The sequence below is a fragment of the Salmo trutta genome, chromosome 8 (assembly GCF_901001165.1).
Source record: "Salmo trutta chromosome 8, fSalTru1.1, whole genome shotgun sequence".
NCBI classification, from domain to species: domain Eukaryota; kingdom Metazoa; phylum Chordata; class Actinopteri; order Salmoniformes; family Salmonidae; genus Salmo; species Salmo trutta.
The window spans coordinates 27077245-27205930 of NC_042964.1; the positions used below are offsets into that span (position 1 = coordinate 27077245).

Here is a 128686-nt window from a genome sequence, read left to right on the forward strand (position 1 = left end):
AGACAGACATAGCCTTAGATGTACGCCTACCGTTACTCCTTGAGGTCCAAGGTCCTGTATGTTATTTTCATAGGTAGACTGGCTCCGACAGCCAAACACTCCATATAAACGTGAATCAGTTCTCAATTGCAATACAGTTCTATAAACATAAAGCCCTTTACCTTCATATCACATCAAAATAATTTCACAAATGTAAAATAAACACTTACTGTGCACTGTTTTAACCCGCTTTATCACAGTGGCAGCTGAGTGATAACATGTTTCCATTACATACAGGTGTTCGGAACATGCTAGATAGCTAATTAGCACAAATGGTCCCTCTGACTGCCCGTAAGCATGAGCTGTACCTTGGAGATATGGCTGTGGTAACACTAATCCTAACCTTAATCCTAAAATAGGTCCTTATGCTTCCAAAACTGTACCACAAGCGATGTGTGTTAATGTTCAGACTGAGTGTCGGTCTCTTAAAACAACTCCCCCAGTACAGAAAACTACTTTGTCCAATTACTCTTATGTGTAATGTAATGGAATTAAGAGTTATGATCAAGGGCTAAGGCAGACGGTGCTTGTGTCTCTCACCAATATGTCACACAGGAATTATTTGTATTCTTTCTATAGTTAACATAATCACTCTCCTCTCAGCAGACTCAACACACCTTGTCCCCAGATATTTATCATCAAAATAACAGCACCATTTTCTTATCTCTCTCTCTGTCAAGTTTTGCCATCAGTTACTTGTATAATTCTGCCACCTGGTGGATATTATGCGATACTGCAATACTGATACTATAATAGATAGTGAGTGGTTTAAAATAATTAAATACAAGGTGTGGACGTCATGAAAGCCTCCTACAATAAAACAGATTATATATGTGATACAAAAAGTCTAAACTGTATTATGTCATCAAATCAAATGTATTTATAAAACCCTTTTTACATCAGCAAATGTCACAAAGCGCTCATCCACATCAGTGGAGAGATCTGATTAGCTGGGAAACTGCTGTGAAGTCTCACATGATCTAAACAGGAAGAGAGAGAAGTCATGGCTGCAGTGGTGGCACAGATGTGAGGAAGCCCAGTGGCCGGCAAATGTTCTCCTTGATGAAACATTTGATTTTAATACCGTTTTCTGTTTCCAAAACTAGAATCTGTAAAAGAGTGTATTATGTTTTGTAGGCTTTACCCTTTGTCAAAGCTGTCGTTTAGGAGGGCAAGAGCGAATTGAGTTATTGTACATGCGCACTTCACACAGTAGGCATTTCCTAATAAATGCCAAAACACATCAATAGGATTTTGCTAGCTTGTGCTCTGCCCACCTCCTTGCTTGTTCTGCCCACTATGATTGATTTGCTCCCATTGGAAACGACAGGCTCTGGTCTATCTTGGGTTAGTCATACAAATCTTTGGTGGTGGTGTAGAAGGGTGAGTAGCTAGCTAATAAACTATTTGCAGGGTTCTTTTCAAGATTAAAATGGGCATGACAGAGGGCGTGGTCAGCCCGTCGAGGCGGCTGAATTTTAGAACATTTTAATGTCAGAAAAATACCTAGGTCTGTAAAAAGTAATTGTGACAATGCTGCAAGAGGGAAAGTACAGCCCCTGAACTAAACTCAGCAAAAAATAAACATCCTCTCACTGTCAACTGTGTTTATTTCCAGCAAACTAAACATGTTTAAATATTTGTATGAACATAACAAAATTCAACAAGTAAGAACAAGTTCCACAGTCATGTGACTAACAGAAATGGAAGAATGTGTCCCTGAACAAAGGGGGGGGGGTCAAAATAAAAAGTAACAGTCAGTATCCGGTGTGGCCACCAGCTGCATTAAGTACTGCAGTGCATCTCCTTCTTATGGACTGCACCAGATTTGCAAGTTCTTGCTGTGAGATGTTACCCCACTCTTCCACCAAGGCACCTGGAAGTTCCCAGACATTTCTGGGGTGAATGGACCTAGCCCTCACTCTCCGATCCAACAGGTCCCCAGACGTGCTCAATGGGATTGAGATCCGGGCTCTTCGCTGGCCATGGCAGAACACTGACATTCCTGTCTTGCAGGAAACCACGCACAGAACAAGCAGTATGGCATTGACATGCTGCAGGGTCATGTCAGGATGAGCCTGCAGGAAGGGTACCACATGAGGGAGGAGGTCTTCCCTGTAATGCATAGCGTTGAGATTGCCTGCAATGACAACAAGCTCAGTCCAATGATGCTGTGACGCACCGCCCCAGACCATCACGGACCCTCCACCTCCAAATCGATCCCGCTCCAGAGTACAGGCCTCGGTTTAATACTCATTCCTTCGACGATAAACGCGAATCCGACAATCACTCCCGGTGAGACAAAACCGCGACTCGTCAGTGAAGAGCACTTTTTGCCAGTCCTGTCTGGTCCAGCGACGGTGGGTTTGTGCCCATAGGCAACATTGTTGCCCGTGATGTCTGATGAGGACCTGCCTTACAACAGGCCTACAAGCCCTCAGTTGTTGCCATCCTGTACCTGTCCCGCAGGTGTGATGTTTGGATGTACCGATCCTGTGCAGGTGTTGTTTTTTGTCACGAAACGCGTGGGGCGCATAACGCTTCGTCACCCTTCGGATAGTGTCTTGAACGCACAAACAAAACGCCGCTATTTGGATATAACTATGGATTATTTTGAACCAAACCAACATTTGTTATTGAAGTAGAAGTCCTGGGAGTGCATTCTGACGAAGAACAGCAAAGGTAATCCAATTTTTCTTATAGTAAATCTGAGTTTGGTGAGGGTCAAACTTGGTGGGTGTCAAAATAGCTAGCCTGTGATGGCGAGCTATCTACTCAGAATATTGCAAAATGTGCTTTCACCAAAAAGCTATTTTAAAATCGGACACCTCGATTGCATAAAGGAGTTCTGTATCTATAATTCTTAAAATAATTGTTGTTTTTTGTGAACGTTTATCGTAAGTAATTTAGTAAATTCACCGGAAGTGTTCGGTGGGAATGCTAGTTCTGAACGTCACATGCTAATGTAAAAAGCTGGTTTTTGATATAAATATGAACTTGATTGAACAAAACATACATGTATTGTATAACATAATGTCCTAGGCGTGTCATCTGATGAAGATCATCAAAGGTTAGTGCTGCATTTAGCTGTGGTTTTGTTTTTTGTGACATTATATGCTAGCTTGAAAAATGGGTGTCTGATTATTTCTGGCTGGGTACTCTGCTGACATAATCTAATGTTTTGCTTTCGCTGTAAAGCCTTTTTGAAATCGGACAGTGTGGTTAGATAAAGGAGAGTCTTGTCTTTAAAATGGTGTAAAATAGTCATATGTTTGAAAAATGGAAGTTTTTGGATTTTTGAGGAATTTGTCATTCGCGCCACGCCTATCATTGGATATTGGAGCAGGTGTTCCGCTAGCGGAACGTCTAGATGTAAGAGGTTAACACTTTTTTGGTTACTACATGACTCCATGTGTGTTATTTTATAGTGTTGATGTCTTCACTATTATTCTACAATGTAGAAAATTGTAAAAATCCTTGAATGAGTAGGTGTGTCCAACCTTTTGACTGGTACTGTATGTGGAGTCCCAAAAAACAAGGCATTAACGTTATAGGGAATGGGGAGAGTGGAATGGAATGTGACTGGGGCGGAGATCTGTGTGGTTCATAAATTAAGGAAGGGGATAGTAGAATCTGGGGAACAATACCACTCCACTGTGTATAGTGATATCAGGAAATAGCTAGTTGGAGAGGAAGGACAGCTAACTGTGCACAATATAGAGACTACTATGAAGTTAAATTGAATGTCACACACCCAGATCATGGTGGGAGTAGCAGAGATAGTGTGGTCATTTCAGACACTATTGTCAGCTTTCAGTGAGGGGTTCATCAAAGGTACAATTGAAGGATGCTATAGTAACAGCATGGAACTGGACTAGAGCGCAAATGAGGGGATTTTGAAGTATGCATTATGGGAAGTGTTAGTAGTAGCAGGGGTTACCTTAGTAGCATTGTTGGGATATCATCTTCTGAGGGCATTGATGTGAAACGTATATACAGCGCTGAGTTACCTCAAGATTAAGTAAAGTTAAGGCCATCGAACGTTTATATCGGGTGGCCATGGAGGAAGGAGATAGGGAGTGAAGTGAAAATGACATGGCTTGGGAACACCTCTTGGAACCTGTTGCCGGACGGGGGAAGACTGGATGAAAGATAGAGGATGTTTTTTAGGGCCTTCATTTTTGTGCAACCCAGCAGAAAAAGTTTCCGGAAGGGATAGAGTCAGGTGAAGAGTGTGGAAATCGTCATGTTATCAAACTTAGTTTTTTCTTTGTATATATATGATGATGCATAGCTTAACACATTATTAATACTTACGTTTTGTGTTTATCTTTGCTTTTCAAGTTTTGTGCTAGCACTCTCTTAGGAACCAGAAGGAGAAAATGGAGGAAGTCAAAAGCTCCAGCTGAAATGTTATTCTAAGTTATCCGACGAGAGATGGACATAAGTGTGCATAGTGTAATTATAGATCAGAGGCCATACGTCTCGGCAGTGCAAACCTAATAATCAATTGTGAATGTTAAAACATGAACAAGAAATAAAATGATTTATCTTTTTTGTTAATTTGTAAGTAATTTCAAGTTTATTTCATGTTGAACAGTATGGAGTTAATGTTCAAAAGGGGGTACTGATGGGTTCTAAACTTGAAATATGAAATATCATTATTCATGTTGCTGAGGGAGAGAGGTGAATGCAGAACGTTTACATTTTGTCAGAACATGTTATCGTTAGACATCAGGTATCCTATGGCAAGGAGAAGGGCCTGGTAGGCTCGCGTCACTGGGCAGCTCGTGGCTGGGTTTCCCTTTGTAGTCCATAATAGTTTGCAAGCCCTGCCACATCCGACGAGCGTCAGAGCAGGTGTAGTAGGATTCAATCTTAGTCCTGTATTGACGGTTTGCATGTTTGATGGTTCGTCTGAGGGCATAGCGGGATTTCTCATAAGCGTCCGGATTAGTGTCCTGCTCCTTGAAAGCGGCAGCTCTAACCTCTAGCTCGGTGCAGATGTTGCCTGTAATCCATGGCTTTTGGTTGGGATATGTACGTACGGTCACTGGGTACGTCGTCAATGCACTTATTGATATAGCCATTGACTGAGGTGGTATACTACTCAATGCCATTGGATGAATCCCAGAACATATTCCAGTCTGTGCTAGCAAAACATTCCTGTAGTGTAGCAAATGATGGTCAGATTTGCCAAATGGAGGGAGAGGGAGAGCTTTGTATGCGTCTCTGTGTGGAGTAAAGGTGGTCTAGAGTATTTTTCCCTCTGGTTGACATGCTGGTAGAAAATAGGTAAAACAGAATTAAGTTTTCCTGCATTAAAGTCCTCGGCCACTAGGAGCGCCACTTCTGGATGAGCATTTTCTTGTTTGCTTATGGCCTTAAACAGCTTGTTGAGTGCGGTCTTAGTGCCAGTGTAGGTTTGTGGATAGATAAACTCTCTTGGTAGATAGTGTGGTCTACAGCTTATCATGAGGTACCCTACCTCAGGTGAGCAATACCTCGACTACTTTAATAATAGACATTGCACACCAGCTGTTATTGACAAATAGACACACACACACCCCCACCCCTCGTCCTATCGGACGGAGCTGTTCTGTCCTGCCAATGCACAGAAAACCCAGCCAACTGTATATTATCCATGTAGTCGTTAAGCCATGACTCGGTGAAAGATAAGTTATTGCAGTTTTTAATGTCCATTGGTAGGATAGTCTCGAACGGAGCTCATCCAGTTTGTTCTCCAGTGATTGCACATTGGCCAATAGAATGGATGGTAGAGCCGGGTTACCCACTCGTTAACAAATTCTCACAAGGCACCCTGGTCTCCGCCCCCATGTATTTCCTTCTTTTCTTCATGCGAATGAGTGTGAATTGTTGCCTTGTCTGGGAGCAAAATATCATTTGCATCAGACTCATTAAAGAAAAAATCTTCGTCCAGAGGTGAGTAATCTCTGTTCTGATATCCAGAAGTTATTTTCGGTCAAAAGAGACAGTAGCATCAACATTATGTGCAAATAAGTTACAAACAATGTTTACATTCAGCCATATTTCCAGACCTCTTTCCATGGTTAAATGCAGTGGATCGCGCTTTTAGTTTTGCGCAAATGCCACCATCCATCCACGGTTTCTGGTTAACGTAGGTTTTAATAGTCACAGTGGGTACAACATCTCTGATGCACTTATTTATAAAACGCACTCACCGATTTAGCGTATAGATCGATGTTGTTCTCTGAGGCTGACCGGAACATATTCCAGTTCGTGTGATCAAAACAATCTTGAAGCTTGGCTTCCGATTGGTCAGACCAGCGTTGAATGGTTCACGTCACTGGTACATCCTGTATGATTTTCTGCCTATAAGCCGGGGCGAGCAAGATGGCGTCATGGTCGGATTTGCCGAAGGGAGTGCGGGGAGGGCTTCGTATGCATCGTGGAAGTTAGAGTAGCAGTGGTCGAAAGTATTAACCCTACGTGTCGCGCAATCAATATGCTGATAGATTTTAGGTAGCATTGTTCTCAAATTTGCTTTGTTAATATCCCCAGCTACAATAAATGCAGCCTCCAGACATATAGTTTCCAGTTTACGTAGAGTCCAGTGAAGTTCCTTGAGGGCCGTCTTGGTGTTTGCTTGAGGGGGGATGTACACAGCTGTGACTATAACTGAAGAGAATTCTCTTGGTAGGTAGAATGGTTGTAAGGAATTCTAAGTCGAGTGAGCAGAAGGACTTGAGTTACTGTATGTGGTTATGATTACACCATGAGTTGTTAATCATAAAGCATACACCCCCGCCGCCCTTCCTCTTCCCAGAGAGGTGTTTATCTCTGTCGGCGCGATGCATGGAGATCCCCGGTGGCTGAACCGATTCCGACAACATATCCCGAGAGAGCCATGTTTCTGTAAAACAGAGAATGTAACAATCACTGATGTCTCTCTGGAAGGCAACCCTTGCTCAAATTTCATCTACCTTGTTGTCAAGAGACTGGACATTGGCGAGTAGTATACTCGGGAGCGGTGGGCATGTGCCCGTTTACGAAGCCTGACCAGAAGACCACTCCGTCTGCCCCTTCTGCATCGCCGTTGTTTTCGGTCAGCTGCTGGGATTAGATCCATTGTCCTGGGTGGTGGTCCGAAGAGAGGACCCACTTCAGGAAAGTCGTATTCCTGGTCATAATGTTGGTAAGTTTAAGTTGCTCTTATATCCAATAGTTCTTCCCGGCTGTATGTAATAAGACTTAAGATTTCCTGGGGTAACAATGTAAGAAATAAAACATTTAAAAAAAAAAAGGCGACCATCTCTGTCGGCGCCATCTTTGAACGTACCCTTTTTTTTTTTTTTTTTAAATCTCTGCCTGTCCAGACCACTCATTATCTCTGCCAATCATGGCTAGAGGGAAGGTTTGCTTCCTTTATCTGTGGCTAAAACAACTAGGCTCGTAATTTTATTCATATTTACAGATGGCACACAATTCTGTTAAGGCACATTAAAGTTCACATGTTCCAGAAGGCATTTCTGGCCCCCATAAAAAAAAATACAACATTTTGATCAAACACAAAAAGTTTACGTTCAAATGGCTCTCCTGTGAAATAGTGACCCCCGACATACGCTTAGTTTCCTGAAAAAAGTCACATTTCGTCCCTTTTCCCCTCATAATTTAGCCTAATGTTCTGACTTGGTGGTGCACATGTAGCCTATAGCCTGTTTTAGATAAATGTCATCATCGAATATTGTAAGAGCTTTCATTGTCTGCTTATATGCCCCCTTTATTTATCCTACGGTTCTGACTTGGTGTACAGGGAGAACACTAACACTGTAAGAACGGCCCATGTACGTCCGTTCTGGCTTGTTCATGAATGTTTTCATCGAAATTACGGATTGCCTCTTATTCACTCGTCGTCCCCTTATGCCATAGTTTGTACATCTCAGTTGTCAGTAGAAACCACATTTGTTTAAGCAAGTCATTTTATCAACTATGTTTTTTTTAAAGGCAGTAAATGAGGCTGAATTAACAGTTTTGCTGCCAGACAAGGCTCACCTGATAGCCAGGTGTAGCAGTGGTAAGGTGTTGGGACTGCTGTCAGGTCTCTGCTGTTGGGACAGCTTTATGTAGGCCCTAACAGTTTGTGGGCACCGTTTGTCACCGTTATAGTGCAAATAATGTAGTGTGTTGTGTAGTGGCATGCATGTAAAAACATTTTTGGGAGTTTCTCCCACCAAGATTTACATGCCAAAATCGCCACTGGCCCCAAACATAACACTTTGTGTTGGGGACACTTTTCCACATGTCCCCAGAGGAACCCCCCTCCCTCTGGTGAGTGAGTGGGTGTTCATGGTAATATCCTGCCCGGTCTTGCCTCCTCCCCCAAATACACACTCTGCACTGTGTGTGTGTGTGTGTATTTGGTGGTGGGTGGGGGGGGTGTTATGTTGTTGTATGCCTGTATTGCAAGTCATATAGTGGGGACTGGGACCCGAGTTAAGAACACAAATGGAACGTAATTTTCTTTTCATGCACTTTTCTCTCTATGTGTATTCTGACCTTGAACTTGAGAATAGCATGCTATTCACCCGCTATTCGTTTGGGGTGGAGATCGAATAAATAAAGTTGTGTCTACAGATACGCCATATTCTTGACCTTGACTTAATTCCATAATACTGTGATTGCACCACCTTTACAACTGAGGAAACCATGAATAAGGTCTAGCAAACCTACCGGTTCCAAGTAGGAAAAGCCTCTACTTTTCTGATAGAAATAACACCATTCCACATGCACTGTAATTTACAACTTGATAAGAGCTAGGTAAATGAGTAATCCGTTTGGATAAGTGAATTGCAAATATAAATTACTTGTTTAAGATATATTTTACCTTATATAAAAAAATAAATTTAAAAAAATAAAAAATAAAAATCGCTGGAGACATGTGAAACCAGTCATATTGAAGCAGTCAACTTTCCCACAAGTTTATGAAATTATTTTCCATTATACAGAATTTTAAACAAACAATACCATAGCTGCCAGATGTATTCATATCATGTTAAATATTAGCCACTATCAATATCGACCATCAGTAGACATAAAACACATTCAACAATTTGTTAGTTCCCTTCATTTGGTATAGCATAGATTATCATTCCATTTAATAACATTGTTTTGTTTACATTCATTTGCTTCTTCTGTAAACACTGTCACGGCCATGTGGTTGTTACTGAGGATCGTTAGTAACAGTTGATCTTTTTTTGTAGGCCAATTAAATCATTATGGAGCAGAGCGCAGACCAAGCCTGAAGTTTGAACACAACGTATGGCGCAATACTTGTCATGGTCATAACACAGTTCCATGGTTAGTGCAGGTAATAGATGAGGGTTTAGCTTGCTATTGTACACTATTCTCCCTATTATAATTCTTTCTTTCGTGCATAAAGGCTCTCCTAACCGGTTTATGATGCATAAATCTTGTAGATGTCTTTTTTTATTTTTTTATCTACCACTTGGTGCTGAAACAATGACGAATATACATGTTATTTCATTGATCCAACAATTTCTGAACCTATTCTCTAAATAAATTCTAACTAAAAAAAGGTACACTGCATTTAAAGGGATGGCTTAAGATAAATGTAATGAAAACCTTATTGAATGAAAACTCCATGAGAAAATCTGTTGGCCAGCAAGTGGGAGTGTTTTCAGGGGTTGAATTAAATTAATTCAGAGTGCACAAGGTAGCCACACCTGCAGAGCGAGTTACGCGACTGAATAAGGGCGCTGTACAATTGGGTTGGCCGGTGTAGCCGTCATTGTAAATAAGAATTTGTTCTTAAGTGACTTGCCTAGTTACATTGCAATGTCTGAATACCAAATAATGAGAAGTGCATAGGAAAGGCGTGCGTAGGAAATGGGTACATTTCCTTGGTCTGAATCGGCCCCATGTTGAACAGGGCTGTAGTAAATTGCTACATAGGTGGTATTATACCCTGTTCCCAGTAACACACCATGGCTGCGTTTGAAATGGCACCCTATTCCCTACATAGTGCAAAAAAATAATAATCTGTGGTTCAAAGTAGTGCACGATCTAGTGAATAAGGTGCCTTTTCAGATGCAGCCCATCAGTTTCTTATTCATCCTCTTCCTCACCAGACACTCATGTCACGCCCGAAGTACTACCAGTATAACTAACAGTCGCTGACTAGCCACCATTTTCATAATTAACTTTATCTTCATCTTTGAAGTTAGAAAATAAAAGAAATGTATTTATTTTTTTATTATAAATTATAAACATCTAGATGACACACCCTTCATCTGTCGTTTCAAATTCCACAATTTTGCTGAAGTTATACATGCATTATTTCAATAAACACCGCAGTTTCTGAATTACAAAATATATAATTATGCTAATGAGGGCTGTTCTACAACACATTTCTCCATAAACCTTAGGAATAGTAACTTATAAACCTTCTCTCAATTATCTTTGAGTAGGGTGTAGAAGACCCATGTATCCAATGATGTGACAATGGCAGTGCTGATGTAGAACAGAGCAGCCTCATATAAACCAATCTCACTGAAAGACGTTCAAGGAAACCTTCCCACTGTGTGCGTCTCTCAGATGAATGGGGAGGTCGAAGCAACTTTAGACTATTTTTGACCTTGGTCCTGGTTGATACCTTTTTTTCCCCCAATACCTCTTTTTCGCCACTCCCTTCTTTACCTCCATCCTTTCCTTGAGATTGACTTCCTTATTTTATCAAATCACTGATTTTAACAAGTTACATTTTTTAAATTTTATTAAGACCACCAGACATAACTGCAGTTTCACATTTTTATTCATCTTTTTGTATTGAAATTCGTACTTTGGGTCGTTAGGGACTTTTTCCAACTCAAAATCCATTATTTTCATGTCAATCCAACTGGCAGACCATTCCTATTGGTTTACCCAGGGTGCACATAGCCTGTGGTTGGTCAACCCTTGCTCAAGTCCCACCCATTCATTTTAAACCTCCCCTAGACACTAATCTAGCGTTTTTCCTCCCACCATAACGGTTAAGATTAGTGTGATTCATAAATGGTACCCAATTGGCTATGTAGTGCACCACTTTTAACCAGGACCCTTTGAGAGCTCATAGGGAGTGCTATGGGCCCTAGTTAAAAGTAGGGCACTATGACAGAAGAGCAAGAGGCTTCACTGCAGTACCTGGTTCGAATCCAGGCTGCATCACATCCGGCCGTGATTGGCTTCCCATAGGGCGGCGCACAATTGGCCAAGCATTGTCTGGGTTTGGCCAGGGTAGGACGTCATTGTAAATAAGAATTTGTCCTTAACTGACTTGCCTATTTAAATAAAGGTTAAATAAAATAAAAAAATAAGGGTATAGGGTGCTATTTGGGGGACACATCCATTCCCATTTTGATCACAGGCTACGGCAACCCAAGAGACAAACACCTTGCTCCTCTAAAAACAAGAGATTAACAGATAAACCTGATAATGTATTGATCAACATTGATCCAACAAAGTTCAACATGATGCTTCCATTCCTTCAGTACTGCGAGAGGCAATGGCACCCTATTCCCCATTGAGTGCACTACTTTTGACCAGAGCACAGGTCAAAAGTAGTGCACTATAAAGGAAATAGGGTGCCATGAGACGCATACCAGGGAACGGCCTAGTTACAAACCAAATACCAATACCCTAACCCATGCACTCTGGTTCCCCATCACGTGACACCTCAAATGATGCACTTCTTTAGATCAGGACTCCAGGTTCTGATTAAAAGTAGGACTATATTGCGGCGTTTACATAGGCAGCCCAATTCTGATATTTTTCACTAATTGGTCTTCTGACCAATCAGAACAGCTCTGAAAAATATTTGATTGGAAAAGATCTGATGTGATTGGTCAAAAGACCAATTAAGTGGGAAAAAAAACCCATCCAAATTTGGGTGACTGTGTAAACGCAGCTAATGGGAAATAAAACTTCAACCTTTTCACCCACAAGGAGGTAGTGAAAAATGGTGTAGGGCAGGGGTATTCAACTCTTACCCTACGAGGGTCAGAGCCTGCTGGTTTTCTGTTCTACCTGATAATTAATTGTACTCACCTGGTGTCCCAGTTCTAAAATCAGTCCCTGATTAGAGGGAAAGATAAAACAATGCAGCGGAACTGGCTTCGAGGTCAAGAGTTGAGTTTAAATGGTGTAGGGGATAGGAAAGATGAGTAATTGGTTTGGAACCAGGCCCATGAGAAATAAAAACAGCTCTACACAGAGTGAGTCTGTATGATGATGACGGATGATGATGTCATAACGGGAAATGAGACAGAAGAGTAGTCATATTGTACCAGAGGTACGTAGTTACAGAAATCTAGAACGGCCAACTGTGTCGTCCATGTTGGCATCAGTCGTCGTTCGTTAACAATAATTACATTCGTAGTTGGATTCCAATTAGAATGGTAATGTTGTGGAACATTCTGACGCCAACAAGGACGCCATGAAACGTATAAATGCAGATCTCAAAATGGCACCCTATTTTTACTAGGTAGTGCACTGTATGATGGAACAGGGTATAATATGCAATTCACTTGTTGTATTAGCATGGAACTTTTAGGTGCCAACATGGCAACCATGAAAAGTAAAAAATAAAGTTGGAAAATCTCAAGAGTTTGCAATTTCTCTGTACATGTACGCCTTTATGTGCATCCGAAAAAGTACCCGTTTTCTTAGGGAGTGCACTACTTTAGACCAGGGCCCACAATGGTAGGGCCCTGGGCCCACAATGGTAGGGCCCTGATTCACAAAACCTTAAATATAGATTTAAGAAGAAATGTCTTAAGGAAAAAAATGGTAGTTAAGAAGAAAGTTAAGCAAAGTTGCTATTCCTCAAAAAGGTTATTGGAAATGTTATTGCACGTTTTCTCCCTAAGTAAAAAGTTAAGACTTTATTTTCAAGTATCGAATTTCATTGGAAATGTTCTTAATTCCAAGATGGCTAACAAAAAAAGCAATTGAACATGTTTAATTCAAACTTTATCTGAAAGTTTCAGAACAGTAATAAATATGCTAACATGATTACCATTGCTTGGTCCCGTGTCGCTCAGTTGGTAGAGCATGGTGTTTGCAACGCCAGGGTTGTGGGTTCGATTCCCACGGGGGACCAGTACGGAGAAAAAAAAATAAAAAAAATATGAAATGTATGCATTCACTACTGTAAGTCGTTCTGGATAAGAGCGTCTGCTAAATGACTCAAATGTAAAATGTCTAAAACGGTTGCCTAGCAACAAACATCTTAAGAAGATTGAGAAGTTCCAAAAAAAATTATTACATTTTAAGATAATGCACTTAAGAAAAAAAAAAAAAAGCTAGTTCGTTTGTTTTTGCATTAGAAGTGTTTTGTGAATCTGGGCCCTGGTCAAAAGTAGTGCACTACATAGGGAATAGGGTACTATTTGGGATTCATCCTTGAATGTAAATGAAGCAGCAGTGCCGTCTATAGGGCTCTGTTGATACCCCACCCCTGTCCTTTAGTTTACAAGTTTAAACAAATAAAATAAAAATCTTAAAAGAAAAGAAGTTCCCCACCCCCTTACAGGTTTCTACCTACACACCCTGGACCTGTGTGTGTTTTGCGGTAAAGGCCGCCAGAGTCTCTGCAAGGTTATGTGAGCGTGAGTGTTTGTGCTCCCTGGGGGTGAGGGGGACTCCTAGTATTTCACTCCTGGAACGAACTCCTTCGCATCAGGGTTCAAGTTGCTTTTCCTCTGCAGATAGATGGAGGGGGGAGCAGATTGAGGGACAGGGGAGTGGAGTGATTAAGGAGAGAGAGAGAAAGTGTGAGAACCCTCAAATTGTAAAAACAATTTTACAACAAGACCATTGTTGTACAGAATATGGTGTGTGTGTAAGTGAATGGGATTTCCCTAAAGTGTGTGTGTGTTCCATGCAGAAGCATCACCACAATGCATAATTTTGTGGAGAATTTGGTAATATGTCCAAAAGGCAACAACTGCAGAGCGGTTTTCTGATGTCAACGTGGTGAACAGAGTGCCCCATGGTGGCGATGGGATTATGGTATGGGCAGGCATAAGCTACGGATAACAAACACAATTGCATTTTATTGATGGCAATTTGAATGCACAGAGATACCGTGACGAGTTCGAGGCCCATTGTCGTACCATTTATCCGTCACGATCACCTCATGTTTCAGCATGATAATGCATTGCTCCATGTCACAAGGTTCTGTACACAATTCCTGGAAGCTGAAAACATCCCAGTTTTTCCATGGCCTGCATACTCAGACATGTCACCTATTGAACATGTTTGCGATGATCTGGATCAACATGTACAACAGCATGTTCCTGAGAGGAGTGGGACAACGTTCCATAATCAACTATGCAAAGATGTCACGCTGCATGAGGCAAATGGTGGTCACATCAGATAAGTGTTCTGATCCACACCCCTACCCTTTTTTTTTATTAAAGGTATCTGTATATCTGTATTCCCAGTTATGTGAAATCCATAGATTAGGGCCTAATGAATATATTTCAATTGACTGATTTCCATATATAATCTGTTACTCTTTGAAAATGTTGCTGATATTTTTGCAAAAGTATACATTTGTTAATATGAAATAATCTTAAATACTTTTTTCTTTACATAGTTGAATGTGCTGACAACAAAATCACACAAAAATAATCAATGGAAATCCAATTTATCAACCCATGGAGGTCTGGATTTGGAGTCACACTCAAAATTAAAGTGGAAAACCACACTACAGGCTGATCCAACTTTGATGTAATGTCCTTAAAACAAGTCAAAATGAGGCTCAGTAGTGTGTGTGGCCTCCACGTGCCTGTATGACCTCCCTACAACGCCTGGGCATGCTCCTGATGAGGTGGTGGATGGTCTCCTAAGGGATCTCCTCCCAGACCTGGACTAAAGCATCCGCCAACTCCTGGACAGTCTGTGGTGCAACGTGGCGTTGGTGGATGGAGCGAGACATGATGTCCCAGATGTGCTCAATTGGATTCAGGTCTGGGGAACGGGCGGGCCAGTCTATAGCATCAATGCCTTCCTCTTGCAGGAACTGCTGACACTCCAGCCACGAGGTCGGGCATTGTCTTGCATTAGGAGGAACCCAGGGCCAACCGCACCGGCATATGGTCACAAGGGGTCTGAGGATCTCATCTCGGTACCTAATGGCAGTCAGGCTACCTCTGGCGAGCACATGGAGGGCTGTGCGGCCCCCCAAAGAAATGCCACCCCACACCATGACTGACCCACCGCCAAACCGGTCATGCTGGAGGATGTTACAGGCAGCAGAATGTTCTCCACGGTGTCTCCAGACTCTGTCACGTCTGTCACATGTGCTCAGTGTGAACCTGCTTTCATCTGTGAAGAGCACAGGGCGCCAGTGGCGAATTTGCCAATCTTGGTGTTCTCTGGCAAATGCCAAACGTCCTGCATGGTGTTGGGCTGTAAGCACAACCCCCACCTGTGGACGTCGGGCCCTCATACCACCCTCATGGAGTCTGTTTCTGACCGTTTGAGCAGACATGCACATTTGTGGCCTGCTGGAGGTCATTTTGCAGGGCTCTGGCAGTGCTCCTCCTTGCACAAAGGCGGAGGTAGCGGTCCTGCTGCTGTGTTGTTGCCCTCCAGCGGCCTCCTCGTCTCCTGATGTACTGGCCTGTCTCCTGGTAGCGCCTCCCATGCTCTGGACACTACGCTGACAGACACAGCAAACCTTCTTGCCATAGCTCGCAATTGATGTGCCATCCTGGATGAGCTGCACTACCTGAGCCACTTGTGTGGGTTGTAGACTCCGTCTCATGCTACCACTAGAGTGAAAGCACCGCCAGCATTCAAAAGTGACCAAAACATCAGCCAGGAAGCATAGGAACTGAGAAGTGGTCTGGTCACCACCTGCAGAACCACTCCTTTATTGGGCGTGTCTTGCTAATTGCCTATAATTTCCACCTGTTGTCTATTCCATTTGCACAACAGCATGTGAAATTTATTGTCAGTGTTGCTTCCTAAGTGGACAGTTTGATTTCACAGAAGTGTGATTGACTTGGAGTTATATTGTGTTGTTTAAGTGTTCTCTCTATTTTTTTGAGCAGTGTATAACAACGTGATTACTTGCCTGTTTCTGTACCATTCAGTTGAAAATTGTTGAAAGCTGTCACTTCCTGTTAATGATGGCACATAAGGGTGAACTGACCATTTTTATTGGAGTTTGGTTGGTGTGACGGGGTTGAGTGTAGACTGAGGGACAGAGCTAAAATTGTGTGATTTTAAATCAATAATCATGCATTTATTTGATAAGTATTTTTTTATTTTAACAAAACACAAATGTTTGCATTAATGGCAAAAGTTAATTATGTGCACATTTTAATATTAATTTCCCAAGTAGAAATTAAGTTAAACACCTGGGGGACGTGACAATTCTTAGTGTCAGTTAAAAATATGATTTTTAAATAAAAGTTTAAATGAAATGTTATTTATTTCAATTCATTATACTGGACATTTCAATGTATATATATAAAGACTCATAAGAACACCTGCTCTTTCAATGACAGATTTCACCTAGTCAGTCTGATCCATTACTGATGTCAAATTGTTAAATCCACTTCAAAGCAGTATAGATCAGTGATTCCCAAACTCAGTCCTCAGGACCCCAATGTGATAATTAGTTAATTATTTGAGTCAGCTGTGTAGTGCTAGGGCAAAAAACTAAAACCTGCACCCCTTGGGGTCCCAAGGACCGAGTTTGGGAAACACTTATGTAGGGGAGGAAAATGATTTTTAAAACCACGGATTGTGTGTGCCATTCAGAGAGTGAATGGGCAAGACAAAATATTAAAAGTGCCTTTGAAGGTACCATGCGCACCAGTTTGAGTGTTTCAAAAACTGCAACGCTGCTGGGTTTTTCGACAGTTACCTGTGTGTATCAAGAATAGTACAACACCCAAAGTACATCGAGCCAACTTGAGAACTGCGGGAAGCATTGGAGTCAAAATGGGCCAGTATACCTGTGGAACGCTTTCGACACCTTGTAGAGTCCATGCCCCTACGAAATTGAGGCTCTGCTGGGGGCAGAAGGGGGTGCATTAGGTGGTCCGAATGTTTAGATGTTTAGCGTAGATAATATTCTGCCCATATGAACACGTTTATTTTAAGCAATATATACAGCTATGCATGATTTAATGAAAAGCAGCAAACAGAAACACTGTTTAACATGCTTTAATAAAAGACTCCGATAGAGACACGATATAAACCTGACTTCACATTTTATAACGCTACAAGGAAACTCAACACATCTTGGCAAAGTTGATTGCGTGAGGAGGGTCTATGCGCTGTGTAGTACCTTCCACAGAAAATTTCGACAAAAAAGACGTAAACGTAACATGCCGTGTGTGTTCGACGCTGTGCGTGTGTTCAGCACTTCCCTTTACCGCCATATTGTCTGCGTTCCCCCCATTACCAACTGACAGGCCTTTAAGCCGTTGCTGTATCTGGCTGACTGACACACATACGTGTCTGCATGCTTGTTCCACGCTGTGTGTGTGTTCCATGCTCACCGCCATCTCCTCTGCGTTTCCTCTGTCACTGACTGACAAGCCGTTGAGCTGTTGCTGGATCTGCCCCACCCCTGAGGGGAGGTCTCTGGCCGGGATGAACCAATCCTGGTCCTCCTCATCTAACATCTCCTGGAAACAACGCTCCAAGAACTCCTGCTCCAACAATTCCTCTTCAACCTAACAGCGACAAAGGAGAGAGGGTTTAGTATCTACACTGGACAAAAATAAAACTATGATTTCTGAGTTACAGTTCATAGAAAGGACATCTGTCAATTAAAAAAATAAAATGTATTAAGCCCTAATCATTGGATTTCAAATTACTGAGAATACAGATATGCATCTGTTGGAGACAACCCTGATGAAAACAGCTTGTCTGTCAATGTTGGTTATTAGGTTAAATTATTGCATCTGAGCTCCTAGAGTGTGCAGCGCTCCTTTTCCCAATTGGTCACAGATCGAGTACCTTCATTAAAAAAAATAAGGTAGGGGCGTAGATCAGAAAACCAGTCAGTATCTTGTGTGACCACCATTTGCCTCATGCAGAGTGATACATCTCCTTCACATAGAGTTGATCAGGCTGTTGATTGTGGCCTGTGGAATGTTGTCCCACTCCTCTTCAATGTCTGTGCAAAGTTGCTGGATATTGGCGGGAACTGGAACACGCTGTTGTACACGTCGAACCAGAGCATCAAAACACTCTTCATGTCTGGTGAGTATGCAGGCCATGGAAGGACTAGCATATTTTCAGCTTCCAAGAATTGTGTACAGATCATTATGCTGAAACATTTTTTTGATTTTACCTTTATTTAAATTAGGCAAGTCAGTTAAGAACGAATTCTTATTTTCAATGACGGCCTAGGAACAGTGGGTTAACTGCCTTGTTCAGGGGCAGAACGACATTTTTACCTTGCCAGCTCGGGGATTCGATCGCTCTAACCACTAGGCTACCTGCCGCCCCAAGGCGATGGCAGCGAATGAATGGCATGTCAATGGCGCTCTGGAACTCGTCACATTATCTCTGCGCATTCAAAATGTCCATCGATATGCAAGTGTTCCTTGTCCGTAGCTTATGCCTGCCCATACCATAACCCCACCACCACAAGGAACTCTGATTTGCTGATGTGAACACTCGCCCACAACGACGCCATACACGTTTGGGATGAGTTGGACCGCAGAGTGAAGGAAACGCAGCCAACAAGTGCTCAGCATATGTGGGAACTCTTTCAAGACTGTTGGAAAATAATTACAGGTGAAGCTGGTTGAGAAAATGCCAAGCATGTGCAAAGCTGTCATTATAGTTTGACTTCACTATTATTCTACAATGTAGGAAATAGTCAAAAATAAATGAGTAGGTGTCCAAACTTTTGACTAGTACTGTACGTAAATAAGGTATCAGTTTATTTAATACATTTGCAAACATTAAAAAAAAAATTATAAACATTTTTTTTTTTTTTGATTTGTCATTATGGGGTATTGTGAGGAAAAATATTTATTTAAATACATTTTAGAATAAGGCTGTAACTTAAATTGTGGAAAACGTCAGGGGTTCGAATACTTTCCGAATGCACTTTGCGCATGTATCACACACACAAAAATATATATGTGGGATTGGAAATGATGCAGACAATTAAATCCACAATATTGAAGCTGATCTAGCCCCCCCCCCCCAAAAAAAGTCGAAACTTGTGTCTCATACTGCTGTCAGAAGCATTGGCCTAGCATTAATATTGTGCATGTATCAGGCATCAAGTATTCACCTCCCCTTGGATTTCTTCACATTTTAGTGTTACAAAGTGGGATTCAAATGCATTTGGCAATTTTGTTAACAATCTACACAAAATACTCATGTCAAAGTGTTGGGGGAAATCTACAATTTCTTTAAAAGTGATGAAAAATTAAAACGCTAATACACCTTCATTAGAAAAGTATTCACCCCCTAGTAAGTACATGTTAGAAACACCTTCGGCAGCGATTACAGCTGTGTCTTTCTGGGTAAATCTCTAAAAGCTTTGCAGAACTGGAATGTGCAATATTCTTCAAGCTCTGGCAAGGTGTTGCGGGTCATTTAAAGTCTAGCCATAGATTGTCAAGCAATTTATGTCAAAACTAAACTTGGCCACTCAGGAACATTCACGGTCTTCTTGGCAAGCAACTCAAGGCTACATCCTGTTTATCCTGAAAAACTCACCTTTGCCAATGTCAAGCATACCCATACCATGATGCAGCCATGCATGAAAATAAGGAGTCAGTTATGTGTTGTTTGCCCCAAACAAGGCTTTGCATTTAGGCCAAAAAGTTCATTCTTGCAGTATAACAGTACCTTGTTGCATACATGCATGTTTTGGAATATTTGTATTATTCTTTTCACTAATTATTGTGGAGTAACTACCATGTTGATCCTTCCGCAGCTCTCTCCCATCACAGCCTTTTGACTCTGTAGCCTTTTTTAGAATCCCCAATGGCCTCACGGTGACATCCCTGAGCAGTTTCCTTCCTGTCCCGCAGCTTAGTTCAGGAGGACGACTACCATCCACAGGATAATTATTAACTTGAGCATGCTTAAAAGACATATTACGTTACCCATCTACCAATCACTGCCCTTCTTTATGAGGCTTTCGAAAAGCTCTCTGGTCTTTGTAGTTTTATCTGTGATTTAAATTCAATACTTGACTGAGGGAGCTACAAATGTCTATGGGGGACAAAGGAAGTCATTAATTTCAAACAGAGCGAGTCCATGTAACCTGTGATTTGTCACCACATTTAAATTTAGGATTGCCACAAGGGGTGAATTCTTCTGCAACCATTATATTTTACTGTGTGTGTACCAACCTGTCTGTTGTACGCATCCTCGTTCTCCATCCACATGTACTCTGCGAAGGGATCGTCTCCTCCCTGTTCACCCTCTCCTGCATGGCCATTGGCTACGGCCTCCATTCCTTCCTTCCCCGGCGCCCCGCCCCCCGGCATCTTCGCTACCTCAGGACCACTCATCTCCGACGGCTCTGATTGGGCGGGATAGATACGTTTTTTTTTTTTGCTGGCTACTCACTAGCATGTGAGCTTGTGCTTGAGAGATTGCTTATGAGACCTGTGTTAATTTTCTATAATGCCTGCTACAATAACTTATTCATTATTAGTGAATGTGCATGATTGAGAGAAATGCCACAAAATATTTAACCATTTATTAAGCAATGAATAATGCAAGTCTTGGCACTATAGGCTCTGCTCCTTCAGGGTAGCTCACTGCCCAAGCACAGACCCATTGACTTTCCACACTTTCACATTACAGCCTTATTCTAAAAATGATTAAGTAAAAATATTTCAGCAATCTACACACAATACCCCATGATGACAAAGTGAAAACAGGTTTAAGTCCGGTCTCTAGCTGGGCCACTCAAGGACATTCAGACTTGTCCCGAGGCCACTCCTGTGTTGTCTTGGCTGTGTGCTTAGGGTCGTTGTCCTGTTGGAAGGTGTACCTTGTCCCCATTCTGAGGTCCTCAGTGCTCTGGAGTAGGTTTTCCTCAAGAATCTCTCTGTACTTTGCTCTGTTCATCTTTGCCTCGATCCTGACAAGGCTCTCAGTCCCTGCCGCTGAAAAACATCCCCACACCATGATGCTGCTGCCACCATGCTTCACAGTAGGGATGGTGCCAGGATTCATCCAGATGTGACGCTTGGCATTCAGGCCTAAGAGTTCAAGCTTGGTTTCATCAGACCAGAGAATCTTGTTTCTCATGGTCTGAGTCTTTAGGTGCCTCCAAGCAGGCTGTCATGTGCCTTTTACTGAGGAGTGGCTTCCATCTGGCCACTATCATAAAGGCCTGATTGGTGGGGTTCTGCAGAGATAGTTGTCCTTCTGGAAGATTCTCCCATCTCCATAGAGGAACTTTGGAGCTCTGTCAGAATGACCACTGGGTTCTTGGTTGCCTCCCTGACCAAGGCCCTTCTCCCCCAATTGCTCAGTTTGGCCGGCCGGGATGAGTCTTCGTGGTTCCAAACTTCTTCCATTTAGGAATGATGGAGGCCACTGTTCTTGGGGACCTTCAATGTTGCACAAATGTTTTGGTACCCTTCCCTAGATTTTCACACAATCCTGGCTCAGAGCTCTATGGACAATTCCTTCGACCTCATAGCTTGGTTTTTGCTCTGACATGCACTGTCAACTGTGGGACCTTATATAGACAGGCGTGTGCCTATCCAAATCATGTCCAATCCATTGAATTTACCACAGGTGGACTCCAATCATCTCAAAGATGATCAATGGAAACAGGATGTTCCGCAGCTCAATTTTAAGTCTCATTGCAAAGGGTCTGAATACTTATGTATTCAATTTATCTTTTATAAATTAGCAAAAACTGTTCACTGTCATTATGGGGTATTGTGTGTGTGGTTTGAGAAAAATATTTAAATACATTTTAGAATAAGGCTGTAACGTAACAAAACGTGGAAAAAGTCAAGGGGTCAGAATACTTACCGAATGCACTGTATAGGCCTCGGATCTCCCGAGTGGCGCAGCAGTCTAAGGCACTGCGTCACTACAGACCCAGGTTCGATCCCAGGCTGTCACAACCAGCCGTGACCGGGAGTCCCATAGGGCGGGGCAGAATAGGCCCAGCGTCATCTGGGTTAGGGTACGGTTTGGCTGGGGGGGGGGGCGCTTTACTTGCGCTCTAGCGACTCCTTGTGGCGGGCCGTACGCCTGCAGGCTGACTTCGGTCGTCAGTTTGAACTGTGTTTCCTCTGACACATTGGTGCAGCTGGCTTCCGGGTTAAGCGGGCAGGTGTTAAGGAGTGCGGTTTGGCGGTTCATGTTTCGGAGGACACATGACTTAACCTTCGCCTCTCCTGTTGGAGAGTTGCAGCGATGAGACAAGATCGTAATTTGGAGAAAATAAATAAGAGGTCAAATACATTTAAAACAATGACATATGGGCTAGGCTACATTTTTTTTTTTAAAGCATGCGCTGTTGCTTGCACCCACTGGGCATCATTCACAAGTGCTAAGTTAATATTGTCACCCATCAGACTACTCTAATTTAATATGGTCTTTATATACTAAATAATATGTGTGAACTTAGTTTTGATTTAGAATGGACCGTTATCATGCACCTGACTCGGAACAGGGGCGTGGGGGAAAACAATATGTAATCAAAGCACTTAATTAGCAAATGGATGACGCTTTTCCCGTGGTTCGTTTTCATGCCAGCCTGGTAGGCTATACTGCTGTTGCAGAGCACTTAATACTAGGAAAGTTAATAAATAAATAGTAGGCCAAGCCTATAGAAAGCTGATGGGATCTGCTTTTTAATAGGCAATCAAAACACTGTTCTCATGCAAATCCATAGCCTAAAGAAATGTTGCAGAACATGAGCTCATTATAAGTGTTTGATTTGATTTTCAAAACATTGATGCCAGAGTGATTAGAGGGACAATAGTGCTGAGTACAAGGCAGTTAGCAAGTTTGGTAGTCCACTAATGACCATCAGCAGCATCAGAGCTCAGAGAAGCCTAGTTAGTGATTAAATGGACACATAGAATTTGACTGCGACCATGACACATTACCGCCACATAGGTGGTCACACGGTCACCGTAACAGCCCTGGGCATGGCCTTTGCTTAGCTGCAGTTGACAACCAGCCCGACTTACTGGCCAAAGGACTGGAGTCTTGTCAGTTTTTTCTTGTAGGCCTAGATGTTGGTGTGTGTGATAAAAGAGCCAGGCCATCAGCGAAGTCAAGGTCTCTAGAGCAAAATACAAGGTCCATTGTATCCTCTTGCCTGATGATCTGTTGTTCACCGGATGACCTAGTCTATTGCCAGGTTGAAGAGTAAGGCAGATAACACACAACCTTGATGAACTCCAGACTTCACAGCAAAGCTTGTGTTGTCTGTTCCCAGTGTGCATGAAAGGTTGCTGTAGAACTGTTTTATGATGTTAACATGTCTGGATTCCATCTGCAACACTGATTATCAGCCTTTTGAAAAGACTTGATTCAAAGAAAGTTTACTCAACTCACACAATATCCTCCGACAGCAGCCGACCTATCATGATAAAATCTGTGTTGCGGAAGGACTCCAGGCATTAAAAGAGAATTCAACAATATATTCAAAAAAAGTATTAAACTTATTAGAAAAATCATAAGACATGAACAAAATGCATCAGTGATTTGTATTATCCTGCAAAATTCTGAAATTATACAGGAATGCCCCGGCGTGCATGTGAGCAAATATGTCTACACTTTGTGTAGCCATTACCGATTATGCTAATGATAACCTTCTAGTAGATGGAAAGGCTTTCCCAACATTTTTTTTTTTTTGTGTTATTTGTAACTTATTTTGTACATAATGTTTCTGCCATTGTCGCTTATGTACTGTTCTTTTTTTCTTAAAACTCCATTGTTGGTTAAGGGCTTGTAAGTAAGCATTTCACTGTAAGGTCTACTACACCTGTTGTAGTTGGTGCAAGTGACAAATAGAATTTGATCTTGTAGTTTATTAATATTCAAACCGTCAACAACCACTCCAAGATGAGGGAAGAAGCAATACTAACAGCATATGTCTGCACTTTAAACACTGTACATATGCATCATGTACTCAATATGTAGTCTGATTTGATAATACTACAAGTGTTGCATGTTCTGTGTGATCTCTCCCTCTGATATGATTGTTGTTTGTGCTTCTTTCAGCCATGAGCTAGAAAAAAAATATCAAAATGTTGAATGAAAATCGTGTGATGGAGATTCTCCCATTCACTGATGAAACTAGATAAACATGGGTGCAAGGTGTGTGTTCGTGTGTAGCCTTGTCAATGTTGTTGTAAGAGTTCCATTAACCCCGATAATGACAAATTCAATACAATTCCATAAATGTATTTTGTTTAAGATCATTCCAATCATAAAGGGCTACACACAGGTCAAAAGTAGTGCACTAGCCTATAAGGGGAATAGGTTGTCATTTGAGACAAACACATATAGGCCTAATTTTAGCAGCTTGCTAGTTTAGAGGGAGGTAACACCTGTGCAGGGCCGGATTAACCCCCTAGAGCCGATGTCCACGCCCCCGTGGAAATCGAACTACCATAATAAAACATCTCCATCAAACTGTCAGTTTAAAATACAGATCTGGGGTTTTTTTCCCACCACATCCGCTAATGTCGCACTTCCACATCAAACCAAATTTTATTTGTCACATACACGTGATTACCAGATGTCATTTATTGCAGGTGTAGCGAAATGATTGTGCTTCTAGCTCCAACAGTGCAGTAATATCTAACAAATTGCACATATAGCCAATACACAAATCTAAGTAGGAATGAATTACGACTATATACACATATGGACAAGCGATGTCAGAGCGGAACGGACTAAGATACAGTAGAATAGTATAGAATACAGTATATACACATGAGATAAGTAAATATTATCTTGCATTAATCAAGTGAATGAGACACCGTTGAATAGTATAGAAAACAGTATATACATACGAGATTAAATGCGGTGAAAGGTGACAGAGCTAGATGAAGATTGGAGTGGCGTTTGTCAGACCATGAGTGTTCTGATAGGACAATATAATACTTTGTCCAGCTGTTGTCATCTAGTGGCGACGTTGGGTACTGTAGCTTTTAGTTTTCTAACTCTGTGTGCAGAGCTATTTCCTGTCAGAACAATCCGAGCAACAAAAGAGCTAGTCTATCTTACTAGGCCTTAGTTAAAGATGCGTCTAAGTACTTTGTGTTAATAGGACATGAGTTTGCTAATTAAAATTGTGTTTCTAGAATTTGTTATTTACATGTTTATTCTTGTTGTCTAAGTTCCAATTATGCTAAGCTAATTGCGCTAACTATCGTCCATTCACTTAACATCATATGTTAGCATGCTAGCTAACGTTTTGTGACGGAATTTAGCTTTTGGATTATATAAAGTGTTCAGATATCTCGTGACAGAGCTAAAGTATTGTTATTAACCTCTCTGGGATAGGGGGCAGTATTTTGACGTCCGGATGAAAAGCGTACCCAAAGTTACTCAGGCCCAGAAGCTAGGATATGCATATAATTAGTAGATTTGGATAGAAATAACTGAAATTTCTAAAACTGTTAGAATAATGTCTGAGTATAACAGAACTGATTTGGCAGGCAAAACCTATGCATAATCCATCCAGTGAAAAAATTGAGGTCATTGTGTTTTCTAATGTTTTTCTATGGGAGACCTGATTTTAGGGCCCAGATTGCTGTTCCTATGGCTTCCACTAGATGTCAACAGTCTTTAGAAATTGTTTGATGTTTTTCTTTTGAGAAATGAAGAAGTAGGGCTGTTTTGTAGGTGTCACTGAAGGGCCTTAGTCTTTTGTTGCGTGTAAACTGGAGCACGCTTCACGTTGTTTTTATCCGGTATTAGAAAGCAGTTTATTCCGTATTAAATTTGATTGTTTATTTACATTTTAGGATACCTGAGGTTGGATTAGGAACGTTGTTTGAAATGTTTGGACCAAGTTTACAGATGACTACAAAGTTTCTAATAAGGTAAGTTGGAACTGGTGTATTTCTGAATCAAACGCCTCAAATAAATGGACATTTTGGGGATATAAAGAAGGAATTTATCGAACAAAAACGACCATTCATTGTGTCACTGCGACATTTGAGATTGCAAAAAGAAGAAGCTCTTCAAAGGTAAGGCATTTATTATATGGCTATTTATGACTTATGTCGTACCTGCCTGGTTGAAAAATGATTTGTGTGTTTGTATGCGGGGCGCTGTCCTCAGATAATCGCATGGTCTGCTTTCGCCGTAAAGCCTTTTTGAAATCTGACACAGCGGCTGGATTAACAACAAGTTAAGCTTTATTTTGATGTATTACACGTATATTTTTGTGAATGTTGAAATTTCTGTAGTTTGAATTTGGCACGCTGCAATTTCACTGGATGTTGTCAAATCAATCCCGCTAACGGGATTCGAGCGGGATTCGCACTTAAGGAATCATAAGAGGTTTTAAGCTATATGGACACTTAGATTGTGTGTATATGTTTTGTGGCACCTTTCCTGTGATGTAAATTGTCATCATTTCTGCACGGTCATGTTGGCTAGCTAGGCTTATTTTCTTGTTGCTAGCTCATGATAGAAACGCTGTTCTTTATTTGTATCCATTTGTGTGAAGGTATATAGTGATTTTTCAAATACATTTTCTCCTTTCTGTATCTGTTACAGTTTTACAAACCAAATATATTTTGCTAAAGATACTTAACGGTACCAGTGCCTCCCTCATTCTTCACTGGAAGAGTGTAAGCTGTCTGCCAAGCTTTGTAGCCTACACATTGTGAGGGCAGAACAATGAGACATCTAGGTCTTCTCACAAAATCGTCTGTAGAGTCAGAACGGTTTGGCCTACAAACTATTATGACCCCTCTGTGGAAAGGTGAGACTCATGAACACATCAGTTGTTTTGTTCTAGGAAGGTCCCCGGTACCAGCTGAAAATTTTTTAATGGAAGTGTGTGTGTGAGATATATATATGAGAGAGCGTTCAGTGCCAAAAATAAGGGGTTAAATACATTATCTCAGATATAAGACACTTCAGAACAAGCCCAATTTCAAGTATTCTTTGGGGGGGGGCTAATTAAATTATATATATATATATATATATATATATATATACACATATACATATACACACACACACACACACATTATATACATACAGATACACACATATATACTGCTCAAAAAAATAAAGGGAACACTTAAACAACACAATGTAACTCCAAGTCAATCATACTTTTGTGAAATCAAACTGTCCACTTAGGAAGCAACACTGATTGACAATACATTTCACATGCTCTTGTGCAAATGGAATAGACAACAGGTGGAAATTATAGGCAATTAGCAAGACACCCCCAATAAAGGAGTGGTTCGGCAGGTGGTGACCACAGACCACTTCTCAGTTCTTATGCTTCCTGGCTGATGTTTTGGTCACTGTTGAATGCTGGCGGTGCTTTCACTCTAGTAGTAGCATGAGACGGAGTCTACAACCCACACAGGTAGTGCAGCTCATCCAGGATGGCACATCAATGCGAGCTGTGGCAAGAAGGTTTGCTGTGTCTGTCAGCGTAGTGTCCAGAGCATGGAGGCGCTACCAGGAGACAGGCCAGTACATCAGGAGACGTGGAGGAGGCCGTAGGAGGGCAACAATCCAGCAGCAGGACCGCTACCTCCGCCTTTGTGCAAGGACGAGCAAGAGGAGCACTGCCAGAGCCCTGCAAAATGACCTCCAGCAGGCCACAAATGTGCATGTGTCTGCTCAAACGGTCAGAAACGGACTCCATGAGGGTGGTATGAGGGCCCGACGTCCACAGGTGGGGGTTGTGCTTACAGCCCAACACCGTGCAGGACGTTTGGCATTTGCCAGAGAACACCAAGATTGGCAAATTCGCCACTGGCGCCCTGTGCTCTTCACAGATGAAAGCAGGTTCACACTGAGCACGTGACAGACGTGACAGAGTCTGGAGACACCGTGGAGAACATTCTGCTGCCTGTAACATCCTCCAGCATGACCGGTTTGGCGGTGGGTCAGTCATGGTGTGGGGTGGCATTTCTTTGGGGGGCCGCACAGCCCTCCATGTGCTCGCCAGAGGTAGCCTGACTGCCATTAGGTACCGAGATGAGATCCTCAGACCCCTTGTGAGACCATATGCTGGTGCGGTTGGCCCTGGGTTCCTCCTAATGCAAGACAATGCTAGACCTGATGTGGCTGGAGTGTGTCAGCAGTTCCTGCAAGAGGAAGGCATTGATGCTATGGACTGGCCCGCCCGTTCCCCAGACCTGAATCCAATTGAGCACATCTGGGACATCATGTCTCGCTCCATCCACCAACGCCACGTTGCACCACAGACTGTCCAGGAGTTGGCAGATGCTTTAGTCCAGGTCTGGGAGGAGATCCCTTAGGAGACCATCCGCCACCTCATCAGGAGCATGCCCAGGCATTGTAGGGAGGTCATACAGGCACGTGGAGGCCACACACACTACTGAGCCTCATTTTGACTTGTTTTAAGGACATTACATCAAAGTTGGATCAGCCTGTAGTGTGGTTTTCCACTTTAATTTTGAGTGTGACTCCAAATCCAGACCTCCATGGGTTGATAAATTGGATTTCCATTGATTATTTTTGTGTGATTTTGTTGTCAGCACATTCAACTATGTAAAGAAAAAAGTATTTAATAAGATTATTTCATTCATTCAGATCTAGGATGTGTTATTTTAGTGTTCCCTTTATTTTTTTTCAGTGTAAAATATATATATATATATATATACACACACATATACACACATATATATATATATATACACACACACACACTAATGGGTCTTAAGATTGAAAATAGCATAAGGATACTTGGTATTACCTTCTAAAAACAATTCCACATAGCTTAGATGAAGGGGTTTTAAGAATTCATAGGCCAAAGGAAACTATTGATCCTCTGTGGCTATATTATGCTCTCTGGTGTATTTTGAACATTGAGAGCAGGCTCCTGTGGTTGGAATTTTTGGCCTCCTGGGCCCAGGGGATTCAGCCCCTGCATTATTTGGGCCCTGCACCTGTGGCAGAAGTCATTTTTAATTAGCCATCAACCCACAGTGAGAATCTGTGTGTCTCAAGACTCAGGTGAGAAAACTGGCAGGTGCTTTTTCCCTTGCTACATGCTGCTACTAAATAAAGAATGTCACATAATAGCAAGCAACATACTACTGCATCTGTAGCAGGCTAGCTGCATTTTTCACCCAAGTAGTGTTATAGCCAAGTCTAAATCTGTATGCTGTGCAAGTGTGATAAAATACATACGCTGCAATTTAATCCCACTAAATTATGCAAATGAACTCAGACTGATTAGCATTACCTGTCCAATGTATTTATTTCCATCAATGAATAGGCAAAAAAGCATTTTGCAAATTAGATTTGTTTTTCTCTCGCAGACAACTGGATGGGGAAAATTGTATTAATTGTCTTTTTTTTGGAAAACAACTATGGCAAAAAGCCACCTATTACCTGCTAAAGGAAACCCTGGCGTTAAGTGACATGGCCCAAGGAAAAAAATCTGGTCTATGATGTCAACACAACGGGCCATGTAATGGTGCTTATGTAATTTTATTTTACCTTTATTTAACTAGGCTAGTCAGTTAAGAACACATTCTTATTTTCAATAACGGCCTAGGAACAGTGGGTTAACTGCCTTGTTCAGGGGCGACAGAACGACAGATTTTTACCTTGTCAGCTCAGGGGATTCGATCTTGCAACCTTTCAGTTACTAGTCCAATGTAGCTAGCTGGGACACACTTTTCACACCACCTCAATACAAAGTGATTTTCGTTGCAGGTTAGGAGAGAATTTCTAACCCTAACCTTAGTTTCCTAACCTACTACGTTAATTCTCCTAACCTGCTACGAAAAAGTAACTTCGGTATCGAAGTGGGGTATTGAAGTGGCATGAAAAGTGTGTTCCCCATAGCTAGCCAACTAGAGACCTGCATGGAGTGTAGCAATTGCATAAGATTGCATTCAAATCAAAATCAAATGTATTGGTCACATACAAATGTTATTGCAGGTGTAGCGAAATGCTTGTGTTTCTAGCTCGGACGATGCAGTAATATCTATTAATTTCACAACATATACCCAATACACACAAATCTAAGTAAATTAAGCTGATATATATATATATATCAGCTTATTAACTTAATTTACTTAGATGTGTGTATTGGGTATATATGAAAAGAGGCAGTTATAGAGGTCTAGCGTGCTACAGTAGCTAGGCTACTCAGCTACAACACGGGCAAGCCTATATGCTAGTCATGACACCCACCCAACGTTTGCTTGGTGCTGTTGAATACATCAACATCAGTCCTAACAGACGGCTAATTTGCCAGTTCTCGTGCCTTAGTAATATCATGCTAATGAAGTGCAGGACAATGAGCTAGAGCTTGCTAACGTCACATTAAACCACGTGTTGTATTTATTTTACAATCAACAATGCCAAGATTACACCTGTAGGTTGCTACTGGCTTTCTGATTAGCCATTTTTTTTTACTAGTCTGGTGTATTCATTAGGGAAACAGTTTACGATTTAAGAACCAAAACTTCAGGTTTCTATTGGACAAATGTATTTAGACCCCTGCCCAATCGGCGGAATTAACACACCACAGGTTTTTCTCTGCCTTGCGAAATGCTTAATTCTCGACTAAGACTTTGGCTAAATCTTCTAAATTCGTGGTGGTGGATTAAATGCTAGCTAGTTATATTACCCTGCCTCCCATTGCTAGCTTATAATAAACCAGTGTCACAGCTTGTCAAAAAGGCTAGTTAGCCCTCAGACAAATGTAGCTAACATCAAGGTTGGTTACAACACAGGTTCTACATTAAATTATAACATAACAATAGTTACATGAAATTAGCGAACTGTTAGTTAAAAGAGAGGGTTTAACTAGGTAATACTAGCGGGCTACACCATGACCATGCGAACACAACCACGGATGGGCCTACAAGGAAAACATAACGGAACGCTAGCTAAAGGAGTTAACTAGCTAGCTAAATTTCACAAAACATTGACAGTGAACATGTTTTGGAAAATGGAACAGCAATATTAAATGATATAACTTCACAAAGCAATGTAACAATGCGTCGGATTCCATTCACACGGCACAGTGGATTGATGCGTCAAAGACGCAACTAGTTAGGAAAACTAGCCAGCTAGCATTGCTAGTTAAGTGAATGGGATTTAGAAAGGAATCCGCTCAAGACGCAAGATTCAGCGTTCAACTGCGTGGCTGTGAAATCCACTTAAAAACTGACAGTGGGTGTTCGAAAGTAGTACCTGGCATCTCGTGCTTTCGCGTTACTTCAAGCAGACAGATTAACGTACTTCCAACAACACACTTTCCAGGCGAGGCTAGCTAACGACATTAGGAACACCGTGGTCGGTGTGCTTGAACAAACATCAAACACGCGCCCCCTCCCGTCTCTTTCGCCAAAGACACACGCGCGTGTAGCGGAGTGGTAAGAAAAGGTAAGTCTAAGGGCTTTATTTGTTGAATATTAGAATAGGAACATAAGTATACCAGACTGTTACTAAACAGTTGTTGCTTGTGACACTGTGGATAGATAGCTCTAGTTCAAAGCAATGCTAGTTTAAAAAAAAAAAATCACTTTGTTGGCTAGCAGAGTAAACAATGTTATGTTAGCTAGCTAACGGACAATGCAAAGTGTTTTCAGAAAAGCACTAAAGTTATATCCTTTATAGTTACCTACTTATCTTTGTTGTGATATTCAACTGTCAAGCAAAACGAACAATGCGGGCATTCTGAATAAAATAAACAGGCACAGCTGTTAACATAGCGACTTACCAATAACTACTCACCAACCAAGTTGAGATGTGATAAACAAAACCCGTCTTAAAAACTAAACAACGGCGGCGTCTCCTGTCTTCCCGGAAATGCGAAAGAACCACACCAAAAACAATTGAATACATCCGATTTAATTCTCGTAAATATGCGTCTTTGTCAGTTTTCTCCCATTATTGGCCATGGAGAGACTCGAAAAATCACGATTTGTACCACAAAGGCGAGCCAGGAAAACGGTCACGTGGTACTACTGATTGTCCAACTGTACACACAGAACCTTCGCTAAGCCCCGCCTCCTTTGTTACTGTTGCAACCTCAGACAACATTTTCCTGGGAAGCTCAATTTCCATAGTCGTGGGAAGTTGGGGTGCTGACAGGGTTGGGTAGTTACTTTCTAAATGTAATCCGTTACTGTTACATGTCCAAAAATTGTAATCAGTTAGGTAACTTTTGGATTACCCCAAACTCAGTAACGTAATCTGATTACATTCCGTTACTTTTTTTTTTTTACATTCCGTTACTTTTCTTCTAACCCATCGCTTTCTACTACATATAATAATACGATTAAATTATATCTTTACATTAGAAACCAAAGTCTATCAGAATTACAGTCATTCCAATTCATGTTATACCCCTTGATCTTCAAGAATAGGACTTGGAAATATGGAAGTATAGATTAACCAAATTGTTTTACCTGAGCATGACCCCAAAACTAAGGACTTATTAGCCAGCCCTACTCTACTCAAATTGACTCATTGATTCGAGTTGAAAAATAAATGCTGCCCTCATGGAATGGCATGCTTTGAGCACTACTGAAAAGTGCTATTTACATGTGAAAAATGAATGCCATATGTTGCATTTGCTATAGGCTTATTGTTTACCTTTTTGTTGGTGACACTTTGATGTCTTGCTAATATGCAGCTGTTTAAAGGGCAAATCCATGAAACAATAACAAAACGGTTGCCCCACCTCTGTTTTGGTAAAAAGCTGAGGGATGGGCCTGGAGAAATGTAACCACTCTCAGATTAATAGACAGAGCTATGGATGCAAGGACTGTAAAAATTGTTGTGTTAACCATGTTAACCATGTTATGAGGCTATACAGTGTTTGTTTAAAACAAGCTTATATTTGGGGTTCTCAAGGAGTGTGACAGTTGAACAAAGCTCATGAGGCATTTCTAAGTTATATTCTTCAAGAATCAATCGATATATATATATATATATAAATACGCTACCGTTCAAAAGTTTGCGGTCACATAGAAATGTCCTTGTTTTCCATGAAAACATATATGCAATGAGTTGCAAATTGAATAGGAAATATAGTCAAGACGTTGATAAGGTTATAAATAATGATTCTTAATTGAAATATTAATTGTGTCCTTCAAACTTTGCTTTCATCAAATAATCCTCCATTTGCAGCAATTACAGCCTTGCAGACCTTTGGCATTCTAGTTGTCAATTTGTTGAGGTAACCTGAAGAGATTTCACCCATGCTTCCTGAAGCACCTCCCACAAATTGGATTGGCTTGATGGGCACGTCTTACGTACCATACGGTCAAGCTGCTCCCACAACAGCTCAATAGGCTTGAGATACGGTGACTGTACTGGCCACTCCATTATAGACAGAATACCAGCTGACTGCTTATTCCCTAAATAGTTCTTGCATAGTTTGGTGCTGTGCTTTGGGTCATTGTCCTGTTTTGGCAGGATATTGGCTCCAATTAAGCGCTGTCCACAAGGTATGGTATGGCGTTGCAAAATGGAGTGATAGCCTTCCTTTTTCAAGATCTCTTTTACTCTGATGTCCCACTTCACCACCACCAAAGCACCCCCAAACCATCACATTGCCTCCACCATGCTTGACAGATGGCGTCAAGCACTCCTCCAGCATCTTTTCATTTTTTCTGCGTCTCACGAATGTTCTTCTTTGTGAGCCGAACACCTCAAACTTAGATTCATCTGTCCATAACACTTTTTTCTAATCTTCCTCTGTCCCGTGTCGATGTTTTTTTACCCATCTTAATCTTTTATTTTCATTGGCCAGTCTGAGATAAGGCTTTTTCTTTGCAACTCTGCTTAGAAGGCCAGCATCCCGGAGTTGCTTCTTCACTGTTGACGTTGAGACTGGTCTTTTACGGGTACTATTTAATGAGGCTGCCATTTGATGACTTGTGAGGTGTCTGTTTCTCAAACTAGACACTCTAATGTACTTGTCCTCTTGCTCAGTTGTGCACCGGGACCTCCCACTCCTCTTTCTATTCTGTTTAGAGCCAGTTTGCACTGTTCTGTGAAGAGAGTAGTACACAGCGTTGTACGAGATCTTCAGTATCTTGGCAATTTCTTGCACAGTTTAGCCTTCATTTCTTAGAACAAGAATAGACTGACGAGAGGCCGAGCAGTTGCCATACCAGGCAGTGATGCAACCTGTCAGGATGCTCTCAATGGTGCAGCTGTAAACCCTTTTGAGGATCTGAGGACCCATGCCAAATCTTTTCAGTCTCCTGAGGGGGAATATTTTTTGTCGTGCCCTCTTCACGACTGTCTTGGTGTGCTTGGACCATGTTAGTTTGTTGGTGATGTGTACGCCAAGGAACTTGAAGCTCTCAACCAGCTTCACTACAGCCCCGTCGATGAGAATGGGGGCGTGCTCGGTCCCTTTTACTGTTCACAATCATCTCCTTTGTCTTGATCATGTTGAGGGAGAGGTTGTTGTCCTTGCACCACACGGTCAGGTCTCTGACCTCCTCCCTATAGGCTGTCTCATTGTTGTTGGTGATCAGGCCTAACACTGTTGTGTCATCGGCAAACTTAATGATGGTGTTGGAGTCGTGCCTGGCCGTGCAGTCATGAGTGAACAAGGAGTACAGGAGGGGACTGAGCACACACCCCTGAGGGGCCACAGTGTTGAGGATCAGCGTTGTGGATTGTTACCTTCCCTTACCACCTGGGGGCGGCCCGTCAGGAAGACCAGGATCCAGTTGCAGAGGGAGGTGTTTAGTCCCAGGGTCCTTAGCTTAGTGATGAGCTTTGAGGGCACTATGGTGTTGAACGCTGAGCTGTAGTCAATGAATAGCATTCTCACATAGGTGTTCCTTTTGTCCAGGTGTGAAAAGGCAGTGTGGAGTGCAATAGAGATTGCATCATCTGTGGATCTGTTGGGGTGGTATGCAAATTGGAGTGGGTCTAGGGTTTCTGGGATAATGGTGTTGATGTGAGCCATGACCAGCCTTTCAAAGCATTTCATGGCTACAGATGTGAGTGCTACGGGTCGGTAGTCACTTAGGCAGGTTACCTTGGTGTTCTTGGGCACAGGGACTATGGTGGTCTGCTTGAAACATGTTGGTATTACAGACTAAGACAGGGAGAGGTTGAAAATGTCAGTGAAGACACTTGCCAGTTGGTCAGCGCTTGCTCGGAGTACACGTCCTGGTAATCCGTCTGGCCCTGCGGCCCTATGAATGTTGACCTGTTTAAAGGTCTTACTCGCATCGGCTGCGGAGAGCATGATCACTCTGTCGTCCGGAACAGCTGATGCTCTCACGCATGTTTCAGTGTTACTTGAATCGACGCGAGCATAGAAGTTTTTTAGCTCGCCTGGTAGGCTCTTGTCACTGGGCAGCTCTCAGCTCTGCTTCCCTTTGTAGACTTTGCCTGTTTTATGGTTCGTCAGATGGCATAGCGGGATTTCTTATAATCTTCCGCTCCTTGAAAGCGGCAGCTCTACCCTTTAGCTCAGTGTGAATGTTGCCTGTCATCCATGGCTTCTGGTTGGGGTATGTACGTACAGTCACTGTGGGGACGACATCATCGATGCACTTATTGATGAAGCCAGTGACTGATGTGGTGTACTCCTCAATGCGGAAGAATCCCGGAACATATTCCAGTCTGTGCTAGCAAAAAGTCCTGTAGTTTATCATCTGCTTCATCTAACCACTTTTTTTATAGACTGAGTCTCTGGTGCTTCCTGCTTTAATTTTTGCTTGTAAGCAGGAATCAGGAGGATAGAATTATGGTCAGATTTGCCAAATGGAGGGCGAGGGGAGAGCTTTGTACACGTCTCTGTGTGTGGAGTAAATGAAGAGTTTTTTCCCTCTGGTTGCACATTTAACATGCTGATAGAAATTCGGTAAAACTGATTTAAGTTTCCCTGCATTAAAGTCCCCGGCCACTTGGAGTGCCGCCTCTGGAGGAGCATTTTCCTGTTTGCTTATGGTGGTATACAGCTCATTGAGTGCGGTTTTAGTGCCAGCATCGGTCTGTGGTGGTATGTAGACAGTTACGAAAAATACAGATGAAAACTCTCTAGATAGATACTGTGGTCTACAGCTTATCATGAGATACTCTACCTCAGGCAAGCAAAACCTTGTGCACCAGCTGTTGTTTACAAATATATATAGGCCCCCGCCCCGTGTCTTACCAGAGGCTGCTGTTCTATCCTGCCCATAGAGTGTATAACCCGCCAGCTGTTTGTTATTAACCTCTCTAGGGCAGGTGGCACCAAATCGTCCCACCTACGTAACAGCCAGTTGAATCCTGTGGCGCGATTTTCAAATACCTTAGAAATGCTATTACTTCAATTTCTCAAACATATGACTATTTTACAGCTATTTAAAGACAAGACTCTCGTTAATCTAACCACACTGTCCGATTTCAAAAAGGCTTTACAACGAAAGCAAAACATTAGATTATGTCAGCAGAGTACCCAGCCAGAAATAATCAGACACCCATTTTTCAAGCTAGCATATAATGTCACAAAAACCCAGAAGACAGCTAAATGCAGCACTAACCTTTGATGATCTTCATCAGATGACACACCTAGGACATTATGTTATACAATACATGTTATACAATACAAATGTTGGTTTGGTCCAAAATAATCCATAGTTATGTTCCAACAGCGGCGTTTTGTTCGTGCGTTCAAGACACTATCCCAATGGTAAATAAGGGTCACGTGCACGGCGCATTTCGTGACAAAAGATTTCTAAATATTTCATTACCGTACTTCGAAGCATGTCAACCGCTGTTTAAAATCAATTTTTATGCAATTTTTCTCGTAAAAAAGCGATAATATTCCGACCGGGAATCTGCAATTAGGTAAACAGACGAAAGAAAATATATCACTGGGTCGACTCGGGCACGCGCCTAAGTCCTTTGTCCTCTGATCGGCCACTTGGCAAAGGCGATAATGTGTTTCAGCCTGAGGCTGCCTCGATATCGTTCAGCTTTTTCCCGGGCTCTGAGAGCCTATGGGAGCCGTAGGAAGTGTCACGTTACAGCTAAGATCCTGACTCTTCAATAAATAGAGACAAGAAGAATGACACCTTGTCAGACAGGCCACTTCCTGCATGAAATCTTCTCAGGTTTTTGCCTGCCATATGAGTTCTGTTATACTCACAGACACCATTCAAACAGTTTTAGAAACTTTAGGGTGTTTTCTATCCAAAGCCAATAATTATATGCATATTCTAGTTACTGGGCAGGAGTAGTAACCAGATTAAATCGGGTACGTTTTTTATCCGGCCGTGTAAATACTGCCCCCTAGCCCTAACAGGTTAATGTCGTTGTTCAGCCACGACTCTGTGAAATATAAGATATTACAGTTTTTATTAACCTCCCTAGGGTATGTGGGACGAAATCGTCCCACCTACTCAACAGCCAGTGGAATCCCGTGGCGCGTTATTCAAATACCTTAGAAATGCTATTACTTGAATTTCTCAAACATATGACTATTTTACACCATTTTAAAGACAAGACTCTCGTTAATCGAACCACACTGTCCGATTTCAAAAAGGCTTTACAACGAAAGCAAAACATTAGATTATGTCAGCAGAGTACCCAGCCAGAAATAATCAGACACCCATTTTTCAAGCTAGCATATAATGTCACATAAACCCAAACCACAGCTAAATGCAGCACTAACCTTTGATGATCTTCATCAGATGACACTCCTATGACATTATGTTATACAATACATGCATGTTTTGTTCAATCAAGTTCATATTTATATCAAAAACCAGCTTTTTACATTAGCATGTGACGTTCAGAACTAGCATACCCACCGCAAACTTCCGGTGAATTTACGAAATTACTCACGATAAACGTTCACAAAAAACATAACAATTATTTTAAGAATTATAGATACAGAACTCCTTTATGCAATCGCTATGTCCGATTTTAAAATAGCTTTTCGGTGAAAGCACATTTTGCAATATTCTGAGTAGATAGCCCGTGATGGCTGGGCTAGCTATTTAGACACCCACCAAGTTTAGCCCTCACCAAAGTCAGATTTACTATTAGAAAAGTTTGATTACCTTTGCTGTTCTTCGTCAGAATGCACTCCCAAGACTTCTACTTCAATAACAAATGTTGGTTTGGTTCAAAATAATCCATAGTTATGTTCAAATATCCTCTGTTTTGTTTGTGCGTTCAAGACACTATTCGAAGGGTAAAGAAGGGTGACGCGCCCGACGCGTTTCGTGACAAAAAAATTCTAAATATTCCATTACCGTACTTCGAAGCATGTCAACCGCTGTTTAAAATCAATTTTTATGCGATTTTTCTCTTAAAAAAGCGATAATATTCCAACCGGGAGACGTTGTTTTCGTTCAAAGACGAAAAAATAAAAACATGGTGTCTTCACGTGCACGCACCCCAGTCTCATTGTTCTCTGATCGACCACTATCCAAATGCGCTACTCTTTTTCAGCCAGGGCCTCCAAAGGCATCATTCAGCGTTTTGCCACCTTCTGAGAGCCTATGGCAGCCGTAGGAAGTGTCACGTTACAGCAGAGATCCTCAGTTTTCAATAAAGAGAGTGTAGAAGCCCAAGAAATGGTCAGAGAGGGCACTTCCTGTAAGGAATCTTCTCAGGTTTTTGCCTGCCATATGAGTTCTGTTATACTCACAGACACCATTCAAACAGTTTTAGAAACTTTAGGGTGTTTTCTATCCAAAGCCAATAATTATATGCATATTCTAATTTCTGGGCAGTAGTAATAACCAGATTAAATCGGGTACGTTTTTTATCCGGCCGTGCAAATACTGCCCCCTACCCTAGAGAGGTTAATGTCCTGTTGGTAGTATATACGTGCTTTCAGTTCATCCCATTTATTTTCCAGCGATTGAACGTTGGCTAACAGTACAGATGGCAAAGGCAGATTAGCCACTCGTCGCTTGAACCTCACGAAATCTCTGTTTCTTTCTCCAACAAATGACGGGGATGAGGGCCTGTTCGGGTGTTTGGAGTATATTCTTCCCGTCCAACTCATTAAAGAAAAATTATTTGTCCAATTGGAGGTGCGTAATCACTGTTTTGATGTCCAGAAGCTCTTTTCGGTCATAAGAGATGGTAGCAGCAACATTATGTACAAAATAAGTTACAAACAATGCGAAAAAACAAACAAAATAGCACGGTTGGTTAAGAGCCAATAAAACAGCAGCCATCCTCTCCGGCGCCATACTGTAACTACATACTGTAGTTAAGAAAGTAATACTAAGTGTATGGTGTGTAGAAAGCTTTTAGTAGCCCATGTGCCCACCCTAATAATTTGGTCCCTTTTCCCCTCATAACTTAGTCTACTGTTTTAACTTGGTGGTGCACATGTAGCCTATAACTGATTTTAGATAAATGTCATCATCGAATATTGTAAGAGCTTTTATTGTCTGCTTATATGCCCCCTTTATTTATCCTAGTGTTCTGACTTGGTGTACAGGGAGAATACTGTAAGAACAGCCTATGTTCTGAATTCTGTTGCTGTACATTTCAAAAGTGCAGAACAAATAGTTATATTAACTATGTCCGTCTTAGCTCGTTCATTAACCTGTTACATCTAGGGGGCAGTAATTTCACGGCTGGATAAAAAACGTACCCGATTTAATCTGATTATTAGTCCTGCCCAGAAACTGGAATATGCATATAATTATTAGCTTTGGAGAGAAAACACTCCAAAGTTTCTGAAACTGTTTGAATGGTGTCTGTGAGTATAACAGAACTCCTATGGCAGGCAAAAACCTGAGATGCTTCTGTTCAGGAAGTACCCTGTCTGAACATTTCTTGCCCTTCTTTATTATCTCTGTCGTTTACAAAGGATCTCTGCTCTTACGTGACAATTCTCACGTCAACAATGGAGTCTCACAGCCCGGGAAAAACAGGAATGATGTCATTCAAAGCCCTGGCTGAAGCACACGAGAGCAAATGCTGAGTGGTCAGTCAATGGACTAAGCCTTAGGCGCGTGACACGCCCCGCCCCCGGCTTTTGGTTTTTTCCTCAGTTTACAGACAGGCAGATTCCCGGTCGGAATATTATCGCTTCTCTACGAGATAAATTGCATAAATATTGGTTTTAAACAGCGGTTGACATGCTTCGAAGTACGGTAATGGAATATTTCGAAATTTTTTGTCATATTTTGCGTCATGCTCGTGGCCGAGATTTAGCGTTGGGATAGTGTCTAGAACGCACGAACAAAACGTCGCTGTTTGGATATAACGATGGATTATTTGGGACCAAACCTACATTTGTTATTGAAGTAGAAGTCCTGGCAGTGTATTCTGATGAAGAACAAGCAAGGTAAGAACATTTTTCTTATAGGAAATGTGATTTTGGTGAAGGCTACACTGGGTGGGTGTCTAAATAGCTAGCCCTGTAACGCCGGGCTATGTACTTACATTATTGCAAAATGTGCTTCATCCGAAAAGCTATTTTAAAATCGGACATATCGAGTGCATAGAGGAGTTCTGTATCTATAATTCTTAAAATAATTGTTATGCTTTTTGTGAACGTTTATCGTGAGTAATTTAGTAAAATCACCGGAAGTGTTCGGTGGGAATGCTAGTTCTGAACGTCACATGCTAATGTAAAAAGCTGGTTTTTGATATAAATATGAACTTGATTGAACAGACATGCATGTATTGTATAACACAATGTCCTAGGTGTGTCATCTGATGAAGATCATCAAAGGTTAGTGCTGCATTTAGATATGGTTTGGGTTTATGTGACATGATATGCTAGCTTGAAAAATGGCTGTGTGATTATTCCTGGCTGGGTACTCTGCTGACATAATCTAATGTTTTGCTTTCGCTGTAAAGCCTTTTTGAAATCGGACAGTTTGGTTAGATAAAGGAGAGTCTTGTCTTTAAATAGCTGTAACATAGTCATATGTTTGAAAAGTGTAAGTTTTCGGATTTAGAGGAGTTTGAATTTCGCGCCCCGCCCATCATTGGATATTGGAGCAGACGTTCCGCTAGCGGAACGTGTAGATGTAAGAAGTTAATGTCTTAATCAAAATGCCTGGATTGCCTCTTATCTCTTATCCGCTCATCGTTCCCTTATGCCATAGTTTGTACATCTCAATTGTCAGTAGAAACCACATTTGTTTAAGCAAGTCAGCCATATCAGGCTAAATGCTAATCAGGAAACTCTTGGGTATGTTGTGGCGGACTGTCATTACAATTGCTTCACTGGGAACATGGTAAAATTATATTTGTAGTGTCGCTTGCCACTGAATAGCTGAGGAACACACAACTCTGTTCTCTTATATTGAGGCGGAGTTAAGGATTGATTACTGGTTGCGCGATTTGCTAACAACAACATTGAGAGACCATATTTGTAAAAATGTATATTCGGAAAATGCTTATCTGTCCCTATATTTGTCCTGTACAATTGCGGTCCTTCTGCAGGGTTCTGGAATTCATACTTTTAATATAATGCGAATGTGCTTGTATCAATTGAATCTCAGATTACGTAGTATGTCAAGGCCGCTAAGTCTCCAGTTGAGCAACACAAATGAGAAAAAAGTTGGTTTTATTCGATACGTTTTTATTAAAAGTATGAATTTCAGCACCCCACGGAAGGACCGCAGTTGTAAGCGTTTTCAGACAAAAGTGGGCCTATCTTTTTTTGGTATTTTATTAGTATCCCCATTACATGCTGACCAGACCGCACCGTGTGTGCACCATCTCGCGCATTTTGATTTTGTCCCCCCCCCCACTAGATGTGATCAGGACACCCAGGTTGAAATATCAAAACGAACTCTGCACCAATTATATTAATTTGGGGAATGGTTGAAAAGCATTAAGCATTTATGACAATTTAGCTAGCTTGCTTTCTAATTTGTCCTGGGATATAAACATTGGGTTGTTATTTTACATGCAATGCACAAGGTCCTCTACTTCGACAATTAATCCACAGATAAAAGGGTAAACATTTGTTTTCTAGTAATCTATCCTCCTTCAGGCCTCTTCTTCTTTTTTGGACTTTATATGGCGGTTGGCAATCAACTTTAAAAGGTGCATTAACACAACCGACTGGAGTGTGGACCTCAGTTCATCTTTCTATCACCCATGTGGGTATTTGCTCCTAAAAACCAATGAGGAGATGGGAGAGGCAGGACTTGCAGCGCATCGAGCGTCACAAATTGAACCAAGTTCTATTTTAGCACCTGGCCATGCAGACGCCCGCGAGGAGTGTGGGTGCAATGATTCAATAACATGTATGTGTAAATTTATTTTGTAACGCTCGCGCATGCGACACGTCCTGTCTGGTCAGCATGTTAGTGAAAGCCGCAGCTACTCATCCTGGGGTCCACACATAACATGAAACATGACATAATACAGAACATTAATAGAGAATAACTGCTCAAGGACAGAACTAGATACATTGACTCATAGTCAACAGGTGTCGACTAACAGTGAAATGCTTACTTACGGGCCCTTCCCAACAATGCAGAGAGAAAAAATATATAAATAATATAAAAATAACAACACGATAAATAAATACACAATGAATAACAATAACTTGATACCAGTACCGAGTCGATGTGCAGGAATACGAGATAATTGGGTACGAGGTAATTGAAGTAGATATGTACATATAGATATGGATAAAGTGACTAGGCAACAGGATAGATAAAACAGTAACAGCAGCATATGTGATGAGTCAAAAAGGGTCAATGCAGAGTGTCCAGGTAGCTATTGGTTAACTATGTAGCAGTCTTAGGGCTTGGGGGTAGAAGCTGTTCAGAGTCCTGTTGGTTTCAGGCTTTGTGCATCAGTACTGCTTGCCATGCGGTAGCAGAGAGAACAGTCTATGACTTGGGTGGCTGGAGTCTTTGACAATTTTTAAGGTCTTCCTCTGACACCGCCTGGTGTCGCAATCAATGGTGGAAAAATACCCAATTGTCATACTTGAGTAAAAGTAAAGATACCTTAATAGAAAATGACTCAAGTAAAAGTTCAAGTCGCCTAGTACAATCCTACTTGAGTAAAAGTCTTAAAGTATTTGGTTTTAAATCTACTTCAGGATCAAAAGTAAATTGATCAAATATACTTAAGTATCAAAAGTTATTTCATATGCCTTATATTAATCAAACCATACGGTACCATTTTCTTGTTTTTATTTATTTACGGATAACCAGGGGCACGCTCCAACACTCAGACATCATTTATAAATTAAGCATGTGTTTAGTGAGTCTGCCATATCAGAGGGGGTAGGGTTGACCAGGGATGTTCTCTTGATAAGTGTGTGAATTAGATAATTTTCCAGTCCTGCTAAGCAGAACTCAGGGAAAATGTATCATTTTCTTTAGGAATGTAGTGAAGTAAAAGTAGTCAAAAATATAAATGGTAATGTACAGATACCCCCAAAAACTTCTTAGTACTTAAAAGTATTTTTACTTAAGTACTTTACACCACTGGATGGAATGTTGTTGCTAGCAATTCGCATGACCAGTTATCAATACTTAAAGGAAAGGTTCACCTATTTTGAATGTTATATTGTTTTTGTGTATCTTTGAGTGATCTTCTATCGATTCCCTGGGTCATTTCATGTTTATTGGGGTTCAAGCAGGCAGAAATCTGTCCGGTATGACGTAGCACTGTGTTAAAGTCACTCTCACTACACTGGAAGTTAATAGAAATACGACTTTTAGATCGCGAAAATGTCTATCATACATGTCAGACTTCAATACTGGCTGATGTCATAACTCGGAAGGATGTCTTCTCTCGAATGAGCCATTGATCATATTTTTGCGATATTCCTACCTCGAGAAATGTGGAATTTAACAGAGGGTCTTGCATATTTGTCCTATTTGTCTGCCTCTTTAGTCCAGGATGCTTTGCATAGTGCCATTGCCAGAGATATTATAGAAAGGAGCTAGAAATCCAATTAATTAACGTTTAACGCCCCACAGACTGTCGACCAATCGTGTTCACGCTGTCATGCAGTGCCATGTGGTTGCTATGCTAATCGTCATGCAATCCCTTCTCATAGTCAGTGTATATGTCAAGAAACATGCCTATTTTCCACAAAAGTACGTAATGTCACGATTCCAAACTTATACGATATTACAGAATGCAAGTTAATTGTCTCACATCTCAGAAAAGATTTGAAATGTTGTACTTCTTGTTGACAAAATTTGTGCTAATGATGGGTTTTTGAACTAGCGCCCAATAGACTCCCATTCACTCCTAGAAGGAGTGAGCTCCTTGTTCCAGAATCGCCCAGAAAGCACCGCGAGGCCAATTGACAAGGGCAATATTTCCCATCTCCTTAAAAGTATATCTGCTGTTGCAAATGTCAGATTCCACACTGTGAAGCACATTGATCAGCAGGTTGAACATGGTGAGATTGTAGACTCCTAAATTGATAGTGCAGTTTGTTTAGGCGATTTTACAGCTAACTAGCTACTTTACGTGTGGATATATTCTTTGGTATGATTGTGTATAGCTATGTTTGCTAGCTAGCCAGCCATCCAGCCCATAGAGAGAGCATTGCATTGTGTATTTTGCAGTCGACTTGAGCTGCAACAGATTTCCACAAGATTTTCCATGTTGCTACTAACCTTATTATAACGTCAAAAAAAATATTGTTCTCACATATTAGTATTATTTAAAACTGTAAATTAAAGGAATGATTGGGTTTGGGGGGATTTTTGCTTTAAGTCTGTCCTGATATAGGAGAACGAAGTTGAGCATTCCTCAGCTAGCCACAACCACTTTTGGAGCTAACTAGTGCTCTCACATCATATTCTGAGTGGCACGCTTGATCTACTCAGGCTTTTATAAAGATAGCAAGCTTCAGTTAACATCACATTCCTGGTCAGGTTTCATGTGTACTATGACGGTGGATATTGCTAGTCTGACTGCCATTAACTCTAGCAGCCAACTTGACATGCCAAGTAATTTCAACGTGAAGAATTGGGTAATATTTGGTAGATACATTGATCAATGAGATTCCAACCTATTTTCACCCACTCAAAAATACAGCCATAAGTTTGTTAAATTCCCAATGTGTTATCACTATGCTTTCAACCATCTAAAAGCACAACCAAATTCAAATGGAAAATCAGTGTCTGATTTTTGGTTTAGTTGTCACCTAAATGTGTTATCACTGCTTTTTCAACCATTTAAAAGCATATGTTGAAATGAGAATACAATGTCAGATATTTTGTTTATTTATACAACAATTTAATGTGTTATCACTGTGCTTCATTTAATAGCCTGGATTGCAGTTGAGATTACGTTAAAGTACATGGTGCAAGTGATCAATGCCATTCGAGATTCGGTGCAGATTATCATAGCAATTGTGAAGATTTCCACAGACCTGCGACCCTGAACCTGCACGCTTTCTATGATTACATAAGAAGGCATTTGTTACAGTAAACTCAATGTGACCTTGGAGGACTTACTCATTTTACGGTTGAATAAATAATGTAACATTTGTTTGTAAAATAGCCTTAAAATTAGGCAATTTACTGTCTTATAAAATGTATACATTGTGTTTGGTTGACAATGCAACCAAATATCAACATTTAAAGGAGATGTAATTAATGCTTGGATAGTTCCATCTGTGTTACTGATTTAGTCTGGTTTTAATTCCAGTTGAATTTAAACAATAGCTGTTAATGACTTCTGAAATGCTATGTAGGCCTAAATATCATTATTGATGATATATGATTGATAAAGTATGGTTCATTTAATTTGCTGTTTTAAACCTACCCTTTGGAATAACTGATAGCAACAGTGAATCTATTAAGTGGAGATTTCTCAACATTCATTCTCATGATAGCACATTGGTAATAGTCAGTGATACATATCAAAGCAAAGCAGGGCTTGGTTAAAACCCTGGGTGGGAGACCAACGGGATAGTTGCAGAATTATCAACTCTCCACTAAGAGGTGCTGCCCAGCCTATAGATTTTCTTATAGTGGATGTTAGGTTGAAGATGTGACATTTCAAAGATACAAATTCAACATAATTTATACAAGGTTTGTCTATGTTGAAAATTGGTTACCATGATAGCCTACCTAATCCTGTGGTTGAAATTTCACCCTCAAAACAACAGTTTATAACGTTCTTTTCAAATCCAATGTATAAAAACAAACAGTTTCAAATCTAATGTATTTTCCATGTAAATTCCATGTTACAATATGTTGGCAAATTACGTTGGAAAAACGTTAATTTAACCAGTTTGTGCCCAGTGGGCTGCTTCCCAAAAAATGCCTTGATTACCCCCCTTAGCTTTTTCTTCATGGGGCTGTATGTATCTCTTCAACCAGTGAATCAAGCACAAGGATATACACCCTTAAATAGAGCTCCAGTCAGCTTTAGAATGGGTAACTAGGGTAAATAGCAATAGGCATCCTTTTTGGGACAAATCACTCGAAACCGCAACCGCATCTAGATCTATTATTGAATAATGTGGCGATTGAGCAAGTTGAAGAGACTAAACTCCTGGTTGTAACCCTAGATAGCAAGTTGTCATGGTCAAAACATATAGACTCAATGGTTGCTAAAATGGGAAGAGGTCTCTCCATGATAAGCGTTGCTCTGCTTTCTTGACCACTCAATAAACAGGACCTTACAGGCCCTAGTTTTGTCGCACCTGGACTACTGCCCGGTTGTGTGGTCAGGTGCAGCAAAGAAGGACATAGGCAAATTGTAGTTGGTCCAGAACAGAGCAGCACTAAGATGTACACAGAGGGCGAATGTCAACATGCATGTCAATCTCTCCTGGCTCAAATTTGAAGAGAGAGTGACTGCATCACTATTGGTCTTTGTGCGAGATGTTGACGTGTTGAAGGTACGAAACTGTCTGTTCAAGCAGTTGGCATACTGTTCAGACACTCATCGGTACCACACAAGACATGCAACCAGAGGTTTCTTCACAGTCCCCAGGTCCAGAACAGATGCTGAGAAATGCACAGTATTAAATATTAAAGACTACATGGAACTCTCTGCCACCCCAGGTAACTAAAGTTAGCAATTAAACCAGATAAAAAAACAGATAAAGGAAGACCTTACGGTACAACAGGGACTGTGAAGAGACACACAGACATTTATATGTATTTGGTATTGTATTAAGTATTTTATTATGTAGTGCTATGTGATACGTGGTTGTGATACGGCTGTGATATGTGGTTGTCTCGCCTGGCTATCGTGAGGTGAATGCACTAGCTGAGAGTCACACTGGATGGGAGTGTCTGCTAAATGACTAAATTGGAATGTACCAATCAAAAGTTTGGACACATCTACTCACTCAAGGGTTTTTCTTTATTTGTACTATTTTCTACATTGTAGAATAATAGTGAAGACATCAAAACTATGAAATAACACATATGGAATCATGTAGTAACCCAAAAAAGTGTTAAGAAAATATTTACCAAATAAACTAAAGTTTTAAAAAATTATAAAAAGTAACAGCTTTATACACTCTTAACATTCTCTCAACCAGCTTCATGAGGTAGTCACCTGGAATGCATTTAAATGAACAGGTGTGCCTTTTTAAAAGTTAATTTGTGGAATTTCTTTTTTCCTTTCCAATCAGTTGTTGTGACAACGTAGGGAGAAGATAGCCCTATTTGTTAAAAGACCAAGTCCATATTATGGCAAGAACAGCTCAAATAAGCAAAGGGTAACAACAGTGCATCATTACTTTAAGACAAGAAGGTCAGTCAATCCTAAAAATGTCAAGAACTTTGAAAGTTTCTTCAAGTGCAGTCGCAAAAATCATCAAGCACTATGATGAAACTGGCTCTCATGAGTACCGCCACAGGAAAGGATGAACCCAGAGTTACCTCTGCTGCAAAGGATAAGTTCATTAGAGTTAACTGCTCCTCAGATTGCAGCCCAAATAAATGCTTCACAGAGTTCAACCAACAGACACATCTCAACATCAACTGTTCCGAGGAGACTGAGTGAATCAGGCCTTCATGGTTGAATTCCTGCAAAGAATCTACTACTAAAGGACACTAATAAGAAGAAGAGACTTGCTTGGGCCAAGAAACACGAGCAAAGGACATTAGACCGGTGGAAATCTGTCCTTTGGTCTCATGAGTCCAAATGTGAGATTTTTGGTTCCAACTGCTGTGTCTTTGAAAGAAGCAGAGTAGGCGAAAGGATGATCTCCGCATGTGTGGTTCCCACCGTGAAGCATGGAGGAGGACGTGTGATGGTGTGGGGGTGCTTTGCTGGTGACACTGTCTGTGATTTATTTAGAATTCAAGGCACACTTAACCAGCATGGCTACCACAGCATTCTGCAGCGATACGCCATCCCAACTGGTTTGCGCTTCGTGGGACTATCATTTGTTTTTCAACAGGAAATTGACCAAACACACCTCCATGCTGTGTAAGAGATATTTTAACCAGAAGGAGAGTGATGGAGTGCTGCATCAGATGACCTGGCCTCCACAATCACCCGACCTCAACCCAATTGAGATGGTTTGGGATGAATTGGACCGCAGAGTGAAGGAAAAGCATTCCAGGTGAAGCTGGTTGAGAGAGTGCCAACAGTGTGCAAAGCTGTCATCAAGGCAAAGAATCTCAAATATCTTTGAAGAATCTCAAATATGAAATATATTTTGATTTGTTAACACTTTTTTGATTACTACATGATTCCATATGTGTTATTTCTTAGTTTTGATGTCTTCACTATTATTCTACAATGTAGAAAATAGTGAAAATAAAGAAAACCCCTGGAACGAGTAGGTGGGTCCAAACTTTTGACTGGTACTATATATATATTTGCGCATTCAGTAAGCTTAAAATAAATGAGTCACTCAGAAAAACGTCATGACTCTTGAGTCAGTAAAAAGAGTAATTCAAAAAGAACAAATCGTTCGCAAACTGCACATCACTACTGCATATTGAATGTTGAGATTGCCGAAAGGCTAATCTTTTTGGCAAATGGAGTGTCAAGGAGTGGAATGTTATCTAAAACAACCTGTACCCAGACTTTAGCAAAGGGTCACATTTTGCTGAAGACGCTTTCAGACAGTCGATATAATACAGTGGTTAATGCAGTGTGATAAGATAACTCCCGACCAGAGAGACGGCTACCAAGCGCACATTGCAAAGAGCGCTTTGTAAACCATGCCCCAGTGGGCAGAGGCTTGTTGCTTGTTCACTGGGGCAGTTCTGTGTAGTTGTGCTAATATATTTGAGACAAGTGTATTGCAGTGAATTTTATCCATGACTTAAAACCCCCTAGAGTCGATTGACGCACCCATGCGTCACATGGTGATGTCATTTTGTATATTGAATATCTCCCTATGTGTTTATGCTAGAGACTTACCGTTGTGGCTGCAGCGTAATCTGCTAATATAAAGTTTGTGCCTTTTCCATAACATGGGGCTTGTGAAAGAGGCCTTTTTGTACACATGAGAGGATCCAGACAAGAAAATCATCACGAAATCATCTGTAAAACTGGAACTGTGTGAGATACAAACTAATATCTCATCAATATTGAAAGGGGAGACTCTCACAATCCACACATGCTTCAAGGGAGTAGTCTGAAGGTAACCCAGTACCAGCTGTAAAAATAGAAAAAATTGCATATTGAGGTAAAATGTGCCAAAAATAACGTGACCAGACATGGGTCTAAAAAATATATATACTTTTTTGACTACCATTTATGGATGTGTTGTTCAATAAATGTCTATGGGCTATAGTAGTAAAGGACAAATTCAGTGTTTCTTTCAAATGTTTTATTTATATTTTTATACCTACAGGGTCCAAAAATTCTAAATCAAATAGCTAAATGATACATTTTAGGACTATCTTTAGCCTCTCTAGGGTAGGGGGCAGTATTTTCACGGCCGGATAAAAAACGTACCCGATTTAAACTGGTTACTACTCTTTTCCAGAAACGAGAATATGCATATAATTGGTCGACTTGGATAGAAAACACTCTAAAGTTTATAAAACTGTTTGAATGGTGTCTGTGAGTATAACAGAACTCATATGGCAGGCCAAAACCTGAGAAGATTCCATACAGGAAGTGCCCTCTCTGAGCATTTCTTGTGCTTCTGTGGCATCTCTGTCGAAAATACAGCATCTCTGCTGTAACGTGATCATTTCTAAGGCTCCCATAGGCTCTCTGAAGGCGCCAGAAAGTGGAATGAGATCTCTGCTGTCTCTGGGCGAGGTACAGGAGCGCTGTTTTTGAGTGGTCAAGGCTGGTGGCTCAGAGACAGGAGATGCGCGGCCCCGAGAAGTGGCCATGTTTTTCTTTCAGCCTTTGAACAAAAACAACGTCGCCCGGTTGGAATATTATTGCTATTTTACGAGAAAAATAGCATAAAAATTGATTTTAAACAGCGTTTGACATGCTTCTAAGTACGGTAATGGAATATTTTGACATTTTTTGTCACGACATGCGTCCGCGCATAACCCTTCGGATAGGGACCTGAACGGAGTATATTTGAACATAACTATGGATTATTTTGAACCAAAACAACATTTGTGGTTGAAGTAGAAGTCCTGGGAGTGCATTCTGACGAAGAACAGCAAAGGTAATCCAATTTTTCTAATAGTAATTCTGAGTTTACTGAGCCTCGATGTTGGCGAGTGTCTGTTTAGCTAGCCTTGATGGCCGAGCTATCTACTCAGAATATTGCAAAATGTGCTTTCGCCGAAAAGCTATTTTAAAATCTGACACCGCGATTGCATAAAGGAGTTCTGTATCTATAATTTTTTAAATTATTGTTATGTATTTTGTAAATGTTTATCAAGAGTAATTTAGTAAATTCACCGGAAGTTTTCGGTGTGTATGCTAGTTCTGAACGTCACATGCTAATGTAAAAAATTGTTTTTTGATATAAATATGAACTTGATTGAACAAAACATGCATGTATTGTATAACATAATGTCCTAGGAGTGTCATCTGATGAAGATCATCAAAGGTTAGTGCTGCATTTAGCTGTGGTTTTGGTTTTTGTGACATATATTTTAGCTTGAAAAATGGCTGTGTGATTATTTCTGGCTGGGTACTCTCCTAACATAATCTAATGTTTTGCTTTCGCTGTAAAGCCTTTTTGAAATCAGACAATGTGGTTGGATTAACGAGAGTCTTATCTTTCAAATGGTGTAAAATAGTCAAATGTTTGAGAAATTTAAGTTATAGCATTTTTAAGATTTTTGTATTTCGCGCCGTGCAATTCCACTGGCTGTTGACTAGGTGGGATGATTTCGTCCCACATACCCGAGAGAGGTTAAACAATTCCATATGTTAGTTTAGATATTGCGATCTAACGGATTCAACCTAAGTGGCAGCCAGGGAAACAACGAGTCCCAGGCAATTCTCAATATAACATTTTCTGCCTGAGGGGGGCATTGTTAACCTGGATTATTTGAATTATCTAGTGACCAGTGCTTAGAATAAATTGTTCTAGTTGATAAGACAGACCTGGTTGACATTACATTCACATTACACACTGGAAGTATGAACTGGAAGTGTAACTTATTTTCAAATTGTTTAGTAAATATTGAGCTGTCTTAATATCAGAGATAGGCCTATACCCTGTCCAGTCTGTTGGGGAGAGCTAAGGGGACTGTAATTCCTTAGGTGCTGGTTCACTCTGGGGTGCTGGTTTGCACAGATGATAGACAACTGAATCACCGTTGACTTGAATGATAATGATGATTAATTTCAGTTTTGTACTACAGAGCACAGCTTAGATTTGACTAGACAGTTGATACGTTTTTATTTTATTGACAGGTTGTATTTAACCAAGTTGTGTGGACCACAGGGTGTACATGTGTGTGTCCAATGTCCAGGGTCTTTCTCACTCACTGCCTCATCATTACCTGGGAGCTAACACATCTTTAGTAACCAGCACCTAAATAATTACAGTCCCATTGGCTGACCCCAGCAAAGGCTAAATACTAGGCCTACATGGAAGCAAAAAAGGGAGAGCCGCACACTCTAAGAGCTCAGATGCAAAAATGTAATATCCAACGTTTCGACAGACAAGCTGTCTTCATCAGGGTAGCTTGTCTGTCGACACGTTGGATATTACATTTTTGCATCTGAGCTCCTAGAGTGTGCGGCTCTCCCTTATTTTCAAGTTTTCTACTCCGCTAGCCAGCACCTCGCCTTAATAGGTGTGCGTTTCTTTTTCTTCTACATGGAAACAAAACCACATTCTACTGAAATGCAACTAATCCTTCCAATTGTTACATGACTGAGCTGAATTAAGAAAGGTGTCGTTAAATTATTTGCAATATATCAAGCTCCCTTTGTCACACAAGCACACAAAGGGACACACACCAACAGAATAAAGGATATTTATTCAAACAGTCATTCATTAACAGAAAAAGCAAAAACTACGACATAATTTGAGCCATTGTCTGCCATTGCAACAGCCTGGCTCTGACACATTTTTGTAAACTGGGGTATAGGCTTGAAAAATCCCATACGAGAAATAAAAAATGTTCTTCAATATACAATGCCTTCAGAAAGTATTCACAGCTCTTGACTTTTTCCACATTCTGTTGTGTTAAACAGCCTGAATTTTATATTGATTAAATTTAGATTTTGTGTCACTGGCCTACACACAATACCCCATAATGTCAAAGTGGAATTATGTTTTTCAAAATGTTTACAAGTTAATACAAAATGAAAAGCTGAAATGTCTTGAGTCAATAAGTATTCAACTTGTTTGTTATGGCAAGTCTAAATAAGTTCAGAAGTAAAAATGTGCTTAACAAGCCACATAATAAGTTGCATGGACTTACTTACTGTGCAATAATAGTGTTTAAAATGATTTTTGAATGACTACCTCATCTCTGTACCCCACACATACAATTATCTGTAAGGTCCCTCAGTTGAGCAGGGAATTTCAAACACAGATTCAACCACAAAGACCAGGGAGGTTTTCCAATACCTCACAAAGAAAGCCATCTATTGGTAGATGGGTAAAAAGGGGAAAAAAGCAGACATTGAATATCCCTTTGTTGGTATGCGTTTCACGGTAAGGTAAGGTCTGTTGTATGCACCTGTTGTATTCGGCGCATGTGACAAATACAATTTGGTTTGAAGTTATTAATTACACTTTAGATGCTGTATGAATACACCCAGTCACTACAAAGATGCAGGCATCCTTCCTAACTCAGTTGCTGGAGAGGAAGGGAAATGCTCAGGGATTTCACCATGAGGCCAATGGTGACTTTAAAACAGTTACAGAGTTGAATGGCTGTGATAGGAGAAAACAGAGGATGGATCAACAACATTGTAGTTACTCCACAATACTACAGACTACCTCCACATGCCCCTGCCATCTGTGAGGGAAAGGGGGCCACTTCTTCAGAATCTGCCCCAGTTTCTATGCCAGGCCAACAACACCAACCCCAAATAACCCAAATCCCAACCCACCAGACAACAACAACAAAGACCCAGACCTTTCCATAGGCATAGACGGTTTTTAGGGAGACCATACAACCGGAAGAGCACTCAACTCACAACTACAGTTCTTAGACGACCCAAACTGGATGCAAATTACAAAATGGAAAAGGCCAGACAAACAACAGACCAGAGCAGAAGACCACCCCAGAACCCAAACTCCGACACCAACAAACACTACCCGCCAACCCCACTATCCCCTTCGAGAAACCATCTCCCCCTCCAAGACCCCTCACCATACCTCCTCCTGCCCCTTACTGTCCCTGATTCCCCACACCCACCACCAACTGCCCCTGGCCCCCTACCATACTTCCTACTGCCTCTGACTCCTCCCCCCTGCCCCTTAGCGACCCAGATCCACACCTTTAGCCCTCCCTGCCCCTGATCCCGCACAGCAGCACGCCAGCCTCAGTCCAGACCCCCAGGACCGTCTGAGCCATTAGGTTAGGGGGCCACCGGGGAGGCACGTCATGACCCATGAACAGCCATGGGCAGGAGCCACCATCCAGCACCACTGATCCGCTAGAAGCTGTCATCCAAATCTGCAATGACATAGCCAACACCAGACCCAGACCATCTTCATAACCCATTATGCCCCTGACAATATCCACCCTCAACACCAGAAGCATCCGGTTCCCAGACAGATGACAGACCGTCCTGGGACACATCTCCAATGACCCGGCAGACATCTGCCTCCTCCAGAAGTGCGGCAATCCCATATAAGGAGATGGACGTGCTCCTGGAGGAGGAATGGACCCTGGGGGGTTCTCACTGGTCAAGCTCCAACACCACCAGAACGGACAAGATTGGCATATTGGTGACCAACCCCTACCTCCAACTGAAGTCCAGCTGGGTGTTCGAGAGTTGGCGAATCCTGGTCGTAGACCTTGAGATTTAGGGTTTGCCCCTGAGGGTCATCAATGTCTACGGCCCCACCAAAGTGGCCGAGAGAACTTTCCTCTTCAAACAGCTTCAGTCACTCCTGCTCAGCCCCAAACCACTCCTGGTGGGCGGAGATTTCAACTGTGTCCTCCGAGACGAAGACCGCAGCAGGCCCAGGAGAGACCGTAGCACACAGGAACTACAATCAATTATCAACGACTTCTCCCTAACAGACGCCGGTGGCTCCTCCCCTCCAACACCAACGTGGGTGAGTTCCTCAGGTACATCCTACTCCATGATTGACATGTTCTTGCTCTCGCCAGGTCTGAAAATGTAATCCCTGACAAGCAAGGCAGTGCACTTCTCAGACCACAGGAAGCTGACGTGTCCGTAGATTGGGAAGGCCTAGTGAGAGTAGGTAGGGAGACTAGTGAGAGTGAGAGTAGGTCTTGGAGAATGAATAGATCTATCCTTCAGGACCCAGCAGTCAAGCTCACTTTCTCCAGATGCTACCTGGAGTGGAGAACTTTGAAAGAGCTATTTGACTCCCCGATATAGTGGTGGGAAATGGTCAAGGCCAGGACCAAGGGCTATTGTGGGGGAATAGGGCAGAGGAAATCTAGGGAAAAGAGGGCAAGTTTTGACCACAACAAGGCCCTCCAACATCTTAGACTCCTCCAGCTAAAGGGGTGGGATATGGCCAGAGAGCTGGCCAAAATCAAATAACATATTTCCACCCTCTAGCGCAAAGAACAGAAGATCCAGCACAAATCCAAACTCCAGGGTCTGGAGGAGGAGGAGAAATGCACCTGCTTCTTCTTTCGCAGGACACGGTCAAAGCAAAAACCCATGCTGTCCCAAAACACAACCAAGGGAACTCCGTGACCAATAGTGAGGACATGCTGGGGGTGGCCCATGAGTTCGACGGTAGGCTGTATGACATCAAGCCTGTCGACAAAGCTCTAATGGCCACCTTCCTAGATGGGCTACACTGAGTCACTGAGGGTGGCGAGAGTGAGAACCCTGACCTCTTAATGACAAAGTGAAAAAGTGTTTTTAGAAAGTCTTTCAAATGTATTTAAAATTAAATACAGAAATATCTCATGTACATAACTATTCATACCCCTGAGTCAATACTTTGTAGAAGCACCTTTGGCAGCAATTACAGCTGTAAGTTTTTCTGGGTAAGTCTCTAAGAGCTTTCCACACCTGGATTGTGCTACATTTGCCCACAATTATTTTCAAAATTCTTCAAGCTCTATCAAATCGGTTGTTGATCATTGCTAGGCAACCATCTTCAGGTCTTGCCATAGATTTAAGTCAAAACTCGGCCATTTAGGAATATTCACTCTTCTTGGTAAGCAAATCCAGTTTAGATTTGGCCTCGTGTTTAAGGTTATTGAAAGGTGAATTCATCTCTGGTGGAAAGAAGACTTACCCAGGTTTTCCTCTAGGATTTTGTGTTTAGCTCAGTTCCGTTTCTTTTCTATCATGAAAAACTCCTCAGTCCTTAACAATTACAAGTATATGTTACAGGGTTGGTTATGTTTCCACTTGACACTACAGAAATATGTATTCAATGTTTATGTATTCCTATTGGTTGATTGAATTTACATATCAATAAGGTGTTATGCCGCTTGCAGATAGGGGGAGATCGCAAATTAAATTTCTTCCCAGTCTGATATTAACATCCAAGCGGTAGGTCATGTTCTGAAATACTGTATTCTATTTTCATATTTACAATGTGTATGAGTTCACTATGTACATGTCCTGATGTGTGTGTGTGTGTGTATATATACAGTTCATTCAGAAAGTATTCAGACCCCTTCACTTTTCCCACATGTTATGTATAAAACATTTTCCTCATCAATACTCCATAATGACAATGCAAAAACAGGTTTTTAGAAATTTTTGCAAATTTAATTATTCACTCTTTGCTATGAGACTCGAAATTGAGCTCAGGTGCATCCTGTTTCCATTGATCATCCTTAAGATATTTTTACTACTTGATTGGAGTCCACCTGTGGTCAATTCAATTGATTGGACATGATTTGGAAAGGCACACACCTGTCTATATTAAGTCCCACAGTTGACAGTGCATGTCAGAGCAAAAACCAAGCCATGAGGTCAAAGGAGTTGTCCGTAGAGCTCCAAGACAGGATTGTGTCGAGGCACAGATCTGGGGAAGGTACCAAAAAATGTCTGCAGCATTGAAGGTCCCCAAGAACACAGTCGCCTCCATCATTCTTAAATGGAAGAAGTGCTGAACACCCAAGACTCTTCCTAGAACTGGCCGCCCGGCCAAACTGAGCAATCGGGGTAAAAGGGCCTTGGTCAGGGATGTGACCAAGAACCCAATGGTCAGTCTGACAGAGCTCCAGAGTTCCTCTGTGGAGATGGGAGAACTTTCCAGAAGGACAACCATCTCTGCAGCACTCCACCAATCAGGCCTTTATTGTAGAGTGGTCAGATGGAAGCCACTCCTCAGTAAAATGCCCATGACAGCCCGCTTGGAGTTTGCCAAAAGGCACCTAAAGGACTCTCAGGCCATGAGAAACAAGATTATCTGGTCTGATGAAACCAAGATTGAACTATGAATGCCATGCGTCACGTCTGGAGGAAATCAGGCACCGCTAATCACCTGGCCAATACCATCCCTACGGTGAAGCATGGTGGTGGCAGAATCATGCTGTGGGGATTTTCTTCAGCAGCAGGGACTGGGAGACTAGTCAGGATTGAGGGACAGATGAACGGAGTAAAGTACAGAGAGATACTTGATGAAAACCTGCTCCAGAGCACTCAGGACCTCACACTGGGGCAAAGGTTCACCTTCTTACAGGATAAGCACACAGACAAGACAACGCAGGAGTCCCTTTGGGACACGTCTCTGAATGTCCTTGAGAGCCCAGACCCAAACCCAATCTGGATAGACCTGAAAATAGCTGTGCAGCGACGCTCCCCATCCAACCTGACAGAGTTTGAGAGGATCTGCAAAGAAGAATGCGAGAAACTCCCCAAATACAGGTGTGCCAAGCTTGTAGCGTCATAGCCAAGAAGACACAAGGCTGTAATCACTGCCAAAGGTGCTTCAACAAAGTACTTAGTAAAGGGTTTGGATACTTATGTAAATGTGATATTTCAGTTTTTATTTTTAATCAATAAGCAAACATTTCTAAAAGCCTGTTTTTGCTTTGTCATTATGGGGTATTGTGTGAGGGAGGGGGGAAAAAAATTGAATCTATTTTAGGATAAGGTTGTAACGTAACAAAAATGTGGAAAAAGTGAAGGGGTCTAAATACTTTCCGAATGCAGTGGATGTGTAATGTACCTGCTATATGTCGGGGGCATCCTGGGATGTGCTTTTGTATGTTATTTCTGTAAGGGCGAGTTAGCTATCATGTTCTAATTGTAATAGTCACATTTAGCTCGCTGCTAATTCACAGTTACAGTGAGGGGAAAAAGTATTTGATCCCTTGCTGATTTTGTACGTTTGCCCACTGACAAAGAAATTATCAGTCTATCATTTTAATGGTAGGTTTATGACGGTACATGTCCTCTGAATCATTCAGATGTTCATTGGCAAACTTCAGACGGGCATTTATATGTGCTTTCTTGAGCAGGGGGACCTTGCGGGCGCTGCAGGATTTCAGTCCTTCACGGCGTAGTGTGTTACCAATTGTTTTCTTGGTGACTATGGTCCCAGCTGCCTTGTGATCATTGACAAGATCCTCCCGTGTAGTTCTGGGCTGATTCATCACCGTTCTCATGATCATTGCAACTCCGAGGTGAGATCATGCATGGAGCCCCAGGCCGAGGGAGATTGACAGTTCTTTTGTGTTTCTTCCATTTGCGAAAAGTCACACCAACTGTTGTCACCTTCTCACCAAGCTGCTTGGCGATGTTCTTGTAGCCCATTTCAGCCTTGTGTAGGTCTACAATCTTGTCCCTGACATCCTTGGAGAGCTCTTTGATCTTGGCCATGGTGGAGAGTTTGGAATCTGATTGATTGCTTCTGTGGACAGGTATCTTTTATACAGGTAACAAGCTGAGATTCGGAGCACTCCCTTTAAGAGTGTGCTCCTAATCTCAGCTCGTTACCTGTATAAAAGACACCTGTGAGCCAGAAATCTTCCTGATTGAGAGGGGGTCAAATACTTATTTCCCTCATTAAAATGCAAATCAATGTATAACATTTTTGACATGCGTTTTTTCTGGATTCTTTTGTTGTTATTCTGTCTCTCACCATTCAAATAAACCTACCATTAAAATTACAGACTTATCATTTCTTTTTCAGTGGGCAAATGTACAAAATCAGCAGGGGATCAAATTCTTTTTTCCCTCACTGTAGTTCGTAGGAAAATACATGTTTTTGGGGAAAACTTCTGAACATTCTTTTGAAACTTATTGGAGCAATGCATGTTGGGCAATGTTGTTCTACACTGCCTTTTTTTTGTGTCGCACATTTATTTATATAAAAAAACAAACGTGTTCACAACCCAAAATTATTAATCAACCAGGTTGTAACCGAAATACTTATAATATAATAGTAGCCATACATTGTTTTTTATTTTTTTATTAATGCCAATGCTGTTTTATATGCTTGTTTTCGCTTAATACTTTAGGATACTGGTGCTATGTCGGATTTTATGAGGGTTGCCAGATTGGTGTAAAAATCTGTAATTTTTTTTGGGGGGGGGTATCAATGAAGGTATTTGATTGGGGAATGGGGATCCATTTTCATGATGGGAAATTAATTCATCAATAACGGTGGGGAAACAGAAGACCTGCAAAAAACAGTCTGTTTGGTTAAAATTTTCCTGGTGCAACTGCATGGTATTTGCAATGATAACGAGTATGGACTATGATCACTTAAGCCATATCAATGCAGTTAACCCCTGTGCGGCCTGGACGGACATCCAGCGAAAAATCATATCGCCATTAGCATAACAAAATTTAAATTTATTTTTTTTTTAAATTTTTTTTCAAATTATATCGTTTTATAGATACACCTCTCCTGAATCGAACCACGTCGTCCGATTTCAAAAAGGCTTTACAGCAAAAGCAAAACATTAGATTATGTTAGAGGAGTATATCGTAAAAGTAGCCACATAGCCATTTTCCGACCAACCACATGCATTACAAATAACCAAAAAACAGCTAAATGCAGCACTAACCTTTGACAATCTTCATCAGATGACACACCTAGGACGTCATGTTACACAATACATGCATTCTTTTGTTCGATAAAGTTCATATTTATATATAAAAACAGCATTTTACATCGGTGCGTAACGTTGACTAACTATTTTCCCTCAAATGCATCCTATGAAACAGCGCTACAATTTACTAAATTACTATTCGAAAACGATTTTAAATTGTAATATTGTCATTCTAAGATTTATAGATGAATATCTCTTGAAAGCACCTGTAATGCCAGATTTAAAAATAACTTTACTGGGTAATCATACTTTGCGATGAAAGGGGATGCGATACTCTGAAAAATAGGCTAACGGTACAGGTCAGCGCCATCTTGGAACAATCGCATATCACATCTAGTCTTGTATACTATTGTCAATAATCCCTTACCTTTGGTTGTCTTCATCAGAAAGCACTTCCAGGGATCCCAGGTCCACAACAAATGTATTTTCGTTCAAAAAATTACTCCTTTATGTTCCAAGAGCTTGTTCTTGTTAGCGCGTCTGAAGGCTGATCCAAATGCTCCGTCGGCTGCGGGACAGCTATTTCGAGAAAATGCATTTTTTTCCCATTTAGGTTCGTTCAAACATGTCAAACGTTGTATAACATAAATCTTCAGCGCCATTTTCAACAAGAGAGCCAATAAGATTCAAGGAGGATGATTGCATTGTCTTTCAAAACGTTTCGAAAGGGGAGGGAAGCCAGGGCCGCCGGCGTCATAATGGTGATGGCCCTCCTCATGTGACCAATTTCAACAGCGTCTCATTCATTCAGTTTTAACAGTAGGAGACTCAAACCACTTTGTAAAGACTGGGGACATCTAGTGGAAGCAATAGGAAGTGCTCAATGAACCATAGCTCACGGTGTGATTAATAGGCAACGTGATGAAGTTGAGTTCGCAATTCAGAATTCCACTTCCTGTTTCGATCTGTCTCGGGGTTTTGACTGCCATATGAGTTCTGTTATACTCACAGACACCATTCAAACAGTTTTAGAAACTTTAGGGTGTTTTCTATCCACAAGTATTAATTATATGCATATCCTAGCTTCTGAGTTTGAGTAGGAGGCTGTTTAAAATGGGCACGAATGTTTTTCAAAAATCGCTGTAGCGCCCCCTATCCTAGGGGAACGCCAAGAGGTTAAACAGGTTAATGTAAAATAATGAATTATGTTGGTTTACACTTATGGCACTTCCAAGGCTGTTTCATGATGATTATTATGGTCGTGTCAATCATGTTATATACTTAGGTTATTGTAACAAGGCATATGCCAGCATTGTAGGCCTGCTGTCTCTGTCACACCAGCCTTCGCTTTGGCTACCCCTCATGTTCATCTCAGGCGTTCGGCGTTGCCTGCCTTCTCGCTGCTGCCGAACCTACTGCTGGCAAACGCCCTTCACTCATCAACCCCGGATTGGCTCGCCATCATTACACACACCTGGTTCCAATCCCCACTCTATCACTGTATATATACTCCCTCTGCCATTTGTCTTTGTCGGTGATTGTAGATGTTACTTGTTTTTCTGAGAGGAAGCTTGTTTACTAGTTCCTGAGTACTTTATATTTTGCACTTTGGGTTCGCCCTGTGCTTTTTTTAAAAATGAAGATACATTTTGAGCACAACAGCGTTTGGGTTTCGTCGCGCTTTGATTTATGGTGCTAAAAGAAATTCAGTAGTTCTAAACCTGCGACTGCCTCCTGCCTACTCCTCTCTACACCAGTGACATTCTCTGCCCAGAGGCCTACTAGGCTTTCATGGCAATGGCCGTTAGAGCTCACTTTGCCACTTATGAGTCCTGGTTAGAGTCCCTGTTGCGGCTTTCACTTTCTTACACTACATTGGTGGCAGCTTTGGGATCACGTCTAGTTATGTGATCTAGTAGTGGAAAGCACTCTGTTTTTCAACATTATGTTGGGTGTAATTACTTTGATATATCTAGTGAACAATGGATGAGCAACAATGGGTGTGATGGATAGAAGTAGTCACTACAGGTGTGATCAAGCCTTATATCAAAGTTGCCTGAAGCGGAATGAAAAGTGCAATGCCCTGACCACTTATTCAGAATAAAGTCCTCTGTGACTAGACATTTACATAAGTTAACTTAACAATGTGAACCCAAAACAAACACATTCTACAAATTTACAAACTACCTGTTTAAAGTGTCATTACAACCATGGTGTTATTTTGTTACTGAAGATTATATATCAAATAACCTCACAATGATCCACATCATATGGGTAGACAAATAATGTAAGTGTGTTATGCAGCAAAACACATCTATCCTTTTTTTAGTAATAGGAATCACTGTAGATCCATCCTCTTCTGATCTAATGAGATGGATGTAGGATTTCTTACGGCTTAGAATCGAGGCCTTTCCCAGTCATGAACGACGAAGCTAGGCCCCTCTTGGTTGTCATTGGTGAAGACTAGAATTATATGTCAGACTCTCCTATACCACTGTGCTCAATATGTTATACTCCAGAGGTTGTAAATAAACCCTTTTTAAGTGGAAATAACTTGTATCATTATTATAGGGCTGTGAAACCCATAGCTGAATGTCTTCAGACTGAGCATTTGTCACCATTTATTTACGGAGAGCAATTTCCATTTTATAGTAGGGAGTGTCAATTTATTTACAGTAGTGTGTTGATTAATTATTGCTTTCTTCAGTGGAAATACAGAACATGTACAAAAATGCCAAATATACGAAAAGCTAAATCAGGCAGAGATTTACGACTATTTAACCATGTTTAACCATATATAATAAGTATATGCATATTCTAGTTACTGGGTAGGATTAGTAACCAGATTAAATCGGGTACGTTTTTTATCCGGCCGTGTAAATACTGCCCCCTAGCCCCAACAAGTTAAAGAGGTGGGGTTTCAGGTGTCTCCGGAAGGTGGTGATTGACTCCGCTGTCCTGGCGTCGTGAGGGAGCTTGTTCCACCATTGGGGTGCCAGAGCAGCGAACAGTTTTGACTGGGCTGAGCGGGAACTGTGCTTCCTCAGAGGTAGGGAGGCGAGCAGGCCAAAGGTGGATGAACGTGCCCTTGTTTGGGTGTAGGGCCTGATCAGAGCCTGAAGGTACGGAGGTGCCGTTCCCCTCACAGCTCCGTAGGCAAGCACCATGGACTTGTAGCGGATGCGAGCTTCAACTGGAAGCCAGTGGAGAGAGCGGAGGAGCGGGGTGACGTGAGAGAACTTGGGAAGGTTGAACACCAGACGGGCTGCGGCGTTCTGGATGAGTTGTAGGGGTTTAATGGCACAGGCAGGGAGCCCAGCCAACAGCGAGTTGCAGTAATCCAGACGGGAGATGACAAGTGCCTGGACTAGGACCTGCGCCGCTTCCTGTGTGAGGCAGGGTCGTACTCTGCGAATGTTGTAGAGCATGAACCTACAGGATCGGGTCACCGCCTTGATGTTAGTGGAGAACGACAGGGTGTTGTCCAGGGTCACGCCAAGGTTCTTAGCACTCTGGGAGGAGGACACAAGGGAGTTGTCAACCGTGATGGTGAGATCATGGAACGGGCAGTCCTTCCCCGGGAGGAAGAGCAGCTCCGTCTTGCCGAGGTTCAGCTTGAGGTGGTGATCCGTCATCCACACTGATATGTCTGCCAGACATGCAGAGATGCGATTCGCCACCTGGTTATCAGAAGGGGGAAAGGAGAAGATTAATTGTGTGTCATCTGCATAGCAATGATAGGAGAGACCATGTGAGGATATGACAGAGCCAAGTGACTTGGTGTATAGTGAGAATAGGAGAGGGCCTAGAACAGAGCCCTGGGGGACACCAGTGGTGAGAGCACGTGGTGCGGAGACAGATTCTCGCCACGCCACCTGGTAGGAGCGACCTGTCAGGTAGGACGCAATCCAAGCGTGGGCCGCGCCGGAGATGCCCAGCTCGGAGAGGGTGGAGAGGAGGATCTGATGGTTCACAGTATCAAAGGCAGCAGATAGGTCTAGAAGGATGAGAGCAGAGGAGAGAGAGTTAGCTTTAGCAGTGCGGAGAGCCTCCGTGACACAGAGAAGAGCAGTCTCAGTTGAATGCCCAGTCTTGAAACCTGACTGATTAGGATCAAGAAGGTCATTCTGAGAGAGATAGCAGGAGAGCTGGCCAAGGACGGCACGTTCAAGAGTTTTGGAGAGAAAAGAAAGAAGGGATACTGGTCTGTAGTTGTTGACATCGGAGGGATCGAGTGTAGGTTTTTTCAGAAGGGGTGCAACTCTCGCTCTCTTGAAGACGGAAGGAACGTAGCCAGCGGTCAAGGATGAGTTGATGAGCGAGGTGAGGTAGGGGAGAAGGTCTCCGGAAATGGTCTGGAGAAGAGAGGAGGGGATAGGGTCAAGTGGGCAGGTTGTTGGGCGGCCGGCCGTCACAAGACGCGAGATTTCATCTGGAGAGAGAGGGGAGAAAGAGGTCAAAGCACAGGGTAGGGCAGTGTGAGCAGGACCAGCGGTGTCGTTTGACTTAGCAAACGAGGATCGGATGTCATCAACCTTCTTTTCAAAATGGTTGACGAAGTCATCCGCAGAGAGGGAGGAGGGGGGGAGGGGGAGGAGGATTAAGGAGGGAGGAGAAGGTAGCAAAGAGCTTCCTAGGGTTAGAGGCAGATGCTTGGAATTTAGAGTGGTAGAAAGTGGCTTTAGCAGCAGAGACAGAAGAGGAAAATGTAGAGAGGAGGGAGTGAAAGGATGCCAGGTCCGCAGGGAGGCGAGTTTTCCTCCATTTCCGCTCGGCTGCCCGGAGCCCTGTTCTGTGAGCTCGCAGTGAGTCGTCGAGCCACGGAGCAGGAGGGGAGGACCGAGCCGGCCTGGAGGATAGGGGACAGAGAAAATCAAAGGATGCAGAAAGGGAGGAGAGGAGGGTTGAGGAGGCAGAATCAGGAGATAGGTTGGAGAAGGTTTGAGCAGAGGGAAGAGATGATAGGATGGAAGAGGAGAGAGTAGCGGGAGAGAGAGAGCGAAGGTTGGGACGGCGCAATACCATCCGAGTAGGGGCAGAGTGAGAAGTGTTGGATGAGAGCGAGAGGGAAAAGGATACAAGGTAGTGGTCGGAGACTTGGAGGGGAGTTGCAATGAGATTAGTGGAAGAACAGCATCTAGTAAAGATGAGGTCAAGCGTATTGCCTGCCTTGTGAGTAGGGGGGGAAGGTGAGAGGGTGAGGTCAAAAGAGGAGAGGAGTGGAAAGAAGGAGGCAGAGAGGAATGAGTCAAAGGTAGACGTGGGGAGGTTAAAGTCACCCAGAACTGTGAGAGGTGAGCCATCCTCAGGAAAGGAACTTATCAAGGCGTCAAGCTCATTGATGAACTCTCCAAGGGAACCTGGAGGGCGATAAATGATAAGGATGTTAAGCTTGAAAGGGCTGGTAACTGTGACAGCATGGAATTCAAATGAGGAGATAGACAGATGGGTCAGGGGAGAAAGAGAGAATGTCCACTTGGGAGAGATGAGGATTCCAGTGCCACCACCCCGCTGGCTCGATGCTCTAGGGGTATGCGAGAACACATGGGCAGACGAGGAGAGAGCAGTAGGAGTAGCAGTGTTATCTGTGGTAATCCATGTTTCCGTCAGCGCCAGGAAGTCTAGGGACTGGAGGGTAGCATAGGCTGAGATGAACTCAGCCTTGTTGGCCGCAGACCGGCAGTTCCAGAGGCTGCTGGAGACCTGGAACTCCACGTGGGTCGTGCGCGCTGGGACCACCAGGTTAGAGTGGCAGCGGTGTGAAGCGTTTGTATGGCCTGTGCAGAGGGGAGAGAACAGGGATAGACAGACACATAGTTGACAAGCTACAGAAGAGGCTACGCTAATGCAAAGGAGATTGGAATGACAAGTGGACTACACGTCTCGAATGTTCAGAAAGTTAAGCTTACGTTGCGAAAATCTTATTGACTAAAATGACGAAAATGCTAGTTAACTAACACTAACACGACACTAATCAAGTCGTTCCGTTGTGATGTAATAGTTTCTACAGTGCTGCTAGTCGGTAGAGGTTGGCTATTATACAAAAGCAACTTTGTAGCTAGCTAACATAACACTAATCAAGACGTTCCTTTGTAATGTATTTAGTTTCTACAATGCTGCTCGTCGGTAATAGTTGGCTAGGTATGGAACAATGGCGTCGCGGGGGACGGAAATAGCTGGCTAGCTAACCTCGATAATTACTAAACTACACAATTATCAAGCTATGACAAAGACAACTATGTAGCTAGCTAGCTAACACTGCACTAGTCAAATCGTTCCGTTGTAATGTATTAGTATCTACAGCGCTGCTAGTCGGTAACGGTTGGCTAGCTAGCAAACCCACTAGCTAGCAGTGGGTTTGATGACTAGGTGTGTTGACTAAGTCTGGAGTCTGGACAAGGCGTCGCGTCGCGGCTGGCTAGCTAACCTCGATAATTACTCTAAACTACACAATTATCTTATATACAAAGACAACTATGTAGCTAGCTAACTAACACTACAGTAATCAAGTCGTTCCGTTGTAATGTAATAGTTTCTACAGTGCTGCTAGTCGGTAGAGGTTGGCTAGCTAGCAGTGTTGACTAGCTAGCAGTGTTGACTAGCTAGCAGCTAGCAGTGTTGACTACGTTAGGAGGACGAAAAAATAGCTAGCCTCGATAATTACTCTAATTACTCTAAACTACACAATTATCTTTGATAGCTAAGAAAAATTGCTCAGATCAAACAAACCAAACCGTTGTAATGTAAAGAAGTGTAATATTACCTGTGGAGCGAAGCTAAGTGCGACTGCACTTCCAGTTTGTGTTCTTCACTCTGTTGAACTCTTTTGTCTTCATTCTTAGGCACAGCACATGGAACCACCGTTGGCATGCAAAACATTCAATCTAAAACAAAGCGTAACACATTATAAATAATCAATGCCATATGACGAATGACGAATTAGCCATCCATTGTGTTATATCATAAATTGTCTTACATGCCGTCACTGTTGTCAGAAGATTATAAACATGTTAAATAAAGTTACTAACCTAGTCAGTCTTTGGGCCACATCCAGGTTCTTTATCAGTGGCACACATGAAGCAGTTGTTGGCTTTGTTGAACTCTGAAATCATAGGCATAAACTGAACATATGGCTGTCCCACACAACTACATAAAAATAAAGAATTTACATTTACTTTGAATTAAATGTCATTACATACCAGACATTTTTAGAATATATTCAGTCATTTCTTTTCTCAGTTGCTCCATGTGTTTTTGAAGGTTCCATATCAATTTGGGAGGGGATGTTGGGGAAGTTCTGTGCAACTTCCTTGGCCATCTTCAACAGAAAATAGAATTTTTGACCTAATTGTCACATAACAGCTAACCATTCATTACTGAAAATATAACTATCAAACCTGCATTACAAAGACCCCGCAGCTGAAGGTGTCCTGCTGCATGGTGTGAGTTATTTCCCCTCCTTTCCACTTTATGTCCACCCAGTTGTCTTTTCAATGGCAGGATCTTCTCATTTTGAAGTATTCTCTTTTTTATGTAAACATAATGGAATTCTGATTATAGGCAAATGAATACACAAGCCAAATTTGCATGCTGTTTTCCTTATTACTTATTACTAGTAGTAATTTAGTTGTAGAGGTAATTTCATTTATGCCCCATTCTACACACAGCCTAAATTATAGGCACTGAACCATTTACAGGACAATAATAAAAGTAGCATATATGATCCAACCCTATCACAGAGTAAATGAATGTAGAGCGTCTGTAGACTTTAAGAAAAAAATATGAAGTGACAGTTTCATCAGTACGTGCTTAAAGAAAGTCATAGCACAAAGATCACAGATGACAGTGCCCACCAACTCTATGACAATAGAGAATGAATTTTAAGCACCAAAGTTTGTTTGTCAAAATAATATCTGAAAATGTCAGTTGTTGAACATAATACTTCTATTTGCAATAGCAATTTATGATATATGCAGTTGAGGAATATTCCATGTACCAACACTACATGTAGGACGGACATAAGACATTCCCACATACAGTATTTTTTTATTTAACTTTTATTCAACCAGGTAAGCCAGTTGAGAACAAGTTATCATTTACAACTGCGACCTGGCCAAGATAAAGCAAAGCAGTGTGACACAAACAACAACAACACAGAGTTACACATGGAATAAACAAATGTACAGTCAATAACCCTTACAACAATCAACTTTTTGATCTTCTTGACTTCTTATCTGGTAAACTGCTACTGTGTGTCAAGAAAAGATCCCCAATTAGGGGTTAGTGTACTCCAGTAAAAAAGGGCTGGTTTAGATTAAAAACTATTGCCCTGTGTACCCGTTCATAGGGGCATGAGAGACTAGTCAGTGGTAGAATTGAGTTGCCATTTTATTGGCCCAAACACCCACAGACCCACAAGGTTGAGGTTACTCATGGACAGTAATTAGTAAAAAAAAAATGTTTTTGCATTGTCGTCTAACTGTCCAAGAATAAGATCCAAAGTGTTAGGAAATATTTGTTCCCATAAATACAAAGGAGGATGTCTCTCCTCATACCTCTGGCACTTTAGTCAGACTGCCAGACTGTGCACCACAGAGCCAATCAGGAGAGAATACGTACAGGTCAACGGTGCCAATTGAAAGTCAAGGGGTGTGTCTATGCCTTTTGGATTACTCTCTCTTTACAGAGAACCCCTGTGGTTCAAGTCAAGAGCTACCCTTCCCCTTTCAGTCTGCTCTGCGCATGTCTGAAAGTGACAGAGCCAGCAGCCAAGAGTGTTTTTCACAGTATGTCATAATAAGTTATTGCACTTATGAATGTATGTAAAATGCTAATATGATTAGATCCAGTACAATGGAATTACTAAGACCTGAATTTGAATGCAGCGTGTTCCGATTCCTCCTTCTCTTTCTGTCCAGCAGGGTCAACCAAAAACACTTGGCCTGATGGTTCATGCAGATACTGGGGAAGCAATATAGAAATGTATTGATCCCTTAAATGATTTTACTATTAAATGACCCATATCACAACTCTCATACTGCTTCACAAAAATGTACTTAAATCAATTTTGGAAAAAGGATTTTACTCACAAAAGACGTAGGAATTAATTATTCCAGTTAGAAATAGTAGTCCATGCATCAAATAACTATTTTCATCAGAAAAACGAACCCTCAAATGCACTATTGCATTTTGTAAGTTGTCTGCAGGTGGCTTGTTGTGAACGCACACAAATATCAAGTGATTATCAGGTTATGTAACTGTTCTAATTCTCAACGTAGAAGGATTTGTCTTAATGTACAGTATATGAAAGTGATGCTATGAAAAGGATTATTTCACGTTATTAAGCTCACTCTGACTGACAAATCACTGCCTATTACTGTGATTAAAAAGAGCATATGAAACATTGTTTTTCATGAGGCCTACCTGTGCGCCTTCCTTTAAGCACCTTTGTTCGAACACCTCTCCTGTCCTTGATCCATACCACATACAGCCATTTGCAGATCTTTTCAGTGTCCATGTGAAAGATAAGTTATTGCGCCAAAAAATGTAACAACCATGTAAAATGAAGGCCTGCAAAGCTTACAGATTTAACCTGTTTGGGATAGGGGGCAGTATTTTCACGGCCGGATAAAAAACGTACCTGATTTAATCTGGTTACTACTCCTGCCCAGAAACTAGAATATGCATATAATTAGTAGATTTGAATAGAAACCACTCTAAAGTTTCTAAAACTGTTTGAATGGTGTCTGTGAGTATAACAGAACTCATATGGCAGGCCAAAACCTGAGAAGATTCTGTACAGGAATTGCCCTCTCTGACCATTTGTTCTACTTCTAGGGCATCTCTATCAAAAATACAGCATCTCTGCTATAACGTGACATTTTCTAAGGCTTTCATTGGCTCTCAGAAGGCGCCAGAAAGTTGAATGAGAGCTCTCCAGTCTCTGGGCGAAAAACAGCAGGGGTTTTTGTGAGTGGTCCTTCTGGGAACAATGACACTGGTGCGTGCGTGCACGAGATGACTCCATTTTTTTCTTTCAGTGTTTGAACGAATACAACGTCGCGCAGTTGGAATATTATCGCTATTTTACGAGAAAAATCGCATAAAAATTGATTTTAAACAGCGTTTGACATGCTTCGAAGTACGGTAATGGAATATTTTGAATTTTCTTGTCACGAAATGCGCCGGCGCGTCACCCTTCGGATAGTGACTTGAACGCACGAACAAAACGGAGCCATTTGCATATAACTATGGATTATTTCGAACCAAAACAACATTTGTTGTTGAAGTGGAAGTCCTGGGAGTGCATTCTGACGAAGAACAGCAAAGGTAATCCAATTTTTCTTATAGTAAATCTGACTTTGGTGAGGGCCAAACTTGGTGGGTGTCAAATTAGCTAGCCGTGATGGCCGGGCTATCTACTCAGAATATTGCAAAATGTGCTTTCACCGAAAAGCTATTTTAAAATCTGAAAGGCGATTGCATAAAGGAGTTCTGTATCTATAATTCTTAAAATAATTGTTATGCATTTTGTGAACGTTAATCGTGAGTAATTTAGTAAATTCACCGGAAGTTTGCGGTGGGTATGCTAGTTCTGAACAAAACATGGTAATGTAAAAAGCTGTTTTTTGATATAAATATGAACTTGATTGAACAAAACATGCATGTATTGTATAACATAATGTCCTAGGAGTGTCATCTGATGAAGATCATCAAAGGTTAGTGCTGCATTTAGCTGTGGTTTTGGTTTTTGTGACATATATGCATGCTTTGAAAATGGCTGTGTGATTATTTTTGGGAGGGTACTCTCCTGACATAATCTAATGTTTTGCTTTCGTTGTAAAGCCTTTTTGAAATTGGACAATGGGGTTAGATAAAGGAGAGTCTTATCTTTCAAATGGTGTAAAATAGTCATATGTTTGAGAAATTGAAATTATAGCATTTTTAAGGTTTTTCCAATTTCGGGCCAGGCGCTACCATTGGATATTGGTGAGGCGTTCCGCTCGTGGAACGTCTGTGTTAAGTCTAATAGCATGAGATGAAAGTAGACAAACATCAGAGTGTGCGATATGAAGGTATAGTCAGTGGACATTCTGAACCTTGTTTGAAGTCACTAGGTCACATGACCAAGGAGCTATGGAAATTTTACATTTCGAAAAATTCATGTAAAATCTTGTGAGATGAAAATTGACAAACTAAAGGGTGTGCAATATAGAAGGGTAGTCAGTGGACATTCTGAACCTTGTTTGAAGTCATTAGTTCACATGACCAAGGAGCTATTGAAATTTTACATTTTGAAAAATTCATGTAAAACTATGTGAGATGAAAATGGACAAACTAAAGGGTGTGCAATGTGTAGGCCCACTCAGTGGACATTCTGAAACTTGTTTGAAGTCAGTAGGTCACATGACCAAGGAGCAATTGAAATTTGAAGGTAAAAAAAGTTTGTACTTCGTTTACGCTCCCTAACTAATTCAACTAGGAATACAAAATGCTGCTCACATTTCCAGATGTTTATTAGCTTTGGAAAGTGAATTAATGTCCAAATCGAGAAAATAAGACCTGTGCAATGTTGTGCGCAATCTTTCCAACATCATGACACTTATTTTGAGTCTGTGGCTCAAGTGGTTTTAAAGCTATTGAGGTTTGAAAGCGTGAATATCCGTCAAATATCTTTACCTCGGTGGTAGCTAGCTACATTATTCTATTAGCGCTGGAAAACAATGCTAATTGCATCAGAGAATTATTAGCATGTGTTGTATTTTGAAGCTACCCTGGTCTTATGACTCCCAAGTGGCGCAGCTGTCTACGGCACTGCATCTCAGTGCTAGAGGCGTCACAACAGACACCCTGGTTTGAATCCAGGCTGTATCACAACCGGCTGTGATTGGGAGTCCCATAGGGCGGCACACAATTGGCCTAGCGTTGTCCGAGTTTGGCCGGTGTAGGCCGTCATTGTAAATAATAATTTGTTGTTAAATGACTTGTCTAGTTAAATAAATTAAAAATATGACCATGGTTTGTTTATTTGGTCTATTTAGCATAGCTCTGTTCTGCCCTGCCTTGCCCCCTTGTGGAGCTCAAAAGTTCGTTTCTTACTGTTATAACTCAAATTTGTGAGTTTTGTCAATGCAATATACTATTTTTATAGCAGTGTTTATTGTTACTTCTTTATAATATTGTTTTATTGCTATATCCTTATATTGTATTCTAATTAATAATTCCTCTTTATTATGTACTTTCAGAAACCACAGACAGTATTTGCCAATATCATAACTGGAACTGGAGCTGGACATCTTTCGAGCTGAAGATTGAGGCCAGCTTTTGCATGCTAGTGTTCACTCCTTAACAGTTTTACTGGATGAAAACACAGCAAGAAAACACATAGGCCAATATGTAATAGTTGTCTATTTTATTGCAGTATTGGTGGTTGGTTCAACAACTTGTTTTACTAGAGGAAAAAAAACTGAACATGCATAACCCGTATTTAATATTCATGCAGCGACTGAACAACAACTGCATTTCCACCCCCACCTCTCAAGGCATAGTATCATGGCAGGTCACCTGTCAGGTCAGTCAGTCACTAATTGCTGCAGATGTGCTCAATAGTGCTTGAGCATATGATACTCCTCAAAGCAAGGTGAAACACATAGAGGTGTATCACAAGCTAAACACATGTATTTTGTCAACTTCCTCTGCTTACTTTTCCTGGTGCCAGACAGGCTGATTTTGCAGTGCCTCTGTGTGCGACTACCTTGAGCAGCAGTTTGAGGGACTTTTCAGGGAAAATGCCATGCAGTGAGGCGTAGGGGATTGTCTGCAGCAGGACGACCCCCCAGTGGATGGGCACCGAGGGTTGTGGTGCTCCTGTACTTCATCCACTGTCGGTCTGCCTCCATCACCACCAGCATCTTCAAAGGGATCTGGGACTTCTTCAGTGGACAAGGCGATCCTCAGATTCAGGGTTCTCAATGGCTACAAGGTTGGGGGCAGCTCCTCACTGTCAGAATCTGATTCCTGACTTTCATACTCAGACTCATTGTCATAATTTTAAAAAATCTCCAGAATTTCCACATTTGTGAGTTGTCTCCTTTTGAAAGACATTGCAATGCTACATCTTAGCTCACTAGCTATATACATAAACAACAACACTGAATGGCTCAGTGGGAGTAAGAGGTTACGCGATTGACTGCCTGCACGCGCCATTTGTATCAATAAATCACTATCAGAAAATGTTTTGTGTGGTAATTATTTATATATTCACTGTTTTATTCACATGTTTTCAATTTCCGGTGACAAATCATGCATTCCGATTCTTGCATAGATTGTAATGGGCACATATTATGTGTGTAAAATACTTTTTTGAAGGTTGTACTGATTATGATGAGCTAAGCTCATTCCAGCTGCCTGTTGCCATGTTTGTTGACATAATGCATTCTGGGTTTCACGTAATTGTCTGTTGGACCAAAGATGTTATAACACAATGAGGTGAGTAAGGGTTCACAATTTTTTTGGAGGACTCCCGGAAATGAATGGTGGGATGTGAACGATGGTAGACGAACCCCCCCTTGAACATACATACTATAAACAGACCAAACTCATCTTGTCTTATTATCTTTGGTTTCTGTGGGGGGAAAAAAGGCATGGCAGCGCGTAGAAACTACCAATCTTCGGATTACTTTCGATTTCTAGAGAGTGTTTTACTCAATTATTTCGATCAATGGTGAGCTCCCCCGTGATGTGATTAATTATAAATAGTAATTTATATTAGCTAATTCATATTGTAGTTTGTCAGCGAGAGTTATACAAATATGACCGCTTGTGTTATGTCAATCTTTCCTCAGCAGTAGGACAAATGTAGCCTACATTTGCGTTTTGGATGTAGCCTACCTTTGCGATTTTCCGGTTTGGATGATTGTGTTATGCTGTAGATACTTCTATGAATGTCTGAACATTGCATCCAGAAATAAACGTCTCACATTCTTGACGTAACTTTGTAAGGACTGTGTTTGTGCAAAATGTTTCTGAAAAAAGTGTGGACAGTTCAAATGCTGATTGGTGCGTCATTCGAAACTGGTCTTTCTAAATAAGCGTTCTAATCACACCGGTTTGATCGTACACTACAGGGACCACTGTAGAATTATCACACCCGTGTGTTGGTACATGTGAAAGTGTAGATGTAGACAAGGCCATAAGCAAATAGGTAAACTGGGATATGACTAAAGAGTTAATCAGGGTGATTTGTCCAAAGATAGACAAGTATTTTCCTTTCCATGTTAGCAAGATCTTATGTATTTTTGCTAACTTTCTATTAAAATGTATTGTAGTGAGATCAATGATTTATTTAGGGATATGAGATATGTCCATTTATCATAATTTGGTTGTAATCCAGAGAGGTTAGAAAAATCATCAATATCCTCTATGAGAATGTGGAGGTATCCAAATTGTGGATTTACTGTAAAAAAAAAAATAAAAAAAAAACATGGATCATCAGCGTACAGTGAAATCCTTTCGAGAGACCTGAATGAACCCTAGCAACATAATTTTGAGGAAGGAGGGTTGAAGGAAGGTGGACAAGGAAAAAAAGTTGAACATATTATGAATGAATATGGAGTGGGGGATCGCAAAAGCCTTCTGGAAGATCTGGTGAAGGAGAAGCTGGGTAGTTGGGCACAACAAACAACTCACACACACAACAACCAGTATGCATCATTGAAATGTGAGTACAAGCGTTTCATCTTATAGAAGAGGACTCACTCACCATTGTTTTTGTATAGTTGATATCGGCTGCGAAATGCAAATGGATCACTCAAACAGACATTTTTTGTCTATTGTGTGTTCTCTTTTTGGTACTTGTAGCATAGAGTTTTTAAACTCCGAGGCGCAACATCGCAAGACCTCCGGGAACGCTTGCGAAACAGACCAAACAGACCAGGCCGGGGTTTGAGAAGTAATTGAGGGAAGTGAAAAATCTTCAGTTTTTCTCGAAGTCTTAAGGCACAACCTAGATCCTAGCCAATGTCTTAAGTAGTTAAACTTGTTATTACTCCAACCTTGTGAGAGTGACAAACTGACACGTTTTAATTTTGTGAAAATCTACTTTATATCTAAGCCTTTGATTTGATGGCCTGCACAGGCGCAGTTCGGCATGAGACGACTGTTAGACCCGATGTGTTTCTATGCATGAGCTTAGCTAGCCAACATTGCCATAATTGGAGATTTCTATTGGAGAAGCAGTTTTAGTTTTATCCTGTACGGTCTTTTTTAATTAATGGACACATTAATAATGGTTGCGCTTTTTGTGCATTTCCTTTGTTATGCTAACTAGGACTGCTTTATGGCTATGCTTACTATTTTTGTTAGCTTAATATTGTTTATTTATTTGTTTGCTTGCCATGCTATGTAGCCATTGATAAATTGGCCTGCTATAGCTTCAGCATACCATGTTGCATGCTACTGCACCCTCTTTCTGGTCATTGATTGTTAACTGTGGCTATATTTCTATATAACCTTAACCAATTGATATGCTTATTGTGTTTGCATAATATTGTCATTGATTATTTCCATTGACAGACGATTCATTATGTATGTTAATTGCTGTTATTGCCTGTTATTTGCAGCTTCTGTCTTCTTTTAGATAAACCATACTCCATACAAAAGCTAACCAACTGAACTGCATCTCTGCTTCCGCCGGCTCTTAACTGGAGTCCTACAGTAGATGGGCATCACCATAAACCTCAATCAGTTAGTTTTGTATTTTAAGAAAATTGTGAGGAACCAAAGTTTTGGTCAGTGGTTTCCTGGGCACCCTTATTAGAGGAGGACATGCAGGAAATGTATAAACGTTTTTTATTTATTTTTTATTTTTTGAAGAATATGCCTAGTTTATTTTTTTGTAAAATACAGGCAAGACAGCTCGAGTAATGTTTTTTTAATTATTTTTTTATTATTAACAGTAACATGCAAAACATAAACATAACTGCCAGAGGGATTCCAAAGAAATGAGAAAAAAATTAAATAAAACTATTCCACATTATATCAAATCAAATACAGACATATAGCGAATACAGTTTTTTTACATTTTGTTTTGTATATGTTTTAAAGACTAAATAGTTTTCCACATCAGATAAAAAAAATAAGAAAAGGGGCTTTTTCTTCATACATTTTGATTTGTGTATGAAACATTTTCCTAATAAAATAAAGAGATTTATGACATACGTTCAATTGTGGAATCAGTGTAGTAAAATAATATGTCAAACTTAGAAATTTCAAGGGTTGTATGCAATTTGAGGCCAAGATATAGTTTTACATCAGTCCAGAACACTTCACTATATAAACAATTACAGAATAAGTGTTCAATAGATTCAGTTTCTAGTTCACAAAAACTGCATTCACTGGTAACATCAAGTATGTATTTAGAAATCAAGCTATTACACGGATAGAATCTATGGATTATCTTAAAGGAGATCTCCTTCACTTTATTGGTCACCATAAATTTGTGTGGAGTGAGCCAAGCACGGCGCCAGTTTACATCAAACGATGAAGCCCAACAAAATTTTGCAGAGGGAATAGACTTCCTGTAGAAAATATCCCTTAATAAACGATTGTTGAATTTTGTATCTAGTAGACCAATGCCATTCACCTGAATATTGCTTATAATCGGAGATATTCCAAAATATGTATTATTCTGAAGTAAAGTTTTTATCCCACTAGGTATAGCTTTAATAACAGTGGCATATTCCTTGCTTGAAACCTCAAAGTTGTATCTTTCCATAAATTCTCTCCGTGTAAATAGATTCCCACTATTATCAACTAATTGGCTGACAAGAACAATATTTTTTGAGAACCATTTATGGTTAAATAACATCTTGTTTCTATGTAATATCGACCCATTGTTCGATATAAAACATTTATGAGGTGAAAAGTTGTGTTTATACAACAAAGCCCAGCACATTAAAGCCTGCTTGTGAAAATCCGCCAGTTTCACAGGAAGTTTACCCACAATATATGGACATTGTAGTAAAAAATGAAGCCCTCCGAACTTCTGAAAAACAAAATGAGGTATAATATTCCAGAAACTATGAGGATTTTTGATGTACCTTTTAATCCAGTTAACCTTTGATATCTGATTAAAGAGAGTGAAATCTAAGACATTTAGACCACCATCACAAACCCTGTTGGTGATAACATCTCTTTTTATCTTATGTGGCTTGTTTTTCCATATGAAGTTGTACAAAAGCCTATCTAAGGTACAGCAAGTGGATTTGGGAATGTCAATAAATGAGAAAAGATAGGATGCAAGAGATAGCCCCTCAGCTTTGGATAAAAGCACCCTTCCTTGAAGACTTAAATCCCTCCCTAACTATGAGGATAATTTGTTTTTGACAGATTCAGTTACCGGGTTCAAATTAAGATCATTCACAGACTTAAGATTTTTGGTGATCTTTACACCGAGGTAGGTTACAGTATCTTTTTCAGAGATGTTACAATCTGCTGTATTGACAGCTCCTTTCAAAACAAACATCTCACATTTGGAAAGATTTAATGCCAAACCTGAGATTTTGGAGAACTGCTTCACGATATCCAACGCTAATCTAGCTTGAGACACATTTTTCACAAAAAGTGAGGTGTCATCCGCCAGTTGGGATATCTTGATCTCTCTGGCCTGGAATGTAATGCCTTCAAATTGACTTTTATGAACTAATGAGCATAACATTTGAGATACTAACAAAAATAAAAACAGGTGAAATTGGACAACCTTGTCGTATTCCTTTGTAAATGTTAAACCTTGAGGATGTTCCATGACAGAGTTTGATACAGCTATTGCCACCATTATACAGAGTTCTGATAGCATCAACAAAAAAACGACCAAATTTCAAATGCTTAAGACAATCAAAGATAAAATTGTGACTTACTGTATCAAATGCTTTCTGAAAATCCAAAAATAGGATAACAGGGAAGTCATCTAATAGATCACAATACTCAACCAAGTCTAACACCAGCCTCAGATTATTAGATATATGGCGCCCTTTCATAAACCCTGATTGACATTCATCAATCAGATCATTTAAGCAAGACTTTAACCTTTTTGCAAAGATTAAGGCTATAATTTTGTAGTCGTTATTTAGGAGTGTGATTGGACGCCAATTATCAATATTTAAGAGATCCTTGTGTGGTTTAGGTATAAGAGTAATAACCCCTTCCTTCAGAGAGGCAGGTAGTTCTCCCTTCTTTATAGCCTCCTTAAAGGTTTCAAGTAAAAAAGGTGCTATTTCTTCAGATAAGGTTTTGTAAAATTCAGAGGTTAATCCATCACAACCTGGAGATTTGTTCTTTTTTAACTGAGCAACCCCGTACTGGATGTCCATAATGGATAAATCTTGGCAACAAGACTGATTGAATTCTTCACTAACCAAATTAACATTCTCTATAGAATCAAGGAGATCCTTAGAGCCACTCAAATTGTTATCTAAGGAGTAAAGATTCTCATAATACTTAGTGGTAAAGTCTGATAACAACTCTCTATCCTCAGTGGTAACCCCATTAATCTTAAGTTTCCGAAGTGTGTTGAGTTCCCCTCTCCTCTTTTCCAAATTAAAAAGTATCTACTGTTCTTTTCGCCCTTTTCAAGCCATTGTTTTCTAGATCTTATGAAAGCTCCTCTAGCCTTTTCCTCATACAATGTATCTAGTTGATTCTGTAAATCATTCAATTTAGCTTTCTCATTAAGATCAAGATGCTCAATCTCTGTGATATCGGCAATTGTTTTAGAGAGTTCAGCTACCTCACATCTCCTTCTTAAAGCAAGCCGTTTTCCACAAGTAATACAGGCTGAGCGGATTTTAAATTTCAGCAGTTCCCAATATTTCCCATATTCTGTATTAGATGTAGCTAAACTCCAGTAAACAGAGATTAGATTCTTAATCAAATTTTTTAAATCATCATGCAATAACAATGAGTTATTTAATTTCCAATAACCACCAGAGTATTTCTTACCATCATTACTGCACATTATTACAGTCAACCATATGACTTTATGATCCGTCAGGACTGCAGGCAGTATTTTTACCTCTACAGTGTTGGGCTCAAGACTAGAGGTTATCACCCACAAATCAATTCTTGATTGTAAAGAACAATCTCTATTACTCCATGTGTATTGTATCTCTCCAGGGTTTTTTACTCTCCATATGTCAATTAAGTCCAAGCTTTGGCAGAAATTCACCAACTTGTTCACAACAATGTTAGGCCTATGGGGCAATCTATCAGTCTCATTAGAATAAACCAAAATCTCCACCAACTAGAATCTGACTGGATGGATATTTTCTCAGAAGACTTTTAAGAATTTCTTCAATTTCCTCTAGAAGTAAGTTATTTGGAGGACTAAAATAGTATCCATATACATTACACAACACAAATAATCTGTCCATGTGGTTGATGACCGCTACTAGCCAATGTCCATTGGAGTCCATTTGAGTAAACAAAAATTTCCCTTTGAAATGATGTGCTAAAATTGCAACCCCAGCTGAATGATTAGTCCAGTGGGCCAAAACAATTACATTGCCCCACTAATTTTTCAAATAATTATAGTCCTCTTTGCATGAATGTGTTTCTTGAACGAATACAAGATCTGCGTTGCAGTCCTTACAAAAAAAAGAAGCTTTTCTCTTCAACAGGTTACGTATCCCCCTGGCATTGATTGACATAAACTTCAAGTCCATATCTATAGAATAGAAAGAAAAATCCTATGCAATCTCAACTTTACCCTCTCTATAAAAAGTTGCTTCATATATGTATTAACAGAAGTCTTAACCTGTAAAACAGTAACACCATATTTCAAAACTAGAACGTTCAGTTTGCAGTGGGGAAGGAGCTACCTTGTAAACCTACCGACAGAATAAATCACCCCGGTCGTATTTATTTTCTGTTGGTGAAAAAGGCTTTGATTCCCCTGTAGTATCCACCCTTTCCTTGATTTCGGGCCTGTTGTACAAGAGGCCACAATTTTGCCTTTGCTGCCTTATCTGCTGCAGTCAAGTCCTCACCGAATCTAAGTTCTCTCTCTTTCAGAAAGGTGCTTTCCTTTGCTTTCTTCCAAACTGCATCTCTCGCTGTGCGAAAAGCAAACTGGATGATGATCGAGCGGCTGACGAAGGCATCTTGTTTCTTCCCAATACGATGAGCGACATCCACAGCCATATTCATCAGGGAAGTCCGGTGCCACACGGTTACAGATGTCTCTTACTAAGCGCTTCACATTCTCATCCTGGTCCTCGAGGACACCGTAAAGCCGTAGCCCCCACCTTCTCCGGTATCGCTCTGCTTCTGATAAGCGCTCTTGCATGTCTGCGATGGTATTCTCAGTGCATTTCTCAGATGTAGCAGTGTTTGCAAGTTTAAGCTCTTCGATACTTTTGTATGCATGATTCAGAGAGGTCTCGAGGTCAACTATTTTTGATGTGTTTTTGCGTATCATTTTCTCCAGACCATCGGCTCTTTCGTTTATCTTTGCAGAGACAGCGTCGATTATGTTGACCTGTAGTTTGCGCAAAGACAAATCTTTCTGTGTCTTTTTGGGTGCAGGACTATTGACTGCATTTTCAGAATCAACCAAATGTCCAGAATCCTCCATTTCTTCTCCCGAGGAGTCAGGTGGTGGTTTTTCTCCAATGTATGAGTGCTCAGCTAGCAACTGCCTTCTCCTCCCTTTGCTCTTTCTCACATTTTTTTCTTCCATTTCTCAAAGTTTCAGATCAAATTAGCGGTCAACTAAGCGTTGTTCTCTATTGTGTTTACTATAAGCCAAGTTCTGTTACATTTAAGTAAGTTTGAGAGGGATAAAAGTTAAGGTTACTCTTAGCAAGCTGAAATCTCGTCTGCACTCACCGCCATCTTCAGCGCCTCCGAAATGTATAAAAGTACCCCTTGGTCATGTTCAGGTGAGTGCTTTGTACCTGGAAGGTCCTTTGTGTGTATAGACTTTCCGTTGTTGCTGATGGTTTATTTGTGAACAACCATTTTGTGACCATGCGGTCTTGAAGAAATGTTTGGGGTGTGGTCGATTTTTTTCTGAACGGTACAGTATGTGTTTGGCCATCAGTGAGTTTATTCTTATGACAATATTCAAGATGTTCATTATGTAAAGCCACTCCAATAATGTCCTTTTTGTTTAAGTTAGTTTATTGGCATTGCCCTCCAATAAGCGACTGTCTTTAAGTAAAGTCATTTGTATTTGTAACGTAAATGCAGTGGTTAACTACAGTATTGTTTGTCACTGTTTTTGGTCTTGTGAACTTGGTCAGTGGAATATTTGTGAAAGCACTGTTGTATTTCAGAAAGCTATCTAGTGGAAGTAATAGATCTAAGATGTAATTTTCGTGTACTCTTGTTAATGTTTATGTGTCAAACAACCAAACCTTATCTTCTATGCTTTAATAAACTTAGCTTGTTCTTTATCTACCTCTGTACTGTTTCCCTTTAATGGGCCTAGAACCTGTCCAAAGTGTAAATGTTACAATTGTAATAAAAATGTTGTATATTCTTGCAATCTGAATCTAGTGTAGGATTATACAGTATACTACCAATTACTATATAATTATATAGTAAGTACTACAGGGATTTATAGTAAACTAAATTATTTTTTTATGTTGGAGGGTGTGGCTGTGTTACATGGCTTGAACTGTACTGTACTGTGTGTGTGTGTGTGTGTGTGTGTGTGTGTGTGTGTGTGTGTGTGTGTGTGTGTGTGTGTGGTGGGCAGAAAAGTGGCCTAGTGTGAAGGAACAGAAGAGTTGGGGGTGAAAGATGGAGAGAGGGAGTTAAAGATTAAAGATAACTTTAATTCTCCACACACACGTACACACACACCTCTTCTTTCCTCTACCACTATCCACATCTCTCTCTCCTCTCTTTCTCTCTCCCTCATTCTCATCTCCCCTACTAATAAGCATCTCTCTGTGTTCTCTCCCAGTCTGCCAAGGCCCTGGCATACCCCATAATGGCTGACATCCTGCAGTCCGACTCCAACAATCTCCATGTTCCAGGTAACACACACACACACAGGTCATTTTGACCGTGGGCATGTATGAGGTTAATGCCCCCCATGGGTGGGTGTGTGTTCCGGTCTGTCACCATCTACGGTTTGGGTTGTGAATGAGGTCGCCTTATCCTACCCCTTTCACGCTCAACAGTTTCCCGTGTGTCTCAAGAATACTCCACCACCCAAAGGACATCCAGCCAACTTAACACCACTGTGTGAAGCATTGGATTCAACATGGACCTCATAAGGTCCATGCCACAACGATTTGAGGCTGTTCTGAGAGCAAAAGGGGGTGCAACTCAATATTAGGATGGTGTTCCTAATGTTTGGTACACAGTGTATATCTCCTCCCCCTCTCTTAGGTGAAAACAACATATCAGCTCCCTCCTCTCCCTCAGTTGGCAGAAATGACTGCATCATCACACCCCTCACACCCTCAGCCTCTCCAGTTAGACCACACATATGCACACACATACAGACACCAAACGCATACTATCCATCACAACGACAATGCATGCACATAAAAACTCCCACTCCACTAACATACACATATATAAACTACCACAAACACACACACACACACACGTAAAAGCACACACTTAAAATTATGTTTCTTTATATACAGTGAGGGAAAAAAGTATTTGATCCCTTGCTGATTTTGTACGTTTTCCCACTGACAAAGAAATTATCAGTCTATAATTTTAATGGTAGGTTTATTTGAACAGTGAGAGACAGAATAACAACAAAAAAATCCAGAAAAACGCATGTCAACAATGTTATAAGTTGATTTGCATTTTAATAAGGGAAATAAGTATTTGACCCCCTCTCAATCAGAAAGATTTCTGGCTCCCAGGTGTCTTTTATACAGGTAACGAGCTGAGATTAGGAGCACACTCTTAAAGGGAGTGCTCCTAATCTCAGTTTGTTACCTGTATAAAAGACACCTGTCCACAGAAGCAATCAATCAATCAGATTCCAAACTCTCCACCATGGCCAAGACCAAAGAGCTCTCCAAGGATGTCAGGGACAAGATTGTAGACCTACACAAGGCTGGAATGGGCTACAAGACCATCGCCAAGCAGCTTGGTGAGAAGGTGACAACAGTTGGTGCAATTATTCGCAAATGGAAGAAACACAAAAGAACTGTCAATCTCCCTCGGCCTGGGGCTCCATGCAAGATCTCACCTCGTGGAGTTGCAATGATCATGAGAACGGTGATGAATCAGCCCAGAACTACACGGAAGGATCTTGTCAACGACCACAAGGCAGCTGGGACCATAGTCACCAAGAAAACATTTGGTAACACACTACGCGTGAAGGGCTGAAATCCTGCAGCGCCCGCAAGGTCCCCCTGCTCAAGAATACGTATACATTCCCATCTGAAGTTTGCCAATGAACATCTGAATGACTCAGAGGACAACTGGTGAAAGTGTTGTGGTCAGATGAGACCAAAATGGAGCTGTTTGGCATCGACTCAACTCGCCGTGTTTGGAGGAGGAGGAATGCTGCCTATGACCCCAAGAACACCATCCCCACCGTCAAACATGGAGGTGGAAACATTATGCTTTGGGGGTGTTTTTCTGCTAAGGGGACAGGACAACTTCACCGCATCAAGGGGACGATGGACGGGGCCATGTACCGTCAAATCTTGGGTGAGAACCTCCTTCCCTCAGCCAGGGCATTGAAAATGGGTCGTGGATGGGTATTCCAGCATGACAATGACCCAAAACACACGGCCAAGGCAACAAAGGAGTGGCTCAAGAAGAAGCACATTATAAGGTCCTGGAGTGGCCTAGCCAGTCTCCAGACCTTAATCCCATAGAATATCTGTGGAGGGAGCTGAAGGTTCGAGTTGCCAAACGTCAGCCTCGAAATCTTAATGACTTGGAGAAGATCTGCAAAGTGGAGTATGACAAAATCCCTCCTGAGATGTGGCCAACTGCAAGAAATGTCTGACCTCTGTGATTGCCAACAAGGGTTTTGCCACCAAGTACTAAGTCATGTTTTTCATTGGGGTCAAATACTTATTTTCCTCATTAAAATGCAAATAATTTTATAACATTTTTGACATGCGTTTTTCTGGATTATTTTGGTGTTATTCTGTCTGTCACTGTTCAAATAAACCTACCATTCAAATTATAGACTGATCATTTCTTTGTCAGTGGGCAAACGTACAAAATCAGCAGGGGATCAAATACTTTTTTCCCTCACTGTAGCTCATGAGAGCTTTCTAGCCCATTTCCTCTCCCTGGTTTCTAATCTACACCTACAGTACATGGTCATCTGTGGCTGTGAAACACTAGCATTAGCTTTACCATTTAAGAACTGGTGGCACACACTCTCTCAACAAACACACACCCTCTCTAACAACATACAGTTGAAGTTGGAAGTTTACATACACCTTAGCCAAATACATTTAAACTCAGTTTTTCACAATTCCTGACATTTAATCCTAGTAAAAATTCCGTTTTAGGTCAATTAGGATTTATTTTCTTATACACTTTATTTTAAGAATGTGAAATGTCAGAACAATAGTAGAGAGAATTATTTCTTTCAGTTTTTATTTCTTTCATCACATTCCCAGTGGGTCAGAAGTTTACATGCACTCAGTTAGTATTTGGTAGCATTGCCTTTAAATTGTTTAACTTGGGTCAAACGTTTCAGGTAGCCTTCCACAAGCTTCCCACAATAAGTTGGGTAAATTTTGGCCCATTCCCCCTGACAGAGCTGGGGTAACTGAATCAGTATTTTTAGGCCTCCTTGCTCGCACACACTTTCAGTTCTGCCCACAAATTTTCTATGGGATTGAGGTCAGGGCTTTGTGATGCCCACTCCTGTCACGTTCGTTGTAGGAAGGAGACCAAGGCGCATTGTGGGTATCGTTCCACATCATTTATTTTAATGTGAAAATATGCCAGACAAACAATAAACTATAAACAAAACATAAACCGTGACGACAGAGGTGCTACATGCACTAACTCAAAAAAATCTCCCACAAACACAGGTGGGAAAAACAACAACTTAAATATGATCCCCAATTAGAGATAACGATGACCAGCTGCCTCTAATTGGGGATCATACAAAAACCCCAATATAGAAAAAAGAAACTAGAACCAAACAACAGAACTAAATGAACTAGATAAACCCCCTCAGTCACACCCTGACCTACTCTACCATAGAAAATAAGAGCTCTCTATGGTCAGGATGTGACAACTCCAATACCTTGACTTTGTTGTCCTTAAGCCATTTTGCCACAACTTTGGAAGTATGCTTGGGGTCATTGTCCATTTGGAAGACCCATTTGCGATCAAGCTTTAACTTCCTGACTGATGTCTTGAGATGTTGCTTCAATATATCCACATCATTTTCCTGCCTCAGGATGCCATCTAAGTTCACCAGTCCCTCTTTCAGCAAAGCACCCCCACAACATGATGCTGCCACCCACGTGCTTCACGGTTGGGATGGTGTTCTTCAGCTTGCAAGCATCCCCCTTTTTCCTCCAAACATAACGATGGTCATTATGGCCAAACAGTTCTATTTTTGTTTCATCAGACCAGAGGACTTTTCTCCAAAAAGTACGATCTTTGTCCCCATGTGCAGTTCCAAACCGTAGTCTGGCTTTTTCATGGCGGTTTTGGAGCAGTGGCTTCTTCCTTGCTGAGCGGCCTTTCAGGTTATGTCGATATAGGACTCGTTTTACTCTGGATATAGATACTTTTGTACCTGTTTCCAACAGCATCTTCACAAGGTCCTTTGCTGTTTATTCTGGGATTGATTTGCACTTTTCGCACCAAAGTACGTTAATCTCTTGGAGAACGCGTATCCTTCCTGAGCGGTAGCACGGCTGCGTGGTCCCATGGTGTTTATACTTGCGTACTATTGTTTGTACAGATGAACATGGTACCTTCAGGCATTTGGAAATTGAGGTCTTGGCTGATTTCTTTTGATTTTCCCATCATATATCAAGCAAAGAGGCACTGCGTTTGAAGGTAGACCTTGAAATAGATCCACAGGCACAACTCCAATTGATTTAAATGATGTCAATTAGCCTATCAGAAGCTTCTAAAGCCATGACATCATTTTCTGGAATTTTCCAAGCTGTTAAAGGCACAGTCAACTTAGTGTATGTAAACTTCTGAGCCAGTGGAGTTGTTATACAGTGAATTATAAGTAAAATAATCTGTCTGTAAACAGTTGTTGGAAAAATGTATTTGTGTCATGCACAAAGTATATTTTTATTTTACCTTTATTTAACTAGGCAAGTCAGTTAAGAACAAATTCTTATTTTCAATGACGGCCTAGGAACAGTGGGTTAACTGCCTTGTTCAGGGGCAGAATGACAGATTTGTACCTTGTCAGCTCGAGGATTCCTAAAAATCAGAGCGCCACATTCAAAACCACAAATCTAATCATTTCAATTTCTCAAACATAGGACTATGTTACACCATTTTATAGATACACTTCTCCTGAATCGAACCATGTTGTCCGATTTCAAAAAGGCTTTACAGCGAAAGCAAAACATTACATTATGTTAGGAGAGTACATCGACACAAATAACCACACAGCCATTTTCAAAGCAACTACATGCATCACAAATACCCAAAACACAGCTAAATGAAGCACTAACCTTTGACGATCTTCATCAGATGACACTCCTAGGACATCATGTTACACAATACATGCATTTTTTGTTCGATAAAGTTCATATTTATATATAAAAATAGCATTTTACATTGGCGCGTGACGTTCAGAAAATATTTTGCCTCCAATACTGCCGGTGAATCAGCACTACAATTTACAAAAATACTCGTCATAAACGTTGATAAAATATTAAACTGTCATTCAAAGAATTATAGATGAACACCTCCTTTATGCAACTGCATTGACAGATTTCCAAATAACTTTACTGGGAAAGCACACTTTGCAATAATCTGAGTACTGCGCTCAGAAAAATACACTAGGCAATACAGATAGCTGCCATTTTGGAGTCATCTAAAATATGAAATAGCATTAGAAATATTCACTTATCTTTGATGATCTTCATCAGAAGGCACTTCCAGGAATCCCAGGTCAACAATAATGTTGTTTTGTTCGATAAACTCCATAATTTATGTCCAAATAGCTCCTTGTTGTTCGCGCATTCAGTTCAGCTACTCCAAATGTAGGAAGCGCGCCAAAAATTTCACGGCGAAAAGTTTAAAACAAAATCTATTTTCGTTCGTTCAAACATGTCAAACGTTGTAAAGCATCAATCTTTAGGGCCTTTAGAACGTTAAAATTCAGTAATATTCCAACCGGACGGTTCCAGTGTCTTGAAAAACATTTTGGAACAGAGCTACCTCCTCACGTGAATGCGCGCCAATGAACTGATGTCCTTCCCTGGGTCTACAACTTCCCAGCCTTCTCATTTGGTCTCTGTTCATCGTAGACGGCTCAAACAACTTTCTAAAGACTGTTGACATCTTGTGGAAGCCTTAGGAAGTGCACAATGATTACCATGTCACTGTGTGTTCGATAGGCAATGACTTGAAGAGAGTCCACGCATCAGATTTCCAGAAACTTCCAGAAACTTCAGAGTGTTTCCTATCCAAATCTAATAATAATATGCATATCCTAGCTTCTGAGTTTGAGTAGGAGGCAGTTTAATATGGGCACGTATTTCATTCAAACGTGAAAATACTGCCCCCTATCCTGAAGGGGTCAGTAAGAGGTTAACAAGAAATTTGTGGAGTGGTTGAAAAATGAGTTTTAATGACTCCAACCTAAGTGTAACTTTCAACTTCAACTGTACTTTGAGGCTGGGTCAGCGCAGTGGATATTTCTAGATTCCTTCTCATTGCAAAGTTCATGAAAATTATAGGCCTAGATTTGGCAAAATCAGAGAAATCACACAGAACTATTTAATCTGAAATTCCAATGCCTCCTTACCAGCTATTCAATCAATTTAGTATTCGTAGAGAAATTAAGATGTTATAATATGATGATAGGAAGGTGTTTCGGATCTATCAGTACCAGCATACCTCACACACAATCTCCTGCTCCTCTCTCTACCCCGCTACTCTCCCTTCTCTCTCTCTATTCAAAGCCCCCCCCACACACCATCATTAGTGTCTCTCTCCTTTCTCTCTCTCTCTCCAGAGACCAGAAGCCAGACTGAGGATGGCTCGTTTGTTCTCTGTAGTGGTGCCTGTAGACTTTGGAACCACCTCCAGTGGCTATCCATTCAGCTTCACTCATGACCCAAAGGCCATTCTCATCCTCTTATCCCATCCCATCCCAAACACCTCACAACCCCCAACACTCTTCCTCCCATGACCCACGGCTGTTTCATCTACTCTCTACAGGTGCTGGGAGGGCAGGGACCTGGGTATAGCCAACCAGAAGAGCCCTACGAGCCTGTTGACCCGAGCTTAAGTTCCATAGTTTTGGGTTTGCAGCCAGAGACCGCTATCATGATCTGGACCCTGAGGAGGCTCAGCATTGGCTCTACTTTGACAAGTTTAAAATGAAGAGCCATAGTCAAAGTGTAAGAGAAGGGGAGGGAGGGAGTGATGTAGGGGGAAGGGAGGGAGCGAGGGAGTGAGTAAGGGAGGGAAAATGGGTTCATTATGAAGGAATAAAAAAAAGACAGGGAGAGATGAGATAACGTGAGGAATTTAGCAGTCGGGAATAACTGTTCCGACCTTGAGCGGGATACCAAGCCTCCAAAAAGTAAATCTGATTCTTCTGGCTTCCCAAGGCAGCCAAGGCCCCTATGGCTCAAAATTTAACACAAGAGTATCTCCAACCCACACAAGACTCAAAATGTTACAGAGTGGACTATCCAATGAAAATGACACACACACACACACACACACACACATTGAACAAAAATATAAACTCAACATGCAACAATTTAGAAGATTTTACCGACTTACAGTTCATATAAGGAAATTTGTGAATTGAAATACATTCATTAGGCCCTAATCTATGGATTTCACATGACTGGGAATACATATATTCATTCATCTTTTGGTCAAAGATCCCTTTAAAAAAGGTAGGGGTGTGGATCAGAAAACCAGTCAGTATCTGGTGTGACCATTTGCTTCAGGTAGCATGACACATCTCCTTCGCATAGAGTTGATCAGGCTGGTGATTGTGGCCTGTGGAATGTCCCAACCCTGTTCTGCCCCTCTCTTCCTTATGTTCTCTCTCTGGGCCTGTCCAGCCCTGCTGGCTGGGTTGTATATTTCCTGGTGATGATGATGTCATCACAGTGAACAATGAAGGAGACCATACAAACACAGGAAACATTCCATTTACGTTTTAGTCATTTAGCAAACACTCTTATCCAGAGCAACTTACAGTAGTGAATGCATACATTTCATACTTTTTTTATTTTTATAAAAATAGAATTGTACTGGCCCCCCGTGGGAATCGAACCCACAACCCTGGCGTTGCAAACACCATGCTCTACCAACTGAGCCACACGGGACCACTCCTGTAGCCTCAGCCCTCCCCTCTCTTGTAGCCAGCAGCAGCCCTCCCCTCAGCTATTCTCCTCTATTCTCCCAACCCACAGTCAGGCCCCCATCAGGACCCCTTCGTCCTCTTTCCATCACCTAACCAACAGTCTCATCTCCAATCTCAGCTTTCTCCCTCTCCCTTCACCAAACCCTCATTTCAGACACTTTTGCCCCAAACCCAACAATTATTGATGCTGCAACAACTTTATTTGAATCTGCAAATCACATTTCATTTATACACTACAAAGAGTACACACTGTCAACAATTGTTTATCTAATTCTAAATGTTTATGTTTAGCAGCTGGCTTTCTACCCCCATTAAATTTTCACTCTCCCCTCCTCTCTGCTTCTGTCCTTCCCTCTTTCTCTAGACTGGTCTGGTATCTCCTGACTCTCCAGAACAGCTCTAGACCCTGAAGCAGTTTTCATCTACTGTCAAGCTCTGCCTACACTGAGCTTCTAACCAATGACCAACGGCCTCAATCTGGAGAGCGACAGGTCCTGCCCCTTTGACTCAGGCTTCAGACAAGATAGTGGATCTAAGAGAGGGAGAGAAAGAGTGTGTGTGTGTGAGATCAGATGTAGGGAGATCAGATAAAGTACAGTGCCTTCAGAAAGTATTCACACCCCTTGACATTTTCCACATTTTTTGGGGGTTACAGCCTGAATTTAAAATGTATTCAATTGAGATTTTGTGTCACTGGCCTGCACACAATACCCATAATGTCAAAAGTGGATTTATGTTTACTAATTAATAAAAAATGAAAAGGTGAAATGTCTGGAGTCAATAAGTATTCAGCCCCTAAATAAGTTCAGGAGTGCTTAAAATCAATTTTTATGCGATTTTTCTCGTAAAAAAGAAATAATATTCCGACCGGGAGACGTCCTTTCCGTTCAAAGACTCAAAATCTAAAATGGACTCTTCACGTGCATGCGCACGCCCGTCTCATTGTTCTCAGATCGACCACTATCCAAATGCGCTACTGTTTTTCAGCCATGAGCTGCAAAGTCATAATTCAACGTTCTGGCGCCTTCTGAGAGCCTATGGGAGCCTTAGGAAGTGTCACGTTACAGCAAAGATCCTAAGTTTTCAATAAACAGAGTCAAGAAGCCCAAGGAATGGTCAGAGAGGGCACTTCCTGTACAGAATCTTCTCAGGTTTTTGCCTGCCATATGAGTTCTGTTATACTCACAGACACCATCCAAACAGTTTTAGAAACTTTAGGGTGTTTTCTATCCAAAGCCAATAATGATATGCATATTCTAGTTTCTGGGCAGTAATAATAACCAGATTAAATCGGGTACGATATTTATCCGGCCGTGTAAATACTGCCCCCTAACAGGTTAAAATGGTGGAAAATAGTCATATGTTTGAGAAATTGAAGTAATAGCATTTCTAAGGTATTTGAATATCGCGCCACGGAATTCCACTGGCTGTTGAGTAGGTGGAACGATTTCGTCCCACATACCCTAGAGAGGTTAAACGATGTATCGTGTAGTAAAACTGCATAAGCCTAATGTTAAGTTACAGCTAACCGAGTTTTGAAATCAGTGGAATTCGAGTACGATAGCTAAGGAGATGGAGAAAACACCTGTCTCCGGATTACATCTTCAAACTAAGGGCAACCATGGCATTTGACAGGAGACGCGTCCATCCATGATGTATACGGGTAAGGTAGTCTAGCTAGCTACATTTTCAAATATTACACGTTTCTAATTTTGACAGAAAGTGGTTTCATTTCAAGTTAAAGTTAAAGTGTACTGTTAGATAGCTAACGTTAGCTGGCCGGCTCGCTAGCTAAAGTTACGTGTATGATAATTTTATCTCAGAGCCATTTGCTTGACTAGTTATAGACTAATGTTAGCTAGCTAACATTGAACCTGGTTGGTTAGCTACATGCAGATTCATGCAGGGTTTTAATGTCATGAGTTGGGATTATGGTTAATTGTTTATCTAGCTAGCTAGCTACATGTCTTAACAAAAGACTCTTGTGGGAGTGTGCCATAGCGCAGAATAACTGATGAATTTACCAACGCTCAACACCCGTTGAATATGGCCGGTGTCAGTAAACGTCGGCAAAAAAGCGTAATTAAATTGTTGCCAGCAGCACAGTTACAGTCACCAACGCTCTGGATAACATGAAAACAGCCTAACCAGCTCTGCTAAGGCGAGTAAAATGGTCAGAGTGGGGTGTTCTCTCATTATGTGTCTGGAAGTAGCTAGCAAGCGAGCCAATGTGAAATAGTTGGCTTGGGTGCTTGACTGCCTTTGTCAATTCAGAACATTCACATCAACCCTACTCCTCGGTCAGAGTGTCCAGTGTGCGCTTGAACACTCCGAGAGCGAAACAGTTGCAGTCACCTACGCTCTGGATAACATAAGAGCCTAACCAGCTCTGCTAGGGCGAGTAATGTTCAGTGAGCTGTTCTATCATTTGTGTCTGGAAGTAGCTAGCAAGTTAGCTTGGGTGGTTGACTTCGGTTGTAAGAACAGAACGCTCAGATCAACCCTTAAAGAGATGGGTGGGGCTAATGCTTAAGAGGGTGTGAACGATGCTGAATGGGTGTCGACAAAGGGCTCTCCAGTAGTAGCACCAAAAATATTCAAAGTCCATTTTCTCAAAAGCGAGTTTACAAGTTTATCAATTTTCAAAGCAAAATCATTTTCCTATTGTTCCTCAACTGTAGTGTATGATATACCATTTCGTAGCTCTGAGTCTCTACTTTTATCCAATGTAAAAAAAAAACACAATTTCAAATTTTGTTACGTAAGACCGATTTGAGCTGGTCGGTCACATTTTGTCTCTGCGGCGAAGAGGGTGGCCTCTAAAACCATGCCATTGGCCATGCCCACTACCCCTCCGCTAACTTTGCCACCACTGCTGAAAAAGCCCCTTGTCTAATCCTACCTCAGTGACAAACAGTCTTCTATTACCTCCAACGCTTCTCCCTGCACCTTCTTGTTTATTTATTTTACTATTGAAACACAGGTTAGGTCCCAGCCCTAAACTCCATAGACTATTGAGATGGAGCCCTGTAGTCTCGTTTCACCTCACTGAAACACACACACCGTCTTACCTACACACAGACACACCCTAGGTCCTAAGTCTTACCTCCAGAGCTCCCCCGTGCACCTTTTTGATACCGATCATCTTGAGAGGCAGCAGTTCATCCAGCATCATGACAGCCTCCATCACCATCTCACTGAAGAACTCCTTCTGACCTGGTGTTGGATTCAATTAAAACATGTATGCCACTCCCTTGTGAAAACTACTAGTAGTTAGGATTGCCAAAATTCAGTTTACTTTCCACAAGTTCCCAGGTTTGAGAAATCTTGGTCAGGAAATTCAGCATCCTCCAACCAGGATTTCTGAAAAACCTGGGAATTTTGGGAAAGTTACTGAAATTTTGCAACCCTACAAAATATCATGAGTGTACAACACAGGAGATATGCTTATTCAAAATTTGTAGGGAGCAGCTATACAGACACGCCTAGTGACCAAATTGATAGAGTCAAGTGGAAACGAACAGATTCTGTTCTGTTAGTTTAGTGAGTCGTCCTGATGAGCACTTCCCAGCTAGCTAGTTTATGATGGCTAGCTGGCAACAGCAGCAGCATGGCCCTAGGTAGCCCTTTACACTTGTACCCATATAAGAGTTGAAAATGGCAGATTGACACTTATAAGCACCTAAATTGGAACGCAGTGGCTGTACAGTAACATGCAATAATGACGTCAGAGCTCAGGGTCTCTGCTTCATAGCTTTGTAAGGGTTTTGACTGATTTCCTTTACTGTACAAAATGTACAGTAAATATAAAATGCACATAAAATCAACAGTGTAATGTTTGGATTCAGTCTTGTGTCAGGTGAACTGTTGTCTTCACCCTTAGTCTAATAATTTTCTACCATGGTTATGCATATGCTTTCCATATTTCTTCTGTAAGAAACATTTCAAATGTAGACCTATCCATATAGGCCAATAACCACAAGTGTAAGGGGTTAAAACCTGTAAAATAAAACTTCAATGGGAGAGGGAGAAAAAACGTTTAGTTTTTGTCACTGTGACATGCCAATTAGTTAACATTATGACAAGCCGGTGTGCAAATGACTAGTGCATCGGTGTTGTATCAACGTGGTTGCTTCCAACTGGGCAGCAGCTGCTTCCCACCGAGTGCCCTCCCTGAAAGCCGAGAGAGGATACATATGTGCAGTGACTGACTAGTCTTGGAATCTCCTCGACGGTCAGGTTTTTCATCTGTGTTCCGACAATCTACCCGTCTTCCGACTCCTTTCCTGCCTTGCTGTGCTGTGTGGTGGAAGCCAGAGGCCGGTATCTGCGCTGTGAAATAACGTCCAGATTCGCTGGGCTTCATAGCCCAGGATACCGCACCGGGTGGACTCGCCACCGGGTGGACTCGCCACCGGGTGGACTCGCCACCGGGTGGACTCGCCACCCCACCGGTGATTGCCCAGTCTGCTGGGCCCGCTGCTGCCTCACTGTGCGGCAGCCTACTGCAAGGCGACTGGGCGCATTGACCAGATCCACACGCTGGGCAAAATCCACTGTCAGCACATTCCTGCAGCGGCGGCTATTGAACACGCAGGCATTCTATCCAAGGCAATGCTCGGGCACACACTTGGTTTCTAACTCTAGTAGACCTGTAGGCTACAGCTGAATATTTTTATGGCATTTAATGTTTCAAAAGACTGACTCAGCATATTTGAACTAGTTTTTGTTTTAGTGAATCGTTGGATTTAGTGGTTAAAATTTGTATTTTTGTACAAATGGGCTAAATTGCTGCCTACATGGGTTTTGGCTCATTGCATAGTCTCAGTTATCAAAAACATCTCCTTACCCCAGAGATACCACTAAACCCTACTTTTATGGTATTGCAGCTTTCATCTTTGAGGGTTCTGATTGTGCTACCATTTGACTTCTACTGTGACATGCTCAGAAAACTCTCATCTACAGGGTTTGGACTGGTTAAAATCTGTTCGTTGTATCAGATTACTGTAGTTTGGATTATTTTAAATCATGTAAGTGCAGAGAGATTTTAGGAAGAAACAAATCAAAGTGTTTTATTATTATTCTGCTTTTGGTGTCAGGAAACATTCACCCAAACCCAAGGCCCATTGGCTATGGATGAACTTCCGACCCTAAATGATTTTAAAACTAGATCAGGGTTGGGATATTAATGTGAGGAGTCTGATGCTGAAAATAGACATGATAAAAGTCTGGGTTCACACTGCTGACCCAGATGTCTTAGTTCTGTCTGAGTCCTGGCTTGTTTATCGATGTGACCGACGAAGGGGGGGGGGCTATAGCATCTATATTAAAGAGATATATGGTTACTGAACTACGGTCTTTATGTAAACCAAAACAGTTGAGTTTTTAGCAATGAAACTGCATTTATCGAAAGCTGTGAACTTAGTCCTCCATCTGCAAAAGTAGAATCCCTGGATTCTCTGGCTGAACTGATGCGTTAGTTAGGGGGAAAATGTAATGGTCCTTATTGGCAATTTAAACTGGGACTGGTTATCTCAAAACTCCGAGGCCATAAGAGGACACTGCAATACACTGAATTTTACTCAAATTAGAATTGCAGTCAAGACTCAATCCAAAAGACTAAGTCAAGTCAACACTTTATGATATTTGAACTAACAATCCGCATAAATACTTGGCCGTAGGTATTTTCCCTAATGATTTAAGTGATCATTGTGCAGTTGCTTGCATTAGAGATACCAAAATCCCCAAAGTGCCCCCTTGGTTCATAGTCAAATGAAATTTTACGCAGTTCTATGACCAGGCATTCCTGCATGCAACCTGGATAGGATTGCGCTTATTCCAGACCTCGAAGAGGCATTCTCCAATTTTCATTCCATGTTTTCAAAAAGTACCAGGTTAGAGGTAGAGACATTCCTTGGTTTACAGGGGAATTATCTGACTTGATCCATAAAACAAAATACACAATGGGCCAAAGCCAGAAAGGGTAATTCCCCGGCTGAATAGCAGTTATTCAGGGCACTGACAAATAAGTGCACCTTGTTAATAAGGAAATGCAAATCTAGCTTCTGTTACGAATCTACAAAAGCAAACCTCAATAACCCGACAAAATTATGGAAAACCAATAAATCCATGAATGCTAACCCGAACACCTCTGGTCTTCCGCTGAAATATGGATATGGATGTGACAGACAAGAATAAACTGCTTGACATGCTTAATAAGCATTTTGCTAAAGCTTGGCATTTATTTGATAATGAACTCCTTCCTAACATCTCAAACGAGGCTGTGAATGAAACTGCCAAATGCCAGCCTATGGTTCATCTATTTCATTTTACAACTTCTGGAAGCTCAATCTAGGTAAAGGCACTCAAATCTATTGATATTAAGAAAGCGGCTGGCCCGGATGAATTAAACCCTTAATTAAAAAAAAATGGTGCAGAGATCATTGCTGCCCACTCTCACTCATATATTCAATTTTTAATTGGCGAGTAATACCATTCAAAAAGTCTCGAAAGCAGCATGTGTCACGCCTTTACATAAGGGTGGAGATACATCCCAGTTGGATAACTATTGCCCCATATCTTAACTGTCTGCACTGGCAAAAGTTTTGGAAAACCTGGTGAACTCACAGTTGAAAGACTTTCTTTATAATAAGTCAGTTTTAATCTCAATTCCAGTCGGGTTTTAGAGCAAAGCATAGTACAATTACTGCAGTAAGTAAGGTTGTAGGTGATATTCTAGATGCTCAGGACAAGAAAAATCACGGTGTTTAACTTTCTATTGACTAATCGAAGGCCTTCAACACTTGACCATGCCTTGCTGTTGTAGACTAAAAAAGGTTGGTTTAAGTGTTGATGCATTGGATTGGTGCCAAAATTACCTTTGACAGAACACAGTGTCTAGCTCAGGAGGGTATGAAATCTGAGTTGAAGGCTTACAAAAGTAGTTCCCCATGGCTCAATTTTAAGTCCGATCCTTTTTACACTGTATATAAATGATATAGGGAAGGCTGTTGACTCTGCAAATCCCCATCTGTATGCTGATGACACAATTATTTATTCTAGCGCATCTAATATGTTATTCAAAGGCAGCTTTCGAATTGAAACTTGTCCTTAATGCAAGGAAAACTGAAAGTAAACGGATGAAGTCACTTGCAGATATTAACTATAAAAGGCCAGCAAATTGAAAGGGTCACCTCCTACAAGTATCTTGGGATTTGGTTAGATGAAAAGCAGGATTTTACACATTGATAATTTGACCAAGAAACTGAAGTTGAAATTGGAACAAATCTTGCTTTTCAATATTCGTCAATGCTAGTCAGAAAATATCTTGTTCAAAGTACTTTATCAGTGCTGGATTATGGTGATATTGTCTATATGTAGGCCTCAGCAAGTACCTTAAAGCACCTTGATATACTGTGTCCAGAGTTTAAGATTTATTACAAATGCTAGATCACTCACCAATCACTGATTTGTATGCTATGGTGCAATGGACCTCTCTCGCCACCTGGAGGCTAAAACACTGGTACACTTGTGTGTACAAAGCATTGATGGGACAACTCCCTTTGTATTTCTGTTCCTTACTGACCAGGTCAGTCACTCGATACAGTCTTCGTTCACAGTCATTGCTTTCCTTGTTTGTTCCTAAGGCTAGAACTGAGATGGGGAAAATTTTTTCCCATAATGCCCCTTCATCCTGGAGCATGCTTCAAAAAATAAATTTAGGGGAGTTAGTGTACTTGCCTGTTTTTAAGACACTGATTGACAACACTGTGATAGCTGCAGTTGTTTCTAAAATTCAACTGTATTCGTTAACTTGTGACACTTTGTCTTATGCATTTTGTATTTTTTGTACACAGCTATTTCCCTGTTTTGCCATCTTGCCAGGTCGACCTCGCAAAAGAGATTTCTAACCTGAAATGGGTCTTAACTTCTTAAATAAATAAAAATATTGCATGCCATAGCTAACGTGGCCAATTTGTTCCATCCCACTTGATTTTACTTAGATTAGAATAGCAGCTAGGGCTGGCGATATGGCCAAAACACTATCATAATCACAATATTTTTCGGATTTTTAGAAGTATGACCATATTGTGTTTTTTAAGAATAAAAGTTCTCAATATGCTTAATGAGTAGTTGACACTATGGTGGCAACAAATACATTAAGTTGTTTTTAATGGGTCTCTGTTTTATACTGTTAAATCAAACTTCAACCAAAATTAACTTAGCATATTCATCAATTTCTGCATTTCCTTCACTCATTTGTTATAATTTCCACACTGTGACACATCTGTTTTGTCTTTGTATGCCTCTATTTCGTGAAAAAGTCACTTTTCCTTGATCAGAATAATTATATTTTTACGACCATGTACATTGCCTTCAGAATGTATTCATACCCCTTGACTTAGTCAACATTTTGTTGTGTTACCGTCTGAATTCAAAATGCATAACATTATTTTCCTCATCCATTGACACATAATATCCCATAATGACAAAGTGAAAGCATGTTTTGCTAATGTATTGAAAATGAAATACCCAATTTACTCTGCTACTACTGCTGCTACTCTGTTTATTAAAAAGTGTTAAACAAATCAAAAAATATATTCGATTTTAACCTGTCTGGGAACCTGGGACGCTTGCGACCCACCCTAGTCAACAGCCAGTGGAATCGCGTCGCGCGAAATACAAATACCTCATAAATGCTATAACTTCAATTTCTCAAACATATGACTATTTTACACCATTTTATAGATCCACCTCTCCTGAATCGAACCACGTTGTCCGATTTCAAAAAGGCTTTACAGCAAAAGCAAAACATTAGATTATGTTAGGAGAGTACCCTGCCAAAAATAATCACACTGCCATTTTCAAAGCAACTAGCATGCATCACAAATACCCAAAACACAGCTAAATGCAGCACTAACCTTTGACAATCTTCATCAGATGACACTCCTAGGACATCATGTTACACAATACATGCATTTTTTGTTCGACAAAGTTCATATTTATATATATAAACAGCATTTTACATCGGCGCGTGACGTTCAGAAAATATTTTCCCTCAAATGCTTCCGGTGAATCAGCTCTACAATTTACAAAATTACTATTCGAAAACATTGTAAAATGTAATATTGTCATTCAAAGAATTATAGATTAACATCTCGTGAACGCAACTGCATTGCCAGATTTAAAAATAACTTTACTGGGAAATCACACTTTGCAATAAACGAGGTCCTATGCTCAGAAAAATAGGCTAGGCGATACAGGTTAGCGCCATCTTGGAACCATCTAAAATCAAATATACTATTGTAAATATTCCCTTACCTTTGATTATCTTCATCAGAAGGCACTTCCAGGAATCCCAGGTCCACAACAAATGTAGTTTTGTTCGAAAAAGTTAATAATTTATGTCCCAATAGCTCCTTCTTGTTAGCGCGTTCCGAAGGCTACTCATAATGTACGAGGCGCACGGGACTTGTCGTCATGAATGTGCAAAAAATATATATTTACGTTCCTTCAAACATGTCAAACGTTGTATAACATAAATCTTTAGGGCCTTTTTCAATCCGAGCTTCAATAATATTCAAGGCGGACGATTGCATTATCTTACTAAACGTTTCGGAATGAAAGGGTGGGCGCCCGCGTCATAGTAGTAATGGCCCTTCCTCTATGACCAACTTTCCAAGCCTCTCTTTCGGTCAGTTTTTACCGGAGAAGACTCAAACCACTTTGTAAAGACTGTTGACATCTAGTGGAAGCCGTAGGAAGTGCTAAATGAATCCTAACTCACGGTGTGTTTCATAGGCAAAGTGTTGAAGGTGATTCCACAAATCAGATTTCCACTTCCTGCATGGAATCTTCTCAGGTTTTGGCCTGCCATATGAGTTCTGTTATACTCACAGACACCATTCAAACAGTTTTAGAAACTTTAGAGTGTTTTTATCCAAATCTACTAATTATATGCATATTCTAGTTACTGGGCAGGAGTAGTAACCAGATTAAATCGGGTACGTTTTTCATCCGGCCGTGCAAATACTGCCCCCTAGCCCCAACAGGTTTTAAGATTATTCAAAGTAACCACCCTTTGCCTTGATGACAGCTTTGTACAATCTCTGCATTCTCTCAACCAGCTTCATGAGGTAGTCACCTGGAATGCATTTCAATTAACAGGTGTGCCTTGTAAAAAGTTATTGTGCAATTTCGTTCCTTATTAATGCATTTGAGCCAAATCAGTTGTGTTGTGACAAGGTAGGGGTGGTGTACAGAAGATGGTCCTTTACCAAATAGGGCTAAGTTCATATTATGGCAAAAACAGCTCAAATAAGCAAAGAGAAACGAGAGTGTGTCAGTCAATACGGACATTTTCAAGAACTTTGACATTTCAAGAACTTTGAACGTTTCTTCATGTGCAGTCGCAAAAATCTTCAAGCGCTATAATGAAACTGGCTCTCATGAGGACCGCCACAGGAAAGGAAGACCCAGAGTTATCTCTGGTGCAGAGCATAAGTACATTAGAGTTACCAGCCTCAGAAATTGCAGCCCAAATAAATGCTTCAGAGTTCAAGTAACAGACATCAACATCAACTGTTCAGAGGAGACTGCGTGAATCAGGCCTTCATGGTCGAATTGCTGCAAAGAAATCACTACTAAAGGACACTAATAATAAGAGGAGACTTGCTTGGGCCAAGAAACACGAGCAATGGACATTAGTCCGGTCGAAACACGGAGGTTGGAACCATAAATCTCTATACGAGGCCTTGGAAATCCTCCCTGGTCTTTGTAGTTGAATCTGTGTTTGAAATTCACTCCTCAACTGAGGGACCTTACAGATCATTGTATGTGTGGGTACAGAGATGAGGTAGTCATTACAAAAAATGATGTTAAACACTATTATTGCACACAGAGTCCATGCAACGTGTTAAGCACGTTTTGACTCCTGAATTTATTTAATCCAGGAGTCAATGTATAAAATAGTAAAAATAGAGAAAAACCCTTGAATGAGTAGGTATACAAACGTTTGACTGGTATTGTACAGCATAAATATGGGCACCAGACGTGTACGTATAGCCTCTCCCAGGTCTGGAATTTCAGTTGATTACTATAGTGCCCCCTTTGGGACAATCAGTGTAATTTTGTAAGTGCCCGTTCTATGGCAAGACGCATCCTTCACCCAAGTTGTCAAAATCAGGCCAGCGTGACTAAATCAGGCCAGGTTTACATATAAATGGATGGAGTCCGATCCATGGGGGATCGTGGGGGACAAAAAGGTGTAGATGTATGAATTGTACAAAAATAATCTGTAAAGCTAATTGCATCACCTTGTTTTTGTTAAAAATAAAAAACAATTTCTGACCTGCAATCAGCTTGGAGTTCATGGCTGTGGCTGCACACTTCACAAGGAGTTCCCTCTGTTCTCTAGAAGAAGAAAAATAAGATGAAGACTTTATTCTTCAATGTACATTGATGCCCAACAGAACTTGTCTTCCGCTTTATTCCATCCCTTCCGAAAAACATACATACAGAGGTTGGAGGGGGGAATAGAGGGAGAGGGATAGTTAGAAGAGAGGAAAAGGAGAGTGATGACCAACCCCCCCAACTTAATGCTTGTCATCCTTATTGACGTTGATGAAGATCTCTCCCTCTTACACACACACACACACACACCAGCAACAACACACTCAAACTCACTTTTTGTCGTCCTTCTTGACGGTGACAGAGATGTCTTTGATCTTCTTTACGGCCAGGTGCCTAGCATAGCGAAAGTCTCTGATAATTGTCTGAGGATGGAGACCCTCCTCCACGTACTGCTTCCACTGCTTTAGAAACTCAGCTGCTTGCAAGGTCACTGATGTAGTACCATCACCCACCTAGAGTAAAAAAACAATTACAAAAATTAAAGACTAAAAATAGCGAGATGGAAGGAGGGAGTTTGAATAGACTAACACTAGAACAGGTATACAAAAATGAAAGAGAGCTCATAGAGAGCACAGGGAAAGAGGGAGAGAGAGCACACAGAGAGAGACGGATAAAGAAGAAATCACACACGCTTTCACAGACAGAAGACAGACTTAAACAAGACACACACAAACAGTACCTCAGCATCCTGAGAACTTGCGATGTCCACCAGGGTCTTGGCTGCAGGGTGAACGACATCCAGCAGCTTCAGGATGGTCGCCCCGTCGTTGGAGATGGTGGCTTTGCCTAAGAGACACATTACATAAGAATTGTTTCAATTTTTGTTATACAGAAACTTTAATTATTAACAAACCTCTGATTTTTGCCTATAAGACATTACAAAGGAAAGGCCATCTGTTTTACTGCCGTGTCTTTTCTGGGTGGAGGGGGAGCAAGCACCCCTTGATCTATTCTGTTGACCACTGTTTGCCTTAATGTGCACTAATGAATACAACCGCTCACTAAAAAACATCATCATAGGGGGATAGTATTAACCTCTGCCATCCACGCTGTGAGGCCCCAGGGGGTACGGATGGCCTATGTGACTTTACCCCCCCGGTCTCCGACCCATCTCTCCCCTACCATATCCCTCGTCCTCACCTCTGCCATCCACTATTAGTTTGTCCATGCCGCGAGGCCCCAGGGTCGTACGGACGGCCTCGGCGATGACCTGCAGGCATTGATGTTGCTGATCAGCTGGGGGACGCCCTGAGACATATCGGTCCCCTCCTTCAGCAGAATAACTGGTGTGGGCTGGAGGAAGAGATAAATGGAGGGTGAGGGAGGGTAGAGAGACAGATTCATTAATGCAGGGTCAGCATAAAAAAAAAATATATATATATAAAAAAAAAAAAAAGATCTTCAGGGTTATTTTTATGCCATTTTATTCATTCAGGCAACCAGAAACATTTTGTCTGGAGAGACATTTACATTATATTTTTAACAGATGCTCTCATCCAGAGCAACTTGAAGTTAGTGCACAGGATGCACGGTCCACATGTGACAGCATTGGGTGTGATGCTTTTGTTACTCAAAATGTAGCCACTAGCCAGCTAGCAGTTAGATAGTGGCATCTGTCATTAGTATTTATTAAAGATTCCCATTAGCTGCTGCCTTGGCACTATTCCAGCCACATTAAAGCAGTTATATAAAACAATTTTTAAATCAATGACATTAAATTTCATAACACTTTACCCAATACATTTAGTGTGATCCCTCAGGCCACTATTCCAATACCACATATTTTCAGCACAACATCCATGTGCACGTGTGTGTAAATTGCGCATCTTGTGTGTCTCTTCACAGTCCCCATAAGATATATTTGTATCTGTTTTTTTAATCTGCTTGCATCAGTTACCTGATGTGGAATAGAGTTCCATGTAGCCATAGCTCTATGTAGTACTGTGCACCTCCCATAGTCTGTTCTTGACTTGGGGATTGTGAAGAGACCTCTGGTGGCATGTCTTGTGGGGTATGCATAGGTTTCTGTGCTAGTAGTTTAAAAACAGACACCTCGGTGCATTCAGAATGTCAACACTTATTACAATAACAAGTAGTGATGAAGTCAATCTCTCCTCCACTTTCAGCCATGAGAGATTTACATGCATATTATTAATGTTAGCTCTCCATGCACATTTAAGGGCAAGCCGTGCTGCCTTGTTCTGAGCCAATTGTAATTTTCCGAGGTCCCTCTTTGTGGCACCTGACTACACGACTGAACAGTAGTCCAGGTGCGACAAAATTAGAGCCTGTAAGACCTGCCTTGTTGATAGTGTTGTTAAGTTGGGGCTAGGGGGCAGTATTTGCACGGCCGGATAAAAAACGTACCCGATTTAAACTGGTTACTACTCTTGCCCAGAAACGAGAATATGCATATAATTAGTAGATTCGGATAGAAACCACGCTAAAGTTTCTAAAACTGTTTGAATGGTGTCTGTGAGTATAACAGAACTCATATGGCAGGCCAAAACATGAGAAGATTCCATGCAGGAATTGCTCTGTCTGACAATTTGTTGTCCTTCTGTTGCATCTCTATCGAAAATATAGCATCTGTGCTGTAACGTGACACTTTCTAAGGCTCCCATAGGCTCTCTAAAGCCGCCAGAGAGTGGAATGGGGTGTCTGCTGTCTCTGGGCGAAGAACAGCAGGAGAGTTTGTGAATGGTCAGCCTGGGGACAGTGACACGGGAGATGCGCGGTCACGAGAATTCTCTATTTTTTTCACCCTTTGAATGAATACAACGTTGCCCGGTTGGAATATTATCGCTATTTTACGAGAAAAATCACATAAAAATTGATTTTAAACAGCGTTTGACATGCTTCTAAGTACGGTAATGGAATATTTCTATTTTTTTTGTCACGAAATGCGCTCGCGCATCACCCTTCGGATAGTGACCTGAACGCATGAACAAAACGGAGCTATTTGAATATAACTATGGATTATTTGGAACCAAAACAACATTTGTTGTTGAAGTAGCAGTCCTGGGAGTGCATTCTGACGAAGAACAGCAAAGGTAATCCAATTTTTCTAATAGTAATTCTGAGTTTAGTGTGCCCCAAACTTGGTGGGTGTCAAAATAGTTAGCCGTGATGGCCGAGCTATGTACTCAGAATATTGCAAAATGTGTTTTCGCCGAAACGCTATTTTAAAATCTGACACCGCAATTGCATAAACGAGTTCTGTATCTATAATTCTTAAAATAATTGTTAGGTATTTTGTGAACGTTTATCATGAGTAATTTAGTAAATTAACCAGAAGTTTTCGGTGCGTATGCTAGTTTTGAACATCACATGAAAATGGCTGTGTGATTATTTTTGGCAGGGTACCTTCCTGACATAGTCTAATGTTTTGCTTTGGCTGTAAAGCCTTTTTGAAATCGGACAATGTGGTTAGATTAACCTCTCTAGGGCCGGCGGGACGAAATCGTCCCACCTACGTAACAGCCAGTGGAATCCTGTGGTGCGTTATTCAAATACCTTAGAAATGCTATTACTTTAATTTCTCAAACATATGACTATTTTACAGCATTTTAAAGACAAGACTCTCGTTAATCTAACCACACTGTCCGATTTCAAAAAGGCTTTACAACGAAAGCAAAACATTAGATTATGTCAGCAGAGTACCCAGCCAGAAATAATCAGACACCCATTTTTCAAGCTAGCATATAATGTCACATAAACCCAAACCACAGCTAAATGCAGCACTAACCTTTGATGATCTTCATCAGATGACAACCCTAGGACATTATGTTATACAATACATGCATGTTTTGTTCAATCAAGTTCATATTTATATCAAAAACCAGCTTTTTACATTAGCATGTGACATTCAGAACTAGCATACCCCCCGCAAACTTCCGGCGAATTTACTAACAATTTACTAAATTACTCACGATAAACGTTCACAAAAAGCATAACAATTATTTTAAGAATTATAGATACAGAACTCCTCTATGCACTCGATAAGTCCGATTTTAAAATAGCTTTTCGGTGAAAGCACATTTTGCAATATTCTAAGTAGATAGCCCGCCATCACAGGGCTAGCTATTTAGACACCCAGCAAGTTTAGCCTTCACCAAACTCCGATTTACTATTAGAAAAGTTTGATTACCTTTGGTGTTCTTCGTCAGAATGCACTCCCAGGACTTCTACTTCAATAACAAATGTTGGTTTGGTCCCAAATAATCCATAGTTATGTTCAAACAGCGACGTTTTGTTCGTGCGTTCAAGACACTATCCGAATGGTAAATAAGGGTCATGCGCACGGCATATTTCGTGACAAAAAAATTCTAAATATTCCATTATCGTACTTCGAAGCATGTCAACCGCTGTTTAAAATCAATTTTTATGCCATTTTTCTCGTAAAAAAGCGATAATATTCTGACCGGGAATCTGCAATTAGGTAAACAGACGAAAGAAAATAAAGCACGGGGTCGACTCGGGCACGCGCCTAAGCCCATTGTCCTCTGATCGACCACTTGTCAAAGGCGATAATGTGTTTCAGCCAGAGGCTGCCTCGATATCGTTCAGCTTTTTCCCGGGCTCTGAGAGCTTATGGGAGCCGTAGGAAGTGTCACGTTACAGCAAAGATCCTCAGTCTTCAGTAAACAGAGGCAAGAAGAACAACACCTTGTCAGACAGGCCACTTCCTGCATGAAATCTTCTCAGGTTTTTGCCTGCCATATGAGTTCTGTTATACTCACAGACACCATTCAAACAGTTTTAGAAACTTTAGGGTGTTTTCTATCCAAAGCCAATAATTATATGCATAATCTAGTTACTGGGCAGGAGTAGTAACCAGATTAAATCGGGTACGTTTTTTATCCGGCCGTGTAAATACTGCCCCCTAGCCCTAACAGGTTAACGAGAGTCTTGTCTTTAAAATGGTGTAAAATAGTCATATGTTTGAGAAATTAAAGTTATAGCATTTTTGAGGTATTTGTATTTCGCGCCACGCGATTCCACTGGCTTAACCTCCCTGCTGCCCAGGGAGGTTAAGAATGCAGAGTAGCACTTTATTATGGACAGACTTCTCCCCATGTTAGCTACTATTTTATCAATACGTTTTGACCGTGACAGTTTACAATCCAGGGTTATTCCAAGCAGTTTAGTGTCCTCCACTTCCACATTATTCATTACAAGATTTAGTTGAGGTTTACGGTTTAGTGTCTCAAATACAATGCTTTTAGTTTTAGAAATAATTTTGGACTACCTTATTCCTTGTCACTCATTCTGAAACTAACTGCAGCTCTTTAAGTGTTGCAGTCATTTCAGTCACTATAGTAGCTGATATGTATAGTGTTGAGTCATCTGCATACTGCATACTCAAAGCATGTCGTTAGTAAAGATTGAATAAAGTAAGGGGCCTAGACAGCTGCCCTGGGGAATTCCTGATTCTACATGGATTATGTTGGAAAGGAAATGTTGGAAATTAAAGAACACCCTCTGTGTTCTTTTAGACAGGTAACTCTTTATCCACAAAATAGCAGGGGGTGTAAAGCCATAACACAAGTTTTTCCATCATTGGACGATGATCGATAATGCCAAAAGCCACGCTGAAGTCTAACAAAACAGCTCCCACAATATTTGTATGTAAGTGCTGTGCTTGTTGAATGTCCTTCCCTATAAGTGTGCTGAAAGTCTTTGCCTTATGCCACTTGCCATAAGGTTTGGATGAACTGCCATCCATTTGAGTGGTATTTGCGATTGTGTATATGTTTTGCCCAATGGCAATAAGTTGCCATTCATTTTTGTCCATTTCATGGGGGTCTTCCCTTACCTATAGTCTGTTGTCAATTTGTTTATAGTAAAACAGCATTGTATCTGGTTAAACAATTTTTCCCCAAAAAAGATTACTACGGCTTGGTAACAGGCTGATTGGTCGGCTATATGAGCCAGTAAAGGGGGCTTTACTATTCTTGGGTAGCGGAATTACTTTTGCTTCCCTCCAGGTGTGAGGGCACACGCTTTCTAGTAGGCAACAATAATTTTTTCACTTCTTCCACACTCACTTTACAGAATTCAGAATTACAATGCTTGTTTTTCAGAATTTCATCAGTTATACTTGGATGTGTTGTGTCAGCATTTGTTGTTGGCCTGTAACGCCTAAAGTTTGCTAATCTTGCCAATTAAAAAATAATTTAAGTAATTGGAAATATCAGTGGGTTTTGTGATGAATTGTCACGACTCCTACCGAAGGTAGCTCCCCTTCCTGCTCGGGTGGTGCTCGGCGGTCGTCGTCACCGGCCTACTAGCTGCCACTGATTCCCCTTTCCCCCTTGCTGTTTATTGTTTGCACCTGTTTTGTGTTGGGCTGATTAGCTGGGTCATTTTAGCCAGTAGGCCTGCCTGCTCTGTGTGCGGGATTGTTTTGTGTATTTTGCTTCTGTGCACGCTCGTATTTGAGGTGCTTGAACGTGGGTTTCCTCGGACTGTTTCAGTCCCCAGTGTTTGGGGCACTTTGTTTTTGTGTGCGCCCTGTATCTCCGTGGGGTGGCTTGTGTTCGCCGTTATGTAACATTAAAGCACAACCCTGTACTCTCTGCTTCCTGCGCCTGACTTCGCACCCACTACGCCCAGAGCCTTACATGAATGAGCCATCTGATTCAATGAATGATTGAGCCGAGATGACCTTTTTGTCACAAATTTCTATTTAAGGTGCTCCAAAAGGTTTTTACTATCATTCATCTTTGTTTCATAGTATAGTTTCTTCTTTTTACTCAGTTTAGTCACATGATTTCTCAATTTGCAGTACGTTTGCCAATCGATTGTGCAGCAAGACTTATTTTGCCATTCCTTTTGCATCATCCCTCTCAACCATTCAATTCTTCCTGTTTCCTGTTTCCGGTCACAACTTGCAGACTTGTTTACGCTGTTGTGCGTTTTTGTTGCCGTTTTTACTTTGCTACCTGACGGTTTTTACTTTTTCATTACCGTATATTTTTACTTTTTCCCTCACTCAACTTTTTTTTCATTCAACTCTCCTACCCCGGAGGTTTTATCTGGACATGGTTCGTCAGGACTTCAAACAGCCGAAGCTAAGTAACATTAACATGATGCCTTCTAATTGCAGTCGTTGTACTCATAATATACAGGAGAACGATCGCCTTACGGCAAGGATAGCTGTGCTGCAAGCCTAGCTTCAGACGCAATCGTTAGGCAAGGGTCATTTCAGTGTAGGAAAGGATGAAACAGCGTCTGTGCCACCAGCAAGTACAGATAGTAACGTTAGTATAAACCCCCTCGCACGGTCCCCGCAGCCGGACATCTTTCTCATGGCTTCTGGAGGGAAACGCTGTAGGAATGCTCAACCGGTGTCGCTTATTCAGCCGACAGAAACTTTCAACCGGTTCTCCCCGTTAAGCGAGTCGGAGTCGGAGGCCGAGACATCTCTGGTCTCTGCTCCTCCCGTTGTGGGGTCTGAGACGCCGACGGCTCCCACCATTAGCTCTGACAAATTGAAAACCCTAGTCATTGGCGACTCCATTACCCGCAGTATTAGACTTAAAACTAATCATCCAGCGATCATACACTGTTTACCAGGGGGCAGGGCTACCGACGTTAAGGCTAATCTAAAGACGGTGCTGGCTAAAGCTAAAACTGGCGAGTGTAGAGAGTATAGAGATATTGTTATCCACGTCGGCACCAACGATGTTAGGATGAAACAGTCAGAGGTCACCAAGCGCAATATAGCTTCAGCGTGTAAATCAGCTAGAAAGATGTGTCGGCATCGAGTAATTGTCTCTGGCCCCCTCCCAGTTAGGGGGAGTGATGAGCTCTACAGCAGAGTCTCACAACTCAATCGCTGGATGAAAACTGTTTTCTGCCCCTCCCAAAAGATAGAATTTGTAGATAACTGGCCCTCTTTCTGGGATTCACCCACAAACAGGACCAAGCCTGGCCTGCTGAGGAGTGACGGACTCCATCCTAGCTGGAGGGGTGCTCTCATCTTATCTACGAACATAGACAGGGCTCTAACTCCTCTAGCTCCACAATGAAATAGGGTGCAGGCCAGGCAACAGGCTGTTAGCCAGCCTGCCAGCTTAGTGGAGTCTGCCACTAGCACAGTTAGCGTAGTCAGCTCAGCTTTCCCCATTGAGACCGTGTCTGTGCCTCGATCTTGGTTGGGCAAAATTAAAAATGGCGGTGTTCGCTTCAGTAATCTTACTAGTATAAAGACCTCCTCCATTCCTGCCATTATTGAAAGAGATTGTGATACTTCACATCTCAAAATTGGGTTACTTAATGTTAGATCCCTCACTTCCAAGGCAGTTATAGTCAATGAACTAATCACTGATCATAATCTTGATGTGATTGGCCTGACTGAAACATGGCTTAAGCCTGATGAATTTACTGTGTTAAATGAGGCCTCACCCCCTGGTTACACTAGTGACCAAACCCCCCGTGCATCCGGCAAAGGCGGAGGTGTTGCTAACATTTACGATAGCAAATTTCAATTTACAAAAAAAAAAAACAATGACGTTTTCGTCTTTTGAGCTTCTAGTCATGAAATCTATGCAGCCTACTCAATCACTTTTTATAGCTACTGTTTACAGGCCTCCTGGGCCATATGCAGTGTTCCTTACTGAGTTCCCTGAATTCCTATCGGATCTTGTAGTCATAGCAGATAATATTCTAATTTTTGGTGACTTTAACATTCACATGGAAAAGTCCACAGACCCACTCCAAAAGGCTTTCGGAGCCATCATCGACTCAGTGGGTTTTGTCCAACATGTCTCTGGACCCACTCACTGCCACAGTCATACTCTGGACCTAGTTTTGTCCCATGGAATAAATGTTGTGGATCTTAATGTTTTTCCTCATAATCCTGGATTATCGGACCACCATTTTATTGCGTTTACAATTGCAACAAATAATCTGCTCAGACCCCAACCAAGGAAGATTAAAAGTCGTGCTATAAATTCTCAGACAACCCAAAGATTCCTTGATGCCCTTCCAGACTCCCTCTGCCTACCCAAGGACGTCAGAGGACAAGAATCAGTTAACCACCTAACCGAGGAACTCAATTCAACCTTGCGCAATACCCTAGATGCAGTTGCACCCCTAAAAATTAAAAACATCTGTCATAAGAAACTAGCTCCCTGGTATACAGAAAATACACGAGCTCTGAAGCAAGCTTCCAGAAAATTGGAACGGAAATGGCGCCACACTAAACTGGAAGTCTTCCGACTAGCTTGGAAAGACAGTACCGTGCAGTATCGAAGAGCCCTCACTGCTGCACGATCATCCTATTTTTCGAACTTAATCGAGGAAAATAAGAACAATCCGAAATTTCTTTTTGACACTGTCGCAAAGCTAACTAAAAAGCAGCATTCGCAAATGGAGGATGGCTTTCACTTCAGCAGTAATAAATTTATGAACTTTTTTGAGGAAAAGATCATGATCATTAGAAAGCAAATTACGGACTCATCTTTAAATCTGGGTATTCCTCCAGGGCTTCATTGTCCAGAGTCTGCACAACTCTGCCAGGACCTTGGCTCAAGGGAGATACTAAAGTGTTTTAGTACTATATCTCTTGACACAATGATGAAAATAATCATGGCCTCCAAACGCTCAAGCTGCATACTGGACCCTATTCCAACTAAACTACTGAAAGAGCTGCTTCCTGTGCTTGGCCCTCCTATGTTGAACATAATAAACGGCTCTCTATCCACCGGATGTGTACCAAGCTCACTAAAAGTGGCAGTAATAAAGCCTCTCTTGAAAAAGCCGAATCTTGACCCAGAAATTATAAAAAACTATCGGCCTATATCGAATCTTCCATTCCTCTCAAAAAATTTTGAAAAAGTTGTTGCGCAGCAACTCACTGCCTTCCTGAAGACAAACAATGTATACGAAACGCTTCAGTCTGGTTTTAGACCCCATCATAGCACTGAGACTGCACTTGTGAAGGTGGTAAATGACCTTTTAATGACGTCAGACCGAGGCTCTGCATCTTTCCTCATGCTCCTAGATCTTAGTGCCGCTTTTGATACCATCGATCACCACATTCTTTTGGAGAGATTGGAAACCCAAATTGGTCTACATGGACAAGTTCTGGCCTGGTTTAGATCTTATCTGTCGGAAAGATATCAGTTTGTCTCTGTGAATGGTTCATCCTCTGACAAATCAATTGTAAATTTCGGTGTTCCTCAAGGTTCCGTTCTAGGACCACTATTGTTTTCACTATATATTTTACCTCTTGGGGATGTCATTCGAAAACATAATGTTAAATTTCACTGCTATGCGGACGACACACAGCTGTACATTTCAATGAAACATGGTGAAGCCCCAAAATTGCCCTCGCTAGAAGCCTGTGTTTCAGACATAAGGAAGTGGATGGCTGCAAATTTTCTACTTTTAAACTCGGACAAAACAGAGATGCTTGTCCTAGGTCCCAAGAAACAAAGAGATCTTCTGTTGAATTTGACAATTAATCTGGATGGTTGTACAGTCGTCTCAAATAAAACTGTGAAGGACCTCGGCGTTACTCTGGACCCTGATCTCTCTTTTGAAGAACATATCAAGACTGCTTCAAGGACAGCTTTTTTCCATCTACGTAACATTGCAAAAATCAGAAACTTTCTGTCCAAAAATGACGCAGAAAAATTAATCCATGCTTTTGTTACTTCTAGGCTCGACTACTGCAATGCTCTACTTTCCGGCTACCCGGATAAAGCACTAAACAAACTTCAGTTAGTGCTAAATACGGCTGCTAGAATCCTGACTAGAACCAAAAAATTTGATCATATTACTCCAGTGCTAGCTTCCCTACACTGGCTTCCTGTTAAGGCAAGGGCTGATTTCAAGGTTTTACTGCTAACCTACAAAGCATTACATGGGCTTGCTCCTACCTATCTTTCCGATTTGGTCCTGCCGTACATACCTACACGTACGCTACGGTCACAAGACGCAGGCCTCCTAATTGTCCCTAGAATTTCTAAGCAAACGGCTGGAGGTAGGGCTTTCTCCTATAGAGCTCCATTTTTATGGAATGGTCTGCCTACCCATGTGAGAGACGCAGACTCAGTCTCAACCTTTAAGTCTTTACTGAAGACTTATCTCTTCAGTAGGTCCTATGATTAAGTATAGTCTGGCCCAGGAGTGTGAAGGTGAACGGAAAGGCTGGAGCAACGAACCGCCCTTGCTGTCTCTGCCTTGTCGGTTCCCCTCTTCCCACTGGGATTCTCTGCCTCTAACCCTTTTACAGGGGCTGAGTCACTGACTTACTGGTGTTCTTCCATGCCGTCCATGGGAGGGGTGCGTCACTTGAGTAGGTTGAGCCACTGACGTGGTCTTCCTGTCTGGGTTGGCACCCCCCCCCCCTTGGGTTGTGCCGTGGCGGACATCTTTGTGGGCTATACTCGGCCTTGTCTTCGGACGGTAAGTTGGTGGTTGTAGATATCCCTCTAGTGGTGTGGGGGCTGTGGGTGGGGTTATATCCTGCCTGTTTGGCCCTGTCCGGGGGTATCATCGGATGGGGCCACAGTGTCTTCTGATCCCTCCTGTCTCAGCCTCCAGTATTTATGCTGCAGTAGTTTATGTGTCGGGGGGCTAGGGTCAGTCTGTTACATCTGGAGTATTCTCTTGTCTTATCCAGTGTCCTGTGTGAATGTAAATATGCTCTCTCTAATTCTCTCTTTCTTTCTTTCTTTCTTTCTTTCTCTCGGAGGACCTGAGCCCTAGGACTACCTGGCATGATGACTCCTTGCTGTCCCCAGTCCACCTGGCCATGCTGCTGCTCCAGTTTCAACTGTTCTGCCTGCGGCTACGGAACCCTGACCTGTTCACCGGACGTGCTTGTTGCACCCTCGACAATTACTATGATTATTATTATTTGACCATGCTGGTCATTTACGAACATTTTAACATCTTGACCATGTTCTGTTATAATATCCACCCGGCACAGCCAGAAGAGGACTGGCCACCCCTCATAGCCTGGTTCCTCTCTAGGTTTCTTCCTAGGTTTTTGGCCTTTCTCAGGAGTTTTTCCTAGGGAGTTTTTCCCAGCCACCGTGCTTCTTTCACATGCATTGCTTGCTGTTTGGGGTTTTAGGCTGGGTTTCTGTACAGCACTTTGAGATTTCAGCTGATGTACGAAGGGCTATATAAATAAATTTGATTTGATTTGATTTGATTCAATCCACCAGGATTTAACAGATTTTACAGTAATTTTCTTAATGGGTGCATGCTTATTAGTAACTGGAATAAGCAATTTCATAAATGTGTCAAGTGCAGCGTCTGGTTGCTCCTCGTTACACACTAACAAATATTCTTTACATCAACATAGGAATCACTACAAAACGTATTGTATGACCTCTTATACACTATATTAGGCCCAGCCTTTATAACATTGGTTGTCCTAGATATGGCTACAATATTGTGATCCCTACATCCAATGAATTTGGATGTAGGGATGGATACATTTCTGCAGCATTAGTAATGTGATCAATACATGCTGATGATTTCATTCCTGTGGTGTTGGTAACTACCCTGGTAGGTTGACTGATAACCTGAACCAGGTTGCAGGCACTAGTTACAGTTTAAAGCTTTCTCGAGTGGGCAGCCTGATGATAGCCAGTCACTATTTAAAAATCACCCAGAAAATATACCTCTGTTGATTTCACATACATTATCAAGCATTTCACACATTATCTAGATACTGACTGTTAGCACTTGGTGGTCTATAGCACCATAATGGGCTTTAGGTGAGGCAGATGAACCTGTAGCCATATTACTCCAACAGTATATAACATGCGATCCTCTCAAATTTTTACAGGAATGTGGTTCTGAATATAAAAACCACAACACCTCCACCTTTGGCATTTCTGTAGATGTTATAACCATGCATTGCTACCACTATCAAAGGTATTATCTAAGTGAGTTTCAAGGACTGTCAGAATATGAATGTCATCTGTTACTAGGAAAGTATGATTTCATGAACCTTGTTTCTTAAGTTACATAAGTAATGTGGCCTATTTTGAGCACTTTTCTGAGATGCTTGCTTGTTTTCATTGCTTAACTGGGAAGCTTAGCAGAAGTAGACATGCTCATTTTATTTATGTTAGTGCAGGGTGAGCTGCACACAGTGGACTTCCTACTAGGGCACACCACCTCCGTGCTAACACTGGTTCATAAGCACATAACTACTGCATACAATAGCTGTAGGATCAGCAGAGGCATTCAGGGCAGTTAGAGGGACATAAATTAAGTTACTTACAGTGAGTCCTCCAAAGCCCCTAGGATAATATACATTTGCTGAAGCATTATGACAACTCAGCGATACAATGGTAGGGATTAACTGAGCTGGGATTGGGTCATTGATAAATCATTGTCTCAATGCAACCTTATAGTGCTGTGAAAGGATCCAGGATCCCAAATTAATTGGTTGGATCCCATCCTCCTTAAAAAAGAAGCTTAGTTTCCAGAAGGTATCAAAACTGTCAATAAATGTTACACCCACAGAGTTGCAATAGTCTCGTAGCCAGTTATGAAGGGCGAAAAGTCTCCTGAAACATTCAATGCCACGATTTAGGGAGGGCACAGGGCCAGATTTTATGGGACATTTGTTGATGTCAAGCAGAGAGCAAATCAGTTGTTTAAAATCCATCTTCAGCTGTTCTGAGCTGCCCTTCATAATGTCATTGAATCCCACATGAACTATGATACTCAATTTCCTGATGCAGGTTTAAAATGTTCGGGAGCAGCTTATTGATGTCCTGTACTTGTGCTCCTGGATAGCACACAGTTTTTGCTCCAGAGACAGACATTTCTCACCATTGAACTGCCCAATACAATGGCCGGAGAAGGGGATTGAGTAATCTACCCATTAACCCCCCTCACACAATTTGTTGAACCTTTCACGGGCACACGAAAAACAGGACAGCATAAGCACGCTGCTCCTAGGGATATGTCCAGACCTCCAACAGCAGGTAGTGCCCCGTCAGATCCAGAAAGAGGGAAAGAAGCAGAACTCGACGTCATGATTTGTCTACTTGCATTCACACACTAGCTAGCTAACATAACGTTAAGATGACTAGCCACTAGTTCTGAGTGGTTTTTAGACAACTAACCTCTATGGGCTAGGTGGGACGTGACCGTCCCACTCTATTCAACAGCCAGTGGAACAGCGTGGCGCGAAATACGAAAACCTCAAAAATGCAATAATTTCAATTTTTCAAACAGACGACTATTTTACACCATTTTAAAGATAAGACTCTCGTTAACATGTGTAAATATTTGTATGAACATAACAAGATTCAACAACTGAGACAAACTGAACAAGTTCCACAGACATGTGACTAACAGAAATTGAATAATGTGTCAAAATCAAAAAGCAACAGTCAATGCAGCTGGTGGCCACACCAGATAATAAGTACTGCAGTGCATCTCATCATGGACTGCACCAGATTTGCCAGTTCTTGCTGTGAGATGTTACCCCTCTTCCACTAAGGCACCTGCAAGATCCCGGACGTTTCTGGGGGGAATGGCCCTAGCCCTCACCCTCTGGTCCAACAGGTCCCAGATGTGCTCAATGGGCCATGGCAGAACACTGACATTCCTGTCTTGCAGGAAAATCAGCCATACAGCTCGTTCTGTGCGTGGTGGCATTGTCATGCTGGAGGGTCATGTCATGATGAGCCTGCAGGAAGGGTACCACATGAGGGAGGAGGATGTCTTCCCTGTAACACACAGCGTTAATTGCCTGCAATGACAACAAGCTCAGTCCGATGATGCTGTGACACACCGCCCCAGACCATGACGGACCCTCCACCTCCAAAATCGATCCCGCTCCAGAGTACAGGCCTCGGTGTAACGCTCATTCCTTCGACAATAAAGGCGAATCCGACCATCACCCCTGGTGAGACAAAACCGCCACTCGTCAGTGAAGAGCACTTTTTGCCAGTCCTGACTGGTCCAGCGATGGTGGGTTTGTGCCCATAGGTGACGTTGTTGCCGGTGATGTCTGCCTTACAACAGGCTTCTCAGTCCAGCCTCTCTTAGCCCATTGCGGACAGTCTGAGCACTGATGGAGGGATTGTGCGTTCCTGGTGTAATTCGGGCAGTTGTTGCCATCCTGTACCTGTCCCGCAGGTGTGATGTTCGGATCCTGTGCAGGTGTTGTTACACGTGGTCTGCCACAATTGGCTGTCCGTCCTGTCTCCCTGTAACAATGTCTTAGGCGTCTCACAGTACGGACATTGCAATTTATTGCCCTGGCCACATCTGCAGTCCTCATGCCTCCTTGCAGCATGCCTAAGGCACGTTCACACAGATGAGTATGGACCCTGGGCATCTTTCTTTTGGTGAGGTCTCATCTTTCTATAAAGAGGTCTCTGAGTTTGGGACCGGCAGTTGCTCCATGGACCATCTCGGCTTGTTACCTTGTAATAAAGTCTATTTGAATTCACAAGTTCCGGTATCAGAGATATTATTGAACCAATATTTCTGGGGCATGTTGAGGGCAGCTTGCTTTTCTCTGTTCTCTCCTTTTCTTCCAGCTCCGTGAGAAGCCTTGGACCAGATGGCGGCAGGCCTTGACTGCTGTTTTAACTGTAAAGATGGATCCATGGAGCAACTGCCGGTCCCAAACTCAGAGACCTATTTATATACAGTTTCGGTCTAACACAACATACATAGTCACTCCTCTTCATATAAATAATCTAAACCTTTTGGTATTCAGCCACTATCATCGCTTTGTTCACTCCCATCTTTACAGTTAAAACAGCAGTCAAGGCCTGCCGTAAAATGTTGCGCTACACGTGCAACACAGCATTCCTAACCTAGCCCACACAATGTCTACTGTCAACAAGTCGAGCAGTCATTTGAAAGAGCAAGAACATTTCTGCAGGACAACGCAAAGGCGAAATCCATTAACGCCAAGATAATCTAATTCATTGCCCTTGACAATCAACCGTTCTCTGTCTTGGGTGACGTTGGCGTGAGCACCAGTACACACTACCAAGTGTGCTAATTTTCAGATGTTGCCCTACCAGAGATGCACAGTAATAGCGTCACTGCTATTAGCTTCACTACATACATACTATGGAACGCCGTTTGGGTCTTTGCGTGTCAAAAAAGATACAGTAGCACTGTCAAAGCTGTACAAAAAAGTCTGCAAACAAGCAAACACCGGCCACGAACGATGTGTTTACAATACCGCATTAGTAACAAAGCATCGACCGCAACTTCTGGGATAGCTAGCTTTAGCTTGGTCCTAGCAAGCACCAATACAACCAGCCTAAAAACAATGACCAGTAGAAATTGCAGTCATTTTCATTATTCTTAGCAATGATTTAGGAATCCTTGAGTAAGCACTAGCTAGGTTGCCACTTGTTGTTCGCCTATTGAAATTGAACTTCAGTTCATGAAAATAAATAGCTAGCCAGCTACTTAACCCTGTTGCCCAAAGCTAACGTTATAAGCAGCCAGCTAGCTTATGGATACACTTTACTCTTGTAGAGTGTTTCCATTGTTTTCAGTGCCATGATTTCCTTGAGGAGCAGACTCAATGCATGAGCAACACAGCCAATGGGTGTGATGTGAGGGTAGACCTCCTACACTTTAGACCAAGCAGCCTTCATGTTCGCAGCATTGTCTGTCACCAGTGCAAGTACCTTCTGTGGTCCAATGACTGCCTTCAGCTCATCTGCAATGTAGAGACCGGTGTCTCTGTTGTCCCTTGTGTCTGTGATCTTGTAGAATACTGGTTGAGGGGTGGAGATGATGTAGTTAATTATTCCTTGCCCACGAACATTCGACCACCCATCAGAGATGATTGAAATACAGCGTGCTTTCTCTATGATTTAAACGTAGTTGACAGTGAGGACACTTCTTTTTTGCTGAGTTTATGTTAAGGGGGTGTTAATTTCGCAGATAATGTCTCCTATCTAAATATTTTATTTATTTATTAAATGTATGGTGTTAATGTCAGTTTCATTGTTTGTTATGGTTTAAATGGTTATTTTATGGTTGTAACTGATGAAATGAGCTAGAAAATTGTATATTTTGCAATTCTGAGTAATTACTACTTTAGTAAAGATACACCGCCCCAGACCATGACGGACCCTCCACCTCCAAATCGATCCCGCTCCAGAGTACAGGCCTCGGTGTAACGCTCATTCCTTCGATGATAAACGCGAATCCAACCATCACCCCTGGTAAGACAAAACCGCGACTCGTCAGTGAAGAGCACTTTTTTGCCAGTCCTGTCTGGTCCAGCGACGGTGGGTTTGTGCCCATAGGCAACGCTTACAAGCCCTTAGTCCAGTCTCTCTCAGCCTATTGCAGACAGTCTGAGCACTGATGGAGGGATTGTGCATTCCAGGTGTAACTCAGGCAGTTGTTGTTGCCATCCTGTACCTGTCCCGCAGGTGTGACGTTGGTAAGACAAAACCGCGACTCGTCAGTGAAGAGAACTTTTTTGCCAGTCCTGTCTGGTCCAGCGACGGTGGGTTTGTGCCCATAGGCAACGCCTACAAGCCCTCAGTCCAGTCTCTCTCAGCCTATTGCAGACAGTCTGAGCACTGATGGAGGGATTGTGCAATCCAGGTGTAACTTAGGCAGTTGTTGTTGCCATCCTGTACCTGTCCCGCAGGTGTGACGTTCAGATGTACCGATCCTGTGCAGGTGTTGTTACACGGTCTGCCACTGCGAGGATGATCAGCTGTCCGTCCTGTCTCCCTGTAACGCTGTCTTTGGCGTCTCACACTACGGACATTGCAATTTATTGCCCTGGCCACATCTGCAGTCCTCATGCCTCCTTGCAGCATGCTTAAAGGACATTCACGCAGATGAGCAGGGACACTGGGCATCTTTCTTTTGGTGCTTTCAGAGTCAGTAGAAAGGCCTCTTTAGTGTCCTAAGTTTTCATAGCTGTGACCTTAATTGCCTACCGTCTGTAAGCTGTTCGTGTCTTAACGACCGTTCCACAGGTGCATGTTCTTTAATTGTTAATGGTTCATTGAACAAGCTTGGGAAACAGTGTTTAAACCCTTTACAATGAAGATCTGTGAAGTTATTTGGATTTTTACAAATTGTCTTTGAAAGACAGGGTCCTGAAAAGGGCACATTTCTTTTTTTGCTTTTTTTACAGACCTGCTAAATTACTCACTTCTAGCACAAAAAACATAAGCAACAGAATTTAAAAAAGTAATGATATATTTATTTTAGAAGATGCAACAATTGTTCATGAAGCAAACATTGGATGATTACTTGGTGAATGTGTGGTAGAGAGGAGCTATCTGTTTTCCTCCCCTGCATCGGTTGTGCTTGTTCAACTATGGCATTTGGAGAGTCCTGTGAACATCAACAGTCATGAACATGCCATTCTGAACAGTACCATTTCCTAATTGACAACTTTGACATATTGGCATAATATATTACATCTGATGGGCAACCAACCCCCCCCCCCCCCATAACCTAAAAGTCTGTAGACATGTTTAAAGATTTTCAGTCAAGCATGTTGGCCATGATGTGTAGAAGCTGTTATTGACAAAAGGGAATATTAATCATAAATACATAGAAAATTTACAATATGCTGATTGAGGAGTGGTGTTCATTAGAAAAGTGGTGGTGGATTGCATGTTGATGGTAGTCATGGATAATGATGGATTTTAGTCATCCTAGAGAATAATTCAAATGTAGTCCAGATCAGATAAACAGTCACATTTTCAAAATACTGATATATAGCACCAACATAACTCTCACTCTTCTTGTTACAAATGCATGACTTTTGTTATGGTTTCATGATGACACTTGAATAAACACATGGTGGTAGGTACTCACACTGATGTGAGGGGCTGGCAAGATGTGGGTAGCTTTTACAGATCCATTGTGCACAGAGAAAAGCTCCTGGGCCACCCACCAAGTAGAAACAACAGAGAGAAGTGGACATCACGTTAATCTGGACAGGTACACATGGCACATAGGCCTAGTATTTCTGTTACTTGTATTTAAAACACGTATTTTAATTACTTCTGAGTATTTTGTGTAATTTGAATTACACTGGGCTGAACTATACTCCAATGTATTTAGTATTTTCAAAATACTGTAATTTGCATTTTCAGAATGTAAAACATTTGCTCGTTGTGTGCTACCGCATGATAGCGTCATTCCAGCTTATCTAATGTGTTATGTTATGCCATTGCATATTTTATTTTACTATGGCCAGTGATGGTGTCTTGTGAAAGACTCACATATGGCCTTGGGTCTATTGACTGAACAGTTGACTAAATCAGTCAGTGGTTCTCAGTTCACTCCTCACGGACCCACAGCTCACGGACTTGATTAAACTTGTCAATTAGCACAATAACATCTATGGAATTTATGTGAGAATGCTATTTATTGACTGCAGCTCAGCGTTCAACACCATAGTACCCTCAAAGCTCATCTCTAAGCTAAAGACCCTGGGACTAAACACCTCCCTCTGCAACTGGATCCTAGACTTCAGACGACACAATGGTTGGCCTGATCACTGACAACGATGAGATAGCCTATAGGGAGGAGGTCAGAGACCTGGCATTGTGGTGCCAGGATAACAACCTCTCCCTCAACGTGATCAAGACAAAGGAGATTATCGTGGAAAAGGAGGGCCGAGCACGCCCCCATTCTCATCGATGGGGCTGTAGTGGAGCAGGTTGAGAGCTTCAAGTTCCTTGGTGTCCACATCACCAACAAACTATCATGGTCCAAACACACCAAGACAGTCGTGAAGAGGGCACGACAACGCATATTCCCCTCAGGAGACTGAAAAGATTTGGCATGGGTCCTGAGATCCTCAAAGTTCTACAGCTGCACCATCGAGAGCATCCTGACTGGTTGCATCACCGCCTGGTATGGCAACTGTTCGGCCTCCGACCGCAAGGCACTACAGAGGGTAGTGCGTACGGCCCAGTACATCACTGGGGCCAAGCTTCCTGCCATCCAGGACCTCTATACCAGGTGGTGTCAGAAGAAGGCCCTAAGAATTGCCAAAGACTCCAGCCACCCTAGTCATAGACTCTCCTCTTCGGCAAGTGGTACCGGAGCGCCAAGTCTTGGTCCAAAAGGCTTCTTAACCTCTCTAGGGTCGGCGGGACGAAATGTTATTACTTCAATTTCTCAAACATATGACTATTTTACAGCTATTTAAAGACAAGACTCTCGTTAATCTAACCACACTGTCCGATTTCAAAAAGGCTTTACAATGAAAGCAAAACATTAGATTATGTCAGCAGACTACCCAGCCAGAAATAATCAGACACCCATTTTTCAAGCTAGCATATAATGTCACAAAAACCCAGAAGACAGCTAAATGCAGCACTAACCTTTGATGATCTTCATCAGATGACACACCTAGGACATTATGTTATACAATACATGCATGTTTTGTTCAATCAAGTTCATATTTATATAAAAAAACAGCTTTTTACATTAGCATGTGACGTTCAGAACTAGCATACCCCCCGCAAACTTCCGGTGAATTTACTAACAATTTACTAAATTACTCACGATAAACGTTCACAAAAAGCATAACAATTATTTTAAGAATTATAGATACAGAACTCCTCTATGCACTGGATATGTCCGATTTTAAAATAGCTTTTTGGTGAAAGCACATTTTGCAATATTCTAAGTAGATAGCCCGGCATCACATGGCTAGCTACTTAGACACCCAGCAATTTTAGCACTCACCAAAGTCAGATTTAATATAAGAAAAATGTTATTACCTTTGGTGTTCTTCGTCAGAATGCACTCCCAGGACTTCTACTTCAATAACAAATGTTGGTTTGGTCCCAAATAATCCATAGTTATATCCAAACAGCGGCGTTTTGTTCGTGCGTTCAAGACACTATCCGAATGGTAAAGAAGGGTTACGAGCACGACGCATTTCGTGACAAAAAATGTCTAAATATTCCATTACCCTACTTCGAAGCATGTCAACCGCTGTATAAAATCAATTTTTATGCCATTTTTCTCGTAAAAAAAGCGATAATATTCCGACCGGCAAAGCCTGTTTACATTCAACGAGAGAGAAAGTAAAAGCATGGGATCCCCTCGTGCACGAGCCTTAGTCTGATGGCCCTCTGATCTGCCACTATCCAAACGCGCTAATGTGTTTCAGCCTGGGGCTGCCTCGATATCATTCAGCTTTTTCCCGGGTTCTGAGAGCCTATGGGAGCCGTAGGAAGTGTCACGTTACAGCAAAGATCCCCAGTCTTCAATAAACAGAGGCAAGAAGCTCAAGGAATGGTCAGACAGGCCACTTCCTGTAAGGAATCTTCTCAGGTTTTTGCCTGCCATATGAGTTCTGTTATACTCACAGACACCATTCAAACAGTTTTAGAAACTTTAGGGTGTTTTCTATCCAAAGCCAATAATTATATGCATATTCTAGTTACTGGGTAGGAGTAGTAACCAGATTAAATCGGGTACGTTTTTTATCCGGCCGTGTAAATACTGCCCCCTAGCCCTAACAGGTTTTAACAGCTTCTACCGCCAAGCCATAAGACCCCCTATTTTTACGCTGCTGCTACTCTGTTTATTATCTATGCATAGTCACTTTATCTCTACCTACATGTACATATTACCTCAATTATCCAGGCTAACCTGTGCCCACACAAATTGACTCTGTACCGGTACAACCCTGTATATAGCCTCGTTACTGTTATTTTATTGTTGCTCTTTAACTATTTGTTGTTTTTCCTATTTTTATTTTTTTATTTTCTTTACTTCAGTTTATTTAGAAAATACTTTCTTAACACTTTGGTTAAGGGCTTATAAGTAAACATTTCACCTGTTGTATTCAACGCATGTGACAAATAACATTTGATTTGAATTTTAACAATATAATACGGCTGATCAGAATAAAAAACCCTGTATGGCTCTTCAAAAGGATCTACAAAGAACCATAAAGTGTTCTATATAGCCCCAAAAAAGATTGTAACCATAGCGGAACCCTTTATTTTTATCTTAGGAAAGGGTTATTTATTGCACCATACAGGTTCCATTTAGAACCTTATGAGCATGTTTCCTTCAAACAAGGGTTATACACTTAGTGTACAAATCATTAGGAACACCTGCTCTTTCCATGACATAGACTTAACAGGTGAATCCAGGTGAAAGTTATGATCCCTTATTGATGTCACTTATTACATCTGCTTCAATCAGTGTAGATTGAAGGGGAGGAGACAGGTTAATTAAAGAAGGATTTCTAAGCCTTGAGACAATTTAGACATGGATTGTGCATATGTGCCATTCAGAGGGTGAATGGTGTGGTGGCTAATTTCCGCATTACCAAATGAGGAGTTACAAACACACACAGTCCGAGTTAAACTACATCTTTAATACTTAATTAAGATACTTTTGCAAAAGTTATTGACCTTCAATAATGCACTCTCTCGAATGAACCAGGAAGGTGATTACAGAATGACTACAGGGATCTTTTATAGCAACGATACACCCCCTTCAACGTACATTGACAAACCACAGATACTTAGTAACAGTTCACAAAGGTTACGTTTTGTATGACAGATATCCATAAAACACATCAGACAGTAAATGCTATGTCAACAGGATTAATGGTATAGCCCAGTATCTGGTCTCCTTAGAACCGTCCCTCCCTGGTATGGTATTGAACAGAACTATTTCATCCAATGGCATATATCAATTGTCAACTCTAGATACTCCCATCTCAAGCAAACCCCCTCTTGACCCTACTCCTGGACAGGCTCACTGGAGGGAGTGAGCCTCTAGGCCATATAATATCCCAGGATAAGTGCGAGATCTAACAGAGGACATACAAGGGTCCAGACACTGCCATAATCCTCCCCACAATAAAGAAAAGGAGGGAGTGACTTGCTCACAGACATTGTGAGCAAGTCACAATGTACTTTTTTACTGAGGAGTGGCTTCCGTCTTCCCACTCTACCATAAAGGCCTGATTGGTGGAGTGCTGCAGAGGAACTCTGGAGTTCTGTCAGAGTGACCATCAGATTCTTGGTCACCTCCCTGACCAAGGCCCTTCTCCCCTGATTGCTCAGTTTGGTTGGGCGGCCAGCTCTAGGAAGAGTCTTGGTGGTTCCAAATTTCTCTCATTTAAGAATGATGGAGACCACTGTGTTCTTGGGGACCTTCAATGCTACAGACATTTGGTACCCTTCCTCAGATCTGTGCCTCGACACAATAATGTCTCGGAGCTCTACGGACAATTCCTTTGACCTCATGGCTTGGTTTTTGCTCTGACCTACATTTGTCAACTGTGGGACCTTATAGACAGGTGTGTGCCTTTCCAAATCATGTCCAATCAATTGAATTTATCACAGGTGGCCTCCAATCAAGTTGTAGATACATCTCAAGGATGATCAATGGAAACAGGATGCACTTGATCTCGATTTCGAGTCTCATAGTAAAGGGTCTGAATACTTATGTAAATAAGGTAGTTCTGTTTTTTATTTTTAATACATTTGCAAACATTTCTAAAAACCTGTTTTCGCTTTGTCATTATGGGGTATTGTGAGCAGATTTTAGAGATTATTTATTTATTTAATACATTTCAGAATAAGGCTATAACGTAACAAAATGTGGAAAGAGTCAAGGGTTCTGAATACTTTCCGAAGGCACTATATACATTTATATTTTAGTAATTTAGCAGACACTCTTATCCAGAGTGACTTGCTCAACTAAGGTAGCAACATGTCACAGTCATTTCTGTAACCGTTACTGAGAATGTTGTTGCTGTTTGGGCCGGCTACTTGCAAATGTATTTTGTAATGTATTTAATTAAAATACTGTATATGTATTTTGTATTTTAAAATGCAAAAACACAATATTTTCACGTTATTTTGATACATTGATCTTTACGGTATTTTGTATCTGTATTTGGTAATTGTATTTTGTGATTTTTGCCTATCCCTGCACCCATTGAAATCAGGCCAAGGGTCCACAGCTGCAGTCGGAACAGCAGCACGACCAGGGGCTCAGGTCCTCCAGGAGGGAGACACAGACAGAGAAAGAGGGGAGGATTAGTGGGCGCAAAAATCACACAATACTTAAGGGCCCATAGTCAAAAAGCATCCAAGCGTGGGAGTGCTGATCTAAGGAGCTTACCCAACCACTCACAGTCACCTAAGATAGTGTTTGAAAAAAATATATATACATATACACTATGAGTACACTACGAGTACATTCACACTAATAATTCGATATTAAACTGATTATGGCAGTAGGCAGATTATGCAATAGTCATGTAAACACCTTACTCTGCTTATCTTAATTGGCGTAAGGTCAAAATCGAAGTAAGCATATGCTGATTAAAACACCTGGGCAATCTTTACAATTATTAGGACATGTAGGGTACTAGGGGTAAATAGCCCCACCCCTAAGAACAATGTCTAATTGTGTTTGGAAAACAATTGGTATGTGGAGGAAGGTCATTCTTAGATGAATAAACTATAAAGGGAAATAAAAGGCTACAGTTTACACTTTTTTTAAAGTTATTTTATGAAATGTTGTTTTTAGAAAAGGGGCATTGTTTTTTTAAGTAGAAGATTATAGTAGAAGTAGAAGATTATGGCATGATTATAATTTGTACATAGGTCACAAATTTACATTTTAGTCATTTAGCAGACGCTCTTATCCAGAGTGACTTACAGTAGTGAATGCATACATTTCATACATTTGTTTTCGTACTGGTCCCCCATGGGAATCGAACCCACAACCCGTTGCAAACACCATGCTCTACCAACTGAGCCACACGGGTAGACCACTATCCCCATTAATATTGGAGCATAACTCGTGAGCCCACCTCCTGCACTGGTCACACCTATTCCAGTCCCCACCTGTGACTGAAAACAGGGAGAGAGATGCCAATTGAAAAGCTCTCTCTTAACAATGTAGCTAGCTATCTAGTAATATAACATAAAATGCTGTGTAAAATAGCCAAAAGGCCATAAAGTAACATTAACTGTAAAGCTATCAGTCACTAGTGGAAACATTTACAACTGCAATTATGTTACGTTATCTTTTTAATGTATTTTACCTCAGAATATCTGGTAGTAAGGTTGCTAGCTAGCACTCCTAGCAGCTTATGCAGCTTATGCTTATGCATTTACTGCTACTTGCTAGCTAGCAAGTTAGCATAAACTAGCGCTAACTGGACTAGTCATTGTCTAAATGACAGAAAGAAACAGAATTGCCCCAACCCACTCCAACGTATTGCTATTTTTCTCTCTAAACAAGTGTATTATTTATCTTAAGGCTGTCCTACTTGTATATTTTTAAAAAACAACTAGAGATCTAACTTCATTGGAAAATATCTACAACTTTTTTTTATTTTATTTTTTTAAATCAACTTACCACATTTACATTACATTTACATTTACGTCATTTAGCAGACGCTCTTATCCAGAGCGACTTACAAATTGGTGCATTCACCTTATGATATCCAGTGGAACAACCACTTTACAATAGTACATCTCTATCTTTTTTGGGGGGGAGGTTAGAAGGATTACTTTATCCTATCCCAGGTATTCCTTAAAGAGGTGGGGTTTCAGGTGTCTCCGGAAGGTGGTGATTGACTCCGCTGTCCTGGCGTCGTGAGGGAGCTTGTTCCACCATTGGGGTGCCAGAGCAGCGAACAGTTTTGACTGGGCTGAGCGGGAATTGTGCTTCCGCAGAGGTAGGGGGGCCAGCAGGCCAGAAGTGGATGAACGCAGTGCCCTTGTTTGGGTGTAGGGACTGATCAGAGCCCGAAGGTACGGAGGTGCCGTTCCCCTCACAGCTCCGTAGGCAAGCACCATGGTCTTGTAGCAGATGCGAGCTTCAAGTGGAAGCCAGTGGAGTGTGCGGAGGAGCGGGATGACGTGAGAGAACTTGGGAAGGTTGAACACCAGACGGGCTGCGGCATTCTGGATGAGTTGTAGGGGTTTAATGGAACAGGCAGGGAGCCCCGCCAACAGCGAGTTGCAGTAATCCAGACGGGAGATGACAAGTGCCTGGATTAGGACCTGCGCCGCTTCCTGTGTAAGGCAGGGTCGTACTCTGCGAATGTTGTATAGCATGAACCTACAGGATCGGGTCACCGCCTTGATGTTAGCGGAGAAAGACAGGGTGTTGTCCAGGGTCACGCCAAGGCTCTTAGCACTCTGGGAGGAGGACACAATGGAGTTGTCAACCGTGATGGCGAGACCGTGGAACGGGCAGTCCTTCCCAGGGAGGAAGAGCAGCTCAAGGTTCAGCTTGAGGTGGTGATCCGTCATCCACACTGATATGTCTGCCAGACATGCAGAGATGCGATTCGCCACCTGGTTATCAGAAGGGGGAAAGGAAAAGATGAATTGTGTGTCATCTGCGTAGCAATGATAGGAGAGACCATGTGAGGATATGACAGAGCCAAGTGACTTGGTGTATAGCGAGAATAGGAGAGGGCCTAGAACTGAGCCCTGGGGGACACCAGTGGTGAGAGCACGTGGTGCGGAGACGGATTCTCGCCACGCCACATGGTAGGAGCGACCTGTCAGGTAGGACGCAATCCAAGAGTGAGCCGCGCCGGAGATGCCCAACTCGGAGAGGGTGGAGAGGAGGATCTGATGGTTCACAGTATCAAAGGCAGCAGATAGGTCTAGAAGGATGAGAGCAGAGGAGAGAGAGTTCGCTTTAGCAGTGCGGAGAGCCTCCATGACACAGAGAAGAGCAGTCTCAGTTGAATGACCAGTCTTGAAACCTGACTGATTTGGATCAAGAAGGTCATTTTGAGAGAGATAGCAAGAGAGCTGGCCAAGGACGGCACGCTCAAGAGTTTTGGAGAGAAAAGAAAGAAGGGATACTGGTCTGTAGTTGTTGACATCGGAGGGATCGAGTGTAGGTTTTTTGAGAAGGGGTGCAACTCTCGCTCTCTTGAAGACGGAAGGGACATAGCCAGCGGTCAAAGATGAGTTGATGAGCGAGGTGAGGTAAGGGAGAAGGTCTCCGGAAATGGTCTGGAGAAGAGAGGAGGGGATAGGGTCAAGCGGGCAGGTTGTTGGGCGGCCGGCCGGCCGTCACAAGTCGCAAGATTTCATCTGGAGAGAGAGGGGAGAAAGAGGTCAAAGCATAGGGTAGGGCAATGTGAGCAGGACCAGCGGTGTCGTTTGACTTAACCTGTCTGGGAACCTGGGACGTTTGCATCCCACCCTAGTCAACAGCCAGTGGAATCGCGTCGCGCAAAATACAAATACCTCATAAATGCTATAACTTCAATTTCTCAAACATATGACTATTTTACACCATTTTATAGATACACCTCTCCTGAATCGAACCATGTTGTCCGATTTCAAAAAGGCTTTACAGCAAAAGCAAAACATTAGATTATGTTAGGAGAGTACCCAGCCAGAAATAATCACACTGCCATTTTCAAAGCAACTAGCATGCATCACAAATCCCCAAAACACAGCTAAATGCAGCACTAACGTTTGACAATCTTCATCAGATGACACTCCTAGGACATCATGTTACACAATACATGCATCTTTTTGTTCGATAAAGTTCATATTTATATATAAAAACAGCATTTTACATCGGCGCATGACGTTCAGAAAATATTTTCCCTCAAATGCTTCCGGTGATCAGCGCTACAATTTACAAAATTTCTATTCGAAAACATTGTTAAAATGTAATATTGTCATTCAAAGAATTATAGATTAACATCTCGTGAATGCAAACGCATTGCCAGATTTAAAAATAACTTTACTGGGAAATCACACTTTGCAATAAACGAGGTGCTATGCTCAGAAAAATAGGCTAGGCGATACAGGTTAGCGCCATCTTGGAACCATCTAAAATCAAATATACTATTGTAAATATTCCCTTACCTTTGATTATCTTCCTCAGAAGGCACTTCCAGGAATCCCAGGTCCACAACAAATGTAGTTTTGTTCAAAAAAGTTAATAATTTATGTCCCAATAGCTCCTTCTTGTTAGCGCGTTCCGAAGGCTACTCATAATGTACGAGGCGCGCGGGACTTATTGTCATGAATGT

The 128686-nt window shown here is 41.5% G+C and overlaps 1 protein-coding gene and 2 long non-coding RNA genes across 5 annotated transcripts; 1 reads left to right on the forward strand and 2 right to left on the reverse strand.

Moving 5' to 3' along the window:
• Positions 1–9213: 9213 nt before the first annotated feature.
• LOC115198615 (polyadenylate-binding protein-interacting protein 2B) lies at positions 9214–32216 on the reverse strand. 3 transcript variants are annotated; one of them, XM_029760689.1, is made up of 4 exons: positions 31996–32216; positions 20430–20602; positions 17601–17777; positions 9214–13778 (listed from the first exon to the last, which is right to left on the reverse strand). In XM_029760689.1, exons 2-4 carry the CDS (start codon positions 20589–20591, stop codon positions 13722–13724), a joined length of 396 nt encoding a protein of 131 aa, XP_029616549.1. In that variant the 5' UTR covers positions 20592–20602; positions 31996–32216; the 3' UTR covers positions 9214–13721. The 3 variants fall into 3 exon arrangements, with proteins under 3 accessions (XP_029616549.1, XP_029616548.1, XP_029616547.1); XM_029760688.1 differs by having other exon boundaries at positions 31982–32216; XM_029760687.1 differs by lacking the exon at positions 31996–32216 and adding an exon at positions 31453–31591 and having other exon boundaries at positions 10835–13778.
• LOC115198617 (uncharacterized) lies at positions 31607–72921 on the forward strand. The gene is made up of 2 exons (XR_003879264.1): positions 31607–31644; positions 71939–72921. It is a non-coding gene; the product is annotated as an uncharacterized LOC115198617 (long non-coding RNA).
• On the reverse strand, positions 66933–67179 carry LOC115198618 (uncharacterized). Its single transcript, XR_003879265.1, has 2 exons — positions 67091–67179; positions 66933–67011 (listed from the first exon to the last, which is right to left on the reverse strand). It is a non-coding gene; the product is annotated as an uncharacterized LOC115198618 (long non-coding RNA).
• Positions 72922–128686: the final 55765 nt, after the last annotated feature.

Excerpts from the sequence above, each read along its gene's own strand:
- LOC115198615 (XM_029760687.1), bottom strand. Across the intron at positions 17,778-20,429 it reads AGGATGCGTACAACAGACAG|GTTGAAGAGGAATTGTTGGA; the intron begins GTTGGTACACAC and ends TGTCGCTGTTAG. Across the intron at positions 13,779-17,600 it reads GAAACGCAGAGGAGATGGCG|AGGAAAAGCAACTTGAACCC; the intron begins GTGAGCATGGAA and ends ATCTATCTGCAG.